The sequence below is a fragment of the Cryptomeria japonica genome, chromosome 6 (genome assembly GCF_030272615.1).
Source record: "Cryptomeria japonica chromosome 6, Sugi_1.0, whole genome shotgun sequence".
NCBI classification, from domain to species: domain Eukaryota; kingdom Viridiplantae; phylum Streptophyta; class Pinopsida; order Cupressales; family Cupressaceae; genus Cryptomeria; species Cryptomeria japonica.
Genome location: NC_081410.1, coordinates 34898593 through 35042771, shown reverse-complemented (window position 1 = coordinate 35042771; position 144179 = coordinate 34898593). Strand labels below are relative to the sequence as shown.

The 144179-nt window shown below is 33.7% G+C and overlaps 6 protein-coding genes across 6 annotated transcripts; all 6 read right to left on the bottom strand.

The window, feature by feature from the left end:
- Positions 1-380: 380 nt before the first annotated feature.
- On the bottom strand, positions 381-869 carry LOC131069949 (ethylene-responsive transcription factor 1A-like). Its single transcript, XM_058005495.1, has one exon. It carries the CDS (start codon positions 867-869, stop codon positions 381-383), a length of 489 nt encoding a protein of 162 aa, XP_057861478.1.
- Positions 870-10125: 9256 nt separating this feature from the next.
- On the bottom strand, positions 10126-10626 carry LOC131069947 (ethylene-responsive transcription factor 1A-like). The gene has a single exon (XM_058005494.1). The coding sequence runs from the start codon at positions 10624-10626 to the stop codon at positions 10126-10128; it is 501 nt and encodes a 166-aa protein (XP_057861477.1).
- Positions 10627-20843: 10217 nt separating this feature from the next.
- LOC131069943 (ethylene-responsive transcription factor 5-like) lies at positions 20844-21332 on the bottom strand. The gene is made up of 2 exons (XM_058005490.1): positions 21128-21332; positions 20844-21046 (listed from the first exon to the last, which is right to left on the bottom strand). Exons 1-2 carry the CDS (start codon positions 21330-21332, stop codon positions 20844-20846), a joined length of 408 nt encoding a protein of 135 aa, XP_057861473.1.
- Positions 21333-29275: 7943 nt separating this feature from the next.
- LOC131069942 (ethylene-responsive transcription factor 1A-like) lies at positions 29276-29764 on the bottom strand. Its single transcript, XM_058005489.2, has one exon. It carries the CDS (start codon positions 29762-29764, stop codon positions 29276-29278), a length of 489 nt encoding a protein of 162 aa, XP_057861472.2.
- A 9256-nt stretch (positions 29765-39020) lies between these two features.
- Positions 39021-39521, bottom strand: LOC131069941 (ethylene-responsive transcription factor 1A-like). The gene has a single exon (XM_058005488.2). It carries the CDS (start codon positions 39519-39521, stop codon positions 39021-39023), a length of 501 nt encoding a protein of 166 aa, XP_057861471.2.
- Positions 39522-79003: 39482 nt separating this feature from the next.
- Positions 79004-140392, bottom strand: LOC131069940 (ethylene-responsive transcription factor 1-like). Its single transcript, XM_058005486.2, has 4 exons — positions 139942-140392; positions 138958-139103; positions 138790-138885; positions 79004-79156 (listed from the first exon to the last, which is right to left on the bottom strand). The coding sequence occupies exons 1-4, from the start codon at positions 140390-140392 to the stop codon at positions 79004-79006; spliced, it is 846 nt and encodes a 281-aa protein (XP_057861469.2).
- Between the last annotated feature and the right edge of the window lie 3787 nt (positions 140393-144179).

Here is a 144179-nt window from a genome sequence, read left to right as displayed (position 1 = left end):
CAAATGCACTGATGGATAACAATAAGAGAATGTAGAAAGCTCTCCAATTTTACGACAGATTGGAGAATATCTTGGACGCGCAGAATTTTCTCTGCATTCCTAAGAATATCTTGTGAATGTTTGCATTAGATAGCATTATTATTTAAAGTTCATTAAGGGCAAGTATATTTAACATAAGAAATCTTAAATTCCTAGGTGTCCCTCATCTAGCTTCCTTTTAAAAGCGCTCCAAAGAACTAAGGAGACCATCACAGAGGAGAGGATTACATTCATGTTTAAATAAGTAGTTGTTAATTGTTGAAACAATTTCTAATCTAGTATTTCGACTGTAGTTGTTAAGCACAGTGAGAGGATGAGATATAATGCGCTACAATTATGGATTAATCTGAACCTAATTCTTTGGATGATTGACCTTCATCTTTCCCTTGTGTCTTCCTCTTCTTCGGTATGTTAGATAGAATGTGCGAAGAAGAGGATTGAGAAAATGGATCCACATACTGTCCAGACTCAACGTTTAGAGGGAAATTCAGGGTAGCCCTTGAACTGCGGATTTCGAAAGCCTTACGATCATATGCCACGGCGGCTGCTTCGGCTTTGTCATAGCTACCAAGCCAAAGTCTGGAACCTTTCTTCTTTGGGTTTCGAATTTCTGCAACATATTTACTGCGAGCCTTAACGAATCTCACTCCCCTGTAATGTTTCTCTCCTCCTTTCTTTTTATTTCCAGTTCCCTCTGAAGCAAAGCTTGTCCCGCTTTCTTCAGAAGATCGTTGTTCCTCCGCAAGGGCAGTCGTCATGTATTCTTCCCCTAGCAGAAACTGACCAATCGCATTCAACATTCTCTTTTCCTCGTCTGTTGGCATGCTCATGATCGCTGCCGCCCTCTTTTTTGTACAAATAGGGAAGAAAGTTTTTCTTTGAAATGTATAAATTTGTGTGTTATACTTTCCATTTGTTGCCATTTAGCTATATATATAATGCGAGGATGCGATGATGACCTAGTTTTCACGAAGATTCTCCTCGCAATTTCGTTTAACATTCCTGATTACTCAGGTTCACCATTCATTTCTACCAAAGGGTATTTAGGGAAAACTGCGCTTCGAGGGTTGGAAAGGGCGACCAATCATGGGTTGGGTAAGTAGAGACTGTTGCGTTATAGGACTCTCCTTATAACAAATATTATTATATAGCAATCATGAACCATGCATAGAATCATATAGTGATATTCTTAAATTTACAGTCAATACGAGTCAATCTATTTAAACAACACAATTCATATCTATATTTTGAAAAATTACTATATAATTATCATGTAAATGATGTGGATATGTATCATTTTCTTTAATTATTCCACTTAAAAAATTAATATATAATTATATTGTAATTAAAATAAAACTATTTTAATATTATACTATAATTAATCTAAAATAATAATTATTTATAAATGATTATATTATTATATTTTTATGAAATTTGAAACTAAATTATTATCATACTATTATTCTTTTATTAAATTTATACAAAATAAATAAATATTTATTAAATTATTATTATAATATTATCATATAATTTTTTAATTTTATATTTGTTCATATCCTTGTCTTTTAGAAAAAATAGATTCTATGTAGTAACACTTTCAATCCTGTAAGCTATTAGCATACTTATAATTCATTAGTTTGTGTATGATATATTTATATCATTACTTATTTAATAAATTTGAAATATTATATATTTACATGATAATGTTTATATCTTGTATTTTCTTCTTCCTAATTTGTTTTGGTTTGTATGGATATTGTAAATATATATAGATTTAGTATTCACTTTACCTTCCTTTTAATATTAGCTTACTATAATCTTGAATCATGAATATGTCATCTTCATTCCATCACTTCAATTCTAGAGTAGCTCAATTTAAATTGTTTCTACATCATTCCACTAGATTGGACTTATATTCTTGCACTTTATTTTGAAATTTAAATTTTGTACTTTCTTATATTGATAATCTATGAGTATGATTTCTAGCCTTAAAGTTGCACAAAAAAAGTCATGACAATAGAAGTATATGTTTGGATGACATCTAAAATTCCTCTTAAATTCCACATCATGATGGAAATTAAAAATAAAGAAACACATGTTGGACTAAATGGAGGAAGATTGTGAAGTGATAGGGTAAGGGATATTTTGGATAATAATTAATATGGGCTATGGAGTTTTTAATGATTTTAGTTTAATAGGGGAAGAGAATAGACCTACTTTAGAAATCATCAAAAAGGGGAGGAGGAGGGAAATTATAGCTTTGTGGGAAAGAAAGGGTAGTTCAAATGTACAATGGCATCCCATAAAAAAGGGAAATGGTGAAACTAGGAGTAGTATAAGACAATTGAGAAATCAATATGGTAGTGGACAAAGGGGAAATGGAGTAATTTCAAATCCACATGAAGATATCCTAACTGGTGAACAAAAGGGGAATTGAGGGATGAAAGAGCTTGAAGAGCCATGCAACAAATTTATGTAGGATAGGACATTTGAATTAGATACTAGATGGTCATAAAACACCTAGTAGTTTGGTAAAATGTTACAATATTATAGGATAACACAATTACTAGAACACTACTAAATAAAGAACTTTCTATGGTATTGATAACATCCAACAACCAACAAGGAGATGAAAGATGAAAAGGGATCAATTACATGCAAACTGAATCAAGGGAGACCTATTTAGAGTTTTTTAAGGCCATTTATTTGTGATGAAAACAATGACTTGTCGAATGCACAAAGTGATCTTAGACAAATAAAATTTATTTCTATATGATTTTTGGCACCATTAGTTCATATTGAAGGTTTAGTGGGTTTAAATTATCTATTTTATTTGACTAGCATAGGTTGAAGTATTTTTTTTCATATTGTAATATAGTATTAACTAGCATGAGTAAAGGAAAACATAGATTACTTATGCTACCATTTGTTAGGATGAGGGAAGCATTATTAATTTATGAAATCCATAAGAAATTACAACATAAATTACTTTGTTGGAGATAGCAATACAATATACATATATGTTAGTGAGAAATAATATAAAATTTGTAATTGTTGATGTAATTTATGTCTCATGTAATTACACTTTACTTAGGTTGACTTACGATAATGCATTTCATAGTAGTTTACATATGAAACACTTAGGGAATTACATATCTAAGGAATATGGTTGTAGGAGTATTTCCACCTTTGGTGGTGTTATCTTGTGATCTATCTTTAGTGGAATTATCTATTATTTTTCCTACCTGATCGTACCTATCCTTGTATCTCATTGGGTCACGTCATGATTGTGTGCTCCCTTTTCCCTATACCCTTGCCTTTATAAGCAAGCTCATGTACATTGTACTTAGTTGGGCATTTGAATCCTAATTAGAATATAGTTTGTTCTTGTCTATTTTGTTCTCTCTTGATTTTATGCTATTCATTGGCCTCTAGATCTTGGATTTCTATAGGAAAATTCTTACTAATATAAAATTTGAAATAATAGAAACTTTGAAATAATAACTAACTAACCACAAATTCATATCTCTAATGGGAGTCACTATCTTAGTACAAATAAGTGAAAGATGGATAGATTAGCTAAGATGAATTATTTTAACTAGATGGAGATATGTATACTAAACAGCTAATGGGACGAGATGGAGAAACGCTAGCCATTAAATTTTCTATTCTAACTAAGGAAGTCTAGATCAACAGAAGTGTTAAGAAGCTGAAGGTTAGCACATAATAGCCATAGAATGATGATGTCATATATACAAAGTCTAGAGAAAAACTTGGGAAGAATATTCTTATTTTATTAGTTAAATATCAAGAACTAATGAGGCATCTGTTATTATTTCAAACATTATCATCACACTACTTATTATTTTTCATCCTTTATATAAATATTAGTCATAATATTTGTATGCAAATGATTTTATGGAGGTGTGGGTACAAGAAATTATGTGTAATTTTTGTAAAAGTCTCATGGTTAAAGAAAATGTCAAGATAAATAGATCCAAATTTTGTATAAATTTGTAAATACTTTGGAATGAATGCCTGAGCCCAAATTACCACCTCTATGGAATATGAACTTGTTTTATTTTTTTAAAATGGGTATGTTGTAGAGAGAATAAGTACACATTTTAAAACAAGTGTGTGTTTTGAAAGAAATGGATATTTATTTATTAATATATAATTCTTTACTATCAAACATATTTTTATAGCAACATTAAGTAAATGGGCTCATAAACTTAAAATGATGTATATTTTTTATTTTTTTATTTTAATTAATATTGAATTTCGTTTGAAAAAAAATATGTATAACCAATTTAGACAAAAAATCACAATAAATTATGACTACATATAATCTTGTTAAAAGGGGATTCAACTTGGTCAATAGATATATTTTTTTAAGGCAAAGCGTGAACACATATATATTTATATTAAAGTATAACTATAAGAAATACAATATACGAAGAAACGAAGGAGCTAACACAAACATCATCACTCAATATGTAGAGTTTTAACTAGATATAGAGTACAATGATCAACCTCTTGGACATCCAACATAAACTTATACACAAGCCAAAAAAATGCATTGATATAACTTTAGAGAGGATAGCTAATATAAAGTATACTTTAGACCACTAGATCTAAGGGAATATATGACCAATTCAAGAATTAACAACTCCAAATAAAATAACTTATATGAGTAGCTCGTGAAGTAACAACCCCAAATAAAAAATAGAGGGCATATATAAAATAATAAAAAACCACAAGAATCCTCCCCCTATGGGTTGGATCAAAATTAATGTGGATGGGGCAACTAAAGGAAATCTTGGGGCAACCAGGTGCGGAGGAGTGGCTAGGAATAATTCTGGTCTGTTGGTTTTTGCAGTGGCGCTCCCTCTAGACAGCCAGTCTAATCACTATGTGGAAGCTAGCACTACCCACATTGGGTTACACATGGCTAAAAGAGAAGGCTTTACTAAAGTCTGGTTGGAGTCTGACTCGCTAAACACTATCAATTGTCTGAGTAGACGCACAGATCCTAGTTGGACGACAACTTATCTGATCAAGGATTACCGAGATATAATTAATGAACTAGCTCACACGTATACCAAGAAGGCAACAAGGCGACAGATCTACTAACCAATCTGGTGGTGGGATACGTGGCAACCAAATGGTGGAGTATCAAGGATGCTTTCCCCAAAAATATGTGTGAGCTGGCCCAAGATGATTACTATGTTAATCAATGATCTCTCATCATGACTTGACTGAGTTGATGGGGAAATGACTCTTTTTAGTTTTCCCTAACCGAAGATCTAGAAACTTCCCCGATGACTGGATTTTCTGTCTTATTGTGTGGCCCTTTTTTTTGCTACTATTTGGATACCTTTTTGTTGTGGCCAATTTCCTGCAACTGGTCGGTGCCTTCTTTGGTGTGGCCCATTTAATGTTGTTCAGCGACCAGAAGCATAACAGGAAGGGACAAGAATAGGTAAGAGCCCTCTACTTGTGAGAAATGGAAGAAAAACAAAAAAGTGTGGTAGGAAGTCGTTGATGGAGGAATCATCCCCTACTTGGATCAACTTCATGGCCCTTCTCCTCTACTCACAGAGACTTTTGTCAACAGGTGGAAAAAAGGGAGTCTCAGGGCTTATGGTGTCGGTTATCAGATTGATGAAACCCTGGTGGTGACGGTCATTGGTCTGGCGATGACTAGCATAAGATTTTATAGGCATAGGAAAGCTGAGGAGGAGAACTTGATGAGTTTCTTTGACAAAGATAAGGAGTGCTCTAGAGTTAGCAAGATGGTGAATGATGACTACAACAAAAAAGATCTTAGGGCTCCCTGGGCTAACATGGCTGAGTTCATCATGAGGTATATTACGCTCGATGGTAGACATGCCAGTATCTTTTCCTATCATTTTACCATTTTAAATCACTTTAGGCATGGTAAAATCATTTATATTCCTTTATATCTAGCCTCCTCTCTTGAAAATAGCCTAGAAAAACATTTGGAGAATCCTAACAACCCTGTTCTCCACGAGGGACTTATTGTGCTCATCCTAGAGTACGCTAAATCCCTTGAAATTGTGCCCCCTCTATCTGAGACTAGCCATTAGACTGAAATCCAGGATGTCTTTGACTTGGAAGAAAGTGGGGTTCCTCTTGATGACCCTGATTATAAATCCATGGATGAAGGGGAGATGATGCTCACCCCTAGGACGTTGAGCAGCAAGAATCCTCCTAGATGGGCGGCTAGCAAATACAAAACCACCAACAAATTGATATCTAAGGCCGAGCCCCTCTCTAAAAATAAAAAGTTGGCGGCTAAGGATTATAGTCTGAAGGTTATAGATTAGGGAATTAAATTGGACATCCCTATCAGTGTCCTGAAAGAAAAATAAGGGACCATGGCCAATGAAGAGAATAGTGGGATACAGAGGACTAGTAACCTAATGAATCTTGTTATGGAAGCTACCAAAAGCTAGGAGAGCTGCTAGAAGTGGGTTGAGTTTGAAATTGATACCCTCAAAGTGGGGGTTAAAGAGATTATTGATATCTTAACTGCTTCTCCTGACCCCAACAAACCTGAGAAACTCATGATTATGACCCAAAAGCTCTCCCAGGATGTTGAGGTGATGAAATGCGATCACAAACAAAGGCTTGAAAAGGTGAAGCAGTCTATGGTGGAGATTAAGAAAAATCTCAAGAACCTGGTTGACATAAGCAAAGAAGCTATGAACAATAGTATATAGGGGCTTGAAAAGATTAATGCCATAGTTACTGATTACAGATCCCACCACAACGAACTGGTGAAAGATTTTGGAGGGGAAGATATGGCTGTTGGAGATAGAAAAACCACTGGTCCTAATTCCATAACCAAAAGAAGGGGCAACAACAAGGGTACCTCCAGATTCATTATGGAGGAGCTGGAGGAAATCAACAAGATTTCCATCCAAAAGAACAAGGATCTGGTGCTCTCTCTTAATTGAGATGTTTTTCTTTTATTTTGTCTTGTTTTTGTCTGCTTTTCCTTTGTTTTCGCGACTTCTCGGTGTTGCTCCCTTGTTTTGATGTTGGTTTATGTTTGTTTGGCTGATGGCCAGTTGTTGTAAAACTTTTGGTTTCAGGTCCATGTAAAACCCATTTATCTTTATCAAAAACAAAAAAACCATAAGAGCCCTATGACATGAGTATGCAAAAGAAAGGAGAAGAAAGCCACACCTTATAAGATGAATATGTAGGAAGCACCGACTTATGTCTTAGGGTTGTTTTCATCTATCACCCCAATCTTTGAATTCTCATCCTAAGAAACCTTGTCCCCAAATTTGTAAGCTGGCACATGGTAGCCTTTTGGAATCTCTCTCGTAAACTCCATGACAAGGAATTTCTCAACCTTCTAGTGGTGTGATTGATGTAAGAGAAATGGTGGAGTGAACATAACAAATCTAAGAATTGGATTGCCAAAGAGAAATGGTCTTTGACAAAATCCCTAGCTCATTCTTAATTTTTTTACAATGGTTAGATTTTAGTTCTATTTTCATTGCATTATAGAGGCTAGCATATTAGGGTTTCTTTTTTAGATACTTGTTGGGAAAATTCTTCCTACCTAGCCCTGTACTGTTAATAGCTAAAGTTTTGTTGTTTGCATTGTGTTTCTTGCTAGTTTACTCTCAAATCTTTTGGTTTTGATGGATTGTTATTCTTCTGTATAAGGATATTGGTTCCTTCCCCAACTTATATTAATATAAAACATACTCTACATGATAGAAAACATATTTTACAATTAGTTTATCTCAAATTGTGTTGGTCATACACAAGGGGTCTAGAGAACCATAAATTAAGGATGATAATAAAATAATTTACTCATAAAAGTTCAACATTACATACATTTTTCATGAACATGAAATGAATCATTAAAATACATTAAAATTCATGATGGTCATACACATGCACATATAAAGAAATTAAAATAAATTTTAAATACGTATAAAGAAAAATACTTCTACATTTTGACAAAAATATGGACCCATTATCGTGCACTTACCTAGAACATAGTTTTTAATGCCATTTCCCTTTCTACATTGTCTACTAGACTACATGGTTTTGTCGTAGTTTATTTTTGACATGCACATTAATTTTTACCAAGGTTTAAGTTACAAAACACTCTAGAGTCAATTAAACTATATTCACTATTGAAGGTATAAGGTATTTTTTGTATGCTAGTGATGCATTCCTTCATAAGGATAGAGATTTTTAGTTTAATCAAGAGAAGAGAGAATGTGGAAGTGGTAATAAAACTATAAAATAACTATTTGTTCTCATTCAGCCATGATCTCTAAATCATTATCAACTGCATTCTTACTTATGGATGTAGGTATAAAATATAGACAAGTACTTCCCGATACATAGACATTCATGAGTTTCCATATAACCACCTAATCAAAAGCCATAATATTCTAACACATCAAGGATTGTACAGACCTGCTGTAGATTCTTTAGGTCGGAAAACTCTTTTCCGGCTGGCTGGGGGACAAACTGCGATGGAAGAAAGTGCACGGAACAACGCCTATGTTGATGGTGATCTGTTTCACAACCTCGACCTGTCCTTGGGCCACACGGCCAAATCTTTGATGACAACGCTCTGCTTCTTTTGATTCTGGCATCGCTGGAGATTATCCTCTGGCCGCCACAATCATGTGCAAATATAGGAACAAGAAAACGTGCGGCCGTGTTCACCAAGCAAAGGCTTGGAATTCTACCATGCGGTGTCATGTCCAAGAAGCGTTTTAGCGGTCCACCGTATGAAGACGATCCCGGTGGCTCCACTATATGTCACTGGACTTCGTGTAGAGGTTAATTATAATGTTATGAGCTTTTCCCGCTACAATGACATACTACTGGCTCTGGAATTTGCACGAGACCGCTCATCGGAGGGCTCTCGTAGAAAGAAACAAGAAGCAAGATGCGGCGGACGGGTCACGGTTATGAAAGTAAAAATTGATTAACGTACAAGTGCAAACTCATTCAAAAGGAACAGAATTAGATTATGTCATGTCTTATGCTCCAAGATTGTTATGTTCAATCTAATGCAGAAACAGTATAGAACATTATTATGAATTGTCATTAAATTATGTGACCTATGTATATGTGAGTAGCAGGATGCAAGACTGGATACAAAGAATACAAGACTCGATGATAAAATTTGCAGAGGGAACTCAAGGCATAGCCGCTGTTCAAACTCTCAAGGATGAGAAAAATAATGTGGACATAACAGTGGAATCATAAAAAAGGGGGACACCAGAAAAGAACAGAGGAATTGCGAAAGGAGATACGTGGTACTTAGAAAGAAAAGGAGAAACAGAGAAACAAAACAGCAAATTTGGAGCGCTGTGAAATCTGTTTTATCACTATGAATTTTGGAGAAAAACATCATAAATAGTAGTTAAACTGTAGCATAGACATTTATAATGGGTAGGTAGGTGAAAGAGAGCAGCTTGAACGGTGTGGGAAGGCTCAAGCAGATTGTGTGGATAATTAATTGATCTATTCTAACAGTACAGTGGCAGGGAACACCATACCGAGGGATGAAATTGAGGTTAATGTTCAGAGCCTGGAACAGAACAGGGGAAATGCAAATGGTCTATCGTTTGCTTCATGAAAACAGGGTACAGGTGAGAAGTGCTCGATCAAAATAAACAAAAAAAGAGAGGTAATAACGCTTTTATGGATAACATTAAGAGAATGTGGAAAGTTCTCCAAAATTACGAGAGAAGGGGAGAATATCTTGGACGCGCACAAATTGCGCTGCGTTCCTGAGAATATCTTGTGAATTTTTACATTAGATAGCATTATTATTTCCAGTTCACTAAGGGCAAGCATATTTAGTTTTAAAAATCTTAAATTGCTAGGTGTCCCTCTTCTAGCCTCTTTGGAAGAACGTTCAAAAGAACTAAGAAGATTATCACAGAGAAGAGGAGATTACATTCATGTTTAAGGAAGTAGTTAATTCATGAAACAATTTCTAAACTAGTATTTCGACTGTAGCTGTTAAGAAGGGTGAGAGGAGGAGCTATAATGCGCTAGAATTATGGATTAATCTGAACCTAATTCTTTGGGTGATTGACCTTCATCTTTCCCTTGTGTCTTCCTTTTCTTCGGTATGTTTGATGGAGTGTGCGAAGAAGAGGGTTGAGAAAAGGGATCCACATACTGTCCGGACTCAACATTTAGAGGGAAATTTAGGGTAGCCCTTGAACCGCGGATTTCAAAAGCCTTACGGTCATATGCGGCTGCGGCCGCTTCGGCTGTTTCATAGCTGCCAAGCCAAAGTCTGGAACCCTTCTTGTCTGGGTTTCGAATTTCTGCAGCATATTTACCGCGAGCCTTAACGAACCTCACTCCCCTGTAATGTTTCTCTCCCTCTTTATTCTTATTTTCAGCTCCCTCTACAGCCATGCTTGCCTCGCTTTCCTCATAATTTTGTTGTTCCTCCGCAGCGGCCGTCGAAGAGGAATTCGGTATGTATTCTTCCCCAAGCAAATACTGACCAATCGCATTCAACATCCTTTTCTCCTCGTCTACTGGCGTGTCCATGATCGCCGCCGCCCTTTTTTCTTGTACAAATGTTGAAGGATAATTTGCTTTAAAATGTATAATTTCGTGTGTTACACTTCTGATTTCTGGGCTTATAGATATTTATAGGGTGGGAATGCGACGATGACTGAGCTTTCTCGAAGTTTCTCCTCGCAATTTCGTTTAACGCTCCTCATTATTCATGTTCACCATTCTTTTCTACCAAAGAGCAATAAGGTCAAACTGTGCTTCAATGGTCGGAAAGGGCGGACAATCATAGATTCGGTAAGTCTAGACTATTGAATTAAAGGACTCTTCTCATAACAAATATTATTATATAGTAATCATGAACCATGCATAGAATCATTGAACCATGCATAGAATCATATAATGATTAACTGATTAACTTTTATCAAATTTTAATTTACTAATAGGTCCAATTTGATTCTTTTCTAATTAACTATAACTCACTAACTCTTCCATCAAAACTTTAAAATTGTAAGCCTAAGACATTTAAAAATAGACATCACTCTAGAATTTCTTAATAAAGAAAAGAGTCCTACCCATCCATCATTTTAAGACAACTTATCTATCATAAAGAGCACTAAAGAGTTCAAAAATAATATTTTGAATGTCATATTAGCTTTTACATCAACAACCTAGTTCTTCCACTGGGTCACTTTGACACCTATTGTCTTGTATTCTATTGTATAAGTCTCAAGTCTTAAGTAGTTAACATAATCATAATTTCATCATAGTCATATGTATTTTTTTATTTGTCCCCTCCCCCTCTCCCTCTATATCTATCTCTTCCTCTATCTCTCCCTCTCCCTATATACTTATCTATCTCTTCATCTCTCTCTACGTCTTCCTTTCTATTTGTCTATCTTCTTATATCTCTCTCTATTTTTATTTCTCCATCAACCTTTCTCTATCCCTTTATTTATTTCTCTCCCTCCTCCTCTTCCCCTCTATCTCTTTACACTTTGGGAGGAACTTGACGCTATGCATCTCTTGTTAAATTTGTATTCAATATGTGTTAATCTATTTAAACAATAAAATTCTCATCTATATTTTGAAGAATTATTATGTAATTATATTGTAATTAAATCAATGATACTATATTAAATTTTAATATATATATTTTATTATATTTTTATGTTTCTCTGAAATTCATTATGAAAGTAAAAAGTCTTTTAAGACTAAATTATTATTATATTATTATAATAGCATATCAAATTTTAAAAATCTTTAACTTTAGTATAGATTAATTAATTTCATATGGTTAATATTTATTAGAATTTAATTTAACTTTAGAATATGAAAAATAGAAGTTTTGTTTAAATCTAGATTTTAAAACATAATTTTTTAAATTAGAAGATTATTTTAAATCTAGATTTAATTTTAAATATGAAATAATTTGCATGCAAAAAAACACAGAAGTTCCTTTAAAATCTAGATTTAAAACCATATTTTTTAAAATTAGAATTGTGTGTGTGTGTGTGTGTATGTATATATACACACATATATACACACATACACACACACACATATATACAAGGATGTAGATCCCAACAATTCTTTGCTTTATCTATTTCTCTAAGACAATGCAAACACTTAATTCTTTTAGTTGATTTTCTTGAATTTGAAATACTAGCAACTTTAGATTTATCTTTCTTACCAAATCCGAAAACTTCATACTTTGGTCTCCTAACAAGCTAAATGGGCTCTCGGATTCCTTGCCCATCCTTTCTTAGTCCTCTTCCTTTATATCCCATTTTACGCATCATCTTCCAACCAACATTATTTTCAAAATAGCTTTTTTCATTAACATCACAAATCACATTGGGAGATTGAAGCATATCCTTACCTTCAATCTGACCATCTTCACCTGAACAAACTTTAGGCTCATCATCCATACCAATTGATTGATCAAGGGAACAAAGAAAATCTTATGTGCCACATGATACATCACAAATTAATGGTTTTGATTTCAAAAGCTCATTTTCTTTTTCCAATGACTTCAACTTCTTTTACAAATCTTCATTTAGTGTCTTGACTTCATCAAACAATTTTAATTCTACTTCTAATTCTTTATTTTTAGCTTTAATATTCTACATTTATTTGTCAAGCTTCTCAATTTCAAACAAATACTCACATCTTTCTTTTGTAAACTCCTTTAAATTTGCTATCAACTGTGAATTACACTTTCTAATTGCCATCAATTCTTCCTTTACAAGATATTTTTCACAAATTAGATTTGCATTTTGTTTCCTTACCATTTTACCCATCTTTCCCATTCAAACAAACAATTTGAATTTACCTGAGATCAATTTGTCTTTTAGAAATGCATGTCTTCTAACTTCAACAATCTTCAATCTTCTATGATTCTCAAACCTAATCCACTCTCCTCTGATGGCAGTGCCTGACAACTTCTATTGACTAGAGACAAATAGAGAACTTTCCCCTACTATAGTAGCTTCTAAATTTCCCAAAATCTTTTGCAATTCTCTTGTTGACTCCCCACTAATGCACTTTATGATACAAATTTACAATACTCCTCTACAAACCAACGACCAGCTTTCCTTTAGTTCAGCTTTGCACATGCTACGATCTCACTCTCAACAGCATTGACATCGACTTCAACCTTTTACTGGAGGCTCTTATTGTAGAAAATCTATTATAGTTACTGATTATTATCCTCCTATCTTTGATAGATTATTTGAGCAACAAATATTGGAAAATAACACAACTGCAATTTCACAAACTCATAAAAAATGCACAACACAATGAACACAATATTTTTGGACAATTGTCCCTGGAAAAACCCCAAAGGGAAAACCAGTACTGTAAATACTGCTTGCCTCTTACTGGCAGAGCTCCGATGATCTTCTAATCCTCCTGCTGATATTCCACCCTGCTACTATCCCAATGCTATCACTGCGCCCTTGCTAACACTGCAAGACTACTTGCTAACACTGCAAGTTCTTCACACAATTTGTTGTTTTCCAAATGCCTCCTGACCCCCTTATATACTACTCTCGTTGGAAAACCAACGACCGAAATTAATTCTCAATCAACGGCTGAGATTAAAAACAACTAAACAAGCCTAACCAAATTGGTTGCTAGAAGTTTCTAGAAAGAGTCAAATAATTAATAAAAATTGTTTGAACTCTAACTACATTTGCTAGCAAACAATTATTTACTAATTATTTAGCAAATGGACAAACAACTATCCAAGCTAACAAACTAACAAACTAACACTCCCTCTTAGCGAGGAAGTTGTACTGCATGACACCCAACTTCTCTCTGAAGAAGATGAATTTTGCCTTCCCCAATGCCTTTGTCAGAATGTCTGCTACCTATTGATCTGTAGGTATAAACTGTAGCTGAACAACTCCATGCTGTACACAATCTCTAATGAAGTGATACTTGATGTCTATATGTTTCGACCTATCATGAAACACTGGATTCTCAGTCAACTTAATGCAACTCTGATTGTCACAGTGTATCACTGTAGTCTCCACCTTCCAACCAAACAAGGCTACTAACAACTTCCAAAGCCATATAGCTTCACATGTCGCCATGCTAGCTGCTATGTATTCCGACTCTGTAGAACTCAGAGCCATAGACTTCTACTTCCTACTGAACCAAGAGACAACTCCTGATCCTAGATTGAAACAACACCCTGAAGTGCTCCTCTTGTCTGTTGTACTCCCTGCCCAATCTGCATCAGTATAGCTCATCAACCTGATTCCTTCACCTCAAGCATATCTAATCCCATACTCGATTGTACCTTGCAAATAACACAGCAGATGCTTTGCCGCTGTCCAATGCACTCCCTTTGGCTCAACCATGAACTGACTAAGAGAGTTAACTACAAAAGCTATATCTGGCCTAGTGTTGACCAAATACATGAGAGAGCCAATCAACTGCCTGAATAATGTGGGATCTACATCCTTCTCCCTGGATGTATCTACCTTCCTCCAATTCGTGATCATAGGTGTAGACATGGCTTTGCAATCTTCCATCCTGAACCTTTTCAAGATTTCAATGCACTATTTCCCTTGTCCAAGGAAAATCTCTCCATCTGTCTGCCATACCTCCATGCCTAGAAAGTAGTGCATAAGTCCTAAATCCTTCATCTCAAACTCTACTGCAAGGTCCCTCTTGCACTCTTCTAAGAGCCCTAGTGAACCTGTTAGAAACAATTCATCCACATATAGAACAAGAATGTGAATCTCACCCCCAACCACCAAGTAGTAGAGATTAGCATCCGCCTCACTCTTCACAAAGCCCATTTCCTGCAAGTAACTATCAATGCATTCATACCATGCTCTGGGAGCCTGCTTGAGTCCATACAAAGCTCTCTTTAATCTACACACGTGGGTCTCTTTGCTATGTGCTACAAAGCCTTCTGGTTGTTCTATTTATACCTCCTCTTTCAACTCACCATTGAGGAATGTTGTCTTGACATCCATTTGATGGATATGCCATCTCATTTGTGCTAAAATTGAGATTACAGCTCATATAGAAGTATACCTGGCAACTGGAGAAAATGTCTCCTCATAGTCTATTCCCTCCTTCTGAGAGAACCCTTTTTCCACAAACCTTGTCTTGTATTTCTCGATGCTACCATCTGCACTGTGCTTGATCTTATAGATCCAAGGTGATCCAACCACAGCTCTATCTGTTGGTCTAGGCACTACCTCCAAAACATCATTCTGCATGATTGAAGTATACTCCTCAACCATAGCATCTTGCCACACTTGATGTTGTACAGCCTCCTGATAGCTAGAAGGTTCACTATCTACCAACTAACTAACTAATGCAACATAGTCATCAAACTTGGCTGGTTGTTTTCGTTGTCTACTACTCCTCCTAGGAGTACCCACTAACTCCTGAGTATTTCTTTGTGTCTGTTGAACCTCACAGTTGCTGCTACCAACTGTAGAGGATGAAATATCAACCTCCATGTCTTCTTGATGCATCTCTTCTTGCACATGTTGCTCCATACTCTAAGAACTCTCACCTCCTGAGCCTATGCTTGTACTAGTAACTGTACTAGAGCTTTGCTGACCTTGATTCGGTTGAGTGATCCTTGGAGCTTGTGTTGGCTGCTTACTCTAATCATCTACTGACAAATCTCTGGACCTTCTAAATGCCTTGTCCTCCATGAACTTGACATCACGTCGAACAATAATCTGCTTGGTCCCTGGAATGAATATCCGATATGCCTTTGAGGTTTCACTGTACCCCACAAAGTACCCTCTTCCTACAGTCTAATCTAACTTGGTATGTGTATCCTTTGGAATGTGACAATATGCCAAACTCCCAAAGATCCTGAAGTGACTAACATCTGGCTTCTTCCCAATGAATGCTTCCTCTGGTGTCATCTTCCCTAGCACCTTATGTGGAACCCTATTCTATATGTATACTGTTGTACTACATGCTTCTGCCCATAAGTAGCGGGGCAGGTCCTGATCATGTAGCATAGCCCTTGCTGCCTCTGATATAGACCAATTCTTCCTCTTAGCAACTCCATTCTGTTGTGGATTGTAAGGAATAGTCCACTCTCTCTTGATTCCTTCTCTGGTACAAAACTCTTGAAACTCATTCCCTTTGTACTCGCCTCCATTGTCTAACCGAAGAATCTTTATCTTCCTTCCTGTCGAGTTCTCCACAAGAGCCTTGAACTCTTGGAAGTAACTGAAAACTTCATCCTTGGTCTTCAAGAAGTATATCCAAGTCTTCCTGGAGAAATCATCAATAAAGGTAACAAAGTACTCATACCCTCTGAGAGATTTCATCGACATTGGTCCACATACATCTGAATGTACTAGATCAAGAACACCCTTGGATCTAGTGTCACTCCTTGGAAAAGTTGCTTTCACAAACTTCCCCAACACACATCCCTTACATACATCATCATGCTCTGTGCTCACCTCTGGAACACTTGTCACTGTCTCACGAAGCAAATTTAGTGCTCCATGATGTATATGACCCATTCTCCTATGCCATAGCTCTCCTCGATCTCTAAGATTGTTGCTTCTCATGAGTGCCTTAGGAATATCAAACTGCAGCCTATAAAGCTGACCACTTCTAACTCCAATAGCTATGGGTGATTTCCAATCCTTATGCTTAATCAATACATGTGCCCCTCTAAAGAGTACATTGTACCCTTTGTCCTGAAGGATAGATATAGAAATCAAATTCATCCCTAAGCCTGGAACATGCAACACATCATGAAGAGGAATCATCTTACCATTCTCCCTCTTAAACTGAATAGTCCCTTTCCCAACTGAGTTGAGTTTGGACATGTTTCCCATAGAGATCTGGATTCTGGTGCTCTCCTCCTTATAACTAGAGAAGTATTCTCTAACTCTTGTCATATGAAATGACGCCCCACTATCTATGTACCAAACACTCTGTGAGGTTGAGCTAACCATACACGCTATGAGTGCAAACTCATCTTCCATTCTATTCGAGAGCTCATCTGCACTTGCTGAAGCTGCAACTTGCTTCTTGCCTTTCTTGTCATTCTTCTTCCTTTCTGGGCAATCACTGACATAGTGGCCAAACTCGTGACAGCCATAGCATTTGATCTTCGATAAGTCTTTCTTGTTCTTCTCACCTTGTGGATTTGATCCTTTGCTGGACCCCTTCTTTGCTTTTCCTTTACCTGCTAGGGCAACATTCTCCTGTTCTACCTCACTTTTCTGATTCTTATTGTTGGCTCCATTGACAAGGCTTAGTCTAAGCTCCTCCTGAGTGAAGTCACTTCAAAGTCAATCCCAACTTGGTAAGGTGTCTCGTCCATTAACAACTTGAACAAAGACATCCCACTGCTTAGAAAACCCATTTAGGGCTATTTGTACCAGCTCATCATCACTTGGTTTCTCTCCAACAACCACTAACTCATCCTTGACAAGTCTGAGTCTGGTGAGGTAACTCATCATGTCTTCTCCCTTATTCATTCGGGTATTTCTTAGCTTTTCTCTGAGAATCAGCTTCTGATTAGTGGTAGCATTCTGGTACAGATTCAGAATGGCATCCCACATCTTCTTTGCAGTATCTAACTCTGCAATATGTGGAACTATATGGTCCTTGACACCATCAAGGATTAACCTCCTCACCTTGGAATCATCTTTCTTGTATGCTGCAAGCTATGTTGCATCTGTTGGTACAGTCACAACAGTGGTAACATATTCCTTGATACCATTCTCTTCTTGCAATAAAGAAATTCTGGCTTTCTAGACACCAAAATTAGAGGCTCCATCCAATCTGTCCTGATCTCTTAAACCAACTGAGGCCATCTCAAAGGTTAAAGAAAATAAAAATTCTAAAGAGGTTAAACTAGGTTTTATAAACCCTTAGTTTCCTTTGCCTAGGGTAAATCTCTTCTACCCTTAACAAAGCTCTGATACCATGTAGAAAATCTATTACAGTTACTGATTATTATCCTCCTATCTTTGATAGATTATTTGAGCAACAAATATTGGAAAATAACACAATTGCAATTTCACAAACTCATAAAAAATGCGCAACACAATGAACACAATATTTTCGGACAATTGTCCCTGGAAAAACCCCGAAGGGAAAACCAGTACTGCTGATGAGAAATATATTAAACTTCAGAAAATTAAGAGATACAAATATTGCTTGCCTCTTACTGGCAGAGCTCCGACAATCTCCTAATCCTCCTACTGATATTCCACCCTGCTACTATCCCAATGCTATCACTGGGCCCTTGCTAACACTGCAAGTTCTTCACACAATTCATTGTTTTCCAAATGCCCCTTGACCCCCTTATATACTACCCTCATTGGAAAACCAACGGTCTAGATTAATTCTCAATCAACGGCTAAGATTAAAAACAACTAAACAACCCTAACCAAATTAGTTGCTAGAAGTTTCTAGAAAAAGTCAAATAATTAATAAAAATTGTTTGAACTCTAACTATATTTGATAGCAAACAATTATTTACTAATTATTTAGCAGATGGACAAACAGCTGTCCAAGCCAACAAACTAACAAACAAACACTTATATGTACCTTATCAAACTTTGACCTCAGTGGTATTAACTCCTTTCTCTTTACCAAAAGCTATGATCTGCGATCTCCATTTCACAATTTTTGCACACTTGGGCAGCGGAAAACTTATAGAGATTTTACTCCAAACTTGAACAATCCCTGGATCTTCTGCTCTGCTCTGTTACCAATATGTAGAATCTGAAACACACAAGAATAAAGAAAAACAGAACCAAAGAAAACAGAGGAAACGGAGCACTGTTACAGCAAAGAAACAGAGACTATTTTAAACACACAAAAGTCTTTATTCATGATGGATTCATTACATACTGCCTTGATACAGAGGTCTTTCTATATGAATACAACTCAGGATATGACATTTCTATATAGAGATTAGGATCCTAAAGAAAAGATTAAACTTGCACTTATTTGTTTCATTCATTACATACATTGTATTTTGTAACTGGTAGATCTAAAATAAATGCAAACTAAATCCTATATTAAATCACTATATAACTGAGCCACGAACTGCAGCATGTCGGTGATGGTGAATCAAACTGGAGGTTGTCGTGGAACTGCATGTTCCTTGAAATTCATCCAAGCATCTATTGCCAACAGAAAATAATGCGTCATTAGATGCTTATTTTATCCTATGAACTATTCTTTTTATTAGCTACGAAATCTATTTTTAACCAAGTTAAATGTATTTTTTATTCAAGCAATAATAAAACTGTTGTGTATCAAAATTACAGTTTAGAAATAAAAAATAGAGTTTCTTACCCTCGTTGAAATCAATGAATTATCAGTTCTTTTTCGAGTCCGGTGAATGTTATTGCTTAGAACAAGCAATCTGCTGGTCTGCTATTTTGGTTATCTCAGTTATTTATTTTGTTTCCTCCTGTACTTATAAGTGCTTTAATCAACCATATGTCAGCGAACTTCATGTGGAGATTAATTATAATGTTTGGAACTGTTTCCGGGACAATGACATACTACTAACGCCTGAAAATGCAGGAGACCGCTCATCGGACGACACTAGTAGAAAGAAACAAGAAGCAAGCTGTGGTGGACGGGTTAGGGTTATGAAGGTAAAAATTGATTAACGTACAAGTGCAAATTCATTCAGAAAAGGTGAGAGACCTGGAAGAAGAAATGATAAATCTATAGGAAGAGAATTAAATTATGTCATGTATTATGCTCTAAAATTTTTTTGTTCAATGTAATACAGAAACAGTATAGAACATTGTTATGAATGGTCTCTAAATTATGTTACCTATGTATATGTCTGTATGTAGGCTGCAAGATTGGATAGAAGGAATAAAAGACTCCTTGATAAAATTTGCAGAGGTAACTCAAGGAATAGCCACTGTTCAAATTCTCAAGGATGAGAAAAATAGTGTTGAGATGTCAGTGGAATCATTAAAAAAGGGGGATACCAAAAGAGAACAGAGGAATTGCCAAATAAGAGGAGGACAATTAAAACAGACCAAATTTAGAGCGCCGAGAAATCTATTTTATAACATTAAATTTGAATTTATAGGCAACTACATCATAAATGCTAGTATGACTGTAGCATAGACAAATATATTGGATCGGTGAAAGAGAGCAGCGTGAACGGCATGGGGCGGCTGAAGCCGATTGTGTGGATTAACTTATCTATTCCAACAGTTTAATGGCAGGGAACACCATACCGACGGATGAAGTTGACGTCAATGTTCAAAGCCTAGAACAGAGCCTGCGAACAGGGGAAATGCAAAAGTACCATCGTTTGCTTCACAAAAACAGGGTACAGGTGAGAACTGCTCGAGCGAAATAAGCAAAAAAAGAGAGGTAATAAGTGCATTGATGGATAACAATAAGAGAATGTAGAAAGATCTTCAAAATATGAGAGAAGGGATGATATCTTGGATGCGCACAATTTCGCTGCATTCCTAAGAATATCTTGTGAATTGTAAATTAGATAGCATTATTATTTCCGGTTCATTAAGGGCAAGCATATTTAAAATGAAAAATTTTAAACTCCTAGGTCTTCCTTATCTAGCTTCCTTTTAAAAGCGCTCCAAAGAACTAAGGAGACCATCTCATAGAAGAGGATTACATTGATGTTTAAGTAGTTGTTAATTCTTGAAACAATTTCTAAAGTAGTATATCGACTTTAGGTGTTAAGCACTGTGAGAGGAGGAGATATAATGCGCTACAATTATGGATTAATATGAATCTAATTCTTCGAATGATTGACATTCATCTTTCCCGTACGTCTTCCTTTTCCTGGGTATGTTAGATGGAGTGTGTGAAGAAGGGGATTGAGGAAAGGGATCCACATACTGTCCGAACTCAACATTGAGAGGGAAATTGAGGATAGCCCTTGAACCACGGATTTTGAAAGCCTTACGGTCATATGCCACGGCGGCTGCTTCGGCTTTGTCATAGCTACCAAGCCAAAATTTGGAACCCTTCTTCTCTGGGTTTCAAATTTTTGAAGCATATTTACCGCGAGCCTCAACGAACATCACTCCCCTGTAATGTTTCTCTCCTCCTTTCTTTTTATTTCCAGTTCCCTCCGAAGCAAAGCTTGTCCCGCTTTCTTCAGAAGATTGTTGTTCCTCCGCAGGGGCAGTCGTCATGTATTCTTCCCCCAGCAGAAACTGACCAATCGCATTCAACATTCTCTTTTCCTCGTCTGTTGGTGTGCTCATGATCTCCGCCGCCCTCTTTTCTTGTACAAATAAGGAAGAAATTTTTTCTTTGAAATGTATAAATTTGTGTGTTATACATCCATTTCTTGGTATTTAGATATATATATAATGCGAGGATGCGATGATGACCGAGTTTTTATGGAGATTCTCCTCGTAATTTCATTTAACATTCCTGATTACTCAAGTTCACCATTCATTTCTACCAAAGGGTATTTAGGGAAAACTGCGCTTCAAGGGTTGGAAAGGGTGGCCAATCATGGGTTAGGTTAGTAGAGACTGTTGCATTATAGGACTCTCCTTATAACAAATAATATTATATTTGTAATCATGAACCATGGATAGAATCATATAGTGATATTCTTAAATTTATAGTCAATACGAGTCAATCTATTTAAACAACACAATTCATATCTATATTTTGAAAAGTTACTATATAATTACCATGTAAATGATGTGGATATGTATCCAATTAAAAAATTACTATATAATTATATTGTAATTAAAATAAAATCATTATGATATTATATTGTCATTAATCTAAAATAATAATTATTTATAAATGATTATATTATTATATTTTTATTAATTTTTTTTACGAAAGTAAAAAATCTTTTGAGACTAAATTATTATCATACGATTATTCTTTTATTAAATTTATACAAAAGAAAAAAATATTTACTAAATTGTTATTATAATATTATCATATAATATTTTTATTTTATATTTGTTCATATTCTTGTCTTTTAGAAAAAATAGATTCTATGTAGTAACACTTTCAATCCCCTATGCTATTGGCGTACTTATAATTCATTAGTTTGTGTATGATATATTTATATCATTAGTTATTTAATAAATTTGAAATATTATATATTTGTATGATAATGTTTATATCTTGTATTTTATTTTTCCTAATTAGTTTGTTTTGTAAGGATATTGTAAATACATATAGATTTGGTATTCATTTTAACTTTCTTATAATATTAGCTTACTCTAATCTTGAATCATGAATACACCATCTTCATTCCATCACTTCAATTCTAGAGTAGCTCAATTTCAATGCTTTCTACTTCATCCCACTAGATTGGATTTATATTCTTGCACTTTATTTTGAAATTTAAATTTTGTACTTTCTTATATTGATAATCTAAGAGTATGTTTGCTAGCCTAAGTTGCACTAAAAAAGTCATGACAATAGAAGTATATGTTTGGATGTCATCTAAAATTCTTTTTAAATTCTTCATTACAATTAAAATTAAAAATAAAGAAACTCATGTTGGACTAATGGAGGAAGATTGTGAGGTGATAGGCGAAGGGATATTTTGGATAGTAATTAATATGGACTATGGAGTTTTTATGATTTTAGTTTTATAGGGGAAGGGAATGGAGCTACTTTAGAAATCCTCAAAAAGGGGAGGAGAAGGGAAGTTATAGCTTTGCGGGAAAGAAAGGGTAGTTCAAATGTACAATGGCATCTCATAAAAGGGAGAAATGGTGAAAGTAGGAGGAGTATAAGAGAATTGAGAAATTTCAAATCCACATGAAGATTCCCTAAATGGTGAACAAAAGGGAAATTGAGGGATGGAAGAGCTTGAAGAAACATACAACAAATTTATGTAGGATGACATTTGAATTAGATACAGGATGGTCATAAAACACCTAGTAGTTTGGTAAAATGTTACAACATTATAGGATAACACAATGACTAGAACACTACTAAATAAAGAAATTTCTATGGTATTGATAACATCCAACAACTAAAAAGGATATGAAAGATGAAAAGGGATCAATTACATGCAAACTCAATCAAGAAAAACTTATTTAGAGTTTTCTTGGGTCATTCATTTCTGATGGAAAAAATGACTTGTCCAATACACAAAGTGGTCTTAGATGAACAAAATATTTTCAATATGATTTTTGGCACCAATAGTGTATATAGAAGTTGTCGTGGATTTAAAATTATTTATTTTATGTGATTTAGCACATGTTGAAATTACTTTTTTAATATTGTAATCTAGTATTAACTAGCATGAGTAAAGGCAAATATAGGTTATGCTACCATTTATTAGGATGAGGGAAGAATTGTCACTTTATGAAATCCATAAGAAATTACAATATAAATTACTTTGTTGTAGATAGGAATAAAATATACATATATGTTAGTGAGAAATATTATAAAATTTGTAATTTTTGATGTAATTTATGTCTCATGTAATTACATTTTACTTAAGTTGACTTAGGATTATGAATTTCATAGTAGTTTACATATGAGACACTTAGGAAATTGCATATATAAGGAATATGGTTGTAGGAAAAATTACACCTTTGGTGGTTTTATCTTGTGATCCACCTTTAGTGAAATTATCTATTGTTTCTCCTACCTACCCCTACCTATACTTGTATCTCTTTGGGTCACATGTCATGATTGTGTGCTCCCATTTCCCTATAGCCTTCCCTTTATAAGAAAGCTAATGTATATTGTGCTTAGTTGGAAATTTCCAATCTTGATGAGTATACAATTTGTTCTTGTCTATTTTGTTTTGTCTTGCTTTTGTGCTATTAATTGGCTTGTAGATCTTGGGTTTTTATAGGAAAACTATTACTAATATAAAATTTGTAATAATAACTAACCACAAATTCATATCTCTAATGGAAGTCATTATCTCTTAGTACAAATAAGTGAGAGATGGATAGATAGATATGATGAATTATTTTAACTAGATGGAGATATGTGTACTAAAGAACTAATGGGATGAGATGGAGAAATCATAGCTATTTAATTCTCTATTTTAACAAAGGAAGTCTAGATCAACAAAAGTGTTAAGAAGTTGAAACGGAGCACATAATAGACATAGAATGATGATATCATAAATACAAAGTCTAGAGCAACACTTTGGAAGAATGTTCTTATTTTATTAGTTATATCAAGAACTAATGAGGCATCTATTATTATTTGAAAAATTATCATCACACTACTTATTTTTATGCATCCTTTATACAAATATTAGTCATAATATTTGTATGCAAATGATTTTATGGAGGTGAGGGTACAAGAAATTACATATGTGATTTTTGTAAAATTCTCATGGTTAAAGAAAATGTCAACATAAACAGGTCCACATTTTGTATAAATTTGTATATACTTTGAAATAAATGCCTAAGCCCAAATTCCCATCTCTATGGAATAAGAACTTTTTTTTTTTTTTTTTTTGAATAGATGCATGTTGTAGAAAGAAATAAGTACACATTTTAAAACAAGTGCATGTTTTAAAAAGAAATGGATATTTATTTATTAATATATTTTTTTTAACTATCAAACATATTTTTCTATGTATCAATTAACATTAAGTAAAGAGACTCATAAACTTAAAATGATGCATATTTCTATCTTTTATTTTAATTAATATTGAGTTTCATTTGAAAAAAAATATGTATAACCAATTTAGACAGAAAATCACAATAAATTGTGATTACATATACTATTGTTAAAATAGGATTCAACTTGGTCAATAGACGTATCTTTTGTTAAGGTGAAGCATGAACACATATATATTTATATTAAAGTATAACTATAAGAAATACAATATATGAAGAAAAGAAGAAAGAGCTAACACAAAGAGCATCACTCAATAATGATCAACCTCAAGGGCATCCAACTTAAAGTTATACTCAAGCCGAAAAATACATTGAAGCAACTTCAGAGAGCATAGCTCAATCTGAGATTGCTAATATGAAGTATACTTTAGACCACTAGAACTAAGAGACTATATGAATATTTCAAGAATTAGCAGATGCAAATTAAAAAACTTATATGAGTAGCTCATGAACTAACAACCCCAAAGAAAAAACAGAGGGCATACATGTTAATTTTTTGGTGATCAGATTAGATAGACAGTAAATCAAATACAAATACATAGAATATACCCTAGGAAAACCTTCCTCTGAAGATGTAAAAGCCAACAATGAATATGTCTTTATTATCTCAATTATGTCAAGAGACTTTACAATGATTTTGCTTCACACTTGAAGCTATATATGTGAGTGGCAACAATACACTATAGAGAATATACAATCTTCTTATATATTTGATTCTCAAACTATTGTAGATAGTCTTCTATTTGTTGTAGATGAATGTGTACCAATTGTGGTAGAATCTCTTGAACTGCTGTAGATAAAACTGATGGAGATACACTCAATATGAATCAATCTCAAGACGTGCTGGCTTCTGTCTAAGTTTCCACGATTTTCTATGTGTATGAGAACTACAATATGTATTCAAATTATTGTGTATAATATTCGAACTTGTTGTAGATTATATGCGAAGTGCTGAAGATGTATGTATCAATCTAAGGAGTGAAGACATGATCATTATATATCTTCCAATGGATAATAGTCTCCAAGTGTCGCCTCCTTTCAAGGAGACATGACTTCACATAGCGGTGTTGCACCCTTCTAATAAGACATGGCAGACTTTCACCATAAGTCGGCCACTTAACAAACATTTAATCAAGGCCCAATCGGTTATACACATACCGATTGAAATAATATTAGTTTTATTATTAATCATGCATATAAGAATTGAACGAATATTATATAAAGCATGGTGATAGTTAATAATTGGTTTACCAAATATGTATGGCCAATAGGCCATTCACATATTTGGTCTTAGTTAGTCAACCTGTAGGATTATTGCCGGCGCTATATATATTATCAGCAATATATTAAATTAGAAAAAAGACCATAAGAGCCCTATAACATGAGTATGCAGAAGAAAGGAGAAGAAAACCACACCTTATAAGTTGAATATGTAGGGAGCACCAACTTAGGTCTTAGGGTTGTTTTAATCTATCACCTCAATCTTTACATTCTCATCCTAAGAAGCCTTTTCCCCAAATTTGTAACCCACAAGGTAGTCTTTTGGAATCTCTCTTACAAACTCCATGGTAAGGAATTTCTCAACCTTCTAGTGGTGCGATTGATGTAAGAGAAAACGTGGAATGAACATAACAAATCTAAGAATTAGGTTGCCACAAAAAGAGAAATGGTCTATGAGAAAAGCCCTAGCTCATTCTCATTTTTTTACAATTATTAGATTTTAGTTCTATTTTGATTGCATTATAGAGGCTAGCATACTGGGGTTTCTTTGTTACATACTTCCTAGGGAAATTCTTCCTACCTAGCCCTATATTGTTAATAGCTAAAGTTTTTGTTGTTTTCATTGTGTTTCTTGTTGTTTTTCTCTCCAAGATTTTGGATTTGATGGATTTTTATTCTTCTCTAAAAGGATTGTGGGCCCTTCCCCCACTTATATTAATATAAAACATTCTCTACATGGTAGAAAAAATTATTTTACAATTTGTTTATCTCAAATTATGCTGGTCATACACTAGTGGTCTATAGAACCATAAATTAAGGATAATAAAAAAATTATAAAATATTTATTATAAAATAATAAAATAATTTACTCATCAAATCTCAACATCATATACATTTTTCATGAAATGAATTATAAAAATACATTCAAATTGATATGAAAATTTTACATTTCATATTTCTACGTCATGATATTCCACGTGTGAATGCTTCAAAATTTTACTCTAACTATGAAAGCTTTCATTTTTAGAAAAAATACTTCGATTTTTTACCAAAAATGTATAAGTTCTTTTAGGGATAAACTTATAAAATTTCTAATGGAAAGTAAAGATTCTCTTCTAAAATTGGTAAGTTCTTTTAGGGATAAACTTATTAAATTTCTAATGGAAAGTAGAGATTCTCTTCTAAAAAATGAAATGATAAGAAAAAATCTTAGAAAATTTCTAACGAAATTGAAAAATTATCTTTCAAAAAATAAAAGAATAAGATCTCTTTCAAAAAGGAAATGGATAGGAACCATTTGTTCTAAAATTCTAATTTTTTCTGCTTATAAAATAAGCATCATCTTAAATTGTATTATTAAAAAAAATCTTTAATGCTAATTGGTTGCATAGATTTTGGAGAAAAAATTGGAAATAAATAAAAGGGGGAAATTTTTTTGGAGAGCCATGTGTCAATCTTCCCAATAAGCAATTGCTGCTTATTTTCAACCCCTCTTTTTTTTCAAAGTAGGTTGGGGTCCCATGGGAGGGGCTTGGGCTCTATTCTTATGGAAAAGGCGGTCCCATGGAATTTTTTTCTTTTGACTACATGATTATTTGAAATATTCTCCTAAAAAATAGAAGCTCCTACTTTTTGGATTTTCTTTTTGAGCGGATGGAAATGGGGTGGGGCTGGAATTAGCTCCCTACATTTTTAGAAGCTCCTACTTTTTAGATTTTCCATTTTGACCGGGTGGAAATGGGGTGGGGCTAGAATTAGCCTTCTACAACTTAGGGATAATTTATGCCACTTGTCAATTATAATTCAATAAAATAATATTGTAAAAATTGCACACTACAAAAATAGAAACAATTAATCCTTAAATTTAGGAGCTAAATTTTTTAATTTGAATTGCACTATTCATGGGACCACCAGCTTCCTTCAATTTAGAAGCTTAAATTTTTAAGCAGAACTCCACTACAAATTTTATGAAAGCCCCCTTCATGGGACCCAGCCTTATTTTTAAGTTTTATGCAACTGCTGCCCTACTTGAATAGGTTCTCATTCAGCCACGACCTCTAAATGATTATCAACTGCATTCTTACTTATGAATGGAGGTTAATTATAATGTTTGTGGCTGTTTCCGCGACAATGACATATTCCTGGTGCCTGAAAATGCAGGAGACCATTCATCAGACGACTCTCGTAGAAAGATACAAGAAGAAAGCTGTGGTGGACAGGCTAGGGATATGAAGGTAAAAACTTATTAATAAAAGATGAGAGACCTGGAAGAAGAAATCTTAAATCTATAGGAACAGAATTAAATCATATCATAAATTATGCTCTATGAACTTTTTGGTTCAATCTAATACAGAAACAGTATAGAACATTGTTATGAATTGTCTCTAAATTATGTCACCTATGTATAAATCAGTAGCCAGGCTGCAAGACTGGAAACAAGGAATACAAAACTCCATGATAAAATTTGGAGAGGCAACTCAAGGCATAGCCGCTGTTCAAATTATCAAGGATGAGAAAAATAAAGTTGAGATGACAGTGGAATCATAAAAAAAGGGGGGTTACCAGAAAAGAAAGAGGAATTGCAAAAAAATAAAAGGAGAAACACAGAGAGAAACAAAACAGACCAAATTTAGAGCGCCGAGAAATCTGTTTTGTGACATTAAATTTGAATTTATAGGCAACTACATCATAAATGCTAGTTATACTGTAGCATAGGCATTCATAATGGATAGGTGAAAGAGAGCAGCGTAAAAGGCGTGGGGCGGATGAAGCAGATTGTGTGGATTAATTTATCTATTCCAATAGTTTAGCGGCAGAAAACACCATACCGATGGATGAAATTGAGGTCAATGTTCAAGCTTGGAACAGAGCCTGAGAAGAGGGGAAATGCAAAACTTCCATCGTCTGTTTCACGAAAACAGGGTACAGGTGAGAACTGCTCGAGCGAAATAAACGAAAAAAGAGAGGTGACAAATGCACTGATGGATAACAATAAGAGAATGTAGAAAGCTCTCCAATTTTACGACAGATTGGAGAATATCTTGGACGCGCAGAATTTTCTCTGCATTCCTAAGAATATCTTGTGAATGTTTGCATTAGATAGCATTATTATTTAAAGTTCATTAAGGGCAAGTATATTTAACATAAGAAATCTTAAATTCCTAGGTGTCCCTCATCTAGCTTCCTTTTAAAAGCGCTCCAAAGAACTAAGGAGACCATCACAGAGGAGAGGATTACATTCATGTTTAAATAAGTAGTTGTTAATTGTTGAAACAATTTCTAATCTAGTATTTCGACTGTAGTTGTTAAGCACAGTGAGAGGATGAGATATAATGCGCTACAATTATGGATTAATCTGAACCTAATTCTTTGGATGATTGACCTTCATCTTTCCCTTGTGTCTTCCTCTTCTTCGGTATGTTAGATAGAATGTGCGAAGAAGAGGATTGAGAAAATGGATCCACATACTGTCCAGACTCAACGTTTAGAGGGAAATTCAGGGTAGCCCTTGAACTGCGGATTTCGAAAGCCTTACGATCATATGCCACGGCGGCTGCTTCGGCTTTGTCATAGCTACCAAGCCAAAGTCTGGAACCTTTCTTCTTTGGGTTTTGAATTTCTGCAACATATTTACTGCGAGCCTTAACGAATCTCACTCCCCTGTAATGTTTCTCTCCTCCTTTCTTTTTATTTCCAGTTCCCTCTGAAGCAAAGCTTGTCCCGCTTTCTTCAGAAGATCGTTGTTCCTCCGCAAGGGCAGTCGTCATGTATTCTTCCCCTAGCAGAAACTGACCAATCGCATTCAACATTCTCTTTTCCTCGTCTGTTGGCATGCTCATGATCGCTGCCGCCCTCTTTTTTGTACAAATAGGGAAGAAAGTTTTTCTTTGAAATGTATAAATTTGTGTGTTATACTTTCCATTTGTTGCCATTTAGCTATATATATAATGCGAGGATGCGATGATGACCTAGTTTTCACGAAGATTCTCCTCGCAATTTCGTTTAACATTCCTGATTACTCAGGTTCACCATTCATTTCTACCAAAGGGTATTTAGGGAAAACTGCGCTTCGAGGGTTGGAAAGGGCGACCAATCATGGGTTGGGTAAGTAGAGACTGTTGCGTTATAGGACTCTCCTTATAACAAATATTATTATATAGCAATCATGAACCATGCATAGAATCATATAGTGATATTCTTAAATTTACAGTCAATACGAGTCAATCTATTTAAACAACACAATTCATATCTATATTTTGAAAAATTACTATATAATTATCATGTAAATGATGTGGATATGTATCATTTTCTTTAATTATTCCACTTAAAAAATTAATATATAATTATATTGTAATTAAAATAAAACTATTTTAATATTATACTATAATTAATCTAAAATAATAATTATTTATAAATGATTATATTATTATATTTTTATGAAATTTGAAACTAAATTATTATCATACTATTATTCTTTTATTAAATTTATACAAAATAAATAAATATTTATTAAATTATTATTATAATATTATCATATAATTTTTTAATTTTATATTTGTTCATATCCTTGTCTTTTAGAAAAAATAGATTCTATGTAGTAACACTTTCAATCCTGTAAGCTATTAGCATACTTATAATTCATTAGTTTGTGTATGATATATTTATATCATTACTTATTTAATAAATTTGAAATATTATATATTTACATGATAATGTTTATATCTTGTATTTTCTTCTTCCTAATTTGTTTTGGTTTGTATGGATATTGTAAATATATATAGATTTAGTATTCACTTTACCTTCCTTTTAATATTAGCTTACTATAATCTTGAATCATGAATATGTCATCTTCATTCCATCACTTCAATTCTAGAGTAGCTCAATTTAAATTGTTTCTACATCATTCCACTAGATTGGACTTATATTCTTGCACTTTATTTTGAAATTTAAATTTTGTACTTTCTTATATTGATAATCTATGAGTATGATTTCTAGCCTTAAAGTTGCACAAAAAAAGTCATGACAATAGAAGTATATGTTTGGATGACATCTAAAATTCCTCTTAAATTCCACATCATGATGGAAATTAAAAATAAAGAAACACATGTTGGACTAAATGGAGGAAGATTGTGAAGTGATAGGGTAAGGGATATTTTGGATAATAATTAATATGGGCTATGGAGTTTTTAATGATTTTAGTTTAATAGGGGAAGAGAATAGACCTACTTTAGAAATCATCAAAAAGGGGAGGAGGAGGGAAATTATAGCTTTGTGGGAAAGAAAGGGTAGTTCAAATGTACAATGGCATCCCATAAAAAAGGGAAATGGTGAAACTAGGAGTAGTATAAGACAATTGAGAAATCAATATGGTAGTGGACAAAGGGGAAATGGAGTAATTTCAAATCCACATGAAGATATCCTAACTGGTGAACAAAAGGGGAATCGAGGGATGAAAGAGCTTGAAGAGCCATGCAACAAATTTATGTAGGATAGGACATTTGAATTAGATACTAGATGGTCATAAAACACCTAGTAGTTTGGTAAAATGTTACAATATTATAGGATAACACAATTACTAGAACACTACTAAATAAAGAACTTTCTATGGTATTGATAACATCCAACAACCAACAAGGAGATGAAAGATGAAAAGGGATCAATTACATGCAAACTGAATCAAGGGAGACCTATTTAGAGTTTTTTAAGGCCATTTATTTGTGATGAAAACAATGACTTGTCGAATGCACAAAGTGATCTTAGACAAATAAAATTTATTTCTATATGATTTTTGGCACCATTAGTTCATATTGAAGGTTTAGTGGGTTTAAATTATCTATTTTATTTGACTAGCATAGGTTGAAGTATTTTTTTTCATATTGTAATATAGTATTAACTAGCATGAGTAAAGGAAAACATAGATTACTTATGCTACCATTTGTTAGGATGAGGGAAGCATTATTAATTTATGAAATCCATAAGAAATTACAACATAAATTACTTTGTTGGAGATAGCAATACAATATACATATATGTTAGTGAGAAATAATATAAAATTTGTAATTGTTGATGTAATTTATGTCTCATGTAATTACACTTTACTTAGGTTGACTTACGATAATGCATTTCATAGTAGTTTACATATGAAACACTTAGGGAATTACATATCTAAGGAATATGGTTGTAGGAGTATTTCCACCTTTGGTGGTGTTATCTTGTGATCTATCTTTAGTGGAATTATCTATTATTTTTCCTACCTGATCGTACCTATCCTTGTATCTCATTGGGTCACGTCATGATTGTGTGCTCCCTTTTCCCTATACCCTTGCCTTTATAAGCAAGCTCATGTACATTGTACTTAGTTGGGCATTTGAATCCTAATTAGAATATAGTTTGTTCTTGTCTATTTTGTTCTCTCTTGATTTTATGCTATTCATTGGCCTCTAGATCTTGGATTTCTATAGGAAAATTCTTACTAATATAAAATTTGAAATAATAGAAACTTTGAAATAATAACTAACTAACCACAAATTCATATCTCTAATGGGAGTCACTATCTTAGTACAAATAAGTGAAAGATGGATAGATTAGCTAAGATGAATTATTTTAACTAGATGGAGATATGTATACTAAACAGCTAATGGGACGAGATGGAGAAACGCTAGCCATTAAATTTTCTATTCTAACTAAGGAAGTCTAGATCAACAGAAGTGTTAAGAAGCTGAAGGTTAGCACATAATAGCCATAGAATGATGATGTCATATATACAAAGTCTAGAGAAAAACTTGGGAAGAATATTCTTATTTTATTAGTTAAATATCAAGAACTAATGAGGCATCTGTTATTATTTCAAACATTATCATCACACTACTTATTATTTTTCATCCTTTATATAAATATTAGTCATAATATTTGTATGCAAATGATTTTATGGAGGTGTGGGTACAAGAAATTATGTGTAATTTTTGTAAAAGTCTCATGGTTAAAGAAAATGTCAAGATAAATAGATCCAAATTTTGTATAAATTTGTAAATACTTTGGAATGAATGCCTGAGCCCAAATTACCACCTCTATGGAATATGAACTTGTTTTATTTTTTTAAAATGGGTATGTTGTAGAGAGAATAAGTACACATTTTAAAACAAGTGTGTGTTTTGAAAGAAATGGATATTTATTTATTAATATATAATTCTTTACTATCAAACATATTTTTATAGCAACATTAAGTAAATGGGCTCATAAACTTAAAATGATGTATATTTTTTATTTTTTTATTTTAATTAATATTGAATTTCGTTTGAAAAAAAATATGTATAACCAATTTAGACAAAAAATCACAATAAATTATGACTACATATAATCTTGTTAAAAGGGGATTCAACTTGGTCAATAGATATATTTTTTTAAGGCAAAGCGTGAACACATATATATTTATATTAAAGTATAACTATAAGAAATACAATATACGAAGAAACGAAGGAGCTAACACAAACATCATCACTCAATATGTAGAGTTTTAACTAGATATAGAGTACAATGATCAACCTCTTGGACATCCAACATAAACTTATACACAAGCCAAAAAAATGCATTGATATAACTTTAGAGAGGATAGCTAATATAAAGTATACTTTAGACCACTAGATCTAAGGGAATATATGACCAATTCAAGAATTAACAACTCCAAATAAAATAACTTATATGAGTAGCTCGTGAAGTAACAACCCCAAATAAAAAATAGAGGGCATATATAAAATAATAAAAAACCACAAGAATCCTCCCCCTATGGGTTGGATCAAAATTAATGTGGATGGGGCAACTAAAGGAAATCTTGGGGCAACCAGGTGCGGAGGAGTGGCTAGGAATAATTCTGGTCTGTTGGTTTTTGCAGTGGCGCTCCCTCTAGACAGCCAGTCTAATCACTATGTGGAAGCTAGCACTACCCACATTGGGTTACACATGGCTAAAAGAGAAGGCTTTACTAAAGTCTGGTTGGAGTCTGACTCGCTAAACACTATCAATTGTCTGAGTAGACGCACAGATCCTAGTTGGACGACAACTTATCTGATCAAGGATTACCGAGATATAATTAATGAACTAGCTCACACGTATACCAAGAAGGCAACAAGGCGACAGATCTACTAACCAATCTGGTGGTGGGATACGTGGCAACCAAATGGTGGAGTATCAAGGATGCTTTCCCCAAAAATATGTGTGAGCTGGCCCAAGATGATTACTATGTTAATCAATGATCTCTCATCATGACTTGACTGAGTTGATGGGGAAATGACTCTTTTTAGTTTTCCCTAACCGAAGATCTAGAAACTTCCCCGATGACTGGATTTTCTGTCTTATTGTGTGGCCCTTTTTTTTGCTACTATTTGGATACCTTTTTGTTGTGGCCAATTTCCTGCAACTGGTCGGTGCCTTCTTTGGTGTGGCCCATTTAATGTTGTTCAGCGACCAGAAGCATAACAGGAAGGGACAAGAATAGGTAAGAGCCCTCTACTTGTGAGAAATGGAAGAAAAACAAAAAAGTGTGGTAGGAAGTCGTTGATGGAGGAATCATCCCCTACTTGGATCAACTTCATGGCCCTTCTCCTCTACTCACAGAGACTTTTGTCAACAGGTGGAAAAAAGGGAGTCTCAGGGCTTATGGTGTCGGTTATCAGATTGATGAAACCCTGGTGGTGACGGTCATTGGTCTGGCGATGACTAGCATAAGATTTTATAGGCATAGGAAAGCTGAGGAGGAGAACTTGATGAGTTTCTTTGACAAAGATAAGGAGTGCTCTAGAGTTAGCAAGATGGTGAATGATGACTACAACAGAAAAGATCTTAGGGCTCCCTGGGCTAACATGGCTGAGTTCATCATGAGGTATATTACGCTCGATGGTAGACATGCCAGTATCTTTTCCTATCATTTTACCATTTTAAATCACTTTAGGCATGGTAAAATCATTTATATTCCTTTATATCTAGCCTCCTCTCTTGAAAATAGCCTAGAAAAACATTTGGAGAATCCTAACAACCCTGTTCTCCACGAGGGACTTATTGTGCTCATCCTAGAGTACGCTAAATCCCTTGAAATTGTGCCCCCTCTATCTGAGACTAGCCATTAGACTGAAATCCAGGATGTCTTTGACTTGGAAGAAAGTGGGGTTCCTCTTGATGACCCTGATTATAAATCCATGGATGAAGGGGAGATGATGCTCACCCCTAGGACGTTGAGCAGCAAGAATCCTCCTAGATGGGCGGCTAGCAAATACAAAACCACCAACAAATTGATATCTAAGGCCGAGCCCCTCTCTAAAAATAAAAAGTTGGCGGCTAAGGATTATAGTCTGAAGGTTATAGATTAGGGAATTAAATTGGACATCCCTATCAGTGTCCTGAAAGAAAAATAAGGGACCATGGCCAATGAAGAGAATAGTGGGATACAGAGGACTAGTAACCTAATGAATCTTGTTATGGAAGCTACCAAAAGCTAGGAGAGCTGCTAGAAGTGGGTTGAGTTTGAAATTGATACCCTCAAAGTGGGGGTTAAAGAGATTATTGATATCTTAACTGCTTCTCCTGACCCCAACAAACCTGAGAAACTCATGATTATGACCCAAAAGCTCTCCCAGGATGTTGAGGTGATGAAATGCGATCACAAACAAAGGCTTGAAAAGGTGAAGCAGTCTATGGTGGAGATTAAGAAAAATCTCAAGAACCTGGTTGACATAAGCAAAGAAGCTATGAACAATAGTATATAGGGGCTTGAAAAGATTAATGCCATAGTTACTGATTACAGATCCCACCACAACGAACTGGTGAAAGATTTTGGAGGGGAAGATATGGCTGTTGGAGATAGAAAAACCACTGGTCCTAATTCCATAACCAAAAGAAGGGGCAACAACAAGGGTACCTCCAGATTCATTATGGAGGAGCTGGAGGAAATCAACAAGATTTCCATCCAAAAGAACAAGGATCTGGTGCTCTCTCTTAATTGAGATGTTTTTCTTTTATTTTGTCTTGTTTTTGTCTGCTTTTCCTTTGTTTTCGCGACTTCTCGGTGTTGCTCCCTTGTTTTGATGTTGGTTTATGTTTGTTTGGCTGATGGCCAGTTGTTGTAAAACTTTTGGTTTCAGGTCCATGTAAAACCCATTTATCTTTATCAAAAACAAAAAAACCATAAGAGCCCTATGACATGAGTATGCAAAAGAAAGGAGAAGAAAGCCACACCTTATAAGATGAATATGTAGGAAGCACCGACTTATGTCTTAGGGTTGTTTTCATCTATCACCCCAATCTTTGAATTCTCATCCTAAGAAACCTTGTCCCCAAATTTGTAAGCTGGCACATGGTAGCCTTCTGGAATCTCTCTCGTAAACTCCATGACAAGGAATTTCTCAACCTTCTAGTGGTGTGATTGATGTAAGAGAAATGGTGGAGTGAACATAACAAATCTAAGAATTGGATTGCCAAAGAGAAATGGTCTTTGACAAAATCCCTAGCTCATTCTTAATTTTTTTACAATGGTTAGATTTTAGTTCTATTTTCATTGCATTATAGAGGCTAGCATATTAGGGTTTCTTTTTTAGATACTTGTTGGGAAAATTCTTCCTACCTAGCCCTGTACTGTTAATAGCTAAAGTTTTGTTGTTTGCATTGTGTTTCTTGCTAGTTTACTCTCAAATCTTTTGGTTTTGATGGATTGTTATTCTTCTCTATAAGGATATTGGTTCCTTCCCCAACTTATATTAATATAAAACATATTCTACATGATAGAAAACATATTTTACAATTAGTTTATCTCAAATTGTGTTGGTCATACACAAGGGGTCTAGAGAACCATAAATTAAGGATGATAATAAAATAATTTACTCATAAAAGTTCAACATTACATACATTTTTCATGAACATGAAATGAATCATTAAAATACATTAAAATTCATGATGGTCATACACATGCACATATAAAGAAATTAAAATAAATTTTAAATACGTATAAAGAAAAATACTTCTACATTTTGACAAAAATATGGACCCATTATCGTGCACTTACCTAGAACATAGTTTTTAATGCCATTTCCCTTTCTACATTGTCTACTAGACTACATGGTTTTGTCGTAGTTTATTTTTGACATGCACATTAATTTTTACCAAGGTTTAAGTTACAAAACACTCTAGAGTCAATTAAACTATATTCACTATTGAAGGTATAAGGTATTTTTTGTATGCTAGTGATGCATTCCTTCATAAGGATAGAGATTTTTAGTTTAATCAAGAGAAGAGAGAATGTGGAAGTGGTAATAAAACTATAAAATAACTATTTGTTCTCATTCAGCCATGATCTCTAAATCATTATCAACTGCATTCTTACTTATGGATGTAGGTATAAAATATAGACAAGTACTTCCCGATACATAGACATTCATGAGTTTCCATATAACCACCTAATCAAAAGCCATAATATTCTAACACATCAAGGATTGTACAGACCTGCTGTAGATTCTTTAGGTCGGAAAACTCTTTTCCGGCTGGCTGGGGGACAAACTGCGATGGAAGAAAGTGCACGGAACAACGCCTATGTTGATGGTGATCTGTTTCACAACCTCGACCTGTCCTTGGGCCACACGGCCAAATCTTTGATGACAACGCTCTGCTTCTTTTGATTCTGGCATCGCTGGAGATTATCCTCTGGCCGCCACAATCATGTGCAAATATAGGAACAAGAAAACGTGCGGCCGTGTTCACCAAGCAAAGGCTTGGAATTCTACCATGCGGTGTCATGTCCAAGAAGCGTTTTAGCGGTCCACCGTATGAAGACGATCCCGGTGGCTCCACTATATGTCACTGGACTTCGTGTAGAGGTTAATTATAATGTTATGAGCTTTTCCCGCTACAATGACATACTACTGGCTCTGGAATTTGCACGAGACCGCTCATCGGAGGGCTCTCGTAGAAAGAAACAAGAAGCAAGATGCGGCGGACGGGTCACGGTTATGAAAGTAAAAATTGATTAACGTACAAGTGCAAACTCATTCAAAAGGAACAGAATTAGATTATGTCATGTCTTATGCTCCAAGATTGTTATGTTCAATCTAATGCAGAAACAGTATAGAACATTATTATGAATTGTCATTAAATTATGTGACCTATGTATATGTGAGTAGCAGGATGCAAGACTGGATACAAAGAATACAAGACTCGATGATAAAATTTGCAGAGGGAACTCAAGGCATAGCCGCTGTTCAAACTCTCAAGGATGAGAAAAATAATGTGGACATAACAGTGGAATCATAAAAAAGGGGGACACCAGAAAAGAACAGAGGAATTGCGAAAGGAGATACGTGGTACTTAGAAAGAAAAGGAGAAACAGAGAAACAAAACAGCAAATTTGGAGCGCTGTGAAATCTGTTTTATCACTATGAATTTTGGAGAAAAACATCATAAATAGTAGTTAAACTGTAGCATAGACATTTATAATGGGTAGGTAGGTGAAAGAGAGCAGCTTGAACGGTGTGGGAAGGCTCAAGCAGATTGTGTGGATAATTAATTGATCTATTCTAACAGTACAGTGGCAGGGAACACCATACCGAGGGATGAAATTGAGGTTAATGTTCAGAGCCTGGAACAGAACAGGGGAAATGCAAATGGTTTATCGTTTGCTTCATGAAAACAGGGTACAGGTGAGAAGTGCTCGATCAAAATAAACAAAAAAAGAGAGGTAATAACGCTTTTATGGATAACATTAAGAGAATGTGGAAAGTTCTCCAAAATTACGAGAGAAGGGGAGAATATCTTGGACGCGCACAAATTGCGCTGCGTTCCTGAGAATATCTTGTGAATTTTTACATTAGATAGCATTATTATTTCCAGTTCACTAAGGGCAAGCATATTTAGTTTTAAAAATCTTAAATTGCTAGGTGTCCCTCTTCTAGCCTCTTTGGAAGAACGTTCAAAAGAACTAAGAAGATTATCACAGAGAAGAGGAGATTACATTCATGTTTAAGGAAGTAGTTAATTCATGAAACAATTTCTAAACTAGTATTTCGACTGTAGCTGTTAAGAAGGGTGAGAGGAGGAGCTATAATGCGCTAGAATTATGGATTAATCTGAACCTAATTCTTTGGGTGATTGACCTTCATCTTTCCCTTGTGTCTTCCTTTTCTTCGGTATGTTTGATGGAGTGTGCGAAGAAGAGGGTTGAGAAAAGGGATCCACATACTGTCCGGACTCAACATTTAGAGGGAAATTTAGGGTAGCCCTTGAACCGCGGATTTCAAAAGCCTTACGGTCATATGCGGCTGCGGCCGCTTCGGCTGTTTCATAGCTGCCAAGCCAAAGTCTGGAACCCTTCTTGTCTGGGTTTCGAATTTCTGCAGCATATTTACCGCGAGCCTTAACGAACCTCACTCCCCTGTAATGTTTCTCTCCCTCTTTATTCTTATTTTCAGCTCCCTCTACAGCCATGCTTGCCTCGCTTTCCTCATAATTTTGTTGTTCCTCCGCAGCGGCCGTCGAAGAGGAATTCGGTATGTATTCTTCCCCAAGCAAATACTGACCAATCGCATTCAACATCCTTTTCTCCTCGTCTACTGGCGTGTCCATGATCGCCGCCGCCCTTTTTTCTTGTACAAATGTTGAAGGATAATTTGCTTTAAAATGTATAATTTCGTGTGTTACACTTCTGATTTCTGGGCTTATAGATATTTATAGGGTGGGAATGCGACGATGACTGAGCTTTCTCGAAGTTTCTCCTCGCAATTTCGTTTAACGCTCCTCATTATTCATGTTCACCATTCTTTTCTACCAAAGAGCAATAAGGTCAAACTGTGCTTCAATGGTCGGAAAGGGCGGACAATCATAGATTCGGTAAGTCTAGACTATTGAATTAAAGGACTCTTCTCATAACAAATATTATTATATAGTAATCATGAACCATGCATAGAATCATTGAACCATGCATAGAATCATATAATGATTAACTGATTAACTTTTACCAAATTTTAATTTACTAATAGGTCCAATTTGATTCTTTTCTAATTAACTATAACTCACTAACTCTTCCATCAAAACTTTAAAATTGTAAGCCTAAGACATTTAAAAATAGACATCACTCTAGAATTTCTTAATAAAGAAAAGAGTCCTACCCATCCATCATTTTAAGACAACTTATCTATCATAAAGAGCACTAAAGAGTTCAAAAATAATATTTTGAATGTCATATTAGCTTTTACATCAACAACCTAGTTCTTCCACTGGGTCACTTTGACACCTATTGTCTTGTATTCTATTGTATAAGTCTCAAGTCTTAAGTAGTTAACATAATCATAATTTCATCATAGTCATATGTATTTTTTTATTTGTCCCCTCCCCCTCTCCCTCTATATCTATCTCTTCCTCTATCTCTCCCTCTCCCTATATACTTATCTATCTCTTCATCTCTCTCTACATCTTCCTTTCTATTTGTCTATCTTCTTATATCTCTCTCTATTTTTATTTCTCCATCAACCTTTCTCTATCCCTTTATTTATTTCTCTCCCTCCTCCTCTTCCCCTCTATCTCTTTACACTTTGGGAGGAACTTGACGCTATGCATCTCTTGTTAAATTTGTATTCAATATGTGTTAATCTATTTAAACAATAAAATTCTCATCTATATTTTGAAGAATTATTATGTAATTATATTGTAATTAAATCAATGATACTATATTAAATTTTAATATATATATTTTATTATATTTTTATGTTTCTCTGAAATTCATTATGAAAGTAAAAAGTCTTTTAAGACTAAATTATTATTATATTATTATAATAGCATATCAAATTTTAAAAATCTTTAACTTTAGTATAGATTAATTAATTTCATATGGTTAATATTTATTAGAATTTAATTTAACTTTAGAATATGAAAAATAGAAGTTTTGTTTAAATCTAGATTTTAAAACATAATTTTTTAAATTAGAAGATTATTTTAAATCTAGATTTAATTTTAAATATGAAATAATTTGCATGCAAAAAAACACAGAAGTTCCTTTAAAATCTAGATTTAAAACCATATTTTTAAAAATTAGAATTGTGTGTGTGTGTTTGTGTATGTATATATACACACATATATACACACATACACACACACACATATATACATATACATACATACATATACATATACATATACATACACTCTCTCTCTCTCTCTCTCTCTCTCTCTCTCTCTCTCTCTCACACACACACACACACACACACACACACATAGTGTTACACCTCTAAAAATTTCTCATGAGAAAATGAAATGTTACCGATTCAATGATGTACTACGTAGTTAATGAATTAGAATCTTGCCTCTTTAAAAAAATGACACAAATAAGATCTTTGGATGTCATTGTAGTGTTAAGTCTCTAGACGTAATTATTATACTTTTATTAATTGTTTTTAAAAAAGAAAAAAAACTATTAACACCAAATTATTTTTAGAATATTATCATATCATTATATTTTTATTTTATATTTGTCCTTATCCTTGTCATTTAGAAAAAATTAAATTTTATGTAGCAACACTTAATCTCCTATTCTGCGATCATAATATGCCTATCATCATTCTTATTATTCATTTGTTTGTGTGTTATATATTTATACCATTTATTACTAAATTAATTTGAAATATTATATATTTGTATGATAATGTTTATATCTTGTATTTTATTTTTCCTAATTTATTTTTGTTTTTTTATGGATGTTGTAAATATTTATAGATTTGTAATCACTTTGCCTTTATTTTACTATTAACTTACCCTAATCTTGAATCATGAACATGTCATCTTTATTTCATTACTTTAATTCTATAGAAGTTCAATATTAAAGGTTTCTACTTCATTCCACTAGATTGGACTTATAGTCTTGCACTTTATTTTGAGATTTAAATTTTTTACTTATAATAATAACAATAATCTATTAGTATGCTTTCTAACCTTCAACTTGCACAAAAAAAGTTATGACAATAGAAGTATATGTTTGGATGACATCTAAAATTTGTTTTAAATTCCACATTACAAGGGAAACTCAAAATAAAGAAGTGCATGTTGGACTAGATGGAGGAAGATTGTGATGTGATAGGAGAAGGCATATTTTGAATAATAATGAATATGGACTATGGAATTTTTATTATTTTAGTTTTATAGGGAAGATAATAGATCTACTTTAGAAATCCCCAAAAAGGGGAGGAGAAGGATAATTGTAGGTTTATGGGAAGGAAATGGTGGTTCAAATGTACACTGGAATCCATAAAACGGAGAAATGGTGAAAGTAGTATCAGTTTAAGAGAATTGTGAATTCAATGTAGTAATGGATAAACAGAAAAGAGAGAAATTTTAAATCTACATGAAGATGTTGAACAATACCAGAAGTTGAAAAGGATGGGGGGTGAATCATCATTTACAAAAAATGATCATATTAAGTTATTTGAACAACAATAATCATCCTAGTACATGTGCATGAAAGAAAACAACTTTATCATCAAAACACTCTCACAAGAACACCAAGATTTTTACGTGGAAACCCAAACTGAGAAAAACAACAATGAGATTCAAACTCACAATATATGATAACTATTTTACATTGAACAAGGCTTCTTGCCAAAGGAGCTCAATGCTCTAGATTTGTTGACTAAGGTACACAACCTCAGGCAAAATACAAATAAGGACTTTCTCAACCGAAGATCACTTCTTTAGGGAATGATAGCAAATTGCTCCTATAATACAATAGAAATAGTAGATTGAACTTTAGATAAAATAGCATCTATTAAAATGAAAATTATAATTCACAATGTATACTCATATGTCTACTCAATACATCATGTTGCGCTAAGAGATCTCCTAGTGATACATTTGTTTCTGAAATGTAAAGCAATAGTGATTTTTCTTTGATTGGTGATACTAGTACTGGAGGATTCACCAGATATTCCTTGATTTCCAAAAAAGTCTTCACAATTCTGATCCCATTTGAATGGAACATTCTTGTGTAACAGATGAGTGAAGGGATGACATCTATCTGCTAATTGGGCAACAAATCTTCTAATTGATTGCAATCTCCCTTGTAGAGAATGCAATTGACTTATATTCTTCGGTGAGTCCATCTCCATGATAGCTTTGACTTTTTCAGGATCTACTTCAATTCCATGAGCTGATATAATGTACCCAAGAAGTTTTCCAGAGGTTACTCCAAATGCACATTTCTTTGGATTTAATCTTAACTAATATTATTCAAGCATGTCAAAGATCTAAAGATCTTGTCCAAAATAATCAGGTGTTCTTTCCTTGTATGAGATTTTACAAGTATGTCGTCTACATAATCTTCTATTATTGTATGCATCATATCATAGAAAATTGTTGTCATGGCTCTTTGATAAGTTGCTCTTGCATTTTTAAGTTCAAATGGCATGACATTCCAGCAATACGTACCCCATTCACAAGTGAATGTTGTGTTTTCTAATCTTCAAGGGCGATTCTTATTTGATTGTACACCTAGAATCCATCCATTAATGGAAACATCTCATGTCCTACTAATAAGTCTACAGTTATATCAATGTTGGGCAGTGGGATATCATCTTTTGGACATGCTTAGTTAAAGTCTTTGAAATCCGTGTAGACTCTTATGCTTTTATTTGCCTCTGACACAGGCACAATGCTTGAGACCCATTCTGGAAAGGCAACAGGTCTTATGAAACCCACATCCAATAGCTTCTTTAGCTCTATTTTAATAGGAGAGTGATATGTGGATGCATCTTCCTTAGCTTCTATTTGACTAGTTTCTCTTTCGGATCTACATTGAGATGATGCATGATAAGATCTGAATCAAGTCCTAGCATGTCTACATAGGACCAAAAAAATTTATCTGTCTTTGTTTGAAGAATTCTATGTATTCTATTTTTTCTTCATCTCATAATGATGCAATAAAATGAAGGACATTGGTATCCTTTTATGTGCCACTATTTATTACTTTTATTGGCTCTATCAATATAGAAGATCTCTCCTCAAAATATACAGGGAGAATGTCAAGATTTCCATCTTTTTGCACCTCAAGGAGGTTTTCACCGTTGGATATGTCCCTTTTTTTAATTCTTGATTGATCTAGTGTTTCCGTACAATGGTTTTCAGTACTAGGTCTTTTTCCTTGTTTTATTTCATTTTTGTGTCTAGAAAGTTTCACACTCTCCTGATTGCAAGAAGTGTTACTCGATTCACTAGTGTAAAATATCTTAGGTGTGATTGGTTCAGCAACATTAAGATATACAGATAAGTAATGGTCATTGGAAAAGATATCCAATTCAAGGTTTTCTAGGTTATCCCAATCGATTAGTTTTGGATGAAGTGGGGGTAGCTCATAGTCATCATCATCATCATCATCATCATCATTATTTCATATTTCAAGGTTCATGACATAATAGTCATAGTTTGGTGCAGAGTAGGTAATATCATAGATAAAAATCTTTTGAGGATAATCTCTCCCAACTGCTCTCCAATTAGCTCTAACAAAATCAGGATTGGTATTTTGTGATTCAATTTCAAGTGACTCATCATCTAACATTTGTCCTTTAAAAAAATGAATTATATCAACACATACATCTTTGATACTACAGATTCCTTCTTGGTTAATTTCAATAGATTCATTTATGGCTTGAAATTGGCATACTTGTGCACATGTCATAGAAAATTATGTTTTCTTTGCTAACTTTTTTCTTCTCTCGAACTCAACTTCTTCTGGACTAATAGTCATTCATGGTTGACTTTCTATTAATTCTTCTATAGGCCTTCCATACCCTGGTATCTTTTTCTCAATGCTTGATATAGATTTGATATTTTGTATATCATGTGGTGGCAATTCTTGATCCTTCTCATTCTATTTCCTTTGTTGTCTTACATATGCCTCTTTCCTCTGTATTCTGATTTCTTCTAGTCTTCTTTCCATCTCTATTTTGTATTTTGTGAAAAGTACGTTTTCACTTCTATCAACAACTTGTTCCTCATTACTTTATTAACTTGATACATCAAATGATGGGTCTAGACCCCATTCATATTCATTTGAATCTATTTATGAATTATTGTCTAGTATTACACCACTTTATCTAATAGGAATGGTGTATGGTGAGAAGAGTTCTTTGATTTTCAACATTTTTTCTTTCATAATTTCATTACTACTGTAATATCTTGGTCAGGTTTGATGTTTGCTTGTATTCCTTGAACTTGTTTGCAAGATTCTTCTTGTCTTTTAATAGCAAGTTCTTCCCATTGCTTTTCATATTCTTCTTGATTTTGTTTGTTAGCTATTGTCTTTGTTGCTTGATGCAGTCTTTCTTACCATGGTTCTTCTATAGGGATTTCTTTCTTTCTCCATTTTGGATGTTGATAAGTATGGTACTTTTTCTTTGATTTAGAATATGCAAGTCCTGATTTATTTTCCTTAGATTGTGTATGAGGACAAATGGGTTCTGATTGTTAGGTCCCCAAGACAACTGAGAGGGGGGGGGGGGGTTGAATTAGTTGTCAAATAAATTTAAACAAAAAATAACTTAATCAACTTATTGCTTAATACCGATGAGATAGTCTGTTATACCGATGGACAAATTTAAGAGATAAATACAATACTGGTAAAGATTAATGAATGAAACTAAAAGACAAAGTCATCCACAACACATAACACCAATATTTGTACGTGGAAACCCTGTAAGGGGAAAAACCACGGTGGGAAACCTTACCCACAATCAGATGATACTACTCCAGATAGTAAGTGTACATAAATGGGGTCTGCACAAGTAGAAAGGCCAAGCGCCTAGAGCTTATTGCTCAATCACAAATGGGAGCCACACTGACTATAGTTGGATGGTTAAATCCAATAAGAATTTACTGCACAAAATAGCATCTTCATATGCTAGATTCAGTACCGGTGTAGTTCTGATATGCTATCACAAAAACCTAGCTTCACCTTCAAATGATGTATGCGTGTATAGCTCTACTTAATCTTGCATATACCTTCACACAAATCTTATTCACACTCCACACTTGATCTTACAAATAAGATCTTACATTTATACCATAACCTAAGACCAATTTTAGTAGGTCGGCTCTACAAGATATTACAATTAAATCATTTTACAAATAATACAATATTCGATTCAATAACCAATTGAACATGTCGGCTTAAAGAATTTACAACAATAATTAATCATCTCCATAGCATGCCATGCTGATATGGAAAAAGATAAACCTGCCAGTGTAACCCTAGACCTATTTGCCGGTAACAGCAAATATGCAAATACGAATATGGCAATAAACAATTCTCCAATATAAGATCTCCAAACAATGTCTTCGACAATACCAAGTGTTTTCCAAGTCATTCCAAGTGCCGGTGATCATTATTTCCTTCCAGTGTGCTATGTACCGGTGACTGTGCAAAAGTCACTTGCTTGCCGGTGAATGTTGCTGGATCTCTAAAGTACTAGAGTTTTAGTAGGTGTTGACGTCAATGACAAAACCATACCAAAATACCAAAAATCTCCCTCTTTGGCATTGATGGCAACACAAGATGGAAAAACCATCAAAGTGCCAAAATCGAAATGCCAAATACAAAAACCAACAATCTCCCCAAAGTAACAATCTCTCCCCCTGAGAGTTACACGTGTTTCCTTATGTTTTTCTGTACCAATTTCTTCCCAAGAGATAATGTGTTTTTCCATAGATATCTCTCCCCCTTTGACATCAAATGCCAAAGTTACAACAAAATCAGGTCCATATACAAAATACCAATCAATTACCATATACCAACTACCCCCCTTGAGAAGTAGCTTCCTCATCAAAGCCGGAGTAAGAATATATCTCTATTAATTCTGCCAGTTGATGACAAACATCAACTCTCTAAGTGTCTACTGGTGGGGGTATGACCCCAAGCTGTTCTCTAAGATATTCAAAGGTCTCCTTAGGAAAAGGTTTAGTGAAAATATCTGCAAGCTGCTCTTTAGTAGTTTTAGAATGTAGTACCAGATTCTTAGATATATCAATTGTTGTTGTGTTATCACAATATATAGTTATAGGTTCCTTGCATTTTACCTTTAAATCTTTCAACATTTTTTTAAGCCATAGTACTTGTGTACAGTTAGTTGCTGCTGCAACATATTCTGATTCTACTATTTATAAAGATGTACAACTTAGTTTCTTGCTCAACCAAGAAGCTAGTCTACTTCCAAGAAAAAATGCTTCGTCGGTGGTGCTTTTTATATCATCAATATCTCCTACCCAATTTGCATCTATGTATGCACATAGGTCAAAGTTTTCATCTCTAGGATACCATAATCTAAGATTTGTAGTGCCTTGTAAGTACCGGAAAATCCTTTTTACAGCTGATTTATGATTTTCTCTAGGATTACTCTGAAATCTTGAAACAATACATACTGCATTCATGATATCAGGTTTGGTTTGTGTCAAATACAGTAAACCTCCTATCATAGATTTGTACCTTGTTGGATTAACAAGTGTAGATTCATCCCTTAAAGATAGTTTGTCATTTGTAGTCATAGGTGTGCTTACCGGTTTAGAGTTCTCCATCCCAAATTTCTTAAGTAACTCTTTTAAGTATTTTGATTGACTTTAGAATATACCTTTGTTAGCCTAAGATATCTACAATCCTAAAAAGAATCTTATTTCACCAGTCATAGACATTTCAAATTCTTGTTGCATTTTAATAGAAAAGTCTTTACACAATCCATCTTCTCCTCCAAATACTATATCATCAACAAAAACTTCTATAGCCAAGATGTCATCATTAGTCACTTTATAGTATAGATTACTATCAGCATTACCTTTAGAAAAACCAATCTTCAAAAGATACTTATCTAGTCTTGCATACCAAGCTCTTGGAGCTTGCTTCAATCCATACAAAGCTTTCCTTAACCTGCAAACCATATCTTTGTCATCTGTCAAACAAAATCCATCAGGTTGTTCAATGTAAACTTCCTCCTCAAGATCTCCATTCAGAAATGCATATTTAATATCCATTTGATATACTTTATAATTCTTGTGTACTGCAAAGGCCAAAAACAATCTAACTACCTCAATTCTGGCTATTGGTGCAAAGGTTTCATTATAGTCAACTCCTTCTTTTTGAGAATATCCCTTACACGCTAGTCTTGCTTTATTTCTAATAACCTTACCATCTTCATTAAGTTTGTTTCTGAATACCCATTTTGTTCCAATTACATTTTTATCTTTAGGCCAGGGAACTAATGTCCAAGTGTTATTTTTCTCAATTTGCTCTAATTCTTCTTCCATAGCTTTAGTCCAATATTTATCTCACATGCCTCATTAATTGATGATGGTTCAATTTGAGAAATAAGACATACCTCTTCATTTACCAATCTTCCTCTTGTCATAACTCCTTTGTATTTGTTTTCAATTATTTGATCTTTAGAATGATTCAATTTTACATACCAGGGTGTCTTTGTTTGCTGTAGTTCTTCAGTCATAGTGGAATTTTTAGATGATACCGGTGTAACTGGATCTTCACTCTGTACTGGTGGATTTAGTGTAGGTTCACTTGTTAGAATTTCTATTGCCAGTTCAGAATCTATGTACCTTGAAGTTCCTCTGAATTGTTCATCAATCTTTACATTTGTACTCTCAACAATTTTCTGCAATCTCTTGTTAAAACATATATATGCTTTACTCTTAGACGAATAACTAAGAAATATTCCATCATCACTTCTAGGATCAAATTTCCCAATATGCTTATCTCTTTTGATGTAGCATTTACTTCCAAATATTCTGAAATATTTAAGAGTAGGAGTAATACCAAACCATAGTTCCTGAGGGGTCTTATCGGTTTCACCTTTGATGTGAACTTTGTTAAATGTATAGACCACTGTACTTACTGCCTCTCTCCAATATACATGTGGCAAATTTGCTTCTGATAACATACTTTTGGCTGCATCCAAGATAGTTTTTTTTTCCTTTCAACAACTCCATTCTGCTGTGGTGTCCAAGGTGTTGATAGCTGTCTTCTGATTCCATTCACTTCATAGAATGCATTAAATTCCTTAGATGTAAATTCACCTCCTTGATCTGATCTTAAACATTTTATTTTCTTATCGGTTTCATTTTCAACTAATGCTTTGAATAATTTAAACTTTCCAAGTGCTTGTGATTTTTCTTTGAGAAAAGTAACCCAACACATTCTAGAATAATCATCAATGATTAGCATGAAATATCTATCACCTTGTAAGCTTTTGGTTCTAGCTGTTGGATTTTTCTTGAATACTTTTGAACCTAGCTCTAGCTTGTTTTCCAAATTGACATTCCTTACATACTATGTTGTGAGGTTTGACAATTTTAGGTAAATCTCTAACTGCCTTAGTAGTACTATTTTTACCATACAATCAAAGTTTACATGACAAAGTCTCTTATGCCATAGCCAACTTTCATCAATGTGTGCAATCAAGCATGTCTTTCATTGTTATTCAAATGAAAGATATTACCTCTAGTTTGATTACCGGTTGCAATTTCTAAACTAGTTTTATTCATGATTTTACATTTTTCATTTTTGAATTGTAACTGAAATCCTTTCTCAACTAATTGACCAGCACTCAAAAGATTATGCTTTAAACCTTCAACATAGTAGACATTGTCAGTGTTATGCTTACCATCAAAAGATATTGAGCCCTTACCTTTGATCTGACAAGCTTTGTCATCTCCAAATCTTACTAAGCCTCCATTATATTCTTGAAAGTTCAAGAATTTACCTTTATCTCCTGTCATATGATGTGAGCATCCAAAATCAATGATCCATTCATCCTTTACTTCAATTTCAGCTGCCAAGGCGTACTCTACCGGTTGCACTGTAGGTGTTGGTTGATCTTCTGTTATAGCAACAAAAACCCATCCATTGTCTATTGGATCTTCATCAGAGTCATCAGTCACCCCTTCATCAGCTACATAACAAGATTTGGCTTTGTTTTTCTTAAATCCGTATCTCTGATATTCAAGATTAGGCTTGTATGTCCTTCTAGCTTCTTCTCTTAGTCTAGCATGTCTATCAGGGCATCTTGAGGCCATATGACCAATATTATTATAGTTAAAACATTTAAAGGGTGATTTACCTTCATACTTACTTCCAACTAGACCTTTAGGCATTTTTCTTGCAAATAGTGCTTCAAGCTCTTCAAGTTCTTCATTTTCTTTCCTGCTTTCCTCAAGTTCTCTTGCATAAAAGGTTTTCCAATCAGATTTGTCAAATGATGATGCAGATGATGTTGATGCTTTAAAGGCTAAATTTGTCTTTATAGTAGCAATAGGACCAAATTCCTCAATTTCAAAGGTTGAAAGTTTTCCAATCAATGTATCCCTAGTTACTGATGTATTGGGCATTGTTCTTAACTCATTTATAGCAATAAACTTCATTTTATATGCCGGTGGCAATCCTCTTAAAACTTTTGAAACAATTTCATCTTCACTTAAGGTTACTCCACAACATTTTATACCCAAAACAATTTCATTAACTCTTTCCATAAAAGCAGAAATCTTTTCATCTTCTTCCATTTTTAGATTTTCATACCTGACCCGGAAGCTTTCAAGTTTTGCAATTTTGACTGTGGAATATCCTTCATTTAGTGTTTCCAAATGATCCCAAATAGCTTTAGCAGTTGATCTATTTGATAATCCCATGATTTGTTGATCTGTTAATGCGCTCAAAAGTGCTTCTCTTACTTTGAAATCATTTTCCTCATCTTTAGTCAAGTCAGGTGGATTAGGCTAACTGGAAGTAGCAGTAGTATAACCATTCTTTGTAAATTCCCAGATGTCCTTTCCAATGCAATTCATATGTGTCTCCATTCTGATCTTCCATATGCCATAGTTGGTTCCATCAAGTTTAGGATTGTCCTTCCTGAAGTAGTTAGTAGACATTGGATCTCCTCAAGTTGTTAAACTTCTGCAAAAAGAGGACTAGGCTCTGATACCAATTGTTAGGTCCCCGAGACAACTGAGAGGAGGGGGGGTGAATCAGTTGTCAAATAAATTTAAACAAAAAATAACTTAATCAACTTACTACTTAATACCGGTGAGACAGTCTGTTATACCAGTGGACAAATTTAATAGATAAATGCAATACAGGTAAAGATTAATGCATGAAACTAAAAGAAAAAGTCATCCACAACACATAACACCAATATTTGTATGTGGAAACCCTATAAGGGGAAAAACCACAGTGGGAAACCTTACCAACAATCAGATGATAATACTGCAGATAGTAAGTGTACATAAATGGGGTCTGCACATGCAGAAAGGCCAAGTGCCTAGAGCTCACTGCTCAATCACAAATGGGAGTCACACTGACTACAGTTGGATGGTTAAATCCAATAAGAATGTACTGCACAAAATAACATCTTCATATGCTGGATTCAGTACCAGTGTAGTTCTGATATGCTATCACAAAAACCTAGCTTCACCTTCAAATGATGTATGCGTGTATAGCTTTGCTTAATCTCGCATATACCTTCACACAAATCTTATTCGCACTCCACACTTGATCTTACAAATAAGATCTTACATTTATACCATAACCTAAGACCAATTTTAGTAGGTTGGCTCTACAAGATATTATAATAAAATCATTTTACAAACAATACAATATTTGATGCAATAACCGATTAAACATGTAGGCTTAAAGCATTTACAACAATAATTAATCATCTCCATAGCATGTCGTGCTGATCTGGGAAAGATAAACCTGCCAATGTAACCCTGGACCTATTTGTCGGTAACAACAAATATGCAAATACAAATATGCCAATAAAAAAATCTCCAAGATAAGATGTTCAAACAATGTCTTCGATATTACCAAGTGTTTTCCAAGTCATTCCAAGGGCTGGTGATCATTATTTCCTTCCGGTGTGCTATGTACCGCTGACTATGCAAAAGTCGCTTGCCGATGAATGTTGCTGGATCTCTAAAGTGCTAGAGTTTTAGTAGGTGTTGACATCAATGACAAAACCATACCAAAATACCAACATGAAATACCTTCTTGTCTCTTGCCAGTTGGTCATTTTCCTTTATATCCAATATTTTGCATGATCTTGTAACCATTGCCATATTGTCTTGTGGGAATATTAACTTTTGTAGTTGTTTCTATAGTTTCATTTTAATCTCTGTACCAGCAACAAAGAATGTCCTTGTCTTTAGTTTCTTTTGCAAGTTTTCGATCTTTAACAAATGCTCCATCAAACATTTCAACTAATTTCTCTCGGATTCATTGTTGAGCATTTGTAGGATTTCCATATGATTTAGGTTAAAGTGGAAGCTATGCAAAGAATATTTTCCCATTCCTTCATAATTTAATTTGTGCTTTTTCTCAAAGTTTTCCCATAATTTTTCTTGAGTTTCTTTGGTGGGATAAACTACTTCTCTGTTATGTGGAACTCTTGCATCTTGTGTTGGTTTCAGATTATTGCAGTATTGACTGGAGTCTGCTGCTATAATGATTTCTTATCCATTATGAGGAAATTTTACACATTGATGATAGGTAGAAGGAACAATTTGCATATCATGAATCCACAGTCTTCCTAGAAGAATGTTATAAGATAAATTTAAATCTAGAACTTGGCACAATGTATCTCTTTCCACAAGTCCTATTTTGATTGGTAACACCACAGTTCCCTTAGAAGAACGCTCTTCCTCATCATAAGCCTTGATAGTTATTTTCTTCTTTGGATCTACTACATTTTTTGAATATCCCAAATCCTTTATTAAGGTTAATGCACAAATGTTCAAGCTGGCTCCACCATCTGTGAGTACGTATTTGACATGAGTTGTATGAATGGTGACTTGAATATACAGGGGAGCATTGTGAGGATGTTGCAAGGATGCATCATCATTTTCAGAAAATGATAAGCAATATAGGGTTATGAGGTGTCCCACCATGTTTTAGAATTGATCCACATCCAGGCCTTTTGAAACCATTTCTACTAGAGCTTTTTCCAATATTTCCTTATGCATAGGTGAAAATTTTAAAAGCTCCGAAATTCAAATTTAAGTGGGTATATTTTGTAATTATTCCACTAAGTTGTATTATATTGAAGTGGATGTTGATTCATTTGTTATACCTGAAAACGTAATCTTTGCTTTACTTTTTCTAATGACATTGTTTGGTTCTGAAGGTGTTTTATCTTTGACAATGATGACATTTACCACATCATCATATGTGTAAGTGTAATTTACTTTAGCTTTGTCTTTGTCATCTTTTGGTTTGGATTTTTCACCTTTTTCATAGTTTGGGAGTGGAGTTTTGAATGCTATATGTGATTCATTCATCTTATGACCATCCACTATGATAGTTTCATTATCGATTAAATTTTTAATAAGGTGTTTCAATCTTTGACAATCATTGGTTTGGTGTCCTTCATTTCGATGATAATTGCAAAAATGATTATCATTCCACCAATTAGGTTTGACTTGAGGCTCATAATTTATTTCTTCTGGTAAAGTAATTGACTTATTTGCAAGAAGATTCTTCAAAGCCGATTCCAATGCTTCCCCAATATTTGTGAATTTCTCGTGAGGATTGGAGAAGAAAGACATAGATTTACTATTCTCTTTATTGCTGTTATTTGGTACTTGGCTTGATAGATCGAACATTGGTTGTTGTTTGGTAGCATTGTCATCATTTCCTCCATTGGTAACATTCCTATTCTTCAACCAAAATTTGGGTTTGTCATTGTTATTGTTACTATTGTTGTTGTTGTTGTTGTGATTGTTGTTATTGTTGTAATTGTTCTTGTATGAATTGTTGTAGATTTTTAACTCTCCCTTCTTTACCATCGCATCTTTTATCTTTAAACCATTTTCAATTATTTTAGCAAAGGAATGAGGACATTGCATTTTAAGATGGTATGTCATTTCACTGGTAAGGTTGTCAATGAATATGTCCATTTTCTCTTGATCGGTTACATCTCTTGGATGTCTATTGAACATTTGTTTCCATCGTTGTAGAAAGACCATGAAAGGTTCACCATTCTTTTTCTTGACATTGTATAGATCTAACATTGTTATCTCATGTCTTATGTTGTTTGAATGTTGTGAGATAAATCTATTCATAAATTCTTCAAAAGATTTAATCCCAGATGGTAGTTTTGAGAACCATTCAATTGATTGTCCACTTAAGCTTCTAGGAAATATATGCATTAAGTAAGTTTCATTATGCCCAAACTCCATACTCATGGTGCAAAATTCTCTAATGTGATCTTGAAGATCATATTTCCCATTAGATTTATCGTATTTAGGGATTTCACAATATTGTGGGAATGGTAACATGTTTAAATTATTGTCAAAACGATATGGACAAATGTCTTCCAAGGAACATTTCTTAGAACTTGTTCCATTCTGCATATCCTATATTTGTTGTTGCAAAGTTTGCATTTGTTGAGTGAGAGTTAACAAAGAGTTATCAAGACGAGTTCTTCTATCACTATGCTCTCTTCTTGTATTATCATGGTCTCTTCTTGTTCTATCTCCTCTTGTTTCCTCATGATTTACTCAATTTAAATCTTTGTTATTGAGATCATCAATGTTTTGATTGTTACTTGTCTCTGCATCTTGTTTGAAACTTTTTATGTTAAAATCTTGTGGCAATTTATCTCTTGAATTTTCCAACATTAGGGTGTACTTTTCCTTTTGTTTCTCCAATAACTTTTCCATTAGTTTGTAAATTTTTTAATCTTGTTCAAGATCTCTAAAGGTGTTATTGACTGCTTCTTCATCAACATCCGTTTACCCAAATTGACAAAACATTGGATTTTTCTCTTCCATTTGTTTTTGTTGTCTTTTGAATTTCTCATATTGAGCTCTAGTCCAAATTGGCATGTGATTGATTTGAAAACTTCCCAAGTTTTTGATTTGCAGCTCAATAGGTGATCACTGGTTTACGAAGATAAGCTTTGTTGATTTTACCATTGTTATTAGTGCATTATGATAAATTTTCTTTTTATTGAAAGGTACGTTCTTGCAAAAGTTCTCTGCCAAACTCCATTCCCTAACCACATAAATAGTGACGAAAACAATGTAGGAATATTCTATGTTTTAACAAGATTTTCTGATTGATGTATAGCCTTCCAACTTGGTTTTCTCTTCTTAAAGCAATATCTAAAAGTTATATAAGCATGTGATAATTTAGAAGTTGTTTTAGTCCAAAGTGAGTGCAATCTTGATTTGGATAAAACCTAGATCCAACATGGAATGATATATCCAAGATAATGAACAAAGGTTGATATGATCAATTTTCGTGATAAAAGATTTGATATATCGTGATATGAAACTGATAATGATGTTGATTTTTGCTTGAGATGGTTGAATCACTAACTTGTTGGATGTTTTATGCTTATGGACACCCTTGGAAAAAAGCCAATTTAATTGAAAAGTTAATATTTTGACTATCTTGAAGACTTGTTATAGTTGAAGGCAAAAACTACTCGAAAAAGGGTATTTGAAACTATTGTTGAAATTTTGGTTGGATATGTGGAAATGCTCCGTTTCAGATGCAATAGAACAAATGTGCTAATTTTTTGCTAAAAAAATGCTAACTTGTACAACAAATTCGCTGCTATGTTTTATGAAAGCAATGTTTTGTGTCACAAATGCTCTAAACTATGGTTCAAAAATGTTGTTTTAACTGTAAAAGCATTGTTCTAATGGGAAAATGCATGACCCTAGAGTTTAAAAGTGCTATCCTGTTGAACAAAAATGTTGTTCTGCATCACAAATGTGCCGTTCTGCACAACAAATGTTCGATTGTGACTGTGTTAAAAGATTTTTCAATTTTCCAGCAAGTTGTCAGATTTTCGACTTAATTCAAGATGATGATTTTTTTAAGTTTTTGACCATTTTGAGAATATTTTGTAGACACGAAAGATACAATGTTTGGAAATAAAAGTGCACAAGTAAGAACAAGTCCTATGGTAGGTCAAGACAGTAGTTGTTGAATCTCACATGGGGTTTTCCTCAAGGCTTTTCTATTCAGAGCATATATTTAGGTGCTTGACCTCACTAGCTCCACCCACGACACTCAATTCTTTGGGGAAGTCAATCACTAGTTTCCATGAAAACTCTCCATGACAAACTTCATATCTCTACTAAGAACCATATGTGTGTGAGCCGCTTTAGAGGTCCGACCTCCTATGCCAACAACTAGAAGGATTTTGGAAGCTAATACAAATGGTTTTTAGTAAGGGCTTCTGTTCATGTGGCCATACATGCAACACTTTACACTCCATAAATACAGAAGGTTCCAAGCCTATGGAGGTTATTCTCGATAGGGTTTATGGGGAAACATAGTGTCGATATTAACTAATCAACACATGTTGTCTATGACTTTCATCAGAAACATGATTTATTTAGAGTGGATTGGAAGGACTCGGTATTAGCCCATTTCCACTTGGTTTGTTACCCTCTCACTGGCCCCCTCAAGGCAGCTCAAGAAGGCAGGCCCTCTAAAGGTAAAACATGAAATTAAAAGTAGGTCTAGTTTTTTTATCACCGTATTAGGGTGAGACCATACTCACCTACTACTTTCAAACTAGCATGGTAGAAAAAAATTCTTTCGCCTTTTAGATTACCTATGTGCAACTATCTTATTGAAAATATACGATACAAGTTGCATGCTATTCATTTACCCTTTTAATTAAAATAGGTGAAGCATGTATGATTCTTTACTTTGAAAAGTACTCCTAGTTAAACTATGTGAGGAAATGCATGGAAAATTTCTCAAAATAAACCCTACATCAACACAAGTCCATAGTTTTCAAAATATGGTCTTAGACAGCTAAACCTGCAAAAGTATGTTAGTTGAGAAATCAAAATTTCAAAAATTTTATAGACTATCAAAACAAAAGTGCTAAAATTATAACTGCGTGATTCTAAGCCATGAAAGCACTATTTTGCAGAAGAAATGCACTATCCTATGTCACAGATGTGCTAAACTATTGCTTAAATGCATGAATTTAACATCAAAAGAACTAACCTATTTAATATATGTGTTAACCAAAGCAATAAAAGTGTTGTTGTGTTAAGTAAATGCATTGTCAGAGTGTGCAGAAGTGTGAAACTGAGTTACAAATGCATTAAATTGACGTCTATGAGAATAAGACTGGATATTAGAAGGGTAAGTGTGAGGCCTCAACCCCATGGTGGGTGCCAAAAATTTTATCCACTTAAGTTTCACCACAAAAATTAAACCTGCAAACTCATTAGTCCATCATGCAAATATAATTTAAGTTTCAACCAATGAAACAACATGAAATAGAAAAGCCAATGAAATTGTTATACCTTCATGAATTATGTCTCATTGTGTCCTAACCCCATTGTTCTTGGTTGCAGATGATTTTTTTCTTTCAAACAAGCACTGGTAGTTTCCAAGATGATAAGTGTGGAATGGACTAATTAATTAAATAATATGTAAATCTAACCTATTGATAATGATTTATGTTAATTTTCTCAAAACAACTAAAATGATAAGAAAATGAACTCACAGATGAAAAGATTAAAGAATCATAAAATGACTATAAGATTAGCTATTCGTTTCAAAAATGGCTTAGGAGATCTCTATCTATAGATTTTTGAGTTCATAAGCCTAGGTGGCAGAGATCAACGGTTATGATTAAATCTTGCAAACTTGGATGACTATGAGCAAGAGGCTGAGATGTGAGAGAGAAAGGTGGAAGATGTTCCTCCTACACCTATAGGATGGAGGAAAAGGTGGAAGGAGAAGCCAAGTGTCATTCATCTCACTTTGACTAAGAAGAATACTTGAGAGAATATAGGATAGTTGGAGAAGATTTAGAGATTAGAGGACAAGTGGACTCAACTCCCTCCAAAGATGTAGGAAGGTTGGAGAGAATATAGGGAGGTTGAGGAATGTGTGTACATACACATTATTTGAAGAATAAAATGAATGTTGAATATAATGATGCATTAATATTAAAAATATTAATAGCCTTAGCCACATGATGGATTAGTTGGCAAAGAATAAATGATGTGGAGATGAGGGTGAGTTAGAAAAGGAAGTTTAAATAATTAAGAAATTATTTAATTAAGAAGACTATAGGATAGTGGATAGAAGAATAATTAAATATTAGATAATTAATTAATTAATTAGAAGAAAGGAATCAAATGAATTAATTAATAAAATGTTTCAATTAAATTAATTAATAGAAGAAATAAATTAAATGAATTAATCTTTTCAAATTAACTATTAATAGAATAATAATTATTAAATAAATCTAAAATATTTATTTAATTGCTCATAGCCAATTTTATGTGTATACATCTTGATTACCTTTATTCGTGTGGTAGATTCCCTCTTTCTCTCCTCTCTTGCTTGTTTGTGATCTTCTTGTATTTTCTTCTATTTGTTGTCCCTAGTGTTTTCTACTTGAGGATGATGCAAAGTGTTGAGATCTCTTTTGGTCTCTTCCATGTTGACTGAAAAGACATGTGCCCTTCTTCCTTGATGGTTTTCCTTTGTTTGGGGGATGAGGATAATTCTATGGATATATATACATGATATACATTATTTATCATATAAAGAATATGGACCCCAGAGTTAAGCAACACTACCCTGTGTTTTTGTCTTGTGATCATTATCCTTTGATTTGTCCTTTCTTGGTGGCATATTATTGTGATAATGTGCTTGTCTTTTTGGGTGTATCCTACCTTAAAGCGTTTATTTCTAATAAGGAATACACAATCACTTGAACGTAGGGGCATACACTCCATTCAATGATCTCTCTTTTACATATCTTGATACTTAAGTTACTTAGCGAACTTAGTCTTTTTCTTTGTAATTTTGGTATTTTTCTTAAATTAATGACTCATAGTAAGAGGACCTTACTAGTTGGTAGTCATGGTTCTCTCTTTCTCTTTCTCTCATGATCTCCCTTTTATCTTGTCATCGAAGTTGTAAGATCCTAAATTCCATTGGGGGCTTGGTGTATCTTGCCTTCTTGGTGACTTGGTGAATGTTTTCAATGTGAACCCTTGTACTTTATAGAGTGTATGAATGACTTCATACTCCCACAAAAGTGTGAGATAAATGTAGGATCCTAAAATTATACCCTTGTGCAATTTTGATTGCATTTGGGTACCTACCTTAGCGTGTGCACTCCTAGGCCTGACCAAGACCAGATTCTACTCATATCACACAAGAATAACTATATTTTTAACTTTTTGTATCAATTTGGCATCTTGCCCTAGCCCTAAATTAGGGAAGGATCAGAGAACCACACTTTGGTCGTGATTAGGACCAGGGTGTCATGCTCTATTCCTCCCTAAGTGGGCCCTATTTAAAACCCTTTTCCCTATTTCAAAATTGAGTAGGAATTGTAGCTTTGTGTCAGCTCATCTCAGGAAATTAGGAAGCTTTTCGATGGGCAAGTATAAAAGGAGGCTTTCCCCTCTCATTTTGGGATCCGTCAACGAGAACACATACAGGAGATCAAGCATTCAAGTAATTGAGCAAGTAATCAGTCTTCCTTCAAACCTTGGAGCAATAACAAAGTCAAGATTCAAGCATTGAAGTGGAGTTTTACATCCTATTTTATCAAAGACTTCATAACACCCTAATCCCATGTGGAGACAAATAAAAATTCACATAGAGGTATGTCATTTGGTTTTTCAGTAATTATTCAGCATCTCCCTTAAAAGGAGAATCTTCATTCACAACAATTCAATTATCTTTTATCTCTATTTCATTATTAATTCCAAAATTGGTGTTTGACTTAGGCAAGCCCCTATTCCCAACCTTTTTCCCTTTCTTTCCATGCGCAAAAAATAGGTATGAAGTTGTGATCTTCAAAATAAGCATTATTTGTAGAGACAAATCAACCTCTTTTAGCGTGTAAAAAGTTAGGAGGACTAGAGCGATGGGCATTCCAATCCTGAAATTTTTGGAACTTTTTTAGGGATCAGATCAGAATCTAACTATAATCCTAAGATCTAGGTGTGTGTCTTAGTCCTGCATTTGTAACTCACTGTTTCCACACTTTACCCTCATCTTCAACACTTTACCCTAATTTCAACAATTCAACTCACGAAAGAGGGTAAACAAATCCAACCCCCTTGAAATCCAATCAACATTCGGTCCTTATTTTCTTGGTATGTGACTGAATCTATTGGTTTTCACCCCTCTTTTGAATTTAATGGTAAAATTAGCAGTTTTTATCCTTCTATGGTGAAAACCCTAATTTTTCACCCATTACAATAATAAGTATGTTTACACTAAAAACATATACATATTAACAAAATGATATTTGTGCTCATGATATTATAATGATGATAGAATAGAAATAAACTTTCCAAATTAAAATTTCTCAATGTTTATAAATGAGTCTTTCCATTTAAAAAAAAAAAATTGAAACTAAACCTAAATTAAAAAATAATTAAATTATACTCTAATATATTGTTAACTAAAATAAGACATATTGAAAGGGAAAAATAAAAAAAGGAACTATGTTACTCTAGAAAATTAAATCATGTTGAGGGATGAAAGAAATAAATTGAATCAATCTTTGCTCAATCTATTGTTGCAGAATATACAATTGTGAATATGTGGTCTCCAAAGAATTAGTGCATGAATAGCATCTTAAACCATCTTCCACTAGTTTTATTGAGAAAATGTAAACCCAAAACTAAAAATTTGTAAGTTATTAATAAAATCTAACTTGTATTGTATGAAAGCATGATTTGATAAATACCATAATTACAAGCAACTTACCAAAAACATTTTTTTTTTTTACAAAGCTAACAAATAGAGTAAAGAAGGTGAGAATTACAACTATAAATAAACTCCTCTCTACAATCCTCTCCCTTATATAAATTTTCTTTGCCATCATAATTGAAATTTCAATTTATAACTCCCTAACCATTTTTAGAAATAATCTTTTTTATATACATCAAAATATCTTCAAACATACACATATCAACCTATTAATTTTTTTTTTTGAATATGATATACATGTCACTATCTTCATAGATGTGTAAATTAATGATTTTTAAAATTTGATTCTAGTTGGTGGGAGACTTGCAAATTCTTCTTTTGGTGTTCACCATCTCTTCAATTTGCATTTAGCTACCTCTCAAGAAGAATGAAGAAGATGATATTTCTCTCACTAGTTGGAAGCTAATTAAAGATGCTAATCACGAAGATGTTTAAGAAAAAACTGTTGATTAAAACCCGCCTCCTGTACTTAACATAACCATAATGCTTAATTATATTTGTACATTTGACCCTTTTGTATTGATCATTTTTGTCAAACTATTTAATGTTCTATCTACTACATTTCCTTTGTTTAATATTATACTATTTAATTTTTCATTAATATAAATTTAATAAAATGAACTCAATTTAATTGAATAGAAGAGTTCCTTGTCAAATGAAAACTCGTTTATAAGACATAGAAGTCTTTACATTCATATGCACTTATATCATTCCCGATTTTCAAAATTTACCACTCCCCTAAATTCTCTCCACATTTCGATCTCTTAATGGAAATCTTAGTCATTATTATTACTTAGAGATTAAGCAACCATTATTTATTATATTCTATGTTAAGCACTTGTATAGTAGTCAGATCTTCTCTTATATTTAGGCACGTAACATATCTTTATATGTTACTTTACTCTTACGTGGCATAATAATTAATTTGACAATTCCTTCGATCAACACGTGGTTTCTTACAATTGTTAGTTCCTGTCCATGGCAGCAATATTTATGCATCCACCATGGTCTTAAATGGTTATTAGTGATTGTACTTGACAATCAATCAAATTTTTAAATTTTTCAATCTAAAATAATTTTTTAACTTTTTAAAAATCAACATGTAAAATTTTTAACAAAAAATATTTACAAAAAGATTTATTTATCATTTGATTGGTCTATGCTAATTTCTGTAAGCATAAAATATAATTTTCCTCAACAAAAAATATAGAATTTCATTAATTACTATATAGCATGGGGTTTAGAGTGGTTTTTACTCAAAACCTATCTCACGTGGGAAAGCTGGAAATCCATCTTGTACCTGGTAAATTCAGTTGGAAATCCATCTTGTTATACAATCTTTTTCTCTCTTCAACTACCTGCATACAATCTTTTGTGGGACACGCCATCAGCCGTGAGCTTAGGAATAGGCTATGGACATCCATCAAGCACGTGTCAACTATTTGACATGATTGCAAGATATTTCTACATAAACAAGGCACGTAAGTATGGTAGGAAACGAAAGTTTGTTAGAATACCCATTATTTATTTAGGAAGCTAATGTGATGTCAGAATACTACATGTAGGGACTAGAGTATATTATTTAAATCATTAATTTTTTTTAGATTAAAAAATGATATTGTATGTACTGAACGTATATGTTTTTATGTAATATTAGTCTTACATCTTAATTAATTTGCTCGAATGGGAATTAACTACTATTACATGAGTCTATTTGTTCCTGACATCTATCTTAAATTATTAATTAAGACAAAATAATGTAAGCTCTATCATTTAATGGGGACTATTTGCTCTCTAAATATTTTATATATTGTATTCATTTCATGGTTTAAAAACGAATGTAATATTTTTTACAAATAATTGGAATGTTAGGTAAATATTTTATATATTTATTAATTTTATGGTAAAAAATGAATGTAAGTAATATTTTTTTAATAATTAGAATATCTTGTAAATATTTTAATATTGTATTAATTTCATGGTAAAACATGAATGTAAGAAATACGTTTTTTAATAATTAGAATATTGTGTAAATATTTGAATATTGTATTAATTTCATGGCAAAAAATGAATGCAAGTAATAATTATTTCTAATAATTGTAATGGATTACACTTACTTTTCAAATATTAGCACTTTAATTTTACAAATCAAAATATTTGAAAATGAATTTCTTTTAAAAGTTAATATTATCACTTTTCACCATTTGTATGACTATTTTGAGTCAATTTTTCTCCATGTTTAGTTTATGATTTGATTAATTTTTAATTGTATAAATTATTGAAGACATTCACTCATACTTATCCACTATTCATTTTAATTGTAATTATTACCTATAAAATGTATAGTAAGTTTTAGCAATAAGTTTTGAAGTAAAAGATAGTCATGAGTGTCCTTAATGAAAGTGAATGTATGTGGTCTATGTTTATTTTATGTGTATTTTTTAATATTTTATTTAATTTCTAAATATATTTTATCATTTTTTTTCATTCTCATGATGGTGGATTGTAGTGTATCTAGGATCCTAAACTCTCATGAGAAAAAAGAAAAATCTAGATGCAGTTTGGTCAATTTATTTTATTTTATATTATTTATAAAAGTGTTTTAATAGATTAAATATTTTTTATGTATGATTTTACTATATAATTTGATTATTTCAATGTACTTATTTTGTTTTTAATAATTTGTAAAAGTATTTTAATAAAATAAATATTTTTAATGTATAATTTTATTATTTCAATGTACTTATTTGATTTGAGATATTTATCTAGTATTTTGTTATGTTACATCATTTTTTTTAGAATGTGTTGAGCATCTTATTAGTCTATCTATTTTGAATTGGATAATGCTTGCGATTGTCTCCCAGACTAAATCATGGACATGATTGTGTCATTTTTACTAAAATTTAATTTCGTAATTTCAAGACCAACAATTTCAAGATTTACTTGTTACTAGTCAATTTGACACCAAAAGTTTGATTTGTGCATATGGGATTTATGTATAGATACATGTATATAAAAATAAAATGGATTTTGGAGGTCAACAAATATTATATAGTAGTTACTATTAGTTGGGTGCATATGTTTTGTAAGTTATCCCACTAGTTAGTTAGAATAAAGTTTATATCTCATATGTATGGGATAGTGGCAACATTGTCTTTAGGAAAAATATGTATTGTAATAACTTTCAAGTGGAAAGAGTGAACATATAAAATTAGAACAAATAAAAATTGAAATTGTATTTAAAAACTTATTATTCTAATTTAACAATGTCTACCTTTTCAACTAATTTGATGAATTTATTAGTTGATCCCACTTCCTATATACTCATCTACCTATCTCTCTTTTTCTCTATCTCTCTATCTTTATCTTCCCCCTCTACCTCTTCCTCTCTATCTATCTATCTATCTATCTCCTTATCTCTCTCTCTTTCTATTTTTATCTTTTCCTCTACCTTTCTCTATCTCTCTATGTATTTCTCTCCATCTTCCTCTCCCTCTATCTTTATCTCTATTTTTATTTACTCTAAACTAATCATACTAATGATAGGAACTTGATGCTTTGCGTCCTTGTTATTTTTCGTTGCATGGAGGAAAGTCATTTTTGAATTTTTTATTTCACGTGATTTCGCTTACATGGACACTTAGGTATATAAAGTGTAGTCAAAGATGAATCATAATTTCACTTTCTGTACTAACAATGATGTTTTTGATTGAATTAAGTGGGAAGGTTCCCAATCTATTATAATTCATAATTGAAGGTCATAAAAAAAATAGGCTTGAACACCAAGTCAACAAAACATCACAAAATAAGTAATATTGAACTATTAATATATCTTCTCAAATCATATAATTTATATTTCAGATATTAAATTCAGATTTCTTACAATTGAATTGCTACAATAGTTATCATAAACATAGAATTCAGGGATATGATTGATCATGTCTTAGTTAAATTTATTTAGTACTAATCTTTCTTGTTGCTTTAATAATATGCATATTGTCATCAATAGTCATCGTTAAATTTGATGCATCCAACTAAATAGTACACAAAAGACTCACAAACATGAAGTGCATGAAAAGAGTATTGCACTGAACAACTTTGTTTGAATTAAAAAATTATATAATATTAAATTATATTTCTTATTTATAGTACATTCTATATAATCATAAAGGTGCTTGTGAAGAGAAAATATCATCATAGATTAGTTATAAACTAGACTTATATTTAAGCTAGCGTGAGTCAAGAGGATATGCATTATGCCTAACTAAAATGTTTGAAGAACAAAGGTCAAAAAGGAGGTCTTAGTGATGTAGTGAAACATTTGGTGTGTTGCACAAGCTGCAAAAAAAGGATATGAAGTGAAATTTGTGCGTTTGGAGCACATTGATACTTTCTGTAATACCTTGTTGTTCTCGCTCAAAGACTATTAATGCATGTGATTGACACTATCAATTTAAATGGAAATTCCAATGAGCTTACATCTATCTTGAAAGAAAAATAAACTTTGAAATTAAATTTATTCATTCCAAGACTTTCATTGTCAGGTGTTGACATGTGCATACCTTAAATCATTATGAATACCAATTATAAAGAGGGACTTACATATTGGAATAAAAAATAGAGTTTGATTGAAAAAAATTATGATAAATTCAAATCCTTGAACACTAAACATTGGATTTCATTTTATTTTTTGATGTTCTTCATTGAGATCCTAGTTTATAAAAAAACATAAAAAGGAAATGTTGAGAAAGATGAGGATTAAGAAGTTTTTTAATTTGAAAGTTCATTGAAGCTTTTATGTAAGTAGATATATTCCTAAGTAACTATCCTTTATTTATCTAGATTTTATAACTTTAAAAATAAGAAAAGCTTCAATGCATTTTTAAGATTAAAAATTAATAATCAAATGCATAGAAAATAATACAATTTAAGTATTTATTTCATAATCAGAAAGGAAGTAGTCTAGATCATCACACATCACAACATATAATTAACAAGTTATTAGTGAACTAAAAGAGACACCTATTAGATAAATTCATTATAATTTACGATAAAATCTATTTCTAAAAGGAAACCATAAAGGAATTTTAAAGAACAATGATTTTTTATTAATTTTTTTTACAATAATCAAAAGTATCTCTCCCTAAAAGTGTATAGTTAATGGTTGTTTTATAAGAGAAAGAGAAAAAATTAATTTTGAATCAATGGCTAGAAACCATCTATTATTGATCATCAAGGTTTATAATTATAAAATATATTAATATGAAAATATCTCATATATACTAATTAACAAAATTTCAACCAATTACAATATAAGAACCTACAAAAGTATCTAAACATTAATACAATAAGTATTAATTAGTAGTACAATAGAATTTTAGATCAATTTTGAATACCTTGATACATCTAGTTTTACTAGTACTTCTTGACCTGTAATAATCTATCTTTGTTGGTACTCTATATATGTGATTACTGATTCCTTGAAGTCATCCTTATTAATTTATTGCATGAATTTATAGATAAAATTAAGGGAACTAAAAAGGAATTTAAATCTATTTCATACTATATCCTTCTATTGGAGAAGTCCTTGAATACATTTTGAGGCTTATCTTTAGCTCCATCATCTTCATCATAGTATTCAATTAAAATATCATCTTTAAAGAATATTAGGAAAAAAATATGATTGAATTTTGAAAAAGAATATTGTATTATCTTTTATTACTAAGGTTGCATTTATTTTTAAATTTGTGGAGTAGATAATGATTACATGAATTGTGAGCTTGGTGTTACTAGGTCATAATAGTTAATTTAGGTAAGGTCATAAGACATTAAGAAATTGAGAAAAGCTCATCCACAATTTCAATAATAGTTAAAATGGAGCAAAAGAATGTAAGTATTGTTAGTGTTGTAGACACCCAAAATTGTCATGACTAATTAAATAAATATTTTATTTATTTAATTACTTTAGCATAATTCTTCTATTAATTAAATAAATCTTTATTTATTTAATTAATTCATTAATCCTCTTCTAGCCTTATTTCTCATTTAAATAAATATATTTATTTATTTAAATTATCCTTTTCCTAAATTAAATAAATATCTTATTTATTTAATTGATCCCACTCTTTCTATTAATTAAATAAATCTTTATTTATTTAATTAATTCATTAACCTTTTCTATCCATGACACATGTCATTCATCTCTTAGTTCATACACTACCTACCCCTTTCATTATTTTATTATTTCTTTTACCTACCCTCTAATCATAGCTGACCTCCTTTTACACCTCTCAATCTTATCCCTCCATTTCATATAGTGTCTTCTATATAAGGAGATGCTTCCTTCATTATCAAACCCTAATGAATCAATTTATGCAATTGACTACACTATGATCCTACTTGCAACCACATTCCGTTCTTTGTTGAGCTCTTGTGCATATAAAATCTGAGAGCAAATATATCAAGCAAGATCAATGGAGATAGGAAGAATGGAGATCAAAACCCTATTGGACATGTGATGGTATAATCTTTGTGATTTCATTTGATTTGCATTGTCTTAGGTAATCTTCATATGTTATGGTGGATCTTTGTTGATTGTTAGGCTAGGGTTTTGTGGTTGAATTCATTTAGCCTTTCAATATCGTTATTATTGTTATCCATTTTCACCATATATATTTTGGCACACCAGGTGGGACTCTTGTCCCTTTTGCATTTAACTTCCTTGTTGCAGATTTTGTATTTTGAAGTTGCAGATCTGACGTTTTCGGTAGCATTTTGATATTTCCGCATCTGTGTACTTTCGGATCGCGTTTTTGATTTTCTGGCGCATCTGCGACATCTGGAGTCACGTCTGTGTTATTGGCAATATTTTATTTTGTAGGTTCCAGGAAAGCGCGTCTGTGTTATAAAGTCGCATCTGCGCTGTTTTTAGCCACGTCTGTGTCCATAAGACGCATCTATGTTCTGTAGTAGCGTTTGTGTCTCACAGAACCGCGTCTGTGTCACGAAGTCGCGTCTGTGTTGAGGGTAATCGTGTCTGTGTTCACCAGTTTCAAATTTTGAGTTTTTATTGATTCAGTTTTCGAATTTTGCATTTAGGGTTTCAGATTTGGTTTATTTTGAGCTAACATTTTCAGATCTAGCTAACGAAATTGGTGCAGCTTGTCTTGAAAGCTAAATCGTTTGGTTGAAGGCCCCTATTTTCACAAAGTCTTTTGGGTTTAAAATTTACTTAACTTGTGTGCTTGCAGGAAGGGGTGATCATTTGAAACAATCCAAACCACTAACAACTCTTTGTTGCAGGTCCTTGGCAAGGGTTTTTTGGATTTTTATTGTGTGCCTTGTTTTCATAGACTAGCAAACACTTCAATTGGTGCACTAAAATTGAATCATTGTCTTTTGTGTCTTGAGCAATAGGCTCTTTTTGTTTAATATTTAGAGGGCCTGTCTTCCCATGTGGTCATTAGGACTACTAGTGAGAAGAGAACGACCCAAGTGGTAGCGAGGAAAACCCACCTCTTTCAAACCACTATAAACAAATGTATTCATGGTGAAAACTATGAATAACGTGTGTTGATTAGTTCATACTGACACTATGTCTCCCCATAAACCCGTTTGATCAAATTTATTTGATCAGTTGTAGGGCGTGACCCCTACCGGCTGGGAGCCTTCTATATTTACAGAGCTGAAAGTGCCACATGTATGGCCACACGAGCGGATGCCCTTACTAGCACCTTTTTGTTTTAGAAGCCCAAATCCTTCTAGTTGTTGGGGCATGAGGTCGAACCTCTGGTAGTGGCCCACACACGTACGGTTCTTAGTAGAGATACAAAGTTTGCCATGGGGAGTTTTCATGGGGACTGATGTTTGGTTGACCCGAGAAGTGAGTGCCGAGGGTGGAGCCAGTGAGGTCAAGCATCTAAGTATCCACTCTGAATAGCGTAGCCTTGGGGGTAAAACCCCATGTGGGATCAACAACTATTGTCTTGGCCAGCCATAAGAATTGTGCTTGACTTATTTTAAACATTCAAAACATTCAAGACCAAACAGCAAAACATTGTGTCTTTTGTGTCTTCAAGTCTATGCAAAACATTTTTACATCAAACAACACACTTTTCTTGGAGTCATTTTGAGTCTAGACACTATCAAACATTGAGTCCTCATCAACTTTGTGTCCTCTTGTCATGAAAAAATAGTCAAATAGTTAGATTTGGTCACAACAAAAACAACTTCACAGATTGGAAAAAATTGCACAAATTTTACAGAAACGCGTCTGTGTCAGACATAATAGCGTCTGTGTTGTATAACCGAGTCTGTGAAGGGCAAAAACGCGTCTGTGTTTACAAAATCAACATTACACTTTGCAAAAAATCTCAGAAACGCGTCTGTGTTAAACAGAGCCGCGTCTGCGTTAGGAAACCGCATCTGTGAAGTATACAAGCGTGTCTATGTTCACAATTGAAATACTGTTACAGTCCAGCAAACAAACACAGTCAGTTTCAGAATTCTTGAGCTTCCTAGGTCATTTCTCCAGGATTTCATCTAACATTCAACCTGTCTTTGGGTCTCACAAAGTCCATCATTGCTTCACACCTTACATTACATTCACATTTGTCTAAACTTGAGTCAAAAGGTCACTTGCTTGTCCTCATCATACTTTGTCAACATACTACATACAACAACATTTTGCTAAGTGGTCCCTCATCAAGGTTTCTTACCTTTGGGTCTCATTTGGTCTTACTTAGAGTCAAGGTCAACTTACCTCATCAAGAGAAACTATCCTCTCTTTGGAAGTCACACCTACTCTACTACATACATACTTGGTCTTACTCTTTGGACATTGCAAGTACACCTCAGATTCATTTACATTTCATCCAACTCTTGGTCTTCCATACTTTTTCCATTTTTCATCTAGTCTCACACATCTCGGTCAATACCTAGTTCATGGTTGAAACCCGTCTTCAAAAATCTAGGAGAGAAACTAAAGAGGCTCAAGAGTCCGCAAACATGAGTTCTTATGAGTATGACAATGATATCTTTTTCAATTCTGATCATACTACATTACCTGACATGGATGTCTATAGAAACATTCCAAATGTTGAGAACATGGACACTTCAAACAACAATGCTACACATAATGACAATATGGACAACTTTTTAGTACATTCAGCAGATGTGGAAGAATCCATTATGAATCCCCATTTCAATCAATTGGTTGAGGAAATAATGAGGAGGGATAGACAATATTTCTTACAAATGATGGCACAAAGTGGAGCCAAGATACCTCATGATTTTGACATGTCTCAAATAATGGAAAATCAACCTTTGCAACAAACTCACTCCAACATGGATCAAAGGAGACCTAATAGTGGAGGAAATAGAGGACCACATATGGTACCTGAATCACCATCAGCTTTGCTTCAAAAACCAGAGGTCCCAGAGACACATGGTCAAGCATATGATACCCACCTTCGCAGACCATTATGAAAGTCTTATGCAGAGAAACATGCTCAATCCCATATCAATGCTAAGGATCAACCACCAAAGCAATTGGATATTCAAAGGCATGCTCAAAATTTGGACACAAGGAAACCCCGTGTCAAATTTGGGGGCAACACATTAGAACATGACATGCCTGTAGAGTATGGTATACATGCACAAAATAGATATGGTGTTCCTCAACATGAATCTATACCAAGTGGTCCATATACGCAACATTATTATAGACCTCCTCCATATGAACATGTGTATGATCAATATCATCCATATATGCAACATGCTCCTCCTCCAATTGGTGCCTCAAGCATGGGGTATGGTCCAAGAAGTCGATCTCCACCTAAGAGCAATTTGGAACAACAAATCAGGGACTCACAAAAGAAAATGGAAGACATAAATACACCAAAGCCAACATACACAATGAGAGACATATGTCCTTATCCATTTGACAAGAGCATTCCAATGCCTCCTTTCCTACACACTTTGTGATGCCTAAATTTGGTAAGTATAGAGGAAATGGGGATCCTAAGGCACACATAAGATAATTTTTCATAGCTTGCATTGAGATAGCAGCAAAAGAGACATATTTGATAAGATTATTCCCACAGAGCTTAGGTGATCAAGCTATGGAATGGTTCTCCCAACTTCCACCTGGTATTAAGTCATGGGGTGACTTAGCAGAGGCATTTATTCAACATTTCTCCTACAATATAGAGACAGACATATCAGTCACTACTTTGTGCAACACCAAGCAAAAAGAGGGAGAGTCTTTTGCATCATTTTTACAAAGATAGAGAAATCTAGCTAGTAGATGCTCTTGTGAAATTCCACAAAAACAAATGGTAGAAATGTTCACCCAGAATGTTAACAAAGACATTGGCTATGATCTAAGAAAAGCTTGTTTGTCCACCTTCAAGGATGTTATTGAAAAAGGATTAGCGACAAAAAAAGGTCCTAATTGAACAAGGAGTCATCAAGATATTCAAGGAAAACAAAGATGACTTTAAAGGAAAAGACAAGCCAAGATTTTGGATTAAAAACAAGAACACAGTCAATGATGGTGTTATTGATGCCAACACAGTGCGACCCAAATTCATCTTTTTGGGATCAAGTTCTACAAACAATCAAGTGAATACTCAAACAACTTCCAGATCACGAAGGAAGTACACTCCATTGGGAGAACCACTTGAGTTAGTTTTCAAGAAGCTTGTGGCAAACAAGGTAATCACAGTTCTAGATTTTCCTCCATATGAACCAAAGGTTAAACCAAATTGGTGGAATGATGATGAGTATTGTGAATTTCATAAGAGCAAGGGTCATAAGACAGGAAATTGTCATCGACTGAAGAACATCATACAAGATCTCATTGATAGAGGTGACATTGAGATTGAGGGACATTCATCTAATCAAGAACATGAGATGTTTAAGGAACCATTCCTAAAACATGACAAGGGAAAAGCTAAAGCCACAGAGGATCAAACCAACTATACCAGAGCATCTTACAACTATGATTCAACTATCAATCACATTTCAATGGACAATTATGTCTCTACCATTATCATCAAGGACAAAGAGTCTGAGAATTCTACTCAGAGACCCAGGATTGTCCTAAAAGGTGTTGGATCTTCTTCTGAACCTACCTCTGAATGTAATGTCACAACTCGTCGAGGTAAAATCACTTCGCAAGGTGCTCCAACTAAAAACACCGCTTCTTCATCGACCAAACCTGAGTATGACCTTGTAGAACAACTAGGGAAGACACCCGCGCTCATCTCCATCCTTGAGTTATTATGCATATCTCCCGCACATAAATCCATTCTTGACAAAATCTTGAGAGACACTGCCGTTCCTACTGATCTGAACGTGGACCAGTTTCAAGCCATGGTGGGATACCTTTCGATTCCACACTCCCTTACCTTCATAGAAGCTGATGACGCCTCTGTAAGTCAGCCACATAATGCACCACTACATATTGAAGCCTTCATACACAAACATCGAATAAAAAGAGTCCTGATAGATGGAGAAGTAGGTCTAAACATTTGCACATTAAGCACTATTACACAATTGGGATATTCTGATAAAGTTGTGAATTCTACAAACAAAATCACCATCAAGGCATATGATGATGAAGAGCGTTCATCCAAGGGCACAGTTACCTTACCTCTCAGAGTTGGGCCAGTTACAAAGGATGTGGTTTGTCAAGTTCTGGATTTAAATCTCACTTATAACATATTGCTAGGATGCCCTTGGATCCATGAAATGAGGGCAGTCCCATCCACATATCACCAATGCATTAAGTTTCCTCATAATGGCATGGAAGTAACAATTAACGGGGATCCAAATCCATTCATATACTGCAATAACCTGAAATCAAAGACTGAGACCATCATTCCCAGTAATCGTGAGGTTGTTCCTTCCTCGGCATACATTGATCTTGAGTCATTAAAACCTTCGACATCAAAACAAGGTGAGCTTAAAGGCAAGTTTCAAGACAAGGGCATGGGGGAATATACTTTAAATCAGACCATGTACTTACGACAAGTCATGAGTTCCCCAAAAGAATATGGAAGACCACATCCTAACAAGCAAATATCCATCATGATGCTCAAATGGGACCCTACTACCTTTCAAAGATGGGGTGAACTAGAAGAGGAAGATTTATACCAAATGCTTTTCAGAGACAATGAAGAGGAAACACAAGATCACATCAATCTACCATGTGAGAAATACGACAAAGGCTTCAAAATTCTACAAAAATTCAGGTATGATGGAAAAAGCCCTTTGGGGTTACGAAAGGAAGGCATCATTGAACCTTTACAACCTGAATTGACTTTCAAGAAGGAACGCTCGAAAGGACTTGGTTTCTTAACTCCTAAGGTCCACACCTAAAGGACAGAAGAAGCCTTGCAAATCAAAGCTGCCAAAATGCAACAAGAGGATCGCTATTCCACAGATTCTAATGAATGGGAATGGGGTTCAAAAAAGTCTTCCAGTGACTATGAGCTCACCGAAATATTCAGAGAGCCAGATGAACCCATAGAAGAAGAGGAATTTTATAACAAGTTCAGAGTTGGTCAAGAAATGACCCATGAGGAGTCTACACAGTCCTTGTCTCAAGGTTCTAGGTTGAAATCACATAGGATGAGAACACCTGTCCCAGAATGCACTACTAGTGATGATAATTTGGATTCGCTCACGATCGAGACTGATGAGGAGAGTGCCATCGATGACCTCGATAATTACCTTGACATACCCGAATATAACTACATCTTTACTCTTAGCTCTGCTAACTTCGAAGACATTAACAACCTTCCCCTTATTCACCACCAACTCATTGACTCGGATCATGAAGGACCTGCACAGTTTGACACATTCCAAAATGATGAAGCTTTTATTGACTATCTGGGCATATGAGATGATCTTCCTCATGGGGACCATAAAGCGGGATACACTATAGAACTCAATAGCGTGGCATATTTTGGTGAGGGTGTCAGACCTTCCAGTCGCAAACATATGAAAATAAGAACAAACCAAGGGTCTTATGGCAAAAACCACACTGTGGCGCTGTCTGACCCCAAAAAAGTAAAAAGAAAGGACGTATCTGAGGGCGAAAGCCTCTCCGAGGCACCCGAAGATGGAAGGCTCGACATTCTCCTAGCATCATATGAGGAAAAGTCATCCATGTTGGTAGAGGAGACTATCAAAACAAACATTGGTACAGAAGAGGTTCCACACAACATATTCCTAGCTCAATCATTGACAGAGTCCGAAAGGTCAAAATTCATAAGTTTCTTCAAAGAACGACAAATCAACTTTGCCTGGTCATATGCTGATATGCCTGGATTGGATCTGGATTTGGTAATGCATCATTTGATAGTTAAACTGGGGGCAAAACCAGTAAAACAAAAATTAAGAAAAATGCATCCACAAGTGGCATTACTAGTCAAAGCAGAACTTGAGAAGTTATTGGATGTTGGATTCATATGCCCAATCGATTATCCTGAATGGATCTCCAACTTAGTACCTGTCAGTAAACCAGATCACAACATCAGAATTTGCACAGATTTCAGAGACATCAACAAAGCTTGTCCAAAGGATGACTTCCCATTACCAAATATTGACTTGATTGTTGATCTCACAGCAGGTCATGAAATGTTATCATTGATGGATGGATTCTCTGGTTATAATCAAATAAGAATCGCACCCGAGGATCAACATAAAACATCATTTACTTGTCCGTGGGGAACTTTCTGCTGAAATGTCATGCCTTTTGGGCTAAAGAATGCAGGTGCGACATATCAAAGAGCCATGACTACTATCTTTCATGATCTCATGCATGTAACCGTGGAAGATTATGTTGATGACCTCTTGGGAAAATCAATAGACAGAAATACACATTTGGACATGCTTTTAGTCGTCTTTGATCGGTTGAAAAAAAACAAAGTAAGATTAAACCCCAAGAAATGTGTCTTTGGAGTAACCTCTGGGAAGCTCCTAGGATTCATTGTATCCAAAAGGGGAATTGAAGCTGATCCAGCAAAAGTCAAGGCCATCTTGGAAATGCAATTACCAAGAAATATCAGTCAACTTCGATCCTTACAAGGCAGACTCCAGTCCATCCGAAGATTCATTGCACAACTGGTAGATAAGTGTAATCCTTTTCAGCACCTACTACATAAAAGCATCAAATTCAAATGGGATGATAACTGTCAACAGGATTTCTAGATGCTCAAAGATTATCTTCTAAATCCACCAGTTCTGATGCCACCAGTTCTAGATCAACCACTGTTATTATACATTTCAGCTACTCAAATAGCATTGGGGGCACTCTTAGTGCAAGAAATTGCAGAGGGCAAGGAAAAAGCAGTATATTATATCAGTCGCACATTGGTGGGATATGAGCTAAACTACACACCAATTGAGTGTGCATGTCTTGCTGTGGTCTTTGCTTCACAAAAATTACAACATTACATGCTTACTCATAAGACTAAGTTAGTTGCAAGGATAGACCCACTGAAATACCTTCTCAATAAGGAAACACTTACTGGGCGATTGGCCAAATGGGTAATGATCCTGAGTGAATTTGACATCGAGTATGTGGACAGAAAAGTAATAAAAGGACAAGCCATCGTAGATGAATTAGCAGATGCTCCCATGATGGATGATGTTCCTCTAAATTCAGAATTTCCAAATGAATCCATTTTGACAATGTCACATGCAAAGCCATGGCAACTGTACTTCGACGGCTCATACACACAGCATGGCACAAGAGCTGGCATCCTCTTTATAACTCCTCAAGGGGATTCTATACCAAAATCATACCGCTTATCATTTCCTTGCACTAACAATATAGCGGAATATGAGGCATTAACAACAATATTACGAATTGCAGTTCAATGGAAGATCCAGGAACTTCGTGTTTTGGGGGACTCCCAACTTGTCATCCGTCAAGAAACTGATGATTACCAAACAAAAGATGAAAAATTAATGCCTTATAAACAAATGGTGGATGACCTGAAACAACACTTTACAAAGATAGACTTTGAGCAGATACCAAGAGAGCAGAATCATGCCTAGATACCATGGCTACAATTGCTTCAATGATTGATCTACCTCCAAATGAGACCCGCTATGAGTTCTTGGTGGATAACCTTTTGGTCCCTTCATATGAGATCATGCCTACTGAGACAATATGCGTTGTTGGTCCCGAAATCCCAGTTATATGGTTCCATTTTCACATACCTACATGACAATACTTTACCTCCTGATCTATCAAATAACCAAAGTCACACTTTCATTCGCCAATCCTCTCGATATGTCATTTTAGCTAATATCCTATACCGATGAGTTCTAGATGGCACTCTTCTTAGATGTTTAGAAAGCGACGAAGCTCAGATTGTGTTATGTGAAGTACATGAAGGGATATGTGGTCCGCATGCTAGTGGTCCTACCTTGGCCAAGAAACTCATCAAGACTGGATATTACTGGCCCAATATGGAAAAAGACTCATATCAGTTTGTCAAGAAATGTAAGCAATGTCAAATTCATGGAGACTTCATACATGCGCTAGCACAAGAACTTCAACCAATTGCGTCTCCTTGGCCCTTTTGTCAATGGGGACTCGATCTCATAGGCAAGATTCACCCTCCTTCTTCCAATGGTCATAAATTCATTATCATTGCCACATAGTATTTTACAAAATGGATTGAAGTCGTGCCTCTCACACAAGTTACTGGAAAACAGATTGCTACATTCATCCTTAACTATATCATTTGCCGATACGGTATTCCTATTTCCATTATCACTGATAACGAGCGTCCCTTAAAAAATTAGGATGTTCGTGAACTCTATGACCGCTTCCATATCTCCCACCATTTCTCCACACCATATTACCCCAAAGGTAATGGCCAAGCTGAGGCGTCTAATAAAACAATCCTTAAAATCCTTAAGAAGACAGTCGACGATGCTGGTCGTAATTGGCATATCCAACTTAATCCTGCACTTTGGGCCTACCGCACAAGTGTCCACATACCTATAGGAGCTACACCCTGTTCACTTGTCTATGGTACTGAAGCCATCTTGCCTATTGAGGTCGAGCTACCCTCTTTATGGGTTTCTTTGCAAAACATCATCAGTGATGAAGACTATAGGGTCTCTCGCTTACAAGAACTGGAACTACTGGATGAACGATGACAAACTGCTTTTAGTCATCTCAAGGCTTACCAACAACGAATGAGTCGCAGCTACAATCACAAGGTCAAGCCTCACACATTTGAGGTAGGGGAATTAGTTCTCAGAGAAAATCCTAAAAATCAACAAGACAGAGAGAAGAAGGGCAAGTTCGAACCAAACTGGCTTGGTCCCTACATTATTAAAGCAGCATATGGATCTGGTGCATATCAGCTCTCAACTACAGAAGGTGAACCTTTGGAGGATCCTATCAACAGCATGCACCTTTGCAGGTTCTACACATAGCTCTTCGGAATATCCTAATTCAAAAATACAAAAAAATTATAAAACAAAAAAAATAAATAAAAAAATCAAAAAAAGTAAAGAGAAATAATTTCGTCCAACGGTGAAAACCACTTCGGTGGCGCCCTGGGCAAGTACCATGGTGAAAATTGGGTCACCAACACCATGTGTAGAGACATTGCTCCTCCCTCCTTTAGGATTCACTTTCATCCTTTCACTTTGCACACACTCACAACCTATTCATTCATAATAAACTTACCCATTCCCATCATGGCTTGTTATTGATCTACCCAAGATTGGTTAGCCATTCATAATAAACCTCCCTTTTCACCTCCCTTTCCATCCATAATAAATCAGATCCTATATGTGGCTAAGGCAAATCCTACGTCTAGTGATGGGTGTGGAACTGAGAACATCACATGTTTCGAGGAGTACAGTTTCTTTCAACTTCCTTCAATCTATCCACGCACAATCCGCAATAAAGCAACATTTGCTTCACAAATCCACAATAAAGTATTAGTTTCATGGATTCAGTTAGTTTCAGATGAGACATAGCAGCAACAATGGGCTTCAACAAATCAAATCTTTCAACAGACTCAGACAACATTATGGTTTAGTGCTATCTATCCTTTCTGTGAAAGTAAACATTGTGACCACAATCAAATAAGACTTATACAAGTGACAAGAGACACTAAACTTGAGGACTACAGTGGATGTTGGTGTCGAGTCTTGGTTTTCTTTTGATTTCATCTTTTTTTTGGTGACATGTCTTTTAGCTTTTACGGGATGTCTTTGACTAGAGATTCTATCTCCGGGATGTCTTTGACTAGAAAGGCGAGGATGGGGTATCGTCACCTATTTTTATTTTGCTATCTGTGGATTGTCTTTTAGTAATGCTATGACTTGTCCAAGGATATGAGGACACTGTGAGTCTAGTGTGAACTGGGGCATTCCTTGTTTGTGACTGTCTTATCTCCATGCAAACAGGTACAATGACTTTCTGGGTCGAACATATGCTTCGATTGTCATAACCTACTTGCCATAATAAAGCTCAATGATGATAACGCACAAGAAGCTCTTTCACTTTCATATATTTTGTCTTCCATCCCCCTTTCTTGATTGACTTCCATCATCCTTCTCGAGTCCGCATAGCCTGCTATCACATGACTGAGTATAATGACACACCAAAAACATTTGCATTTCATGTAGTTGCACCTACATTACCACATATAAGCATTTCATACATACATATAGATATCACAACTGCATCACATCCTGAACACAACACCTGTTAGCACAATTTACATTTGCATTATCATATTCATTTGCATTACATACATTCATATTTGCATCATGCATACACATATAAAACATAAAAGAACAAAAACATTGCATTTCATCATATAAATATTGGCATCCATAGCATAAAAAAAACATCACATAAGAGCATCTAATCACATAGGAACACATGCATATAGCTGCCGCAAAGATGAATCATCTCATATATATAATCATAAAGTGTCATGATACAATGATGTCAAAATCATATGGCTACAATCACCCGAAGGTGTCTACATCATCATACAAAAATGGTACAAAACTGATACATAGGGAGCCCTCTAAGGCTATGATGAACTCCCTCCCTCGGAGCCGCCTGGCCTCGATAGAATATGAGCCCCTGAAGGACCGCCCCAGGATCATCCCGCCTGTCCCCTCTATCTGGTGGTGGTGGAGGACCCATAACCCCACCACTCGATGCCTGTCTCCTCTAGCTCCCTCCCGTAGCTGTCGCTGTACGTGATGGTCTATGGAAGCTCCTCGCCCACTAATCTGCTGGCACCGCACCATAGTAGAGATCTCGCCAGTAGGTAATCTCCTCCCCTGCTCGCAGGACATAAGCATTTCCTACCCCTGTGTCCTCTAATGCCTGTCTCCCCGCCCTCAGCGCTATCTCAGCCTCTGTATAACGCTGAATAACCTAATCACACTCCCGCTCAGTATCTCTAAGCCTCCTCCTGAGCCAATCCCTCTCCCTCTCCAACTCGTGGATCTCATCTGCCTAGCCCTGGCAGATCTCCCTCAGCTCTATCAGCTCATCCTCCTTTGGGTCAGCCCCCTCTGCCTCTACCTATGGCTCCCCCTGTACGGGTACCTGCCCCTGTACCTGTACTGGTACCTATCCCTGTATCTGTCCCTATCCCTGTACCGGTACCTGTCTAGGACCCTGTGCTGCTGGCACCTATAGAGGCAATCCACCGCGACCCCTCACCACCCGAGCTTGTCTCTCCTCACCACCCTCCCTCTAAGGTGCAACCCTCCTCTCTCCAACTGCTCCCCTCCTCCTCCGTCGGCCTCTGCCCCCATCACCTCCACCATCATCATCCTCTCCACCCGCATCTCCATCCAATGGCTCTCCCAGATCCGTCAACCGTGGGAAGGGATGCTCTGCCCAGTATGCTGTGTACTCAGCATCCATGCCGGCATCCTCAATCTCTAGCCACATGTCCCAGGGTAGGGGCATCATCTCTACCAGCTGTGTAACTGCCTGATCATATGACAGCAAGGGCCCAAACTATGCCTGATCTCTGACAGTCCGTGCATACATGCCTGAGCTCCGTGGCATCCTCTGAATCCTACCAAACTATCGGCCAACCCTGTCCACTAGCTGCCTCTCCAGCACATAGGGCGTCCACCCAATCAAGTACCTACTCTGGAAGGTGTAGGGAAGCTCAACTGCATCCTCCTCCCACTGCTCACATCCCAGATATGGTCTCCATATGACCATGTCAGTATCATCTATCACCCACCGCCAATGCTCCAACCTACCAATCCGTGGCTGCAACGTGATCATATCATATAAGTGCACAAAGTTGCATCCATGTCCCCTACCTCTGAAGTGTATCAGCCTCGTCACTGGCAGATGCTCATAAGCCCATACCTGCAGCAATGTCACCCCACAGCCCAATCCCACTGATCCGTGGTGCACGAACTGATGCAGCTCATAATAGAGGTGTGCCAGCACACATGGTCCCCAAGAATATCTGGTGTGTTGCGTCACCAGTGTCTCTAGTGCTCCTCCCCAACCCACAGCCAACCCTTGTGTTGCCCTATCTAGACACAGGAACCCACTGATCACTCCTCCTACCACTGCTGGCAGTGCTAGCCCTGTGGCTATCATAGTGTCCCACGCGATGTGTCCTACCCTCATCTCTAGTCCTGGGTCCTAGAATACTCGTCTTAGGGCCTCCCTGTCTCCATCTCGATCGTATGGGATCAGCTCTCCATCGATCAATATCCTCAGTATCCTATATACATCCTCAAGGGTGACTGTCATCTCACCCATCGGCAAATGAAAAGTATAGGTCTCAGAGTGCCATCTCTTCACCAGCGTAGTCAATAGTCCCATGTTCACCCGAAACTCAAGCACATACAGAATATGTCTCGATCCCATAGCCTCAATCGCAGCTCAGTCCTCGGCTGTCAACTTAGGTCGCAACCTTTGCATCAACGGGAATCTCTCCCGTGACTCTAACATAGGCAAATACTCCTACACTCAAGCAAATCAATCATCTCAGTCCTAGTGACACTCACTGTTCATCACAAAGTGTTGCTTCTATCCTAGTGGTACTCCCTGTTCAGCACAAAGTACTACGTGTTTGGCACTCCCTGTTCATCACAAAGTGCTGCTCACATTTGCACTCACTGTTCATCACAAAGTGCTGCTCACATTTTCACTCACTGTTCATCACAAAGTGCTGCTCATATTTTAGTACTCCCTATTCATCACAAAGTACTATATCTTGGTACTCACTGTTCATCACAAAGTGCCCTGATCTATCTTATCCTAGGGCCTATGCTTGAGTGAATCCTCTTGAGTAGTTTCCTAATTGGCAACATATGTTCTATCACAGAATTGTCAATCCTAGCCCTATTTGTTATCCTAGTCTTCCCTAGAGGACCTGCTTGAGTGTATCCTCTCAGTAGCTTATCCACTCGACAGCGTATGTTCATCACAGAACTACTGATTTGACCTCGAAGACACAACTTCACATTTTTAAAACACAAATGCGCTTACCTGACATAAATGCGCTTGAAGACTGTACATACGCGCCTGACAAACACAGACGTGCCTATGCTTTGCACAGACGCGCCTGGGCGACATAGACGTGCCTTCTTGGCACAAATGTGACTGACCATCACAAACGCGACAGCATTTGACACAGACGCAGGTTCAAACGCAGACGCGCCTCACGAGCACAGACGTGCCTGGCACCAACGCAGACACGCCTGGACGTTTTTTGACACTTTTTGGACCCTAGTCTAAGCACATTTATTGCTCTACCTACCATGCATTAATGATAAAATTAAATGCTTCAAAGTACAAGTAGATTTGGTGGTACTTACCGGCTCTCCTGCCTCTGCTGGCCTCTGGAATCGGCAAATGCGGTCGAATCTATGAATGAAAGCCATCGCTGTTGACTGCTGCTGCTCTATTTTCGCTCTGCAATATGCTCTCGTGGATGTGTAGATGACAATGAGGATGTATTTTCCCCCCCGTGGTCTATCTTATAGCCTACCCTAGCCCTCGCCTTCGTTTCCCGAGTCAGTCTTCTTTATCTTGTGACTCTGTCACTTTATCCGGTCATTATTTTCTAGCCTTTCTTTCTTATCGAGAGATTGTCTGCAATCTTTTCAGACATTTTCATCCAATCTCTCAAGGGGGCATATCATTCCCATCCTGGGGCAACTCTGTATCAGTTCATCTTATCTTCTTTGAAACAACGCGACAAGCCGCATTGTCTCAAAGAGGGGCAAAATGTAGACACCCAAAATTGTCATGACTAATTAAATAAATATTTTATTTATTTAATTACTTTAGCCTAATTCTTCTATTAATTAAATAAATCTTTATTTATTTAATTAATTCATTTATCCTCTTCTAGCCTTATTTCTCATTTAAATAAATACATTTATTTATTTAAATTATCCTTTTCCTAAATTAAATAAATATCTTATTTATTTAATTGATCCCACTCCTTCTATTAATTAAATAAATCTTTATTTATTTAATTAATTCATTAACCTTTTCTACCCATGACACATGTCATTCATCTCTTAATTCATACACTACCTACCCCTTTCATTATTTTATTATTTCTTTTACCTACCCTCTAATCATAGCCGACCTCCTTTTACACCTTTGAATCTTATCCCTCCATTTCATATAGTGTCTTCTATATAAGGAGATGCTTCCTTCATTATCAAACCCTAATGAATCAATTTATGCAATTGACTACACTACGATCCTACTTGCAACCACATTCCGTTCTTTGTTGAGCTCTATAAAATCTGAGAGCAAATATATCAAGCAAGATCAATGGAGATAGGAAGAATGGAGATCAAAACCCTATTGGACATGTGATGGTATAATCTTTGTGATTTCATTTGATTTGCATTGTCTTAGGTAATCTTCATATGTTATGGTGGATGTTTGTTGATTGTTAGGCTAGGGTTTTGTGGTTGAATTCATTTAGCCTTTCCATATCATTATTATTGTTATCCATTTTCACCATATACAAGTGTAAATATTCCTTCTTATTCTAATTAGGAAATTTTCTTCCCTTATGTAAAATATTCGTATAAGGAAGTTAGGAAGATGCACATACTTTGATCATAATGGTGAGATGTAACTTATCCTTGTGCTTTTATTCCAATAGATTATGTGTTATAAATAACTATCTTGTTAAGATAGTATGATTATTTTTATCTATTGACAATTTTGGTTGCCTATAAGGAACCTATCTTAATTCCTTCTACTTGAATGTAAAAGAACATATAAAACTAGATTAACTTGTTGTGCTTTACTCTTCTAATTGTAGTGGTATTGATAAATAATATTTTTATCTTATGTCATGAACTAATAGTCTTACTATTCATATGAAAAAGACACTATATTATATATTATAGTGGATCATTGATTTCATATTTTCTAATTAATAGTAGTTATTATTGTTGGGAAACAAGTTGAAGAAAGCTTGCAATATAAACTTTCTTATGTGACTACAAATATGAGAAGATTACCAAATCTAAAATTAAATCTGAAATTGACATTTTATTACACCATTCAACATAAATATAGAAACAACCATACCAAAAGATACTCTAGATTTATGTGGAGAAATTCTTTTGGGAAAAAAATCCACGAGAGAATGAGGGAAAGTATATAATTATTCTCCAAAAGATAGAATACCAAAATATTACACTTCACTATACTTATACAAAGGATCCTGGGACTACTTGGAAACAATGACCAATAAATGATTAAATAACTATGCCTTGACTCTAATTTATAGCCAAATGGGAAACAAAAAAAGCATTACTATTTTACCCAAATAAGGTGCCAAAACCACTTGCAAAAATCCATACCTTGGAGGATCAATAGGCAATAGAAATAATAAATAATAAATAACTCTTAAAGTGACTCCTCATGGGTGCCAAACACAAACCCACTTAGTCTTTACAGATTCTGAGTGCTTTGAAGCCTATGATGAATATTCAAAACCTTAAATGGACACGTTTTATCTTTCCAACCTTGATCTCCTTATGTGCAACTCTTCATGTCTCATTATGGACATGGGAAGGAGTTTATTTTATCCATTTTGATAATTTATATTTATAACCTCTTGAAGATTCAATTGAAAATAGCCATACAATACAAATATTTAATATTTTTCTCACATCTCCTAGGGTACACTTTCCAAAGAACATGTCAAAACATATGAATGGCTTAGGATTGCAAGGTTATTTTGATCTTGTCCTAACATTCTCCAACTTGTAATTATAGTTTTCAATTACCATTCATGATAAAATACCAATCATTGTATTGTATGTTGTCAACATGTTTTCAATAATCTCTATTTCAAAATCACAAGTAGTAGGAATAAAAAATAGGAAACTAATATTTGTTAGTTTTGCAACAAGAGAGAAAATTTCACCAAAATCAACTCTCTCTCTCTAGGAGTATCCCTTAGCTACCAATCTAGCCTTGTACTAGTCTAAGTGTCCATTTTCTAATGACCCGCCAAGAAACCCCAAAGGGATTAAGCTAAAACACAAGAATAGAGTGCAAACAATTTTGTTTTAAAGATTTTAAACACAACGCAATGATACAATGAGATATCAAAGTTCATATTACACAACGGAAGACTTCAAATAACACCTAAAGAGTTTCCAACGTGATTACTTAATTAAACACTTAACTCAACTCATGCTAATTAATCCAATTAAGTTGATTAACTTAATCACAAGATATTACCTTTAAACAAGGATATAATTCGTTTAGTGAATTAAAATTATAGATAACATGACGAGGTTCTTCCATAGAGGTTAACTGTATAGATAACATGACTAAGGTTCATCCAATAAATTTTAGCCAAGCATTACGTACAATCTTACATTACATATATATGCCATGCATCTAATTTCATAACATACATAAATTTCATCATAAACTAATAAATAATTTCCATGCATACTTTAATTTCATTGTCAACAATTGATTACATTCGATTAATCAAATCTACATTCTCTCATGATCCAAATGACTGCATTTAAATAAGATGAATATATATATGCATTTAAGATTAACTTCATCTAATCCACATTTTAAGTTCTAACATAATGCCATCCATACATGCTAAATTAAAAAGGAAACATACGAACATAACCATCACATAACACCGAAATGATCTCGGAGTTCACCCTTCATGTGCTACATCTCTGGGTCTGCTCAACTACAAGACCCCTCTGATAATTGAATAATAGTGAAGAATACATAAGGTCACATCATTTGCAATCCTACCATAAAGGCGAACATAACCAATAATACGTACAACCCCATTGGTCAAATAAATAAATGAATGATCCCTCAAAAGGAAAGGATCCAACTGAACATAATAAGAAGTAATTACAAAAGATCAAATGGAGCATCAATGAAGCTAAATCTTCAGAACCTAATGTCTAACATGATATCAGGTTCCCACGAGGGCTTAAACATGAGGACAACTCCGCACCAATGCTCATATCAAAGACAACAATTCAACACACTAGCGAACATAAGGGACAAGTGTCATCACATAACTTGGTATGGTTACCATGGCAGGTCTTCATAGGTTTTGGCCCTATCCACTGGGTTACCCTAGAAACCTAATCCGAACCACCAACCCATCCAAGCCTTATGTGGACCCAACACAACCTTTCGTGAAGAAAAGATTGATAGTTTGCCATGTCAAGATTTCTCACTGCATGTTGAGTTTGTACTAGCACTCATCACATACATGAGGCACAATTATCTTACTTAGTGATTCATTAACTAACTCTCTAATATGCTATTAGATTATTAGTTATTTGGACACACTTTCGATGGGATTCCCAGTAGCCACTTTGGGCATGATGCTCAATTGAAAGCCACTTTCTCCTATGACCCTAGACCATACTCAACGAACTCCTAAATCAAAGAATACACAAGGTCAAGCAAACAGAGTTCAAAATGGAGATAATACCCACCTGGTCAAACAAGACTTCATATGAGGTACACTGACAAATGATACTCTATCTAGAGACCTGACCAACTATGGTCAACAACAAATCAACATTCAACACCAACATAAAGGACAAGACCGGTTACAATGCCATCACAAGAAAGCAGTCAAACTTGGGATCGAGGATAGAAATAGGTACCCACTTAAATCTTACGTCAGGGTCCAACAAACAAAATCAAAGACTTGCCACTTCTTAAGCAAATGTGAATACATAAATTTAAACATGCATAGGCAATAACCGGAAAAAATAATCTTTTTCCATATTAATTTAAACTTAAAAAAAAAATCGATCCAATTTTCTGAATGATCTAAGTTTGATTGCAGTTTGTCTACCTCATCTAGGTACAAATCATTCATGGTTTTCTAACTCACTAAGTTTGTTTGCATCAAACATAACATAAATACATAATCATGAGTTTTTAAACCAAATTCACATGAATAAAATTAAATAAACATTAACCAACTAAATATGATATTTATTCTTCAAATAAAACATCATTCTCATACTGGTGTGAAAATAATTTACCCAAATTCATCTTTTCCAGAACCAAGCTACACTTTTCAGATCAAGGAAATATATATTTAAAGAAACCAAATATGGATAATTCATTCCCAAATTAACAAATTATTTCCTTGCGTACATATTAAAAAATACCAGAATTAAATATTAATTAATTAATATATACCTATTAATCCGTGATTAATAAAATATATACAATTATTAATTAAAAATAAAATTTCAAATTAAATATTAATTAATATATATATATATATCTCAATTAATAAAATATATATTAAGTAATAATTAATAATAAACAAAAACTTTATTTTAAATAATAATTAATATTATTATGATATTTTTTTTCAACGATAAAAAAAAAAACAATGATACTGGGGTACCCATGTGGGCCCTGTCTGTTTTCCCAAGGGACATTGGCAGCAGACACTACCATTGGTAGCATTGCTACTAATTCGTAGCAGATCGCTACTCTTAGTAGCACTGCTACCAATTGGTAGCAGTCCGCTACCTTGGGTAGCACTGCTACCAAAGGGTAGCAGCCACCCCATGTGGGGGGGGGCAGGGTTTATTATTATTATTATTATTTTCAAATATAAGTTTTAAAACAGAACAACCCAATTTTCCTTTTTTTTTTTTTTAACATAGTCTCAACCAAAGACTTAAATATACTTTCCAGAATGTCCATGACTTTCAAAAATATAAAATTTTGTTGAATAACTAGACTAAAATAGGCAATCTTTCTTCAACCAAACGTCATATTTGGGCCAAAAGAGTTCTTTTTCATGCAATGTTTCTACCAATCTGCCAAACTGCAGACTAATTTTCAATTTAAACTTAACTAGAAAACATTCAATGGATTTTAAACAAAATTTATCAAGAACAACCAAACCCATTTTTTTAATTTTTTTGAAAACCAATTTGAACAACCAAAAATGCAATCTAGAGGTTTGGAAAGGAAGCAAGGAGGGTTTTAAATTCAGAAATTAAACTACAACTCCTTCATTTTCCCAAATACATAAGATTTTTAACCTTTACAACCAGATTTCAACAAAATCCAAAAACAATTTCTTTACGCAAAGAAAAGAGGAAATAAACTAGAGACCTACCTAATTCAGCAATCTTGAAAGAGATTTGAAGGAAAGTCCAACCTGCAAGCTCCAGAAATCCTTCTTCCTCCAAAAATGTTCTCCGAGAAACATTTTCCAAAATGTCTCTCTCGTAAATATTTTCCAAAAATTCATCCTCCCAAAAATATTTTCCTAACCTAGGTTAAATGGGAAATGTTCTTTGACCAAAATTCCCATTTTTAAATAAAAAATACTTTTACACAATTAAAAATTAATTTCTAATTAGAAAAAACAAAATGCTTTCTCTTCCTCATTTAATTTCTAATTTTCTCAATATTAACAAAACTAACATTTATATTTCAAAATATTTAATGAGGGCAAAATATTTTCAATTAAAATAAAATCCCAAAATCATTCTTTCAAACTATATCAAATATATTAAACTTGCTTTTTTAATTAAAATTGATTTTCCCAAATAATTGAATTTAACCTTTCTATTCCAAAATGCCAAAGAGATTAAATTAAATCTATTTCAAATAAATTTAATCTTTCCTTTCAAAAAGCATAACTGAAAATATTTATCATTTAAAATTAACCATTTAATTGAACTTGCTACCAACTTGCATTGATCAATTCTAATTAATGATTAATCACATAAAAGGGAACTTATTTAATTTAGTCCCTTAATTACAATGCACAAATGCACATTTAATGAAATTAAATACTAAGGATTAAATACTCAATTTAACCACACACAACCCAAGAAAGACAAACAGACATATGACCTGCATATCCCACCAAAGGGGATACTAACACACCACTGACGACGCTCAGTTGAGCATGACTAGGGTCACATGAGGGTCTCACGACCACCTAATCTAGTTTATAAGGGCCAAAGAGGTACACTCAAACCTGCGAATCCAAGCGGAGATGAACCTCACACCCATGCGACACTGTACCTGAAATATCTTGCAACCAAGAGTCATACATGGATACATATATATGCTTAATGAAAGTGTTAGCTAGAGATTAATACCATGACATAGGAAAACTAATAAACTTGAATACGAATTGGTGCGAAAACCACATTAACAAGTACACACAATAATCAGAACATCTGACTATAACATTATAACATGATAAACTAACCAAGGTCAAACTGAGATTAGAAATTGATTAGGGCAGGGGTACTACATTCTCCCCCCTAGATTCTGACTTACTCCTGGAAGTCATAAGGGTAGACAGAAAGTATGTTGCACGCCTCAGCGCTGAAACTCATTTATGAAATATCAAATTTCACATAGGAATCTTTTCACAAATAAATGAAACATTATTGCTAAAACCTCTATGAATGGCATTATGCATCGGTAAGGTACATCTAATCCTATACATTCCTTAAAACATTCTAGGAACTATCTACAATCATAGCAGAGAAACAATAATTTTCTTCTTTTCATCACACCAAATTACTGCATTAAAAAGAGGTAAACAACAATTACCATACTCATCTATCAAATATGACCAGAAAATGTGCCATCATGATCAATTTCTTTTACCAATCCATTCTCATCATGAAATTTTATCGCATAGAACTAGCTTCAAAATTCAAATTCTACAACCAAGTTAACTTTCATGAAATAAGAGAAACATATATAACTCAATTGTTTACACTTGCCAAGCATATAAAAACCTTTCCAATGACTATGTCCCATAACATAGTGATAAGTTAACACAATTTACTCCATGATTACACATTATAACCATCCACATAACTAGAATGCACAACTCAAAAGGCCACATGTGAGCATGTCTAATGATCGGTCAAAGATAACATGCACGATCAACATCTCTATGCCTGATCTCAGAACAAAAATATGATAAAAAATATCTAACATCTCACTCAAGGGCTTGATGGTGCTAGGGCACACCATAGTGGTACTACCTTCCATAGAAGAACTTCGTGAACATCCCTTGTTGAGTAAGGTGGTTAGCCTCCAAGATATAGTCACCACACATAGGTAGGTAGTGGATCCTAGCTGCATCACAACCTCACATACCCCCATCATCAAGGTTCCCTACATCTACTTCCTCGTACACACTCAACCAAGACTATCGCATATGTCCTTGGAGAGGAATTTCACTTTTCAACACAAGACCAACATACAAAAAGAATAAGGATAAACCAGTTTAGCCACCAAAGTACAGATGAATAAAGATAATAAATCATCAATTCCAATAGTAAGGCAATAAAATAATCCAGAATTTGCAACACCAAATCAAGTAAGTAAAAGATCGCAAGATCATGGCTAAACCTTCAAAGTCAAAATAGAATAAATTGCTGGTCCATAAAGAAATAAATAACAATATCACAACTACACATAACATTAATATTGGGACTAGCATCTAGCAACCAACAAGAATGAAGGGAACAATCGTATAGTTGTCGCAGTAGATCATCATATGGTGCAGCCTAGTCACACATCCACATGGCATGGCAGTTTGCACCTCAACATCACCTTGCATCACGTCGTCATGCACCATGGCAATCCTCCAAGCGGAGAAGACACACAATGGACATATCCTGCATGGTAGTGTACCTCGTAGAAAAAGGCATGCACAGGTCACAACCCGCATAGCGATGTACCTCTCAGGATACTCGTTGTAAGATAGAGGTATACATGGCTAAGGTCCACCCATGTGTCTACCAACACCTACTAACTAGCAGATTGTGTTAACAAAACCTACCTTTCATGAAGACAAGGCAAAAGATCCTCCACAATACACCATCACTATGTGTTGAAATGTGGTGATTGATCAGCAAAGTATTGTACACTCAACACGTATCCTCGTCGGGGTCCGGGGTTGGGCCAGGCCCCGAGTAGGGGTTTGGGGGCAGCAGCCCCCGAGAAAAGTGGGGGTTCGGGGGCGGGAGCCCCCGAGAAATTTTCTTTTTGCCATTTTTGTTGATGAAAACTAACATTGTAATAAAACCCTAAAAAGGTCAACTTTGTTTGTTGCCCTAAAAATGCATGTTATAAGCAGCTGGGATGCTTAAGGCATTGTAAGGTTGATGTACTGTTTTTACTAGATAATAAGAAAGATTGGACGACTGTGTATGGTGGATGTAACCCATTCTAGGTGAACCACGTTAAATCTCTGTGTTATCTGTGTCCTATTTTATTTCTTTATCTTTTGTATTTAAATCTGCATATAATTGTTAGTTCATATTTGCTTCGGATCTGCTTGAAACCCTAACAATTGGTATCAGAGCTAGGTTTTCTCTAAATTAGCAGGACTTTCAGATTTGAGTGGGAGCAATGGAGGATTCCAAATTGAAGGTCGAAAAGTTTAACGACCAGAATTATCAGTTATGGAAAATGCAGATGGAGGATTACCTGTATCAAAAGGATTTGTGGCGGCCATTGGAAGGAAAGGCAAAGAAAGCGACCACAATGTCAGATGAAGAGTGGGACATTTTAGATAGAAAGGCAATGGGATCCATTCGATTGTGCCTTGCATCATCTGTAGCATTCAATATAACAAAAGTAAAAATGACTGTAGATTTGATGGCGACATTGGCTAAGTTGTATGAGAAACCCTCGGCTTCGAATAAGGTATTTCTTATGAAGCGTCTATTTAATTTGAAAATGAGTGAGGGAGGATCTGTAGCAGAGCACTTAAATGAATTTAATACAATTACCAATCAATTGTCTTCAGCAAAAATTACTTTTGCAGAAGAGGTTAGGGCTCTCTTGATTTTATGTTCTTTGCTAGAAAGCTGGAATAGCTTGGTTATGGCTGTAAGTAACTCTGTCTCTGGTAAAAATACTTTGGCATTTGATGATATTATTGGTGCTATCCTAAGCGAGGAAATGCGAAGGAAAAGCATAGGTGAGATTCCAACATCATCGGGTAGTCTTTTGAATGTGGAGAACAGAGGAAGATCAAAGGAAAGAGGAAAAGGCCCTGGGAATGAGAAGTCACAAGGGAAGTCAAAGAATGGATGCCCTCAATCTAGAGGAAAGAAAGATTGTTGGTACTGTGGAAAGCCTGGTCATCTAAAGAAAGACTGTTGGTCTGGAAAAAACAAAGAAGGAGACAAAAATAAAAATCACAGTAAGGAAGCTAATATTGCAAGTAATACTTTACAAGATGCTTTAATCTTATGTTTGGATAATGTTAATGATTCCTGGGTAATAGATTCTGGGGCTTCATTTCATGCTACACCCCATAGAAAATATTTTCTAGATTATGTTCAAGGTGATTTTGGACAAGTATATTTGGGTGATGATGAGCCCTGTCAAATTGTTGGAAAAGGAAAGATAAAAATCAAGTTGCAGAATGGAAATGGTTGGTTTCTGCAGGAGGTAAGACATGTTCCTAATTTAAGAAGAAATTTAATTTCTGCAGGGCAACGAGGTAGTGAAGGTTGCATAGTTACCCTCTTAGACAGTATGTGGAAGGTCGCTAAAGGATCATTAGTAATAGCTAAAGGTGCGAAGGTAGGCACATTATATCTGTGTACAGGTAACACTTACTCTACCCTAGTTGCTACAGATAAAGTTATTGTAGGGACAACAACAATAAATGTTGCAAGAACAGATTCGATAATGTGGCACCATAGGCTTGGGCACATGAGTGAGAAAGGGATGAAAACCCTTCACTCCAAAAATCTATTGCCAGGACTAAAGAAGATTGATTTAGAGTTCTATGAAAACTGTGTTTATGGTAAACAGAAAAGAGTCAGATTTCTCAAGGTTGGGAAAGAGAAGAAGAGTGAGAAATTAGAGCTTGTACATTTAGATGTATGGGGACCGGCTCAAGTATCATCTCTTGGTGGCTCTTATTATTATGTTATTTTTATTGATGACTCAACCAGAAAAACATGGGTATATTTCCTAAAACAAAAATCAGATGTTTTTGAAACTTTTAAGAAATGGAAAGCTTTGGTTGAGAACGAGATAGGAAAAAAGTTGAAGTGTCTTAGATTAGATAATGGAGGTGATTATTGCAGCAAAGCATTTGAATATTACTACTCCTTAAATGGGATTCAAAAGCAGAAGACAGTTCTAGGAACTCCACAGGAAAATGGTGTGTCAAAGAGAATGAATAGGACTATCATGGAACACGCGAGGAGCATGAGATTGCATGCTGGATTGCCCTTACATTTTTTTGGCAGATGTTGTACATACTACTGTCTATTTGATAAAGAGAGGACCTTCAACCCCTTTGGATGGTGGTATTCTAGAGGAGGCATGGACTGGTAAAAAGGTAAATTATTCTTTTCTAAAAACTTTTGGTTGCGAAACTTTTGTCCATGTTGATAAAGAAAATGAAACCAAGCTTGATACTAAATCTCATAAATGTACCTTCATTGGATATGGGATAGATGAATATGGCTAGCGGTTATGGGATTTTGAAAATAAGAAAATAATTAGAAGTAGAGATGTTATATTCAATGAGAAGGTTATGTATAAAGAACAAATGCAGGAAAAGAAGCATGAACAGGCCAAACAAGAATATGTGGTGTTGGATGAGATTCTTGAAAATGAAATGCCACAAGTACCTGATGCTTAGCAACAACAGATTCTGGAAAACTGTCTCGCTGAGGTAGAAAAGAAATATTTACAAGAGAGTGTAAAAGAGTCAAATTTCATTTCATTATCCATAGATGATGCTACTACGATAGATAACACTGCTTGGGTTTGTATGCATGTGTACACCATAAAAGTACATGTCTGTCGAGCTCATCTACTCTGGGTTCATAAAATGAGGGGCAATTCAACAACAAAAAACTTATATTTGGAAGTTACAAAAGATTTGAATGAAATTGCTGGTATGGATGACTTGACAATTGCTAAGAAGTTGATGTATATTAAAGCTGATGGATCTGCAGTAATGCAAGGTGAAAGGACCAGTCTTTGCATAAGATTACAAACTAGTATTGCACCATACATGGTTGGCATTCACTGCATGGCCCATTGAATGAATTTAGCATATAGAATTGTAAGCAATTTCCCTATAGTGTCAAAAGTTGAAGATCTGGTCCACGAGCTCCACTCATACTTCTATCGAAGTCCTAAACGTTTTGTAGAATTTTAGATTTTTGCTGAGGGAGTAACATCAACAAACAGCCTTCTCAAGGATATTGAGACTAGATGGATCTCCTTGCATGGACCAGCGGAATGATTTCTAACAAAATATCAATCCTTGATCGGACTAATGTATGAGCAACACCTCACAGTAGACAAACCTCCTGATCTGTTACATAAGTTAAGTGATATAGAGACTCTGTTAACTTTAGCTAGTCTTCTCCCCATGTCGGATTCAATGAACAAACTTGTTAAGAAATCCTAAGATAGAACTATGTATATCAATGAGTATAGCACTCTATATAAAATGACATGCTTGAGCCTGGATGGTCTATATTCAGATCTAACAGGGCGAAGCCCAAATTTTTTTAGGTGGCAGATAGTTACAGATTTGAATCATGCTGAATTTTTTTTACATTTCAATACAAAAAATGAGTTATGTGTCTTTGTCAAAGGATTTCAGATACCAATGCACCAATCTAAGATGGGCAAGCGAGGCAGAGCACTACCAATTAAAATGTAAGATTTTGATAGGATTGTTAAATCTGTTAGTGATAATTTGAAGTCTTGTATATGAATTTTCAACTGAGATTCATGAAAGATTCCCTAGAGAAGAAATACTTGAAGCTATAGGTTGTGTGTATCCTCAATTTTGGCATTCAATTGGAGATAATCCTAATGACACAAAGGTGTTTCATAAAAAACTAGAGCAATTGATATTGACATTTTTAAAAGATGCATATTGCAATGGACAACCAATAGAAGGAATTTTATATTCAGATCATCTTCAAAAATAATGTAAACACTTTGGATTATTTATGAAACAGTAGTTGGTTGACTTGGAGAATCCATTTGAACCTAGATCAATCACAAGTCTTTGGAAAAGGAAAGATCAAAGTGAAGCATTATGTATTGCAATACCAAAATATTTTAAACTTGTTGATTTATGTCAAACAATGATATTGGGGTCGGTGGAAAATGAGAGAGTTTTCAGTGCATTAGGGCTTTTGAAATCAAAGATCAGAAATAAATTAGACAAAAATTTGGAAACTTGCTTGAGGTTGTTTGCAACTCGGTATAATGTTATAGATTTTCCATATGATAGGCACTGGCAATCTGAAATTCCATGTGTGAAAGATGAGGGTTGTGCAATACTTTAAAAGTTGGTGGTCCTAGTGCTAGTGCTAGTGATGAGATAAATGATGGATCACAAACTCAGAGTCAACATTAAGACGAAGAAATCTTTGAATACCCGACTTAGAATGAAGATGAACCTATTAGTACTAGTCAATTTTGGGATCTTGAGTCAATTTGGGATATAGAAGCCTCACACTGAGCCACTGAAGTGAATTAGCATTCAGTTTATAGGTATTTATAATTATACTATAATTCTTGAGTCATATTACAATTTCAATTTGCAATACTATAGTTGTCATTGATGATTTTTGATATTATATTCCTTGAATTTGTCAATCAGAACGGATACTTATTTCATATTTTTAATTGTGAATTTGAATTATTAGTAACTAATTAGAATTTATTTTTTGAATTATTAGTAAATTGGTTCCAGAATCCACATTATATTGAACATGAAATGCAAGAATTTGTGTCACGAGATCCATAAAATCATTCATATTACATAGCTGTTAGAACCTTTCTATTGTTCTACATGAAATACTTAACTTGATGTTTATGGCAATTAGGGTTTTGAATTTTCTTTTTTGTCTTAGTTGGCTAGTAAACCGAAGTTATCGTGCATTGAAAATCTATGTTGTCCTCTCTTTATTTGTTCATGTCAACATCAAGTGTGGTCAAACGGTTGGTCAGACAATGAGACATGTTTAATGTTTCATCTCTAACTCATAGATAAATTTCATATTTAACAATTTAAGTGGTGAGTTAGTGAGTGTTGGTTTGGGTTTAAATCATAAGGTCCCCAGTTTTTTGGGTGTTAGCATTTTATGTTACCAAGTTGTATATTGTTAATGAAATTTATTTGGTCGTGAGGTCTCAAAGTGGTTTGATGCCATGCATTATAGCCGCAAGAGTTAGTGAGTAAGTCATTAATCATCTGTGTGCCACTCATCGCGCCTGTTTATGAAGGTAATTAACATAAAATATTGATTTTTGTTGGTATTTGTTGGGTCACTGCGATCAAGAGATAAATAGTTTTGAGATTTTATGGTTATCGCTAGCTCGCAGGTCCTTTATCATCATCAAGTCTATTTAAGTTGTGAGCTTGTGAGTACTGGGAGATTTTAGTTGTTGCTACCTTGCAAGATGTTTTGCACTTGACCATTTTATGTTGTGAGGTTGTGACTCTATGTGATTTTATGTTATCGCAAGGTCACAAGGTATTTGCAGCTAAGTAATTTTAATTTGCGATCATGGGATGTGGTTGGTATCGTAGCTTAGTTGGTTTCATCACTTGCTCACAAGTTTTGAAGTTGTTTAGCGTTTTATGTTGCGATCTAGCGATAGGTAAGTTTTGGTCTAATATTTTGGTCATCGCATGCTCGCGGGTTTGTAAGTCTTAAGTCAAAAAGTGTTGCAAGCATGCGATGGCGGTTAAGTGTCTTGTTGTTGTGGGATTGCAAGGGTTTAAGTCAAGTTAAGTTTCGAGCTGCGAGCTTGCAATGAAATAAGTTGTTTTATTAGATTTGTTGTGGTGGCTAGCTCGCAAGTAAAGAAAAAATATTACAAATGTTGTTGTGAGGTTGCAACTGAAGGGCTTGATGAAGATCAATAGTTGTCACTCACTCGCGAGATTATTTGAGGATTCGAAAAAGGGATTGTAAGCTTGCGATTAAGAGGATTTGGTAGCATTGTCACTAACTAGCCGGTTAATTTCCAAATGGTTATAACCGATTGTGAGTATGCGATTAAAGATGGGGATTGACACGTGAACTTGTTTGTCAAGTTCTGTAAAAGTTTTAAATGGCAATCGCCAATCAAATAGAAGGGCATGAATTCAAATTTCGCTTGAGTACTTCAACATTGAATTAATGCCATAGTAGCTAGTTCATGCAAGTGTCACAATTAATGAGACTTGAGAGATGTGATGACGCCCAAATACCATAAATTGCATGATCGAGCTGAGATTTTGTATAATTGCATTAATGCATTCTATCTTCGAGGTAATCCAGTGAATTAAGCTATGCAACAATGTTGGAGAATTTGGGTGTGGGAAAATTTCATAAAATTTGTTAAGTTTTTCTCCTGCAGCTAAAATAAGCAAGGCGACAAGTGGAACTAGAGGTTCCAAGTCCAAGGCCACAAAAAGTGGAGGACCTGGAGGTTCCAAGCCCAAGGCCACTAAGGAAAAGAAGGATAAGAAATATAAAGACGAATTTGTAGATTTGTTGCTAGGGACTTCCGTTGCTTTGAATAAAAATGATTTGGCATGGAAAGATTTATGGAGCGAATGCAAAAACCCGACCATGCTTCATATGACTGGTTCTGCTCTGTTTCATTATTTCTGGAATAATAGGGTTAAGGGTGTCCTGATGTCAAACCCTTGGGATTTAAATATGGCAAAGTTAATTGTGCTAGATGTATATGTTGATGTGGCTAGGATCAAAGAGTTGGTCAAATGCTATTGCCTAATATCTAGGGTAATTAGAAGAAAGAACGAGTCTGCCCTAGTTTCAATTAACAGAGCTAGATTTGTTGAAGCTTTCCAGATTACTGGTGCTGCATGTACAGATATAGATTCAGAGAAGATTCTAGAGGATTATGAGAAATACAAAGGTGTTATCAAGAAGCATGCAATGCCCAGATACATGCCTAGGGTGAAAAGGAAACCAATTATAATTCTAGATAGTATCAAACCACCATTTGACATCAACCCTTTCCACTATTATATGCATTGCATAATCTATGGATTATGCAAAGTGTTGGGTTTTGATGGAGATTCAATAGTGTCAGTTGAATTACTGATGATGGCTATTGACATTCAACAACCATATGTTAACAAATATTATGATTATGTTGGCTATGTGGTTGAACACATTCATAATGCTCTAGTTGAAATTCAGAGTGGTGCACCCAACCCTACATTCAAACATTATTCATTGTTGATGCATTTAATCTTGTTCTATAATGTTGAGTTCATGGATAACAAATTGGAGCTTTTCAATGAAGAATTGGGTGTCTTAATGCCAATATAAAGATGGACCCAGGTTTGGGATAGGAGTTCTCCCCATTCTTCTTTCCTTTTCTTTGAAAATTGGATTGTTTTGCCAATTATGGAAATGCTAGGAATAAATAGGGAACGATTGTGAATTAATGTTAGGAGAGTTTCAGACCTTACCAGTATGTTCCAAACTGGTCTATTTCACATAAATGGGGGGACTTTTTCTTTTTTGATAACTTTACTGTGACCAGAGTCTATGGGTGTCCTCAGCCTCCCCATATTTTACCAAAATTTGTTCCCATTAGGATTGCTTTTATGGATTTTATTTGGCAATTGACCCTAGTTGAAAACTAATACCTTGATAAACACAAGAAGGGTTCTCTTCTTACTAGGCTTTGGGTTGTGTCTAATTTTACCATTGGTAGGAGTTCCTTTGATGAAGTAAACAATTTCCTTAAATAGTATAGGTTGGTTAATGTTGTGTCTAGATTATGTGATCCTGAACAATTAATTAAATGTGTATTGCCAAAAATGACACGTTGGGCCACAATAAAGAACCATGAACCATTGGATGATGAAGATGTTAAAAATTTGCTAAAAAAAGAGGAAGTACAAGAAAGGAGAAGAAAATGGAAAAATTTGATGAGATTTGAAGCAGAATTGAAGGTTGTTGACCCTAGTTTCTTAGGTTTTTACCCTGATAACTGATACCTAGAGAGGATTAATAGAATGTTGAGTTTATATGAAACTCTGATGGAACAAATGCCCCAAATTCCAAAAGTGTCTGCTCAGCAACAAGACCCCCAAGATGTACATTCTTCACATGGCAAGATGCTACTTAGTGCTTTTGTTGATGATGTAGAGAGTGTGGATGAAGTTCAATCTACCTGAGTGCCAACTATAAAGAAATAAAAAACCAAAGAGGTCAGTACAATTGTGAGGAGAAACCCTGCTAGAGCAATTGTTAGAGAACAAGGACACTACTTTCATCAAATAAGGACACATCTTAGAGAAGCAAGGCAGAATGAAGAACAAGGAGAAATAAATGAAGCCGTTGCTCAGGGCTTTGATGAGCGTGCGATGTTGTCAAATGAGTTCATGAAAGATGATGAATTTATTAAGTCAGATGAATTTAAAAGTTTTTGACAAGGTTGAAACAAAATGAATTAAGACAAAATATGATCCTAGAGGAAGGAAATGTAGAAAAGAAAGAGGAGATCGTCAAGGCACTGTAAGAATATGATCCTGACAAGGAGCAAATATCTGTGGAATAGGCAAGACAATTTATTAAGAGCATAGGTATGATTATGATGCCTGACTGGGATATCCAGCCTATTTTTATTATTGATTAGATTAGAAAGCAAGAGGACCCAATGTTTAAAATTGAATTTGAAATTGGAGATGTAATAAGAGGATCAGGATTTAATCCTAAGTCAAAGACACTTGCTGCTTCGTCTTTGGCCCCTTCCACTCAAAAGCCCCACCTTCTAAATATCGAAGTAGAAAAGAAAGCTGACAGAATGATCTGGAATTTGCAAAACACAACTGACACAAAGATTGCCTCATTTTTTACTCAAGTTTCTTTCATGAATTTATCAAAAACAGAGGATTTGTCAAGAAGATACACAAAAACATATAGCCAATTGATTGCATTATCTAAAAAATATGAAGATACACCGATGAAGAAGGGTACTCTAGAGGAAGAGTTAGTGGAGTTGAAAGAAAAAATTGCAAATGAGCCCCCTCCAATATAGATTACAGAACAAGTACAAGAAATACTAGCTGATGTGACAACAAAAATCAAGGAATACATAGAGAAAATTGAAAACTTTGAAAAGGAACAAAATGTCAAGGCTATCTCCGTTGTGTCAGAAATTTTGAAACACAAGATTAATGTATTGAAAGCAAAAATGATGGTAGTGCATGATTTGCACATTTCTTTGAAAGAGGCAAAAAAAACATCCTCTCAAGTTGTCATTTTTCTTTGAGCTTTGTTCAATGTTTGGTCAAGAAGAAGCAGATTAATGGGTAAGCTAGATAATGCAATTATGTATACTGACGAGTTCCCTCCCAAGATCAGTGAAACTAAAGAAATGGTGGAGGTAATGAATGCAACTTATGCATTTTTCACAGGGAAGGATCTGATTATAAATGAAAAATTGCAGATATTTGGGGAAGGTTATAGTAAATTGGTTCCTTCAATTTATGGTAGTAATGGTGTTTAGAAATCAGTTTATGATTGGACAAGCGAATTTGATTTGATTCTGGAGAAAGAAGAAATAATCAAGCATATAGATGAACAAATTGATGCTGATTTCCTTAACGATATGCTTGCTTCACTATTCAAGGTTGAGGTTGACCATGCAAAGTTCATTGTTAAGGGCAGGGTAGTTACAGATGCCAGATGGATAGATTCAGTCACAAAGTTGGAAGAGTTAAAGGAATTCATTTGGCCAACGGACAAAGAGGTGGATAGGTGACAAGCCATGCTAAAGCAAAAGAAGAAATGTCAGGTTGCTACACAATATTCCTCATAGTAATTCTAAGCTTGTTGAATCCTCATATTATAAAAGGATTCCAAGATTAATTTGAGAGGGATGGCCACTTTTTCTTTTTGATTGATAGAGAGGGATGGCAAGTTGGCCACTTTTATTGATGTTGAAAACTCTGATATAGTTATAATAGTTCAACTGTTCAAGAATTTGATAAGTGCATAGCTGAATCACATTTTGAATTTACTTTTTGATATCATTATGAATATAATCTCAATATCATTTACAGTTTGAGATCTTCACATAATTGTCTTTGTGTTGAATTTATGTTTTCACTGTGAATTGAATGGTCAAGGGTTTTTTAGTTTACGTATCAATCTTGGTTGTGTATGTAATGGAATATTCATTCCTATTTATTTGCAAATGAATCTTATTGAAGTTTATTCTCAGGTTGTCTTTGAATTGTAAGTGACTCTATGCCCTAGGATAAGGCACTGGTTTGTTGTCTTGATGTTGATGTGGTGAAGTGACCTTCCAATTATAGTAGTTGATTCATTGTGGGTGAATATTTTTTCTTGTTTTCCTTTGATTAGGAAATTGTGATTTGCTTATAACATCTATCATGGAATTGGATTCTCAAAAGATATTCCCTTTAATTGAGTTGTATGCATGTTTTAATGATTATGTTGTATTCCTATCTATTGTGGTGTTTGATACTTTCATTCTTAATACTCTTATAATTTTATATGCTATGGATGTTTATGTAATATATATGGAGGTGTTATATGACTATTATGTACATGTTTTCCCTCCATGAAGTTGGCATTTACTCATACCTATAATCCGCCCACCAATTACAATGAGGTAAATCGTTAATATGATTCTAGACTAACATAAATTTTGCATTCCTGAGCATAATAGGAAGCATTAAATGAAAAATTACATACAACATAACAATGCAACAAATGAAAAAAATTAAAACTCATGAATCTGATCATTTGAAAGAGATAGAATTATACATCGGAGAGAAATAGATCATAATTTTTTTCTATTGAATAAAATTACTACTTCCATCAACCATCACAAAATAAATTTATATATAACTCCTTCAATAACCTGCACAAATCTTGACACTAAATTCTTTTCATTTTCTCTGTAAATGACTTTACAACTTGCTTCCTTCACCTAGAGTCTAGAATCACTACAAGAACCAGAAAAGGAACCCCAATGATGGTACAACTTACAAAATTGCTTAAGTCATACCGTTATCACCCTGATGCCTTCAGATGGAATGTGAGATGTTATGTTCTATTCAACAGATCATTTCCAAATGAAGGAGGAAGCCTTCATGTCCAGGAATAGAGAAAATGGAAAGAGGAGCTCGAGCCTTCATGCCCATGATCAAGGAAACTGGAAAGAGAAGCTTTAGGGTAAATGTAATATTTTGGGGAGGGGTTGCAACTTCCACGTTGTCACACAGATGACTGGCTACCACTCCCCACCCAAACAAATCCTTCTTTCATTCCTCTAAGGAATCCTTCTTGAAACCCCCTGCCATCTTGTGGTAGAGTAGAAGCAGAGGATGTCCCATGCTTGGCCTTTCTTGATAAGAAAAGTCTTTCACACCCCCTTGAGCAATCCTTATCACTTTCATAACCCCTCTGACAATAAACAAACTCACATAGGAGAAAACAAAAAAACACCCATCTGGTATCACAAAGCACACAACAACTCCATGCACGATCCTTCTCAAACATCATCTTCCTTTCTGAAGAAAAACCCACTCTCAAAAAATGAAAAAGGTTTATTTTCTCTTCTACCAATTAAGTCACCACTCCATTGTATTTATAACCTTTTAACACTTCATTTGGTGATGCTCATTCATGTGAAAAATCATCATTTTGGAGTTTTTTCAAAATGACTGTAGACTCTAGGAGTCATGCCTATCAAATCCACTGCATCCTGCTAAGGCTCATCTATTATGAATGATTTTGTTCTAATTTTATTCCTCCTTGATTGGACAAATTCTGCTTCAAAATCCCTGGCAACAAGCAACCTGAGCTCTGATTTCTTAGACAAATTCATGATCTCCCATCTCTACCTTATCCAATCCTTTTATGCCTCTCAAACTGTCATCCTCGCTTGCCTAATCAACCTCGACTTAGGCAAAACCTTCAATCTAGTCCCTCAGGAATGAGTCGACATCCAATCCTTAAAAATTCCTCATACATATTAGCTTGCCACCACAGTTGTCACTAGCTCTCATGTTTGTTTAATGTTAACATTTTTAGGTTGTGAACTAGCGACTAGATAGTTTGTGGTTAAGTTTTATGGTTATCCCCAGCTCACGAGGTAAAATGTCTAAAGACGTGATCAAGCCACGAGCTGATGACAAGTTGGTTTGGGTTTACATCGTGAGGTCTCTAGCCTTTTGGGTGTTAGAGTTTTATGTTACCGAGCTAGAGATTGTTAAAGAAATTGCTTTGATCGCAAGGTCTCAAGTTGGTCTGATGTCATACATTATAGCCGCGAGAGTTAGTGAGTAACTTATTTCATAGAGTTGTCGCTAGCTCTCATATTTTTTTAATGTTAGCAATTTTAGGTCGCGAGATAGTGACTAGATAGTTTATGGTTAAGTTTTATGGCTATCACTAGCTTGCGAAGTTAAATGTCTGAAGACCTGATCAAGTCATGAGGTTGCGAGTGAAGTGCTAGTGGTTAAGAGATAAACATTTTTATGTTGGCAAGTATGTGACAAGGGTTAAAGTTACCACTATCTCCAAGTGGATGTGGTGACAAGGAATTAACATTTTGTGGTTGAGAATTGGTGAGTGGTAGTTCAATTTCCCTCAGTCACTAGATCTTGAGGTTATGAAGGCTTAGCATTTTCAGCTTGCGAGTTGGAGATAGAGTCATAAGGGCTTGTCGCTAGGTCGTGAGATTTTCTAATGGGTACTCTTTCAGGCAGAGAGTTGACAACTGTGTGCCACGTGTTTTAATAACTTAATATCTTGAAATCGCCAATATATTTTTTTTTATGGTTTGAAAATAGCTTGAAATCGCCAATATTTTATTTTTATGGTTTGAAAATAGTTTTAAACTGCCAATATTTTTTTTTAATGGTTTGAAAATAGGTTGAATTCGCGAATGCAAATATTTTTCTAGTTTTTAAAAACATTACAATTCGTCCATGCAAATATTTTTTTGGTTTTAAAAATATTACAATTCACCAAGATTTTGCATAAACTTTGAGCCATCACGGCTAATTCGCCAATGGATATTATTATTTTTTCTGCATAAACCACAAAAAATCACTAGTAAAATTAAAAAATTTCTCGAGAATTATATAGCTTTCGCCAAGTTTTTACACCTTGTCCAAGGGGGGGTTTCTTAAAGTTTTCCCTAACTCTATCCTAGCCATAGATTTTTGTTCACTCTATCTCTTCTAATTTCCATCCCAAGAATGTGTTTTGTTGCACCAAGATCTTTCATTTCAAAATTAGTAGTGAGCTGAGACTTAAGTTCTGAAATGATACCTTTCCCTTTACCAATGGATAGCATATCATCAACATAAAATGCAATGTACAGGAAATGATCACCATCAAATTGATAATAAAAATAGTGGTCTGATTTAGAACGCTCAATTCCTAAACTCAACACATATGTATCAAATTTTTGGTACCACATGTCTTAGGATATTGTTCGAGGCCATACAGGGATTTATTTAATTTATAAACCAGATTACTTTTACCTTTCACAACATAGTTCTCTGGTTCTATCATATAAATATCCTCCTCCAAATCACCATGAAGGAAAGAAATCTTCACATCCATTTTCTCAACCTCTAAATCATAAGCAGCAACAATAGAAGGAAAAAATCTAATGGATGTCATTTTAGTAACAAGTGAAAATATCTCACCATAATCAACACCCTCAACATGAGAATAGCCTTTTGCAACCAACCTTGCTTTATACTTCTCAATTCTTCCATCTAAACCAATCTTTTTTTTGAACAACTATTTGCAACCAACAGGATTTCGTCCTTTAGGTAATGGTACAAGATCCCATGTATCATTCTTTTTCTAAGCTATCATTTCTTCTTCCACAACAATCTTCTAGGATTCTACATCATTCATACCTAATGACTCTTCTTCAGATTTCAGTTCATCCACGTTAGTATTCAAAGCAAAAATACATCTCAATCATTAGGTGAATACCTTTCAGATGGTTGTCTATTTCTTCTAGACCTTCGAAAAAGTTGATTTGGAGGTTCTTCCTCCTCTTTTGAATATTCAAAGCTAGATGATCTCTCCTCAACTTCTTGCCTATCTAGGGGTCTTGATTCAACTGTTTTAGGTGTAGAAGGAAATTCAATCACATCTTCCTTTTTAGTCTATTCTGGTTGCAATGTAACAGAAGGATATTTAATTTCTCTAAAAGTCACTTGTACTATGAATTACCTTTCGTGCAACAGGGTCCCAAAGTTTTATCCTTTCACACCATAACTATACCTGATGAAGATACATTTCACAACCCTTTTCTCCAACTTTGTCTGCTTCTCCTTTGGTACATGTTCATATGCCTCACAACCAAAACTCTAAGATGTCTCAATGAAGGCTTGTGACTCGACCATGCTCTCATAGGCATTTTATCAACAAGGGTTGATGTAGGAGACTTGTTAATTAGGTAGCAAGTTGTGGCAATAGCTTCAACCCAAAATTTTTGTTCTAGACTAGAAACATTTAGCATACTCCTGGCCTTCTCCATCAGTGTCATGTTCATCCTTTCATAAACTCCATTCACTGTGGAGAATACAGAGTTGTCTTCTATTTGTTAATGCCATATTCTTTACAGAATCTATCAAAATCATTAGAGAAAAATTCACCACCATTATCAGTCCTCAAACTCTAGATTTACTTTTTAGAAAATATACCCATGTCCTTCTACTAAAATCATCAATAAATTAAACATAATATGTGGATTTTCCAATTGAAAGATCATCTATAAGACCAAACACATCAGAATGAATAATATCCAAAACACCACAAGCTTTATGAGAACTCGAGTAAAACTGAACGTGGTTTTGGTTTCCATAAATGCAATGCTCACAGGAATCAAAGTCAAGATTACAATTATTCAAACCTTCAACAAGGTTTTTATTTTTCAAGGTCCTTAGACCCTTTTCTCTAATGTTGTCAAACCTCTAGTGCCATAACATAGTCTTCTCTTTAGGTAACTTTGCTTTAGAAGAAAGAGAACCCTTAGATACCCAAAAGCCATTTCCATCTACTGAAGGTGAAACCCTCAAATCTTCCATAGATTTAATTTTTATAGAAGTGCTAATACACTCAATGGTGTATGCGTCTAGCTTATACAAAGTGTTGAAACTTACATCCTGCTTTAGAAAAGACTACCTACACACCTGCATCTATAAGTTTTCTCACAAATAACAAATTTCATTTTAAACTAGGGATATGTAGCGCACTATTAATCCTTTTAGTTCTACCATCATAAAACCTGATTCTAACTTTACCTCCACCAAAAATGTCTAAATGTGAATCATCTATTGGAGTTGAGGAAAAATCAACTCTACAGCTCCAAAAGATCACCTGCATGCAAACCTGTCACAGAAAGAGAGAAGTAAAAAAGCTATGGAGGCTAGAATTCAAAGATACAGAAAAGAGGAGTCATATTGATTGTGCAACAAGAATGCAATTCAATAATTACAGTTGTTATGAAAATACAAAGAGAGAATCTTTATAAAAGGATACTAAAAACCCTAAAGCAGAAAACCATAAATAATTATAAGATTCCTAAGTTTAGCTTAAGCACAAAGTATAATAGACTAATAATTAAATAAATAATTATTAGCTAATAAAAGATTACGCTAACACCCCCCTTAAGATGAACTTAGGGAGTAGCTAAAAAAAATCTAAGGACTAAAAAATCATGAAAAAAATGCAGGAAAGCAATAATGGGTCGCCGCAACTAGGCCTGATGAGGTACCCAAGTATAATAAAACCTATGTGAAGTGGAGAAAAGGGAGAAAACCCTATGGGAACAAAAATCCTCTCCAAGAAGAGATGAAAGATCAAGTGAAGGACTAAGAATCCTCCAAACAAGAGTGTTCCTGAAGATAGGAACAAAAACAAGAGCATGAAGAACACCACTAAAGCATGAAATAGCTGCAAACACTGTCGAAGAGTAACTACTAATCTGAAGAACCTCTAGTGAAATAGAACATGACTAGGTAGAGAAGACTGTAATCTGCATCAGTGCCCTCAAATGACACTACTCAAATCAAATGGGAAACAAAGACAAACAACTGAACTCAAAGATACAAATGGCATAAAACACCAAATCCTAAAGAGTTGATCAATCGAACCAAGGAAGTATTAGAACCAATAGGACAAACCTCCCTATAATGCTAAAAAGGGAGAGGGAAAGGTACACTAAAAATAATAACCAACAAGAAATGCATGATAAAGAACCAGGAACAACGGAGGTGCAAAGAAAGTACACAGTGTCGTGGAAGGAACACTCATGTGACAAAGGTAGATGACAAACAAAGGTAAACATCAACCCTCCATGGCACTTTATAAGTAGTGCATGTATAGTAAGGCACAAGATGTGCAAGATCCCAAGTATACAATGCATATGGGAACTTTATTTCAGTGCGTTTGCATAAATAAAATGCTACAATGATTAGTAGAGACAGAAGATGGAAACAAAAGGAACAACCAAGGATGAGACAAACTACTCAAAGAAAGAAATCGCAGGACCTGAAACATCCAAGATATTCACTAGAGTGCTGAAAAGAAAAAAAATGAATAAAATATACCTAGAGAAGAATCTAGAAAGAACACTCGTATTATAGGAAATTACACAAAACAAGATTTCCAACAATATAAAGTTTTTGAAAAACAGAGTTCGGATGCTCAAGTGATGTCTCCCAGAGTGCAAAAAGGAACCTCTAGCTTTGACAACAAGAAACCTAATCAAAAAAGAAAAATAAAAACTCAAACCTCCAGATTTGGATAGAGCTCGGAAAGAGCTTTCTGACAATATAATGTTTTTGAAAAAGCACCTCCGTATGACCAAGTTACGGTCAAAAGAAAAAAAACCCCTCTTATAGGGCATAAAGAGGGTTAACGAAAATTTTCTCATGCATTTCCAGGTATAGTCGTATGGTTTTTGGGCCTCAAAAAAGGTGTCAATACAAAATCATGCCTCGGATGCCCCTATCGACGAAAATAAGCAAATTATATATCAAAATTCATGGAATCAACCTTCTAAATCCATCTGTGAGGTCCTTTTGGCACCAAAATGTACCAAAAAATTAGCTACCCCCAAAATGGAAAAAAGCAACTGCACAAAGCCCTAAATACACAAATTGTAAGAATAAGGCCCAAAATATCTCATAAAGAGAACCGAGGCATGCTGATCTGGAGCTCTGATACCATATTGGAGTTGAGGAAAAATCAACTCTATAGATCCCAAAGATCACTTGCATGGAAACCTGTCACAGAAGGAGAGAAGCAAAAAAGCTATGGAGGCTAGAATTCAAAGATCTTGAAAAGAGGAGTCATATTGATTATGCAACAAGAATGCAATTCAATAATTATAGTTGTTATAAAAATACAAAGAGAGAATCCTTATAAAAGGATACTCAAAACCCTAAAGGAGAAAATCCTAAATAATTATAAGATTCCTAAGTTTATCTTAAGCATAGAGTATAATAGACTAATAATTAAATAAATAATTATTAGGTAATAAAAGATTACTATAACATCATCATCCAAGTACACCTTACCTCCATTAAATTCTTCATATTCAGAAAAACAATGGCTATTAGCAGTCATATGAAAAGATGCACCTGAGCTAATTAACCAAACATCATTACTTACATGAGTCTCCAAAGCTGCAATAAATGCATCACCATCTTCCATCTTGGACTCAAAATCAAAATCAATCTTCTTCTTTTTCTTCTTCTTTTCTTCTTTGCAGTCCTTACGTATGTGACCTAATGTATCAAAATTCCGGCAAATAACTTTGGACTTTCAAGGACATTTTTATCTCCCTCTCGATTTGGACTTATCATGCTTCTCATTATTCTAGCCTTTGTCCTTAGGTCTTCCACGAACAGTTAGAGATTCCTTCTAACTGTGGGATACCTTCCTTCACATCTCTTCACCAAGTAGGGCACCCACCACATCTTCAGACTTCAAAACAATAGAAGCACTACCGATAACCATAACAAGAGAATCCTACGAATCAGGAAAAGAACAAAGAAAGATCACACATTTCTCCTCTTCATTCATCTTAACACCCACACATACTAATTGAGCCACCAATATATTGAATGCTTCCATGTGGTCTGCAACTCCTCCACCCTCTTCCATCTTTGAGGAATATAATTTCTTCCTCAACAATATATGATTTAATATATATTTTGCTTGATACATTTTACCAAGCTTAGTCCATAGCTTCTTTACAGTATTTTCTTTGTGGACATTGATCAAAACAGAGTCTGTCAGGCATAGTCTGATTAGACCCTTGTTTTTTCAGTCCATAATATCATACTAACTCACCATAGTAGGATCTGAGGGCCTTTGGAGATTCACATCAACAATATCCCATAGATCTCTATCTATTAGAAGATCTTCCATCTTCATCTTCCACATCTCAAAATTTATTCCATTAAATTTCTCCACATCTATTTTCCCTGACGAACTTGACATTTGAAAACTCTTGCAATAAGATCAGAAAGTATCTTTTGCAAAATCTCCCACTCAAATCTTGATTAGCTCAAAAAACCCAACAACCCACAACTGAAACCAAAGGTGATCAAGCTCTGATACCACCTATAAGGAAGTTGAGTAGTGGAACAACTTCCTACATTAACCTTGAGAGGAGGGTAATGCAAAAAACTTTTAAAGATCATCACAATAGTTATAGAAAATAGAAATAGATATAATAACATTCAAACCATAACATAGTGATTAATGTGGAGAAAACCCTTTCGAGAGAAAAACCCCACACTCCAAAAGCCACCCATTATATTATCCTACAATTTAAACATATTACAATATACTTGCAGAGAAAGCTCTTGATAGGAGTACCACTAATGAGAGATTCAAAGGTAACTCAATAGCTATAAGACTCTTACACACAACCTCTATCTCACACACCTCATATATAGGATATACATTAGAAGAAACCATCAAATGGTATTACAAAACAATGGGCTAAAACCACCCAATAAGGTGTAGCCAACATTATCTCCTTTCTAGATGCCCTATGACGTGTCCCTCCCTTTTTACAGCTCATTTATGTGTCTGATGTATTTAATATTTTCCTATTTTAGGTGTACAAACTTTCGAAGGCGATAACTTCAGAACCATGTGTCCTATTGATGAACCGTTTGAAGCACCAAAAAGCTCGCAAAGTGCTCTATTACCTCGTAAAATACTATGCCATTTATGCCCATTTTTCATTATGTTTTTGGGCCTCTAAATTCCATAAAATTAATTTTAAACCTTTCATGGGACCTCTCCAAAATGAAAAAAATTTAATATCTTCAAAACTAGGTGTGATATTGCAATGTAACTTTACTACAATGCTTATCCAGCCAACCAGAAGCTTTGGGAATAATTTCGCACCATTTTGTTCTCAAATTAAAATTTACTATAAATAGTAACCTCATGTAAAAGAAAAGTTGAGACACCATTTTTCCAACATATTTTTAATTTAAATCATTCTAGTTGACATGCAATATCTTAGTTTAGATATATATTACCATGCTAAATTGACCTTGTATGTAGGGATGACCACTTTAAACTCACTATTAATTTTCTTATCTTGTGAAGATATTAATACCTACAAGTAAGGAAAACACCATCTATTGCCATTGAATTAACTAGAAATATTCATGTATCAATGATTCAATGTTATGTCATTTCTTAATAAAATTTTGTCTTAAAAAAGTTAGGGTTTTGGAAAATATCCAATGAGTTCCATATTCATGAGTTAAAACTGCAATAATTGATCCATAACTGGAATATGATCACATATGTTGATAATGTATTACCTTATGTAGATAGAATGTAATCATTTGCATTATCTTTCCTAGTTTTGGCAAGCTACAAGATTACAAATGGCTATATATGTGTAATAAAAAAATGCTCAAAAATCCTTATTGTAGATCACTTCTTCAATTACTTTATTCCTCCTTACTCATTCTTTAGTCACCATGATTTAGAAATAGACAAAGAATTTAATTATTCTTTATTGCCATTGATCAGTTAGGTTGTAGAACTCAAAATTCACATGTAAATGATCACAACTTATAAAATTAATTAATTATTTTTACTTCTATCTAAGTAAACAAAAATCATGTGGTAATCAATTATAAAGGGAAACCTTTACTATTTTTAAGAGAGAAATTGAAAAAAAAAATATTCTTATAAAATCAATATTTTGACATGCATATGAATGTGAATGTTTGAATTCTCTACATATTAAATTTTTCTCAAGATATAATTTCTGAAACTTACATTATTTATTATGCCTCATCTTGTGGGAAATAATATTGGATGCACAATATGAACTTGTGACTTATATCTAGTAAAAATAGGAATTTTATTTTTAGAAAGATTTTGCTTCAATACTTTTCATTCAATTCTATTTTCACTAGAAAGATGAGAATAGTGCAATTTTGAAAAAGGACACAAACATTATCAAGTATAAGGTTGATATTATAGGAAAATTAACTTTCATAAATTCGTAAGACTTTGTCGACTTGTAGGTAATGTATTAACATTAGGATATTTAGAAAAATTATAACTATGTATAATAATAGGTGTAAAACCTACACAAGCATCCTATAATCTTTTAAATAAATCAATAATTAGCACTAGTGAATCCACTATGGCATGATGAACTTTGACAACATCACTAATAAAAAAATTAAAACTAAGCACATTTCAATTTTTTCAAGAGGGAAAATTTATCACAATTAAAAGATACTAAAACAAACTAATAGGTAGGTCCTCATTTTTTTGAAAAATAATGATGTATTTTGTGAAAGGCATAAAGAACGGAAAAACACTATACAAGATAGACATTAAGGTATCATGATAAAAAAGATATGATTATTTTATTCACAACCATATTTATCTGAAAAAACCCACATGTGTGCACATAATTCACTTTTTTCCTTTATGTAAGATAAACACCACATTGTAACTATATATTAAACTACTTATATGAGAACTACCTTATCATTAACTCACTAGTAGCCAAACCTCATCAACACTACCAATGTTTCCTCTTTGATTCTCTTGAAGATATTTCTGTATTTCTAGCCAAGTATCTAGAGCCTCAATATAATAACCCCATTCACCCAATTATTTGACTTCTTTATATATATATATATATATATATATATATATATATATATATATATATATATATATATATATATATATATATTCTTAATATTATTATAAGTGTATACATGAAATTGATAAAGCTTTCTATCAGCGTGGGCTCATAGTGATGATAAAGATTTTTTTTATATTCCGCACTTAATACATAATAATAATCACTAATTTGAATAACTAAAAAACTATTAAAAATTATAAAACTCATTATGGGTTCCAAATAATATTTTAAATGTTTTAAAATAAATAAAAAAGTTTTATGGGGAACATAAAGTTAATTAGTATTAGTGTTGAAACTAAAAACCAAGATTAATATCATATTATATCAAAGGAATACTTTGTAACAAGCCACCTCAAAGAGTAATGATTTTCAATTATTTTTTCAACATTTTTCCAACATTTGGCCTTATAAGACAAAATACTATGAAATTAAAAGAACACAGCAACCCTAAAAAAAAAGCTAAACAAGCCAAATCCTAATATAAGTATCTACAAGATAAATTACGAACCAAGCCTAAGTTCAAAAAAGAATTAGTCATTTTCTTTAATTTGTAACTAATATTCCCTAGAAGCTAAGTAGTCAAATGGAGCTAACCATAATTAGTCAAACTACCCATGTTCTCCTTTCTTCTCATGGTCTTTTTCCTAATATGAGATAATATATGATATCCTAAATATTTTATCTTAGCCCTCTTATAATAAATCCTTTTGAATACACCTTGGTATTTTATGGAATGTACAGTGGTAATATTTCATTTGTCTTCAAGATGAAATGATTAGACAAGCCTATATTCCACCTATTGTCATTCATATCTATATAGTCATGTATAAACTAAAGCATGGCAATTTTGAGACATTTCGTAAATTACCATTCGAGACCATATACCACATGGTTGAAAAAATCCTCATATAGTATTCACTCCAGTTATATCAGCTCAGAAGTCATATATCTTGGCATTTCATGCTATTATTCAGGATTCTTCTCTAGCAACTTTTTAATGATATAAAATTTATAGACAAGAACAAAATGCTAAAATTTGGAATTCATTGTGTTGGACTAAAGAATTGAGTGCCCATGTTTGAGTGTAACAAAGGCTCACGAGAAAATTCAAGATGGAATCAAGAATCCTTTCACACCTATCTCTAAGAAATTTAGGTCAAACTTAAAAGGTAGGGGACTTAAGCGGCATAGTCTTAAGGTTTTGTGTAATTTGAAGTCTGAGAATGTCGTATGTGTTGCTTGTCTACAACTTTCTTAATGTCAAATCTCGACGTATTTAGGAAAATAAAAATAAAATTTATATTGCATAGAGACTTGGTTAAGTCAAATCTTGTGTTGGTTTTTCCACCTCCACAACAACAATGATGATATACAGTGCATTCCCTTGCAAGGACAAGGGCTTAACAAAATATTAAATGTTGAATTAACAAGCTTATCATATGTACAATACCCTTTCAATTAATTGCACATGAAGGATTGATGTTCTTTTCTCTTGAAGTCCTATAAAAGGTTAGTGTTAGGCATGATAATTAAATTAAATAAGAGACATGAAACAATACTTGAGAGTAGCTTCACTGTGATGAAATTGCAAATGTAAAGTGCTTTTAGTTTTCTATTCTAAACTAGATCATTCCTTGAATGATTTCTCTAGATATATGTTAGATCTTATGAAGGATAAAATATTCTCCTTATATAGGGGTCAAAAGGTTATTTTAAGTGCAAGCTAACAAGCATCAATCAAAAGAAAAAATAGAGACTGGATCACCAAGGACAAAGATAGACACTTTGCAACACCCTAGATTTCAACCTCTTTTGCTAGGAATAGGGCATTGGATGCCTTTGTCCACCTAAAAAAGGGGCCTCTACAAGGTAGATACAAGTATCGAAGCCCTTAACATGAGACCTAGTCCCGAATTTTGCATTTGAGATCATCATTTTTTTTAACAGTAACAAAGAGTATTTAAATAGTCTTAAAATGACCTAGAGGAATTCACACTAAATAAAGTACCAAAGAAAGCATTAAATTGTTAGGATAAACAATTTACGATAATACATCTATGAACATACACACACTTTACTTTAAAATGGATGAAGCTAATTGAACATCTATTCCACATGTAATATGTTAAATTAATAATGTAAGTGAAAACATTACTATTAATTAAATTTTATCAAGAATATGGAATACCTTTTAATTAAATAATATGATGAATGAATAAAAAAAAAAATTATTTAGATATAATCATCAAAATACAAAATTTTATTCTAATTATTAAGCTCAGAAACATTCAGATATAGTTTACAAAGAAGTGAAAGAATGGAGCACAAAGAGAGAGGAGGGAGCGGTGTTAGGGTTTCTGTAGATGAGGTCATTAATGGAGGTTAAGATGACCCATATAGAGATGAAGATGGTTGGAGGGGGTTCTCATTGGTCCAAGCTCCTTGTCCTGGTTAGTGGGCTTGGTTGTTTCTAGTTCGACTCGATGTTTTGTGTGCAGGGTTGTGTGTGGGGCAGTGACGTCTTCCCGTGCTAATCTATTTTATGGCTCATTCTCTTAAGCCTGGTTGTGGGTGCCCTCTTCATGTGCTTTTGTGGTTGATGATCTTGAAATTAGTGGGCGAGGTTGTGAGGGTTGTTGTGCAATTTCCACTCTGGCTATTGGTGTATGGTTTCATAAGGCTTTTTTGTGCCCCTTTTTCATAAGGGCTTTGGCTCCCCTCCTTTTTTGTTGTTTAATGGCTTGACTGTGTTGGTTTTCCTTGGTACTCTCTCAGTTTTCCTTCTCATGGGTTGTCTTCATCTTTGTCTATTGAGGTGACTCCATCTCCTATAAAGCTAGAGACGTGTTTTTCTTGTAAGACTTTGAGTGGATGCAGGGAGTTGTATTTGGTGGTTGTTTCTTTGGTCATGCTTTGGCTGCCGTTTTGGAGGTGGAGCTTTCCTCCCATGTGGATATGGGTAGTGTTGTGGTTTATGTAGTTTCCCCTTGTCCTCTATTTTCTTGCATTTGACTGGAGGTTTTTTTTATTTTTTTTGTTATGGTTTTGGGAGCCATGGTAAAACCCAATGCTTTTGGTTTGGGGAGCCTGTTAAAACCCTATGGTTTGGTTAAAGGTAATGGGATCATTGTGAAAACCCTTTCTCTTCTGTTTCAGAGGAAGGTCAAGGGAGCCTTTTTAAAACCCTTGTTTATCCTAATGATGGAGTCTAGTCTTCCATGGCTACATCTTTTGACTTCGGGATCTCTTTATGGTGAGAGTTATTTTGTCCCTCTCTTTCTTGGTTCCATGGCATTGATTGTTGTGCTTCATGTTTGACATCTTGGGGTTGCCCTAGCATTGATTGTTGTGTTGTTGGTGGGCTAAGGAAGTGCAGTCATTTGGTTGCAAGGGAGCTATTGGTGGAATTTCTTCTATCTTCTTCTATTCATATCCTTTGGAGGTGGTCACAATGAAAAGCATGTTGCTCACAGCGGGGATCACTCTCAAGGATAAGATTGTGGGACCCTGGATAAAACCCATGGTTATGGCTGAGGGAGACTTCTTTCCTATGGTCATGTTTGCCTATTTTTTAAGGGTGGCTTAGGCCTTCTTCTGTTGCCACCAATTCTATAAAACTTATTCTGCATTGTTATGTGGTGGTTGGGCTGCTATTTGTCTAAGTTGTATCTTTCTGCAATGCTCCTTTGATGGTTCCGGATCCATAAAAAATATGAACGTTTGAGGTCCATTCAAAACTTGTTGTACGGGGTTTCGGATCCCCTCAAAACTTCTTTTATCCTTAATAAAAAACATTATAAGACAGGCAGCCAACTGATTGACAAAGAAAAAGTAATTAGTAGAGGATTGGTTAAAGCAATTTTTAAGATTGTAGATTGATGCACATGTAATTTCACCTTTAGGTGAGTTGAAGCATCATTTGAAAGATTATAGGAGGAATGTCCATTCAGGACTGTTAGGAACCCTAATCAGATGTGACCTAGAAACTTCCACGTCTTAGAAAAATATCGCTAATATCCGGTAAAATTCAAAAGCAACGACTAGAATTATATGCGTTCTTCAATATTGCAGGGACACCGTTACTCTTCCAAACACGTAATTTCTTAGACTATTATTATATAATATATATAATGTTGTGAGAGTGCCAACAATCATTATATAAGTAAACAAATTGAAATACAAGAAACATGGGCGTCTGAAAGCACAATCATTTTTCTTTGACAACACAGATGAAGCTGTCGAAATTTTCAAGTCAATTTCCGTGAGTCATGAAAGAGGAAGAAAAAAGTGTCACCAAACACGCCAGATAAAGATGGTCTGCATTCCACCTTAATTTTTCTTTATTTGTTTATTTTAAGCTTTCCAGATTCAGCGTACCAACAAACAGAAGCTTGAATATGATGTTATATAAGTCGCATTTGACGTTGCCATTTTAGAAAGCTTTCCATATGAGCCTTTTGTAGTGAAACGAAAAAACAATTTGTGAGCTTTTTATGTTAAACAAAATAGGGTAGGCGCTCTTAGATATTTTTATGGGAAAATTTTGCTTCGTGATAAAAGCTTGAATGGGATTGTTAAGGATTTAATATTTATTAAAGATTATTATATAATTTTTAGAGTGCGATATAAGAAATAAGGTTGTTAATTTGTCTATCACAATCTTAACGTCTTTTTATCTTTGACTTTAATGAAAGAGGTATTAGATTAGACTTATTACCTGATTCAGATTTAAAAAATAATTTTTGTTTCACATAAAAACTTTATAACCCTCCTTTTCCAAATCATTATTTAATTTAATATGTTTGTATTCTTTGTTTTGTCTTTCACATTTGTTTGTATTCTTTCTTTTTGTCTTTCATATTTGTTTGCAATAGTGCAGTAGTATTATTTATCTCATCTATATTCTTTATGAAAGATTCTAGGATATTTCATTTTAAAGTCAGCTTTTCCATTCAAATCTAAACGATGCACATGCCAATTTCTTTAGTTGTTGATGTTGAGAAAAAATCAAAATTTGAAGTATGCAATGATACAAGTACAAAAGAAGTCTCACAAGTTTGTGTCCAATATTTACCATAAGATGCGACTTATAAAAATTAAATGAGTGTTATTCTTTTAGTCATTAATTTTGATACTACATACAAGTGGATTGAACAATTTATGTTTATTGCTTGTATTGTCAATTGCCAAACTCTAAAAGTATGCTTTGTAGATAGGAAAATTAGTATGGTTCACCCATTGGGCTAAGCTAGATGTAATATGAAACATGTAAGAAAAATAATCAAGTGTAGAAAATTGCAAAGAAGAAAAATAGAAGATAACACTCAAATTTACGTGGAAAAGCCTGGTAAAAATATACTAGTAAAAAACCATAGGCAAATTGCCTTTGATATTGATTCTCAGGAATTACAGAGGTACAACAATCTCAAACTATATATCAAAACATGACTTCAAGGAGCATAAAACAACCGAGTTGCATGCAGAGTCCTAATTGAAGACAACTTACTAACTATAGTAAGTATGACTCGCACAACTACATGTAAAACACATGTGGAAATTACTATTTATATAGAGTCATAAAATAAATTTGCGCCTCCTCGCAAGACACCTTCAGCGTGTCGCCTAACAATGAGTGCTTGGCGGCGTACTAGTGGGTAATCCATAATGACAAAACAACTACTAGATAATAAGTCATGATGACTCAAGCACTACTAGATGGGAATCCAAGATGACTCAACCACTGCAACCTAAGAGCCCAATTTGGACTTCACATTCCAACAAAACATAATCAAATTAAACAAGGTAAGTCATTTTTCTTTACCAACACAATCATAAAAATCATAAATGGGTTGAGTTTACATGTCCATCACTAACATGTAGGTCATTCCTCAACCATATTTTGTCCTATGTAAGGAGGGTGGTATGTGTTCGGAATGCAAATGTTATTTATCTCAAACTCAACATTGTGTCTATGTGAAAATGGACCTCTCCAAAGACTTAAAAGAAACTCTAGTTATACATACTGGCAATATATGCTATGCACAACACGTAATATACATAAACCTACTCAATGCTTGTTTTCGGTGTCAATAATTCAAGTAAAAAAATTAAGGATTGTCTACAATTTAACCACAACCCAAAACTAGATTCTTTGGTTATTACTAGTACATACAAGACTTAAAATATTCAGAATAAAAAAAGAAAGTGTAGGAATAGTTGAACCAAGCCCAACAAAGGCCCTCATCTCAACATGAATGGTTAGAAAAATGTTGTAACTATCAAAGATGTGGTAATGCCCTCCTCACAACCATATAATAAAGAAAAGGTAATAATAATGGTGGCATCTCTTCAATATTAATCCTTAGGAAATCCAAGAAAATGATCAAGTGATCGCTATTCAACTAGCTCCTTCTTATCTTGGTGGAAAGTCCTAAAAAAGAGTTTAATAAAGACCAATATGCTAAAAATTGATGCATTAAAATTATCTTAAACATAGAAGAATCAGTTCATACCATCTCTCAAAAAAGTGAAGTAGGCATTCATATAGTTATCCTTAAGAGGTAGAGGAAAAATACTTTACTCTTGAGAAATGTGAATCATAGTTTGTAATTTTTCCACGAAATAGGTAGAGTTGTTTTCTATAGAATATATTTTTTTATTAAATGGGTTCAACTTTTAAGAATTAACTTATCCCTCTATTATTTAATAAGATCTCATTGGATGTGATGGGACAATGGAGAGAATCTTCAAATCCATGTTTCATTTGAGGCCAACTTATCAACATAAATAAATTTTAGGAGTTTTACTGAAAAGCTATTTTTTGTCAAAAAATTATTTTATTTAGATTCATGTTATAAATAAATTAGATATTCTAAAAAAAATTCCAACACAAATTGTTGGGTACATATTTAGCATCACATCAGGCCTAATTTATAAAGAAAGACTAAATTATTTCAAAAGTTTCGCATTCTATCAACTCTTACATATATATCATTAATAAAAAAATTAAAATTATTTATTTTTATAGATCTACATTTCTATTTTCAAAATATTTATTTTCAGTATTTTTTATTTAAGGGGATTAAACACTTTTTATCAACAGATACTAATTAGTGAGCTCACAAATGAGCGGCCATATTATCCAAAAAAAAATTTAGTGAAAATGCTCTAGCATGGTTTGAACATTATTGTTAAGAACTACAACATTACAATTTAATAATCACATTGTTCCAATACTGACATACATTATTTTTATTATTATTATTTTAATTATTAATCATATTTTTAATTCCTTTATTAATTGTACATTACTAACATCAAAATATATTATTACTTATATTTTCAAGAAAAATTAGTAAAATTCATTCAAAATGTTTAAAAATATGATGCACTAGAGGAGATATTTCATGCTAAAGAAGTATAATTATTTTTTATTTTTGATGAATAGTTAAGTCAAAGGATGCATCCCACTAAAATAGTTGTGTTATTAGTACAAAAAACTTGTAAGATTCATTAAAACTATATGTTCATCAACATGCAACAAGGATGTCTCATATGCCCCCTTAAGATGTCGAAATTTTTATATGTTGATATTTTAAGGAAGATAGAGATCAATTTCAAGGATAAAAAACCTTCATTGTTAAATAGATACCCCTTTCAAGAATGCATGGGTCTAATCTAGGAAGAAGATCCTTATAGAGGATAGAAACCTTCAAGCAAGGAAGAGATAATCGTAAAGGAAACATCTTTCAAAAATAGAAAATGGATCCTTATCAATGATACATAGCTATCAAAAATTTTAAAAGAGGGGAGGATGCTTGTCTAAAGATACTTATCTCCATAAAGGAAGGAGATATTCAAACAAGGATGCACACACGAGAAGAAGAGAAGATCCTTAAGAGAGGACACACACTTTCCAAGAAAGGGAGAGATGGTTATCATGTAAGGATGCATACCTCTAAAATAGGTTATCCAGTCCCCAGTGTATAGGCTTTAAAAACTACAGTAGAGACTATTAGACTGCTTACCCTAGAAAACTACTAGTTGTACTTGAGATTTTATCACCATGGGAGACAATGTGTCCTTTTATAGAGCTATGAATGTTACATATCAAGGAGCAACATAATAGAAAGAACTATCATTTAGAAGGGATAGGACAAAGCTTCAACTCATTATCAATTTTCATTTGAGTGATACCACATTTAATTAGTTATTGTATTTTATAAGTTTCAAGGATTATCATTCATTACTATAATAGCCATGCACTTGATGATATACACAAAAGGAATGAATGTTTATGAATTTTCTTTTGTTTTGGAGGAATAAGACTAAACAACTTAGTTTCAACAAACATCAAGAAAATAGTCTCTTGTTTAGGTGGAATTTAAGGAACACAAATAGATCCTTTCTCTTGAGAGTAAAGTTTTTAAGGAACACAAATAGTCATCGTAGCTCCCACTTTATTATGAGACTCTACTAGATATAAAGTACCCGATTTGATTCCATTTGCAATTGCTAAGGACCCTTTCTTCACCTTCCATTAACTGGATTCCAACCAGACATTAAATCCTTGAGAAAACAATTGCCCAATTGAAATTGAATTGTTTTTAAGTTGAGAGACATACTTAACATCCCGTAGTAGCCAATTATTTCCATTGGCTAGTTTCAATAAGACATCTCCATTTCCAAAAATATTAAGAAATTTATCATTTTCCAGAAAGAGCTTACCAAAATTATCGCTTTCAAAGGTTTTGAAAAACTCTATGTGTGAGGTAGAATGAAATGATTCTCCTATATCTAGAACCCAACCATTTGCTGCAACTTTTTTTGTAGTCAAAATATTGACGTATTCTATATTTTCTCCTTGGTTTCAACCAAGCTTTGATACCAATTGTAAGTTTCAATCGAGCAGATAAACTTAATAAACATATCTAAGACAGCGATAGAAAAATAGAACACAACACATAATAAAGAAGATTATAGTGGTTCGGTGAATTTGCCTACATCCACTCTCAAAGCAGGGAAATCTCTTATTAATGTTTAACCAATCTAAATATTACATGGACTACACATAGTCCTTTACATAATTATATTCAGCCATGAAATGAAGAGATGAGGAAGCCAAACAGTCATGTGAACATTGGGCTTCACATTCCCAACAATCAGAGCTGTCAGAGCCTAAGGAGAGAGTATTTCATGTTTGAAGGTATTGAGTAGTATGAGCGCTGGCCTGAAATTGTTGTAGTAGTTGAACGAAGCTGCTAGAGTTGACAAGATTGCTAGAAGAGATTTGAGATAACGCTTTAATGGTATGTTGTTGCCAAAGAAAACTGCCATAATAGTTGATAATAGCACTCCACAAATTGTCTTTGTCCTCCTGTGTTATGCTCATCATCGCCACGAGTATTTTTTTTTTCTAATGAATCTTGAAAGATATTTGCTGATGCTGCCTCTGATTCTCTAAAATAATATAAAAATGCTAGATATCTATTTTAAATAGTTTTTAAAAATATCATTTATCTTTTTTCTATTGATTTACACTAGAAATTATGAGTGCTTAAATCAAATTATTATTTAATGCTAAAGTTTAATGTATTATTTTTTCATCAAATTTAAAATTCTAATCAGTATTTTTGTTGTTGCTTGAATGAAATGCCTATGATTATAAATGTCATAATAGTCATTCTCTATAATGTGATGATATGATAAATTAATATGAATATGAATTGTGATATGAATAAGATTGTATAGTTGACTTTATAATGATTTTATATATTTGAATGACATTACTAACATCACAAAAATCTATTCATTTAGATATGATGCAAATAAAAATCCATATTAATTTCATTATAAAAAGATATATTCAATCTTTTCTTGACTTCAAAATGATTTTATGTATTTCAATGACATTACTAACATCACTAAAATCTATTCATTTGATATGACACAAATAAAAATTCATATTTATTTCATTATAAAAAGATATATACAATCTTTTCATACTTACAAAAAATGAAGAAGTATTTTGTTGTCTATAAATCTACATAATTAAAATAGGATATTAAAGCTCAAGAAAATGGGGTAATTAAAATAAGATATTCAAGCTCAAGAAAATGGGACAAAGATAATCAGACATATTTCATCGGATATTGAGAAATTGATAAATCTTGTTTGAAAGATAAGTTCAATTTTATATTATATGTAATTATATGTGTTTTTATTATCAATTATATAATCGATGTGTTCTACTTGCTTATTTTTATATATTATGATTTATTTATAAAGCATGAAAAATTATAAATATAAAAAAATAAAGGAAAATATCAGGCTAATATAGTGTAGGATAAATAATAGATATCTTAATGTGAAAGCCTTTGAAGGAATTATAACCCCACTATATTTTACTCATTTGAACCACTTTGATTTAAGGCCCTCTCAATTACTCTAAATAATTTAAACTACTCAAGTAGAGGGAAGTTTGAGCAAGTGAAATTTTCTAATAATGACTAGTAGGTATTTTTTTCTAAATCCTCTATTGGGTTAACTTAAATAAATGAGTCAGTCATGAAATAAATTAGTTACCTAAGAGATAATAACTACAAACATAAATGCAAATTTGTTGATCCCATTTTATAATAAATATAAGTAGTAGTTGCATACATTTTTAGTACGATGTAGTTTCAATTAGGATTTTGATATTTTTGAGTATGAAACATAACTTTAAGTTTGCAAAGAGAGTAGAAAATAATTTTTTAACATGGATACATTTAGAGGTGGCACTATAAGATGCCCATACAACTTAGACTCTTCAACTAAGAGTGTTCCAACAATAAAATTTTATTAGTGTAATGGTGAAAATTTAGGGTTTCTACCATTAGAGGAAGTAAACCACTAATTTTTTCTTTGGGTAACCATTACATTCAAAAGAGGGGGAATCCAATAGATCTAGTAAAAAAAAAGCAAGTAATAAAATTGAATATTGATTGGATTGATTAATTTGGGATTCCTCTTTTGTAAATTGAATTGCTGAATTAAGATAAAGTGCAGGAAATGAAGGTAAAAGCATGAAAATAGTGAGCTAAAGATGTGGGATTGAGTTGTGCACACCTAGATCTGAGAAATGTTCGCAGACTGGGATTTGATCCCTAAAAGAGCACCTAAAATGTCAAGACCATGGTACCTATCACCCTGGTCCTCTAAACTTTTCATACATTGAAGGGGGGTCGATTTGTCTTTGTAAATAAATCTTATCCTGAAGATCGCAACTTTGTACCTACTTCCTACATAAAGAAAGAAAAGGAAATAGGTTGGGAATATGGGTTTTCCTTAGGTAAAACCATGGTTTAGGAATTAACCATGAAATTGAGATAAAGATAATTGAAATTATTGTAATGGAAGAGTCTCCTTTTGAGGGAGATGCTAAATAATGACTGAAAATGAAATGATATACCTCCTTGTGATTCTTTGTTTTTCTCCAGATATAATTAGGGATTTATGAAGTCTTCCAAAAAGTAGGATGCAAATGTCTACTTCAATGCTTGGATCTTGACTTTATTACTACTCCAAGACTTGAAGGAAGACTAATTGCCGCTCAATTGCTCTCTAATGCTTGATTTCTCTTGATGTCAAATTGAAATTCATGTGTGTGGATATCAAAATGAGAGGGGAAATCCTCCTTTTATACTTACTCATCTATAAAACTAATTAATTTTCTGACACGAGCTGACATAGAGATAGGAATCCCACTCAAATTTGAAATGTTAGAAAGGGTTTTTGAGGGGCCCAAAATGAGGAGGACCTTGGCACTATGCCATGGTCCTAGTGAGGACCAAGGCACCACACCCTGGTCCTACCCTATTTTGGGGTTAGGACAAGGTGCCTTGTGCATGAAAATGGTAAAAAATGACGCAATACAATGAGGGGCATGAGCATAATCAGGTCTCAATGAGACCTAGGGGTGCAAACGATAAGATAGGGACCCAATGTGGTCAGATTTGCAAAGAGTTACAATTTTAGGACACTACAGTTAGATGCTTAGACATTCAATTACTGTTCCTAAATGGAAAAGAGTTTATGTAACAAAGATATAATCTATTTCAATTGCAAGTTAAATATAGATGATTTTTAAGTTAACTTCAATCAAACTAATGTAGAATTTTGTTTTAAGAACAAAGAAAAGTTTACTCTCTTACAACATGGATCTAATGTTTATAAACTACTTCGTATACTATTCTAAGTGAGAACAAAAAAAAAAGTTATGTGATGTTGAGTTATTTGCAAGTTACAATATATACAAAGCATAAGAAACACAATTTTAGAGTGATTGGAGCTTATTTAGTCCTACAAAGATCTTAGACAAGCTATGAACAATGTTATATATGCAAAAACAATCTTCAATAGCTATTGTCATTTGATTCAGATCAAGAAGGAAAATGTTAACAGTAATGGTCCACAAAAGAGATATCCCATTAATAAGAGATTCCTTACTTACCAAGAGGAATATTCAAGATGTCAAAATTTAAGATCTCAAAATCACTAAATATGTAAGATGTGTAAAAGGCAAAGATTAAAATAAAATATATTTAATCACCCAATATTTTCTTTGAAGTTGGTAGTAGAAGGAAGTTGTTGCATATTTTGCAATGACTTATGTTCTTGGAGTAGTTCTATATAACTAGACATGTCTAGATAGTATTTTTTCTTTAATTACTAATTAATGTTTAATTTTATAATCCTCCAAGCTAATTATAACTCCTTTTGATGTAATATTAACCTTTTTTTTCTCTCAATAGACAGAGGTCCCATGGTTTTCTAGGGATTATTGCATCGAATTACTTGATCTAACATCAACTAATCAACATTGTATTCATTTATTTATTGATTAAAAGGAATAAAGCTTGAACTATACATGAATACAATAAGTAATTACAAGATAGATATAATAACAATCACCAAGAGATCAAAATAGATTAAAAAATAAACAAATATTGCAACTATCAACTAACAAAACCCTAATAGTAAGCTATACGTGAAGGTATGGATGCATACAACCACATAGAATTTATACCCCATAGGAGATACAACCAAAAGCATAATACCCAAAAACTCCACACTTGGATCATAAACTTTGGCTACATTCTCTTTCTTATCATAAAAAAATTGTTTGCTCCTATCATGTTGACCCTTTTTTTTTTTTTTGTGACTCCATAGCAGCCTAAAGCTTTATTCTAAAGGGAGTGTTCAATGTGTCTTATGCTTGATCAACAATTTGGATTCTAAGAATTGCAAGATTATACCACAATTTTAGCATTTCAACAAAGTTCATCCATATTAAGATAGAGTCCATTCTTAATATACTTGCATGTATTACTATTGATATACATAACAACAACTTAAGATGATCACTATATTCATTTTCATGATTCTACGTAGCTCTTTTTTAACTCAAAAAATACAATTACATGGAATTCATAAAGCAGAAAATTGAAACTCTTAAACATTGTCCAATTCATTGTATGTGTGCCAATGAAAATCACACTATCCGACTCAAGGCAGGAGTTCATCGTAAGTCCCTAGCCAAAGGTGACATCATAAACTAAAGGAGACAACATCAATTACATAGTTTTCTACCAATAGATAAGAATAATAAGTAATTATTTAACATCCTATGACAATGAATATCTTTACTTAAGATGGAGATCCAAACTCTAATGTCTACATAATAGTTCTATAAATATTCTTTTTCCCTTAATACTTATCATCATAATTATGGCAAGAGGTAGAGGAAAATATAAACAAAAGAGAGAGCATAAACAAAAATAAAAGAAACACAAATATAGGCAATAAAATGAGTTATATTTAATATATTTCAAAATATACAAAATGTACTTATATGTTTATTCATTCATACATAGAGTTGTTGCTCTTTATCAAGTCCCTATAGAAAATGGTTGCTACTAAATAAAATGACTATTTTTTGCTCCTTTTTTGCACCCCAACACGCACGAGACTGTCTCTATTCTAGCTATTAATTTGTTATTGTAGAAAAATGTTTCTAGACTCGTCTTTCTTTTTTAAAATTGATCTCCATTCTATTCATATGCATAGAAATACTAAGGATAGCAACAAAACCTAAAACATTAAATACATATAAATATGATATAAATTCATATGAATCTACAAAAAGGATTACAACTAATTTTGTTTCTAATTTTTTTTCCAAACATAGAGAATGTAGAGACAAGCTAGAAATGAGAGACCGTACAACATAATCATAAATGTTGGTAGTTGGGATTATGCTCTAACACTCCCCCTCAATCACAATGATAACCAAGTTGTCTCTTTGATGCACAATTTTTTCCTTTCCGAATGGTTTGGTAAGTATATTTAAATTTTTTTCCTCTAACTTGCAATGTTCCAAGTATATTTCTCCACTATTTATCAACTCAATAATGATATTATACCTTGTGTCAACATGCTTACTTTTCTTGTAAAAATTGTGTTCTTTGTCAATGCAATAGTGAATTTCTTGTGATAATAAATATTTGTTGCTTCTTCTTATTCACGCCTGAATTCTTTTAACTTTATTCTTATCCAAATTGATTGACTTGTTGCCCCTATAGCTGCTACATAAATCTTCTTTAGCAAATGAAAGAGTGACATTTGGTTGTTGTTTTGAATCCCATTATATTATGCCTGATCCAAAATGAAAAAAGTAGCTAGAAGTACTCTTCCTATTATCTATACTCCTTGTAAAATCACTATTTTTGATGAGGTTAAATAGGTTTTGAGGGGAAGTGAAACCCCTTACAAAAGGATTTTACAGGGATCCAAAATCCACAAGAAGTTCACTACTATTGTATCCTACTAGGTTGAAATCATTTGACCTTGAGTAGAGTATTACATAGGTCCTTGTTCCACTAACCTATTTCAAAATTAGTTTTCTTTCTTGCCAATGCAAAACTTTGAGAGACTTCATGATCCTTGAAATGGTGATAACTGCAAACATTATGTCTAGCCTAGTGGTTGTTAAATACACGAGACTACCAGCAAGTTTATCATACAAAGTTGGATTTACATATCCTCCCTTTGCATCTTTTCTTAATTTCAAAACTATTACAATAGGTGCTAGGGTTTCTTTGCAACTTGATATATTAAACCTTTTCAAAATGTGACTTGCATACTTAGATTATAAAATGAATGTCTTTCTCATTTTTATTTAGTTCGATGCCAAGAAATTATTTCATCAAACCTAAAGCATTCATCTCAAAATATAAGCATACAATTATAATCTTGTCTTTCTCATTTATCTTGGTATAAAAGGCGGGCTCACAATTGCACCTATTGAAGCCATTTTATAAAAGATAGCTATCAATTCTACTATACCATACTCTTGTGGCTTGTTTAGGTCCATAGAGTATCCTTTTGAGTTTGTAAACTTTATTTTAATGGCCCAATATCTCATACCTATGTTGTTACTCAACATAGACCACTTCTTCTAAGAAACCATTCAAGAATGTTGATTTCACATCCATTTGATATACGACCCAGTCGTTTTGAATTGCTATGGCTAATATAATTGTCATGGGTGTCTACTCTATGTAGTTGTGAATAACGTTTTCCTACAAGCCTTGCCTTATGTTTTTGCGCATCACCATTTACATTAAATTTTGTTTTGTAAATGCACTTTACTCCTATAACCTCTTATCCTTGTGGAAGAACCACTAATTCCCATGTTTGATTCTTTTCTATAGCATCTATTTCTTCATCCATTGCATTTACCCATTTTAATTCTTTAATAGCATCTTCAAAATGAATTGGATCATTTCCATGTGTATATAAACCTTAAAGAGAAGTCAGACATAGATTATTTTCACCATAATTTTTCTCATAAATTTCTCTTAAATTCTATTTTTTTTGTCTCCTTAAGCTTGCTAATGTGGGGTTTGGCATACCACTTAAACTTGTAGAATGCAAACTTGATGGTCCAATAGCAAGAGTCCCAATTGAAGATGGTTTTTGTTGCATATTTGATGGTTTATCTACTTGAGTGTGTGGGGTTGTCTTTGCACTTGATGAAGGTGCCATTTGACCACTTCGTTGAGCTTGAATGGGTGTGGAGGGAGTCACAAATGGAGTATTTGATGGTATAAAATCTTCTTTTTCTTCTTGTGGTGCGTTGGTTGTAATATTGATTGTTTTATCCAAACCTCCATCCCATGCTTCATCTTTTATGAACTACACATCTCTACTGATTATGAATTTTTTGGTTATTGGATTGTATAATTTATATGTTTTGGATTCATCACTCTATCCCACAAATATGCAATTTTCTCGTTTTTCGTCTAATTTTCTTCTTAACTCATCCAAAACAAAATAATGTAATATCTTTCATAATAATTCCAATGACACATACTAACTAATAATTGAAAAAAGAAAAAATATAAAAATAAACTAGAGCATCATGTAATAAAACCTTCAAAACAAGTATAAGAGTTGATACATAACAAGTATTGTAAAGGAGATCCATTGCTTTGATAATTACTTATATTGGTCTTTTTTTTTACATAAATTAATTACATATCTATTATTCATCATAGTAGTTTCTTTTTCTAAGATTTAAAATGTCCATTCAAAATATTTAGATTATGTTTTGACACCTAAATAACATTTATATAAAAAATTGATTATATATAAAATGCCCCTATTTTATAAACTAAGAACTTTTAAGACAACATATTCCACTATGCCACTTTCCACTTAGAGGAGGACAAAGAAGAATACTAATTTATGACGTGCATCCCTTCCCATGAATAGAAGTCATATTGAAAGACATTAAAGGGAAAATAAATTGTGATTTCTCACTTTGAACAAGATATAAAGTATTTTATATAGATAAAGAAAATGTATTTAGTGTTAATGTAGGATTTGATGGTTGTTAAGCTTTCCCATTCTCAACTTGGTCAATTGAAGAGAAAGATAGAGTATTCACACAATACTCATGATGGCCACGTCTCTTCTTTTTTCATAACGAATGTTGAAAGAATTTGCCCAGATTTTCTCTACAATATTGCATGGCAATCAACTTTTCTTTCCTCCTGCATTCCCTCGTAACTTCGTTTTGGAAGAGTTTTATGATTTCCAGAATATTGCATGACAATTAATATGAATGTAAATTTTGAAATGTATAAAATTGCATTATTGACTTTAAAATGAATTTTTGTATTTGAATGATATTGCTAACATTACTAAAATTGATTCATTTTGATATGACACAAATAAAAAGTAATATATATTTCATTATTGAATGATATATACCATTTTTCCTAGTTATACTAAATGATGAAGTATTTGTTTGTCTATAGAACTTCACAAGTAAAAGATCATATTCAAATTCAAGAAAGTGGGGCAAACATAAGGAAACATATCTCATTGGATATTGAAAAATAACTAAATAAAGGTAGTAAAAAGGAAAAATTCAGTTTCATATTATGTGTAATTATATGTGTTCTACTTGATACTTTTTTGTTATATTATGAGTTCTTTATTTATAAAATGTGAAAAATTATAAATAGAAAAAACAAGGGAACATATCAAGATAATATAGTGTGGAGTAAAGACAACATCAATACTTAAATGATATTTTAATGTGAAATCCATTGAAATGAGTGGCATATGCCACTATCTTTTGCTCATTTGAAACATTTTGAATTAAGACCTTTTCATTATCTTTAAACAGTTTGAACTACCTAGTTAGAAGGAAGTTTGAACAAGTGAAATTTTCTAATAATTATGAACATGTATTTCTTAAGGAGACAAATGAAACTCTGTTAGTGTAATTATTTTATTTATTTACACTTAGACTTACTTAGGCTAACTTAGTTGTCCATCTACACTTGACACTTGTTCATACAAGATGTCAAGTCAGTTAGGAGTTGTTAGAGAGGTGTCAACTCAGTTTCGACACCTCACGCTACCTTTGTGGTGGGAAACATGCCACCACTCCATGTTCGAGAAATCCTATCTTCATTTCATAGAGATTGGGTGCCTTATCCAGAAAACAATGGAGTTTTCGGAATATCACAATCCAAAGCTATCCTGAATAAGTGGCTTATCCGAGGAGAGAGATTCTAATAATATATCAAATTTTAAATGTTTTTTAAATTCTTAGAACATTTGTGGTAGATTTCAAACTCAAAGATGGTCCTTTATTCTTTCTCCTAAACAGGTGTGCTCTATTCCTTAGCCCTATCTATTCTAGAATATGACAAAATGAGTATTTCACCTATATCTACACTCAAGTTCTAGCCACGCAAAGCCTCTTTGACCGTCTATTTTATCAAACATGTATTCAACAGTCCCTTAGTGGAATAGGTGTCAAATTCTTAATAATGGTAATATTTTAATTAGTTTGATGATCAAATTTTGAATGGAATAGTCTATGTAATAAAATGGGTATTTTAAAATTTCAATTATAAAGAGGAAGGCAGATCAAGTTTGCTTTAGAACATGTAGCACAAAAATATGATTGAAGAGAAGCATAGTCATTCAATGGAGAGGACAAACTTGGAAAATTTGATTGATAAATGTTTTTATCAATTAATTATATGTTATCCTTTCTTAGTTAAATTCCATGTATTATATTTATGATTCAAACATGTAAATTTTTTTATTTTAAATATTATAAATTATGTTTTTTAAATTAGTTGGTAGTTTTTCTTATTGTTACAACTTTTACAATTGTGAAATATTTTAAGTAGGTTCTGTGTGTGTGTGTTGAGAGATATATTTCTAGAAGGTGTTTATTTGACTTTAGGGTGTAAAATTGATTAGCAATCACAACGCAACATGAAAGACATTAAATATTTTAATATACAATTATATGTTATTGTATTTTTAAATACAATTATATTAATATATAATAATATTATTATATTATTATTATGATCCATACCATAACTTTACTCTAATCATATAAAATATATAATATTAGGACCATGGTTAGGTTTTGGGTTATGGTTAGGTTTAGGCTTAGGGTTAGGGTTATGGTTAAGGTTATAGTTAGGTTTTAGGGTAACCTACCCATATGATTTAGGGTAATTATAATTGTAGTCCTGACCTTACATTAAATCTAACCATATCAGGATTAGGGTTTGGGTTATAATTCAATTAGAATTAGAGTTAGGGTCCAATTTAGGGTTAGGGTTCAAGTTGTAGGTAGGGTTTAATTCTAGGATTAGAGTTTAGTTTAGGTTAAGTTATGGTTAGGTTTCAATTATGGTAAGATTAGATTTAGCGTTAAGGTTACGCTACAATTTGGGTTACTATTGTAAAATAATGCTTGGATTCAATTATATTTAGATTAGTGGTAGGGTTAAGGTTAGGTTAAATTAGCGTTAGGTTATGATTAAGGTTGTTACTATAGTATAAATCTTAGGGTTATGGTTATGTTTATTGTTCATATGGTTTGAGTTATAATTTAATTCACATTATGGTTCAAGCACAATTACAGTTTCAGTTAACATGAGGTTAGGGTCAAATTAGGGTTATCCTACAATTAGGCTTATTATTATAGGCTAAAGCTTGGGATCAATTATATTTAGACCAGGCTTAGGCTTAAGGTTACCTTAAATTAGGGTTTGAGTTAATGTTAGGCTACAATTAAGGTTATTATTGTAGGATAAATCTTAGGGTTATGGTTATGATTCAAGTTATATTTTGATTAGAATTATGGCTAAAGCATAATTTGGGATAGGGTTAAGATTAAGTTAGGGTTGGGGTTCAATTAGAAGGAAATATTTGAGTTAGGGTAAAATTTATAGTTAATTATAGTTAAGGTTCAATTATGGTTAGGGTTTCATATGGTGAGGGTTTAATTATAGTTTGGGTTTGATTATGGTTAGGATGTAATTATAGTATGGATTATATTTCATTTAGCATTAGAATTACGTTTATGATTTCATTACATCGAGTTTAGGATTAAATTAAGATTAGGGTTCAAGTTGTAGTTAGGGTTGAATTCTACGCTTACATTTTATTTTAGGGTTAGGTTTCAATCAGGGTAAGGTAGGTTTAGGATTAAGGTTGTGGTACAATAATGGTTACTGTTCTAGGATAATGCTTGGGGTAAGGGTTGGGGTTAAATTAGGGTTAGTGTTAATGTTATGTTATGATTAAGGTTGCTATCAAGTAGGATAAATTTTAGGGTTTATGGTGAGGGTTAAAAATTGGTTTGAGTTATAATTTAATTAGCATTATGGTTCAAGAAAACAATTAGGGTTAGTGTTGATGTTAGGTTAGGGTTAAGGTTAGGCTCCAATTAGGGTCATTGTTGTAGCATAATGCTTGGTTTCATTTATATATAGATTAAGGATAGGGTGAAGATTAGTATAAATTAGGGTTATAGTTAATGTCAGGTTATGATTAAGGTTTCTATTGTAGGATACATCTTTGGGTTATGGTTAGTGGTTACTATTAGGGTTAGCATGATAATTATGGTTATGTTATAATTAGGGTGCAATAGTAATGTTGGTTAACATTTTGGTTAGGGATTGAGATAGGTTTAGTGCTCAAATTATGGTTAGGGTTAGGTTTTGGAGTATAATTATAATAAGGGTTAGAATTTAGATTATAATAATGATGAGGGTTAGGGTTATGATTAGGGTTTTGGTTACTGTTAGTTTACAATATAGGTTTTTCTTGTAGGATAAATCTTGGGGTTATGGTTAGGTTTCAAATATGGTTTTAGTTATAGTTTAAATAGCATTATGGTTGAAGTGTAATTAGAGTTAGGGATAAAATTAAGTTAGAATTAAATTAGGGTTAAGCTACAATTAAGGTTACTATTGTAGGATAATGCTTGGGTTCAATTATATTTATATTAGAATTAGTGTTAAGGTTATCATTAATTAGGGTAAGGGTTAATATTTGGTTAAAATTAAGTTTATTGTTCTAGTTTAAATCTTCGGGTTATGGTGATGGTTTAAATATGGTTCGAAGTATAGTTTAATTATCATTATGGCTCAAGTAGGATCAGGTTACACTTAATTATAGGTTAGGGTTGGGGTTAAATTAGAGTGAAATATTTGAGTTAGGGTTGAAATTATAATTATTTATATATACGTTTCAATTACGGTTAGGGTTTGAATATAATAGCTATTTAATTATTGTCAAGGTTTGATTATAGTTAGGATTTAATCATAGTATGGATTAAGGTTCGATTAGGGTTATAATTATGATTATGATTCAATTACATTAGGGTTACGGTTAAATATAGTATAACATTTAATTTAACCCTAATTCTAACCCTGTTTATACCCTAATCTAAAATTAGCCCTAACGTTAACTAATTCCTAACTCTAACCACATAAGAAAATTAAATAATAATGAAGATATTTTAATTTTTATAAGAAAATGATAATAAGTGTTATGAATGCATTATACTTACAATAATAACTATAATTGTAGCCTAACCTTAACCCTAAACCTAATCTTACCATAATTGAAGCCTAACACCAAAAGTTAACTCTAAACAAAAATTATATCCTACCTACAACTTGAACACTAATTTAACCATAACTAAACCCTAATAATAAATTGAATCCTAACCCTATTTTAATCCGAACACTAACTCTAACCCTCAATACACTCTCACTGAATTACAATACTAACCATATTCCTAATTGACCCCTAGCCCCAACCCTCACACTACTTCTAATTTAACCTCAACCCTTATCTTAGGCATTATCCTTACAATAGTAACTCTAATTATAGCCTAAAACCCTAAATCTAATCTTACCATAACTAAAACCTAACCCTAAACTAAGTCTTAACCCTAATTGAACCTTAATCCTAATTAAATTCTTTCCCAAACACTAACTCTAATCAAAATCTAATCCTTATTTAACCCTAACCCTAATGTCATTGAATAATAAGCTTAATTCTAACCCTAATTTAAATCTAGTCTAAGAGCTAACTATATTAAAACCCTTATCATTATCAAGCCCTAACATTCCTAATATCCCTGAATATAAACCTGCGGATGAAGGGGAGATGATGGTCACCCGTAGGACATTTAGCAGTAAGAATCCTCCCAGATGGGCGGCCAACAAATACAAAGACACCACCAAACTGATCTCTAAGGTTGATGCCCCCTCTAAAAAGAAGAAGCTGGCAGATAAGGACTATGGTCTGAAGAATTCAAATCAGGGAATTAAATTGGACATCCCTATCAGTGTCTTGGAAGAAAAATAGGGGACCATGGCCAAAGAAGAGAACAACGGGATACAGAGGACTAGTAACTTGATGAACCTAGTTATGGAAGCTACTAGAAGCCAGGAGAGTTGTTGGAAGTGGGTGGAGCGTGAAATTGATACCCTCAAAGTGGGGGTTAAAGAGATTATTGATATCTTCACTACTTCCCCTGAGCCCAGAAAAATCTGAGAAACTCATGATTATGAGCCAAAAGCTCTCCCAGGATGTCGAGGTGATGAAATGCAATCACGAACAAAGAATTGAAAAGGTGGAACAATCTATGGCAGAGATTAAGAAAAATCTCAAGAACCTGGTTGACATAAGTAAAGAAGCCATGAACAACAGTATAAGGGGCTTGAAAAGATCAATGTCATGGTTGTTGATTATAGATCCTACCACAGTGAACCGGTGAAAGATCTTGGAGGGGAAGATATGGTTGCTGGAGACAACAAAACCGCTAGTCCTAATTCCAAAACCAAAAGCAGGAGCAACAACAAGGGTACCTCCAGATTCATTATGGAGGAGCTGGAGGAAATCAACAAGATTTAGGGTCTAGAAGAACAAGGATCTGGTGCTCTCTCTTAATTGAGAATCTTTCTTTTGTTTTGTCTTGTTTGTCTACGTCTCTTTTATTTTCGTGACTGTTCGGGGGTGCTCCCCTATTTTGATGTTGGTTCATGTCTGTTTGGCTTATGGTCGGTTGTTGTAAAACTTTTGGTTTCGGGTCCATGTAAAACCCGTTTATCTTTATCAAAAAACATTCATAATATCCCTAATCTAGACCTAATTAAACCCTAACCATAACCTAAACTTAATATAATTAAAATCTAACCATAATCTAACCCTAAAATTAATGTTAACCATAGAATTAATTCCTAACCACAACTTGAACCCTAATCTAACTATAATTGAACCCAAATCCTAATTCAATTCTATCCCAAACCTTAAACCCTAATTGAAATATAATCCTAATTTAACCCTGAACCTCATGTAATTGGATCATAACCCGAATTCTAAGCATAATTGAAATTTACTACTAATCCTAACTATAACTAAACCCTTATCATAATCAAAATCTAACCTTGATAGTATACCTAATCTAGACCTAATTGAACCTTCACCATAACCTATTCCATAGGGGCTTCACTTAGTGAACCTGGGTTATAACACATGCATTCATGGAATATTAAAGAATCCCCCTATTTTAAAAAAATATTGCCCTAAAATCCATTTTTGTCACCCCTCCCAATACATAACCTGCATTAAAAACACCTTTATTTTCACCAAATATTACATTTTTTCATAGCCTGAATTGAACCCTTGTATTTTCACTAGATAGGAAATATATTGAGCTCTTTTTTCAAGATATTAAACCCCCCAATATGAATACACGCGAAATAATATTGCCTAGTCAGTGAAGCCCCCATGACCTAATCTAACCATAATTGAAACCTAACTATAACCTTATAATTAAGACCTAACTACAACTTGAACCCTAATCTAATCACAATTTAACTGAGCCCTAAACTTAGTGCTAACGCTAAATTAACTCTTATCCTATTTAAAATCCAATCCCAATCTAACCCTAACCCTAATCTACCTAAAACCATCATCCTGTTTGAACTGTAATCCTAATTTATCCATAACCCTAATATAATTGAATCATAAACCTAATTGAACTCTTATCCTAACGATAACTATAATTAAACCATTACAATAATCAAACCCTAATCATAATTGAACCCTAAATCTAAATAGCTATAAGCTTAACCCTTAACCCTGATCCCTATAATTTAATGTCAATTGTAACCTAAACATAAACTTATCTCTAACCATATAATTAAACACTAACAACATCACAAACCTTAATCTAATCCTAATTAAACACTAAGCCTAATATGAACCTGAATCCTAACGAAACCGTAATCCTAATTGAATTTTAGCCCAAACCCTAAACCTATTTGAAGTTCAATCCTAATTTACCTCTCCCCCTAATCTAATTGAGTTGTAACCTTAATTTTAACTCTAGTTGAACTCTAATACTAAACCTAACTATAATTAAAGCCCATCCATAATAAAACCCTATCCTTGATAATATCCCTAATAAAGATCGAATTGAACCCTAACCCTAATTGAATCTTTATGCTAACATGACCATAGGCCTAATTAAACCTTAATCCTATCCTTAAAACCAAGCTTTATTATATAAACCTAACCCTCAGACCATGCTTTATCATTAAACCCTAACCATAATTGAATCCTAACACTAACTGTAACCCTAATTGAACTCAAATACTAATTTAACCCTAACCCTAATGTAATTGAATAATAAGCCTAATTGAACTATAGCCCTAGCTGTAGACACCTAAAATGTCTCATTAATCATATACTAATTTATTTGTCTTATTAATTAAGTAATTCTTTAATTATTTAATTAAGCTAATATGTTCTTCTAAACTAATTCAAATAATCACTTTCTGCACTACTAATCATTCAATTTCTATCCTTTAATCAATTCATCATTAAACTCTTTCTTAAATATTAATTATTTAATTAATTACGATTAATTTTGTTAACTAAATAATCTTTATTATTTAATTAATCCTATTTCTAATGATTGAATAATTTTATTTAAATTATTTAATTAATTAACTTATTCCTCCATCTAATTTCATTTTCTCAAATTCACATTTCACCAAATCTGAATTTCAATGAATTTTAGTTAATCTGATGTGCATTTGAGCATTGAAAAATCTAAATTCAAATTCAAATCAAAATGAAAATGAATTTCAATTCAATCTCCTACAACTCATGTTGAAAATCTTAACTAATTGCTCAAATCAGTTAACTCTCTAATCCCCCCTTTTCACTCCAAATCACCATTTTTGACTAATCAATCAATTTAGTCTTCTCCTCAATCAATCTAGTCAACTAACTAATCAATTTAGTTATCTCCCTAGTCTATTCAGTCTACTGATCAATCAAATGAGTTAATCAATCTATCTTGTTAACAGATCAATCAATCCACTTAACTGATCAATCGAAATCAAGTGAACTATCAATTAGCACTTTAGTTCCCAATCTCACCTCATCTCACCTGAAAATCTATAAATTCAACCTCATTTCCCAATTTCAATCTAGAATCACAGAATTATAGTCTTCAAGGCAATTGTTTATCTTATGCAGTAAATCTCAGTGCAACATACACAATTCGGAGAAGAGCAATGTAAGCCTTGTTACATCAGTTTAGGGAGTTTAAATTAGATTTCATTTTCATTATTCAATTGATTTAACATCATTTCATTGTCATTTAAGAGTATTTCTTATTAGATTAGAGTTGTGATTCACTCTTATAATCTGATTATGTTATTTATGACTGAATTTGCCCCGAAAAAACACTAACTATAACTAAACCCTTATGATAACCCAACCCTAAAATTTACCCTAACCATAATTAAACTATATCTTGAACATGAACCCTTATCCTAAGGTAGCTTTAACCCTAAACACAACATAATCTTGACCCTATCCCTAATCTAAACCTAAATGAACCCAAACTATATTTGAATATTTATGCTGATGTATCCCATAACCCTCATTAAATCTTAACCCTAACCTTGAAACCGAGCTTTATTACAAAACACTAACCCCAACACCATGCTTTGTCCTTAACCGCTAATCCTTTTTGAATCCCAGCACTAACTCTTACTCTAATTAAGCTATAATTTAGTTGTTATTTAGCCCTAATCCTAACATTAAATCTAATAGAAGCCCAATGCTTATCCCAAACCTTATCATAGAATAAAAACCCTAGTTGTAGCCTAACCTTAACCTTAAACTTAATCTTAGCATAATTGAAACTTAACGTTAACCTAACCCTAATCTTAATTCTAACCCTAGAATGAAACCCTACCTATAACTTGAACCCCAATCTAACCATAATTAAACCCTAACCATAATCAAACCATAGTTGTACTAAACTCTAATCATAATCAAACCCTAACCCTAAGCATAATCAAACCCTAATCTAACCATAATTAAAACATAGAATTGAACCCTACCTCCAAGTTCAATGCTAATGTAAAAATAATCAAGCACTAACCATAATTGAACCCTATTTCAACCCCCACCTTAATGTAATGTCAATCCTAACCCTAATTATGCTTTAACTATAATGCTAATTAAATTATAAAATGAACCTTACATTAACCTTGACTATAATTTTACCCTATTGATAAGTTAAACAATTAAGGTAGAGATAGAGTTAAGGTTATAATCTAATTATCAATAATATAAAATAGTATCGTTAATATAATCTAACATAGTTAATACACTTATAATATTATTAAATTAAAATTATAATAATATGATATTATATTAATACAAATATAAGTATTGAAGATAATTATTCTATAATAAAATTATTATATATTAGTATAATTCTATTTAATAATACAATAATATATAAATATATATTGACTTGTTAATGTCTTCGATGTTGTGTCGCAATCACTATTACCCTATATATATTTAATTTTATCACATATATAAAATACATCAAGAAATATTTTCGTTGAGGCGGCTAAACTCTAATAGGTACCTTAGAAGGATATCTCTTAGTGTCATGCATAGTTGAATTGAGAAGTTTGATAAGATAGCTTGGAATGACATATAGATTGCATTAAAATCTGTTGTGACGGATTCACCTAGTTTTTTATTGGCTTGGTGATCCTTGAGTACTAGTTAATGGGCAATGTCTACTCAGCGCCTACGATGCACTGACATCTTATACATACATTACATGTTACACATACATATAACTGCATGACAACGTCTATCACACCCTATGCATACACTACATGTTACCCATACATTCCATGTTACATATATATATAACTGCATGCCGGCATACTGATGCATCGTAAGAACTGGATAGACATTGCCCTAATTAATGTGGTGATTAATAATTCTAATGTTTTCGTGCCCTCCACGTAGCAATTACTTACTGCTGCCGTATGAATATGCCGGAGACCGCCCGTTTTACGTCTCTCGTTGAATGTAACGCGAAGCAAGCCTCGGCGGACATGTGGAGGATTATGCACCTGGGAATTGCAGAAGACAACTCAAAGATCGATTAGACTGCGTCAACGGAACCAAACGTGAGGCTAACGTACAAGTGCTAATTCATTCGGAAAAGGTATGAAGCTTATAAGATACAAAGCAATTGAAGATCTATTAATGAAATTTTTAGACGCAATTATCAACGCGAAGCCACTGTTATCAGATGAGAAAAGGAATGTAGAAATTGTTAAAAGTAATTCTGAAAAGTTTAATATGGTATTAAAATGAAATCATATATATTTATGGCGTGGTTTATGGGTACAGAGGTCAGTATCTCAATAATAAATTATTTAAGTAACAAATGAAAAGTCTTAGATTTGAGTTCTAGCTATTTCAAAAGATCAACATAAATTACAATAGAATTCTTCCAAAAAAAACAATTATATAAAAAAAGTTAAGAAATTGCAAAGACTGGTATATGATACTATGATAGAATACAGTAATATTTTCTAAAAATTTACGATTAATTTTAAAAATTATTATATGTATATATATATAGACTGCAAAAATTGAATAGAGTGAAACTGGCTTAACCTAGAACAGAAAGCTTTAACTAATCAAACCATGCCCTAGCCATGTATAAGATAGATTTAATTAAAATTGTAATTTACATATCCATTAATTAATGTAAGCTAATTTTTTTATGATGAATTTAATTTTTTTAAATTTGCATATAAAATTCTGTAAAGCAATGTTTAAATATTATTCTCGTGAGTTGCCTTGTCATTACGATTTTCATTTCTGGGCTGATTTAGCTGCTAACCGTGGAGATGATCACAGAGGATAGTATTACAAACAAGGTTAAGGAAGTAGTTTTTAATCCTTGAGACAATTTCTAGACTAGAACTCGGCCATTTTTCTGACTGTGAAGTCAATTCTGACAGTGCTTACGTGTTGAAGGATTTCCATTGTGTGTCTTGATATCCATATCGCTCGTTGAGAGAATTTGAAAATCGCTATAAACTTCTTGTCTGGGTAGATTCTATAATGCGCTAGAAGTATGGATTAATCTGGACCTAATTCTTTGGATGATTGACCTTCTTCATCTTTCCCTTGTGTCTTCCTTTTCTTGGGTATCTTAGATGGAGTGTGTGAAGAAGAGGATTGAGAAAAGGGATCCACGTACTGTCCTGACGAAACATTCAGAGGGAAATTGAGGATAGCCCTCGAACCGCGCATTTCAAAAGCTTTACAGTCATATGCCACGGCGGCTTCTTCGGCTGTGTCATAGCTGCCAAGCCAAAGTCTGGAACCCTTCTTCTCTGGGTTTCGAATCACTGCAGCATATTTACGGCGAGCCTTAACGAACGTCACTCCCCTGTAATGTTTCTCTTCCTCTTTATTCTTATTTTCACTTTCCTCTGAACATTGTTGTTCCTCCGCAACGGCAGTGGAAGGGGCATTCGTCATATTGTTGTATTCTTCGCCCAACAAATACTGACCAATTGCATTCAACACTCTCCTTTCGTCGTCTGCTGGTGTGCCCATGATCGCCGCCGCGTGTTCTTCTGTTACAAATGTTTATAGATATTAATGTTACATACATTATTCTCATACTACTTGTACTTATGTGGATTCCTCCCTTATACAAATATTAATCTTAGTACATATACATAAATATTTTGAAGGAAGTGTGGGCATAAGATGTTGAATCTAATTTTTACGGACCTTTCTTAGTGGAAAAAAATCTCGATGTTCATGAACAAGTACACATTTTGCACTAACTTAGAAATGGTTGCTGGAGCTTAAACTCCTAACCATATGGAATATGTACCCATTTTATTCTAGGAAAGGAAAGTATACATTTTATAAAGAAATGGATATCAATTTTAAAGTGGATACATATTTTTTTTAAATAGCATAAGTTTTTATACAATAAATACACCTATTCCTTTTTGGAATGGATGCATGTTCGATAAAAAATTCAAATGTGAAATATGTGACAAATTTAGGCTTGGAAATATAGCCGTTAGCCTTTGACATACAAGCATAATGTGATGGTTTTTATTAAGATAAGGAAGGACAACCAAACCATTACAAGACTAAGCAGAGCATAACTAGAATCAAAATAAACCAAGACTACCAATAGCTAGTCACAAAAAAAAAAAAACACTTAGAAAACAAACAACAATAGAACAACAAGAAAATAGTTAACTAATAAAAGAAAAACTGAAATAGAAAAATAGGATGAAGCAACAACAAGACACTAAAGCGTGGAGGACTAGTATAGGGATTTCTAGTCCTTAGTCAGACTGTCCAACAACTCTTCCCAATTAGAAGTCTTGGTAATAGAACCATGGTTCTTTGAGATTTTGGTAGCTACAAATGACCCTTTATCTCTCTTCTTGTTTTATTTCTTCTCCAATTTCTTTTTATTAGTCATCACACTAACCAATTTTTTATGCATTAGCCCATTACTAATCATGACCAACCTATTCAAACCATGGTAGTATAATAAGATGTTAACAACAATAGGACTTATAAGTATGGCTAAAAACTTATTTTTAGGACTTTTGGACCAATTAAAAACCCTTTATATTTGACAATGTTTATTTTTACATATTTTTTTTAATTGTTTGAAATATTTTTCTATTTATTAAATAATTTTGAAGTAAAGAGACTCATAAACATTGAATGATGTTTATTACTAATTTTTAATAGTATAATTTATTTTTAAAATTACTTTTTAGAATATTAAATGGGAGTTCATTTTCATAGGCTTGTTGGTGTATCCATCCAAGAACTACAATTTGCAAACATAAGAACTTTCACAATGCATGAGAGAAGAAACAAGGCTATTTCACTAATGAGAAAATAACTATATTAAGATGCAATAAGCTCTACAAAATCTCTCTCTAGATATTTGGGGTGTGATGAGGTATATATAACTGGTATCTAATTACCAACTACAAATATTAGATGCATTGTTGAATTATTAAGTACTATGCAACTAATTTGTAATAAAGTTTTATGTCAGCTCCTATGTAAATGGGATAAAAGAACATTTACTCCAACACCCCCCTTAAGTGCAATATAGGGAGAAGACTATTATGTCATATGAAAACAAGATACAAGATGGGTCTTGGCTAAAAATCATTTTATGTAGCTACGTACAATGCAAATGCAATAAAATCTTTCCCATTGAACTTGAGAAAATGAAAAAAACTAATGGGGAAAAACTCCTCTCTAAAAGAAAAAATAAAAAATGATGATTCATGGAGGAATCAATGATACTCCTCATCATTTATATACAATCATGTACCCCCCACAAGAAGTAAAAATAGAGACATGATATTCCCCCCATGATGAAGAGGCTCCAATGCCAACGAAGTAAGCATGAAAAGAAAAGATGATAAAATGAATACAAACAACAAATCTCCCATTTGGAAGAAATAATTCCACCAAATTATGAAGAAACCACTCCAAGTCCAATTAAAATAAGGAAAGAAGTCTCGAAATAGTAGAAGTCTTCAAGCTTGAATAAGCTACAACATAATCATTATGAAACTCAATCAAGAAATGTGGCAAATCAAGTGAAGGAGGAAAATATTCAAAGTCAATATCCAAAGTAAATTAATGTGAATAAATAATTGTACTGAAACTTTCATTAAATATGAGAGAAAACACCTCAAATATGTTTCCCAAATCTATAAGATCATACTCAACAAACAAGTTTGAAATACTTGCCAAATACTCATCCCACAAAGAAAGATCTAAAAAGATATGATCAACCTACTAAGGAGTAGAGCTCAAAACTGAAAAATAGAGAAGGTGGAGGAGAAGGAAGCTCAACACTAAAATCAAGAACACCAATATTCATGTGACGAAATTTTTTTTGTGACAAACATGATTCACACTTGATGGAAGGGTGTGACCATTAGCCAAAGGAACATCGTCATCACGAGAATAGTGAGTAAAGGAATACAAACAAGATGAATGATAGACAAAGAACATTACTAAAAGATAACTCTCCCATGTGAAAATAACCTTTCCCTCAAAAATTCATGTATGTATTATTAGTCATCAAAATGTTGGGTTAATTACAACGTTCAAAAGAAGAAAACATATCCATAGAAGATGTCATATGATTTGATACACTTTAATTAAGAAGAAATCTCCCATTTTCAGGAATAGTAGACTCCAAGAGTGTTTTACCTTTCACCCCATTACAAATCTTGTGTTCCTTGATAGTGTAGATGAATATTCTTTTGATTGAGAAGTTGAATAAAAAGAAGGAAAAACACTAATGAGATGTTTTTCTTTTGAAGAAAGTGCATTAGTTCATCAATATTCCTAGTACATAACCTACTTTCATCGTGTCCTCATATCTTTCAATAAGAACATTTCATACTCACCTTTTGTGATGATTCCTATTTAGAAGAGGTCTTGGACTAAGGGTATGTTGTGAAGGAGATTCCTTAACTTACTCATCAAACTTAGAATCTTTATTCTATTTATTTTTCTTGCCACTTGAACCCTTTGGATTTGGATATTTCGTAAGAATTTATTGATACCTTGGTGTCGTCAATGGCCCCATTTGTGCCAACTTTTCTTGTTCCCTTGTGATTTGATCTATAAAACCTTTAAGAGAAGGCATTTTTTGTGCACTACTTAGAGCATCCATAATAGCATTAAATATAGAAGAAAACACTAATAATCATGACCTAGCTAATGTTGATGCACTTAGGAGCCTATGCTACAAACAAAAGAAACCTTCACAAAGAAATAGAGAAGCTATTTTACAAGTCAATGAACAAATTCATTGATTATAATGAGATATCATACACTATATAGACCCCATCCATATAAAGTAGATTATGGGAGAGAAGAATACGCATGTGATAAGGATATTTGTCCAAATTAGGAAGTAGAGTAGGTATAACCACTTTTAGCAACAAAAAATGATATACTTAACTATACATAGTGGTATACAACTAAATAGTATTTCCTAAGTAAACTTAAGAAATTGTGCATAGTAAATGTGCACACCAAAAAATCAAAGAGAATAGATAGAACCAACTATTCATCCACTTTACTAAACTTATATTCTATCTAATTTTTGAGAATTAAGATTTCTAAAGAAGTCCTTGATATTATCATAATATCTAGAATTAAGACTCATTAATTCATTCTCCAATCAATTTTTGCTCATATTATATGGCCTTCCAAATAGTTCCTCTAAGATAGTCCAAATACCATTGGGATGTGTACAAGATAAAACATGATAACAAAGATTAGGAGAAATGGGTACAATAAGAGTACTGACACCTTCATC

What these genes read in the sequence shown, in the direction of transcription:
- LOC131069942 (XM_058005489.2), bottom strand. Translation starts at nt 29,764, where the DNA reads ATGAGCATGCCAACAGACGAGGAAAAGAGAATGTTGAATGCGATTGGT.
- LOC131069940 (XM_058005486.2), bottom strand. Translation starts at nt 140,392, where the DNA reads ATGGGCACACCAGCAGACGACGAAAGGAGAGTGTTGAATGCAATTGGT. An exon ending in ACAAGGGAAAGATGAAGAAG is followed by an intron (nt 139,104 to 139,941) that starts GTCAATCATCCA and finishes TAAACTTTTCAG; the next exon opens with AATTACTTTTAACAATTTCT. An exon ending in TTCCGAATGAATTAGCACTT is followed by an intron (nt 138,886 to 138,957) that starts GTACGTTAGCCT and finishes TGCAATTCCCAG; the next exon opens with GTGCATAATCCTCCACATGT.
- LOC131069949 (XM_058005495.1), bottom strand. Translation starts at nt 869, where the DNA reads ATGAGCATGCCAACAGACGAGGAAAAGAGAATGTTGAATGCGATTGGT.
- LOC131069941 (XM_058005488.2), bottom strand. Translation starts at nt 39,521, where the DNA reads ATGGACACGCCAGTAGACGAGGAGAAAAGGATGTTGAATGCGATTGGT.
- LOC131069943 (XM_058005490.1), bottom strand. Translation starts at nt 21,332, where the DNA reads ATGAGCACACCAACAGACGAGGAAAAGAGAATGTTGAATGCGATTGGT. An exon ending in GATGTTCGTTGAGGCTCGCG is followed by an intron (nt 21,047 to 21,127) that starts GTAAATATGCTT and finishes AAGCCGAAGCAG; the next exon opens with CCGCCGTGGCATATGACCGT.
- LOC131069947 (XM_058005494.1), bottom strand. Translation starts at nt 10,626, where the DNA reads ATGGACACGCCAGTAGACGAGGAGAAAAGGATGTTGAATGCGATTGGT.